Source organism: Trachurus trachurus (assembly GCF_905171665.1).
Source record: "Trachurus trachurus genome assembly, chromosome: 3".
Lineage (NCBI taxonomy): Eukaryota > Metazoa > Chordata > Actinopteri > Carangiformes > Carangidae > Trachurus > Trachurus trachurus.
In genome coordinates this window covers 31,081,994-31,206,930 of record NC_139893.1, presented here as the reverse complement: position 1 = coordinate 31,206,930, position 124,937 = coordinate 31,081,994, and the positions used below count along the sequence as shown (strand labels likewise).

Below are 124,937 nucleotides of genomic sequence, written 5' to 3'. Positions count from 1 at the left end.
GGTTTCAAGTCCAGCATCTGAAAAGACTCCCACTACCAACTCTCCTTGAAACCTCTCAAATCAGATTGCGCAGAATCTGAAGGTCGGCAGTGTTTTCTTTGGTCGTGTTCATTCGTGACAACATAAACACTGCACTCTTGCTCCCCGCTCTGTTTTCTTTTTTCCCCACGACGTGAAAGAAGATGAGTGGAAAAAGCTAAATGTTCTGTCGTTTTATTGTTGATCTTCGATTAATCATGAGAGGCCAAGTGCAAGAACCGTGTCCAGCCTTGTTTATGCAGAGCTCAGCTTGGACCCTTGCAAATACACACACACACACACATGCACGCACACACACACACACACACACACACACACACACACACACACACACAGTGGCACATGCAAACACACACTTGTGCAGCAGGAGCAGCAGCAGCACTGAAAAGATCACTGGTTTCCTCCTGTTATGCAAATGCATCAAAACGCTTGAGTGAGAATTATATATGAATCCAATGAGGCTTTTTCTCTCTTTTAGAAATGCTTAGCCACAAGTACTGAGAGCCCTCAATGGCAAGCGTCCGCTTCACTCCCTGGCCATGCGTATTATTCAGCTTGACGAGACGCAAACTGACATAAGCACCCGGGCTCACTTTCACCCACTGGCAATCCGATTATATGGCCAACACGGCATCAATGCTGCAGGGCCAACAGGCAGTGAAGTCCGTCAAGCATCCCCTCCTCCACCCAAGCCCCTTCTTTCCCCATTCATACCTTCTTCTGCTTCTTCTTCTTCTTCAACTGCCCCGCACAGCCACCCCTCCCACACACACTGACACACACACACACTTCTCCAAAGCTCCAGTCCCAGTAAACAACAAAACTCCAGTCCAGAGTCCACAAATAACAAGTTACAGTCCAAGCAAAACTTCATAAAAAAATCTTGTAAAAATAATGAAGTAAAACTTTTATTGCTTGTATCGAGGGACTTGTCTTTCACTCTGCATGACTAAAACAAGAAGCATTTGCTCATTTCATAATCATCCCTGGTGCATGTAACTGCGGGGGAAAAAAAATTGAAAACAAGCATTTTATTACATTTTTTTTGTCCATCTCAAGCTTGTCACTGCCAGCTGTGCTGCTCTGTAGAGCACAAAGACGGCATTATACAGCTGCATGTGGTGGCCCTCTGAACTCTGTCTAGAGCCTGTTCATTCCATAATAATCAGATATTAGCAGCTATATCTATATCAAACAAGTGGTGCAGGTCGGGCCTGACCAGGAGAGTCACCTCCAACGTCACAATGGGGCTCCTAAGCTAAACTGGTGTTGACAACCACACAGCCTGGCCTTCTTTTCCGTGCTGCGCGCTGACGCTTGGGTCCTCAGACGGGGCACCCGCTGGAGCAGTGGCTGTTTACATGACGCTACCCGATAAGACTGCCAGGTGCTCGGGGGGGGTTTGGAGTGGAGGCTCCCCTCGCAAATCGCCCCGCATCCGTGAAACTAATGTAGAGATGAGATTAAACTTGCAGAGAGATACATTTGCAATTGATTAACGCTGAGCCACTGTGACAAATTGTATATACTTTTGAGGGAGTGTGTGCAAGTCTTTGTGTGTGTGCGCGCGTGCATGTGTGAGTGTGTGTATATTAATGCCAGATTATTGTTAAAACAAGAGAGGTTGGTTAAACAGCTACTACTTACACATGACACCTGATTCTGTGCATTTGTGGGCAGCAGATGCTTTTATAAAAAAAAAAAAAAAAGTAAATAGTAAAAAAAAAAAGTAAAATATTTAAATTTGAATGGATTCTAATAATTTCAGATGGAGTGTAATGAGCCAGTGGAGGATGTTCCACCTGCCTGCCTGTCCCTTCTAAAACAAGGATTTAGAGGACTACTGTGCTTCCTCTGCACCCCTCTGTTTTGTCTGGTATTAATGAGCAATTAACTTTGCATACAAGGTCACGGACAATGGTATTGGTTGTCAGATTATGCTAATGCTCTTGGCTGTGGCTGCACTGAAAGAGGACAGGGAATCCCTGTGAATAGAGAGGGTTGTGGCCTTTCTCCAAGATGAGAAAATGATATGCAAACTGTACCAACATGCGCTTTAAGCGGATTAGGACACCACTCGACATCCATACTGACAACTGCTAATAAATGAGCAGCAGAAAGGAGAGAGGCAAGTGTCCCGGTCCCAGACAGAATAGTCCCGGCTCTGAAACTTTCTGCAGTTGAAAGTGCAACTTGTGTGTATCAGTTTTTTTTTGGTCTGTTAAATGAAAATGTAAAACCTGAAATGCCTGATCTTAATGATGCGATTTGATGAGTGAATGTGGGGGGTGAAGATGAGATCAAAAATGATGACAAAGGCCCAACTGAAAGAATTCAGTGTGGGGTGAGGCAGATGAAAAAAGAGCCTGGGGTGAAACTAAGAAGTTGAACTCCCATGACCAAGTGAGAGGGAACAGGTGCAGCCAGAGTTCATATAGAGCGCTTTGTGCGCTGATATGGCTCCAGTCCATTTGGGGAAGAGGGAGGGGCCCATGTTTAATACAAAGTTAATATCGATTTAATGCTTGTCACTGCTCTTCTGAATCTTGTGGCATTGCTAATTCGCTCAGTGTTGAGCAGGGCTTTTACGCCGCCTGTGCCAGATGCTGCAGGGACCTTCAGAGCCGCCGGTGAGCTGAGGTGAAGCCGCGGCCAAAACACCCCAAGTGGGAGCCGCCGCCGAGGTGAAGCACGGTCACAAACTGAATCGGCTGAAATAGATGTTTGGTTAACTTCACATGGCAGGAGCGAGGATTCACTGCAGCTTCATCCCAAACCTGCACAAACGGTCACAGTTAGAGGCGCCAGGGGCTCAAGACGGAGGCAGAAAGTAAAAACAATGCCACAGTGGAAGATATGTCATCACATACAGTTGAGTTTCTGGTCAGTATTAGACATTAGCTGCAGGATTAAGTATTAAAAGTAAAACTCTGCATTGTGGGAGTTTATTTTCTGCATTAATATCCAAACAATATTTTAATAAGTGGTTGAGGTGGAACTAATTTGTGTGGTAGTGTTCAGAAAGCTGAATTTACAATGTAATTTCAAATAATGAAAAATATAATATCCTTAAAGTGTAAGTATCTCTTTCCACAATTGTTAGTTTAGACAGAAAAATCCCACAATATGCAGGATTATGTTAATGTCAGTCAAATTCATCTTGATGAACTTTTTCCCATAATAACATTATGTATTTAAAAAAGTGAATTTGTATATGATTTAATGGCAGTAAATGAATAACATGTAACACCCACACACTGGCTCCAGTGTTCTTGGTATAAGTGTATGTGTAAAACGTGTGGCCCTCGTTTGCCATGTGCTGACAGAAAGTGGCTAAATGGTCAGGATGGATGTGTTCACAGAAATAAAGGCTCTCATTTGCCAAAAAAAAAAAAAAAAAAAAAACCCTGATGGAGTTGGATGCGGGCTTGAAAGGCTGCGGGGCTGAGATGGATGGACTGGTGACCGCTGTCATATACGAGGCTGCAACCAGTCAGCACAATCTGTTCATCCTGAGTTAAGTGAAAAGATGGGGAGTTCCCTTTCCTCGGTGCGTCCACGTCACCGATAAATAATGAGGGAATAATAAACAGTTAACCACCTGTCGGACCCGCGGCACAATGGGCCAGCCCATAGAGAGCCCCTCATGCATGGGTAACATATTTACTCAGCCCCTTTCACTTAACGAAGCAGAAAGAGACTCAAGACAATAGTTAAGTTCATCTATTTAGTAAACTGGCATGGGCCTGTCGGAAAGAGCCCGACAATTCTTTAATATTTCTATCATAATTTCCCTGTAATAGCCACAGTACATCAGACATATGGAGGCGCATCAATTAGTCTAGGAATATTTTTAGTGATCTAGTGATTTATACATAATCCTATTGCCTGCAGGGATATTATAAGGGCAAGTGATAAACATCAGTAGGTAATCCCTATGGGAGAATGAACCTACTAGGATATTATGAATATTATAGGCAACCTATATTGAATATTATTATTATTATTATTATTATTATTATGACAAATATAGCTATAAATGACTATGTCATTTGTAATAAACATATGTATATCGGAGCTGGTGATAGAGAGGCTGCGAAAGGCTCCTATAAATGATCCATATAATGCCATGTAAATTTTAACTTGAGATGTTGAATCCCTGCAGGATAATCACGCTACAGCGATGGGACCTCGGTGGGCTCGAACAGGGGGAAGGGGGGTGGGGGGGCTGCTGGTTGGTAATATTTCAGAGATGTGCTTTTAATGGCTTTAATTCAGCCGCAGCCAGCTGTTTTTACTCGGCCTGGTAAAGGAGCGGGGACGTGGCAAGCTTGCAAAGCTCGTAGAAATTAGTCTCGGTCAGCCAGAGCAGCCTATGCTTCCTGCTAACCATCTGCTTACCGCTCACAAAAGGGGGATTTCGGGGAGCCAAGTAAAGGAATATGGGCTCATAAAAAAGCATTGAAGGTCTCGTTACTTATTGGAGGTGTAGCTGTGGTGGCGCAGCGCTGTGTTAACGCCTGTTTGTGCGTCCTGCGCTCATAAAAGCAGACGCACCTCTGATAAGCCCCGACTCTCTCCAAAGGATCATTTCACGGAGGCGTTCCCTTTTAATTATCGGATTGTGGCCAGTTTATTTTAGATTGATGTTAAACTACTTATCATCATTTGAGCTGATGCCAAATGATCCACACTGAGCTGCGTCAGTCAGACTCGTGTGTCTTTAAATTAAGTCAAACTTTGTTTACTCACACTTTTAATTAACAGCGACTCTCTTTGTGTTACCAAGCAAATTATTTAAAGTGGGCTAATCATAGTCATAATTCATTTTATTTGGTTCTTAATTTTACAAAAAAAATTATGAACAAAATAATTATGAGCAGACTATATTTTCCACAGGGATATTTAGTTTTTCCTCAAGTGAATAAAAATGAGATAAAGGATGGTGTGTTGCTTTTAGGCCACAGATATAAAGCTACAGGCCTCTAATAATAAAAGTCATGAGTGGAAAATAAATCCGTATCTCTAACCTTATCCGTAGATAAATACAAATTCAGATTGATAAAATAAAATTTGTTTATATCAAAAAAGTTTTTTTTTTTTCGTTTCTTAAATTATTTTTAAACTAAATAAAACCCATTTATTGTTACTTGGGTTTCAAACTGGTAACAATTAGGCGTTTTTTTTTTCTTCCCCTCTTTGGCTCTTCGACGCATTTTCGCCTGATTACTCTGCTTTAACTGGTTTTCAGGGCAAAGCTGACAGAACACGACTATAAGGCTCCAAGTCGCTTTAATAAGAGTTTTATATGGGGTCTCAGTGTCCGCTCATATGAATGCGTTTTAAATCAAATCACAGATGCACTTTTATTCAGCCGGTTAAAATAGCAGAACAAAACCGTCTTTAGAAATAAAGCTTTTTTATTCCACTGGGCTTTTTTTTAAAGCCATGAGAGGGAAGGAGAGAAAGGCCGAGGGGCGCCTCCTCCGCAGCTGAGGGTGACAGTTAGTTCATGGTTAACAGGATCATGAGCGCACGGCGCAGGCCGCACACTTCTCCTGTGCGCTCTGTGCCGCGGCTCTGCGCACTGAATGAAGCCTGTGCAGAAAGAGTGATATTTAACACATCTGTTAAAGCGTTTTGATAGCAGAAATCCGTTTAAGACATTATTCCATGACGAGGGCCAGATTGAGTGTTGAGAATCCTATGAAACCCTAAAACTGATTTACATTTGAGATGCTGCGCATGGCATCTGCGGCCAACACACAGTGTGGATTTAACAATAAACACAACCTGCTCACTTGTTCTCTTAATAGTATTATAGAGTTTAAAGTCTAGTTTTTATCTACCTGTGATTCTGTTTATTTTTCAGCTCCAAAAATGGAATAAAAGAATAATTTAGCATTTTTAAGGAGTATATTTTATCTCCTGCATAACAGAAGGACTTGGTGAAAGGAGAAGAATAAAGTATCTTTCTTTAAGTGCTCATTAAAAGTCCCCAATAATGAATGAATCTGCAAAGATTGCTCTTTAATTAGGCCGCTTGCCTCTGCCAAACAAAACAAATTGAAAGGAAAGTGGTCAACATGCAAAATTGATGACTGAGCCTCTTTTGTGGTCGCTACATTGTGTGTTGCTTGCTTATGAAGTCTAATGCAATCATAAATTGCGTCCTCTGGCCAATCAGCGGGCCGGGGGATAGAGCATGAAAGCGACCCATGTGGAGAACTTTGTTGAGCCCCATTGTGGGGCTGTCAGCCCTGAGAGGAGGGCCGGGGGGGTCGGCCGCTATAAAACTGCTCTCCCCAGAGTGAGGAGAGCAGAGGAGTTAGCAGCCATTCACACGACTGATTCTCTCCCAGCTGACACGAGGAGTACTTCACATTTCACGCACTCTTTTTAACCCGGGACCATGATGATCCCAAGCGTCCTCGCGCCTCCCGCCCTCTACCCGGGGCTGTACCGCCCCGCCGCGGCGCTGCCGCTCCACCAGACGCTGCCGTCCGGCTTCCCGACCCACTCCAGCTTTCTAGTGGAGGACCTGCTGCGGATAAGTCGCCCCGCCGCCTTCTTTAACCGGACTGTCCCATCAGCGAGCGGCTCCCTGCCCACCACCACCTTGTCCTTCAGCTGCGCGCCCGCGGAGCGCGCGTTTACCACCACCGCGGTGACGCGCGAGTCGTGCTCGCCGAAAACGTCGCTGCCGAGCAGCAAGGACCCGACTTTTCTCAAGTTTGGAGTGAGCGCCATCCTCGCACCTTCACCAAAGACCGGTGAGTTGACAGACGGTGCCTGCACCTGCACCTGCGGTCACGTGACCCCCTCAGACTGGTTGTGGTTATGTGTGTGTGTGGATGATTTAACACGTGTGATGTTTCCTCCACAGCGTCCTCCCCGCCCACAGTCCAAAGCCTGCACAAGACCTTCCCCTTCCCCTGCTTCGACGGAACCTTTCACCCCATATTCAGGACGCCCTATCTACCAGGTAGGCGCCGCTTTCACTCACTCTGCCTCCACTCATTCATGGACTCTGTCCAGCCTTTAGAATCCAGTCTGAACGAGCTGCATTTAGATGTAAAACACTTTGAACCGCTGTCATATTTTACCCGGGAGAGCGTCAGGAAAGGGACAAACAGCCAGAAAGAAGAAATCACTGTCTTATTAATGGGAGCGCTGGCTCTGGCCCCTGGCCGGACCCACCCACCCACCCCCTAATTAACCAATTATCCCAAATCGTCACGCTCTAAATTTGAGGCGGGGTGGCGAGTTATAGTCCCCCCCTGCTTCCCATTGGGGGGCGTTGTGGCATTTTCCCGGCCCACGTTTTCCCACAGCGCCCGGGGGGCCACCGGGCCGCTGTGGCGGGCAACAAAGCCTTCAGCACCGTGACCAATTTGGTCAGCTCCCACCGGGCGAACCACCCACACACCCTGGAGAGTGACTTTTACCAGGCGGGCCAAAGGCGTGAACCAGTCATGCACTAATTTCCCTATTAGGCGCTATTGAGAGTTTTCAATATTCTCACAAGACCACATAGAGCGTCCTTGTTCCTGATTCTGCGGCGGCCACAGGGCAGCTCCGTGTCCGGGGACAGTCCGGCCAGCAGAGCGCGCACAGGACGCTGGGATCTCCTCTTAAGTAAAGTGAATATGTGAAACTACAAGCAGAGCGTCCCAGCTGTGGAAAAACTCTTCTTCCTGCAGGCTGCACGGCCCATAGGATAGGTTACCACTGACCTCCAGTCCTCTCTCTCTCTGTGCCCTAAACGTTCCTCTATTCTCCAGCCGGGCCAATCAACTGAGTTGAGATAAAGAATAATCTCTTAGAAAAGTCTATAAAGTCGCTAGTCCCTGCTTTCATTCAGACAAATCATAATGGAGATGGAGCCTTTTCATGGGCTCAGCTGAATGCCTCAACAAAACAACTCCAGCGCCCTGAATAGCTTTTCGTGTTCATTTAATGAAAATGATTTGAGGGCATGAAGAAAAAAAAAAAAAAAACCCTGCGCCTTCCCCTCCACTCTCCACTCCCCCCTCCCGCCATCAGTATTCTGGTATGCAGTTGTGTTTAGTTTGAAAGTGTAAATCTCCTTTTGTTGCGATAATATATGGCCTTCGCCGCCTGTCCAGAGTCTTTTCTGCGTTAGTTCATTACTACACAATTACCGTTCACGGTTTATTAACTCCTCTATCCGCCCTCACAGGGTTCCTTAAAGGATATGCTACCTCTTTACCATACCAATGCGGTTGGGGACCGGCCAATGTGCTAATTAGTCACCTCGTGCCATTTCACTCAAAACAGAGACGTATTGCACAGTTCCAAGGGGGGAAACCTTCCAATAATAAGCGCTTTAAAAGTTTGGCCTGACAGAGGAATCATTATAGTCATATAGCTCCTCTCTGATGTCACAGGGGATCATAAAGCAGAGAGATTATTTCCCATGATGCAGCTGCTCCCTCTCTTGCTGCCAGGATAAACTCTCCAAGTGTGCACTTATTGTTTCTCTCCGAGTGAACGACTCTAACAGGTCCCTGCTTCTCCTCTGTGTTTGTCTTGCAGCATCTTCTTCCGTCGTTCCCATCCCCGGGACTTTCTCTTGGCCCCTGGCCGCCAGAGGGAAACCGCGGAGGGGTATGCTGAGGAGGGCGGTGTTCTCCGACGTGCAGCGCAAAGCCCTGGAGAAAATGTTCCAGAAACAAAAGTACATCAGCAAACCCGACCGGAAGAAGCTGGCCTCCAAACTAGGACTTAAAGACTCACAGGTAAATAAACAAAACCAAACAAAAACGCTCACGTTGTGTCCGTGCGTAATTTTACGCACGTAGACGCCGTTACGCATCTCCACTGCTGCACCTGACGCAGATCCCCGCTCACTCCCCGTCTCCTCTGTGTCCGCAGGTGAAAATCTGGTTCCAGAACCGGCGGATGAAGTGGAGGAACTCCAAGGAGCGAGAGCTGCTGTCGTCCGGCGGCTGCCGCGAGCAGACGCTGCCCACCAAAGCCAACCCGCACCCGGACCTCAGCGACGTGGGCAAGAAGTCCTCAGCCGAGGAGGAAGAGGAGGAGGAGGAAGTGTTCCGGCGGGAAAGAATGAGATCGGGCTCCAGCATCTCCTCTCCTTCTCTCTCCAGCAAGCACTCAGACTTCTCAGAGTCAGACGAAGAAGAAATAACAGTATCTTAATTTATTATTATTATTATAAAAAAAAAAGAAGCCAATATATAGATATAACCCGTGTTCTGTTTTTCTATGAGACTGTGACCACATTTGTAAGAAACAAACCCCATAAATGTTAACAAAAACAACAACTAAGTTCCACTCCAGTGTGTTGCTTCATCAGGATCTGCTTCTGAGATACAATTTGCTGTTTTGCACAGCTTTGTTCAATTGTACAGTATTTTGTACAATTTTGTATGGAAATTTTATGCCAAGAATATTGAGTTACTTTTGCCTCGACCTTGAATAGAGTTGTTTATTGAAAAATGTAGCTATTCCGTTAATAATTTATATGAATCTGTTTAATAAGTATGTTGTAATATGCGCTGTATATATGTTTATTTCACATTTTTTTGTATAAACACCAAATAAAATTGTAAACAATTCCAATGGATGTGTGCGTTTGTTTGTGTGGAACAAAAAAAAAAGGACCAATTTCACCAAATTAAATCATAAATAATCATTAATTTTATTGAATCACAATAACTTAAGACTAGTACAGTGATATCAGATTTAATTCTCGAGCCCTGGACAGACCAGTGATGACAAACAGCATCAATCTGCTCTGATGTAAAGAGACTGTACACAAAATACTCCTTTTTCAAGTACTGTAATAAATCAGCTAGAAAAGAGTCCTTAAAATGCTGCAGAATAACCAACTATTTACACAGTTATGTTACATGTAAAAAAAAATGTACATAGCAAAGAAGGCTAAACATTCATTGAGTTTGTGAGTAATAAACACACAGACTGGTCAAATGCTTTCAACGACACCCACACCTCTGACAGCAGAGCAGGCTTTTCACAAGACTAACACAGTCTGCCTCTTTGTGCTCACTGTAGCAGGAGAGCCTCCATCAAGTACACAGACATACATATGGACAAAGAAAAAAAAAAGTTTGCCACAAAGTCTTCACAAATCTGGTTCCATGCTTTAGGTCTCGGCAGTGCTGAAATCTGCTCGGGGTGGAGGGCAGGGGGGGCACAAACCGACGTCAAGCTTTTGGCTTCCACTGGGAGATCAGAATGAATGTTGCATAGCATCGGTGACAAAAACACTGAAAGTGATGGACGCAGGCGCTGAACGACACCACCCCAGTTTTTTTTATAAAACGTCTGCCTGCCCTTCCCAGAAGGCAGGCTGGGAGGTTGCAAAGAAAAAAAAAGTACAATAACTTTATTATCTTTTTTTTTACGCCATAGAAATGGTGTTAAAACTTTTACATAATCATTCAACCACAAGTACCTTTATACCTTAAAACCTCCGATTAATTATATCTATAAACAAAGCAGCATATACACTAGTTTTTACTTAATTAGTTCAACATGTTTCTTATGACAGTTTCAATCATCACAAATCACATAATCAGAACAGACAACGAGCGTGGCGAAAGCATAGTTGAAGGATGGGGATGAGGTATAAAATCAACGCATCTTCTTAAACTTCCTTCACCCGATCAACCTGCAAACGCTCCTGATTTCAAGCACTGAAACACGTCTTATATGTTTTTCTCTCCTGCTAGTGGTCCAGATATTTACACCAGTGTCTCAGCACTGGGTTCATACATGCATACAACTTTAATTCAAAACAAAAACAAAACAAAAAACAAACCCAAAGTACTGCTTCTCATTCACGTCTCTTCAATCCAACGGCATTGGTGTTTGATATGATGCGAGGTCAACCACCTGCTCCAGAGAGGGCTCAAAGGGGGAGAGTTGACTCGGAGCCCTGTTAAGTTTACAGCCATTTAGACAAATAAAAGAATCATTTAATGCACGTAAGTCTGTTCCAAAAAGAGTAAGGCATTGTTTGTTAATATTCAGTCCAGCACCAAAAAGAGAGTTGTGCTACAACAGCCTGCTTGGGCCAATGTGCATGGAGATCTTTAAGGGTTATGAGGGTTAAAGCAACAACTTTAAAATGGTTGATATTATTGTACAGATATGACGGATAAAATTTAAAAAAAGGACAGTAATTCAAAACACAAAAAGTGATAAATCGAGCCGTGGTGAATGTTAACTTCCTACTCAGCACCATTTCCTTCTGGAAATCTTTATTTGCAGTGAGAACTAGGTCTTTAGAAAGATTTTACTTACAAACAGCTACAGATGTTTTACTGGATAAAATCAGCTTTTTAAACTCAGCGGGTCTGCCGTCTGAGAAAACATGCACACTATTTTATTCTGCTCCATGTCAAAGGAACTATTTCTCTGGTGGAACAATGGCTCGTCGGCCACGAGGCGGGTTGTCGCCGGCATGTCAACTCTGCATGGTGAGAATTGTCTGGGTGACCTTGTCTTATTTGTCTCTGTCCCATGAAGATGTTTTCCACAGAGTTTGACATTGTACTGGTGAAGAGTGTTTGTCACCATGTTTATATCATGGATTTCATATTAACACACCAGTTCAAGACGTGTATCCGGTTGGAACTGTTTACTTTCAATTATTTTTAATTTTAATTTTTAAAGTTTTTTTAAAGTTTTTTTTTAATGAATGACCTCAGAGGAGTTTTGTGAAGTGAGTGGACACTTAACATTCACTTTGGCTCAGTTTCTCCTCCAGCAATCACACAAACAACTTCAGCTGCAAAGGAGGAGAAGCAGAAAGTGACTGGCTCTTCATCCATCCATCCCATCAGGCAGCAGCCTCTTGTTGTGCTCTCAGCAGCTTGTAGCTCAGGCTCCGTAACGCTCCAGAGACCAGGGCCTGTGCTGCCATCTGCAGGCCACACACGTGCACTGCAGCTGGGGCAGGACTTGAGCGTCTCAGCCCGAGGAGCTGGAGCTGATGCTGCGGCTCGGCTCAGTGAAGGATGGATGACTCCTGGCTGGTGTTCACATATGCTGATGGCTGGATGACGATGGTCATGACGATGCCTCACTAACAGTGACAGGCTGTGTGCTTTTATTATTTCTGTCTGAAGTAAATGTCAGGCTCCTGACAGGAGCCCCGGGCCACAGCGGTGAAAAAAAAAAAAAAGGAAAAGAAAAAAAAAAGACTAAAGACAAAATGAAAACAGCACAGTGCAGTAGAAACTTTTGTTGCCCGTCTTCTGAAATGCAATCTTAATCTTAATCTTTTTTTAAATATTTGGGTTACCTGCACCCAAATTAAGGTGGCTGGATTTTGTGGCATGAAGTTGCGCTCTCGGCGAGAGGTCCTCAGGGGGGTGAGAGCATTTGTTATAAAAAGTTTCTCCTGAAAACTGATCCCAGTGCTGCGTTTTGACGACATCACAGGGTCGACTCCAGCGACGAGTCCAGGATGTCGTCCTGGTGGCTGTTGCTGTTGGAGTCGCTGTCGTAGCTCTGCGGGCTGGAAGACGTCGCCGCCTCCTTCAGACGCATCAGCATGTTCATCTGTTGGCAGAAAGAGAGTCGGTCTGATGGAGCTCCACAACCCAGAGGTGGGAGAAACCTCTGTGCTAAATTTTGGATTATTTCATTTCTATTCTCTCAATCTTCCACTAAAATTCTGAACTGCTTCCCTCAACTCAAGTTCCATTCATTTGCTAAGATGAGGAGTAGGTAACCCTTTTAAGGGGAACTATACAAGTCTGGTTGCTTTTCTGCTGTTCTTCTAACCCTCTTCCTGGCCATGTGCATTTGTTTACAACGAAGCCAGCGAAAAACCAATACATGTAGCGGTGGATAACGTTATATAACATATACGATGGTACGACGTGTATACCTTTGTAATCCTAACTTTCATAAACAAAGGATTGCGGGTTACGGAGCACGTTTGTGTCGCGGTGCTCAAAGACAAGAGCTGGGACACCGGGACGGCGGTCAAGTACTACACTGATGTTGCAAGGTTGGTTTTCAGCCATGAGACGCCAGGTGGAAGGCAGAGAGCCTCCATTCTCACTGGTAACAAGTCACAAGTCATGTAGTTAACTATCACAATTACTCCGGAGCTTTTTAATTAAGTAGCCAAGAAATAACAATTTATTGCGTAGTAATTTCAAGAAATAGCCTAGAAATAACAGTCAATGTAAGTAGTAGTAATGTCATGTTTTTCATTAAGGCAAAAGATTACACATACTTTGAAAAGGCCAACGCAATCAATCATTATTTATTGGCTATATTTCTCGACATTACTATGAACTTGACCATTATTCCTAGGCTATTTCTAGACATTATGGCGCAATTACTTGTTATTTCTTGGCTATTTCCTGACATTATCACATAATTACCAGCCTGTAAAAGGGTTCCTGAGGACTGTTTCCACTGAAATTAACTGCTCAGTAAGAGATGTTCTTCATGTGTTCCTTTGCTCACCAGTGGGTCTGCGTCGCTGTCGCTCTGTGGTGGCTCTTTCCTGACTCCTTCTCTTGGGGCGGAGTAGCCATCGAACCCTACATCCTCAGGTCGGAGCTGCAGCAGCGGGGGCCAATCAGATGGAGTGGGTGTGGCTGACCACGGGTAGGTGTCGGTCACCCAGGCGGCCGGGTCCTCCCACCCAGCCCTGCGGCCGTACAACTGCAGAGACGCAGGAAAACATTTTCATTTCAGAGTGACCACAGTGTGGTTTCTCCTCTAAACTACTGAGGCAGATTCCTTCTCTGAACTCACTTTTCACAATCCACTCACAGGTTGCACTGATTAGCAGCTGCCTGATTAAATCTGATGCTAATTAATTGAATCAATTTAACTTTGATGAACATAATTCTATCCTGCAAGAGGGCAAATCTGAACAAGTCTGTCGTTCTCAATCACTGCACATCACTTCAGGATGGCAAATCAAGTTAAAAAAAAAAAAAAATCAGTGTCGTTAAATACCTGCAGCCCCTCCCGTACGGCCTCCAGCATGTAGGGGATGATGGAGTAGTTCCAGAGGTCAGTGAACCAAACCCTGGACCCCTCCACGTCCATGGGACATGACAGGAAGAGACGAGGTCCTGCACACACAGCACACAGCACAGATGTTAAGACACCAGCCGTAACCTGGACTGACTGTTACTGACCGATTGTGCGACGCCCTCTTACCGATGGTGACGTCGGAGGAGCTGTGCGTCTCCAGGAAACGGTTGAGGTGGTGCCAAACCCGTGGGATCCAGTCGATGATCTTCACCAGCTCCATGTTGCGCGTCCGGCTGCCGATCTCCGTCTCGATCAGCTTCCTCCTCAGGAAGCGACCGAGGAAGCCTTTCACCGGCTCCATGTGGTTGGCACACAGCACCCACCTGGTTGAAGAACACACAGGTATGTTGAATATACATACAATGTGGTAAACAGGCAGATATCGTAGAAATCTTTTAACATCTAGCCGCGAATAGTGGGGGGAGGAGATCAGCAGCAGGTTACCTGAAGTTGTGGTGAAGCTGCAGGTTGGGAGCAGATGATGTGGCTTGGCTCATGGTGCCGATAATGTAGGGGCTGCAAGGAGAGAAAAACACGTTTAGGTTAAGTTCGTCCAAACATTAACTTTCATCATGATTGTGTCGGACAAATGTGTGTGTGAACTGACCAGTGCTGGTAGTTGCAGTTAAAGAGGCCGTTGAAGATCTCTCCCAGGGAGCTGACGTGGTGCAAGTTGTCCAGAATGACCACCAGAGGGCTCTCCACACCCGGCACGCCGCTGCACTGCTCGGCCAAACCCGAAAGGTACTGACGCAACTCCTGCAGAGAAAGAGAGCATTTGAACTTTGTGTAACCTTCAGCAGTTTGTTGTTATCTTCTTGGAGCAGCAGAGTCGACAGGTTTATAGACAGAAGGTCGAAGCTGAGCTCTTTGTCCTCATGTGCACAATTATTCATGTGGTGCTTTATTTTTCCAAAACCCTCCAAAGGCCAATTGTGCTGCTATAAAAAGAATCACGCATCTAAATTTTACAGCTTTGTAATTTAACACTGACACTGAGTGAGTTTGCAGGTTTTTGATCAGGAGTGTTTTATCTTTTGTTTACAGTTGTCATTCAATGTTCGAAAATGTAGTTAAATTTAGTTCAGTTTGATGTCTCAATACTGGAGAACAGAAACCAACGTCTGTGAGGTTGACACATTCAGACATGATCTGTAAAACACACAGAAGCTGCCAGTGTGTTTGCTTTTAACATTTACGTCTTTGTGTGAAAACACAATAGCGGATTTGTGTGTGTGTTTACCTTGCTGGACTTGTGGTCCACGTTAAAGGTGACCACGGCGTGCGGGGTCAGAGGTCGGCCCTCCAGCAGCAGCAGGTGTCGAGACAGCTGATTGGCCAGGTGGGTCTTCCCCGTGCCGCTGGGGCCCGACAGGATGACTCGTCTGTGCTCCTTCAGCAGGGACACGTAGCGCTGCAGCATCGGCTTTGGGATCAGAGTGTCGAACACCAGAGAGTCCACGTTCTCACTGCTCACACCTGGACACACACACAGCAGGGTATTAATATCAGAGAGGAAAGCGGGGCTGTAGAGGATGGAGCGGATGAGTTTCTGGGAATATCTACTGCTTTTATTCACCTGCACTGTGAAATTAGACTTTGTTTTATCCCTCTATCTATCAACACAGTAAGATGTAAGATGATAGGCAGCAGCATAGCCTCTGTACCTTTGAGCTGGATGCTGATGGTGTTGCTGTCTCCCACCAGGTAGCCACAGGGCAGCAGCTCAGGTGTCTGGGCGGCCTTGAGGATGCTGTGCCGGTGGATGTCTCCGATGTTGTATCCCTCCACACTGTCTGAGCTGAGGCCCAGCTGGCTCACAGGGTCCACGTGGGTAATGTACTCCTGTCAGACACAAGGTTTCTACATTTAGCAGCTTTTAAAAGGCTTCAAAGTTTGTGTTTGTGAATTAGATTTATGAGTTAATACCAGCACTCATGCTGTTTTGTCATCATAGAAAAACCTGAGCTGTGGCTGAGCTCAACATTGACAAGATGCTTAATACTTTGAGATGTTTTCTGACATTGTGTCTGTATCTGACTCTGTTCATCACTTTTACCTTGAAAAGGCGTCGGACTACTCCGTCCAGAACGTCCCACTTGGTTTTACCACTGACGCCGATGCAACCAATGAGAAAGTGGCGAGGCCGGCCCTCCTGTGATGGAACAATATGAGTGGTTTTAGAGACCTAGAAGCAGACAGGCAACAACTGTAACCAAAAGGCAATAGTTTCATTGTTTTCTAGTCTCACCTCTCCCCACTTGCTGTCTTCGTCCAGGCTGACGATGATCTTGACGTGTCTCCCCTCCTTCCTCATCCCTCCCTCTCCACCGGTGTCATCCAGCAGCATGTCTGACAGGAGGGAAGAGTGAGTCAGACAAGGGTTCGGCATTTCAAATCAAAACTTACCATCAATGTGGTTATTAGTTAAAGGGATAGTTCAACATTTTGGCAAATTCTCCTCTTGCCATAATCCCTATAGTCATAGTTCATTACCTTTAATTATCGGTGCATGTTGTTTTGAGACGCAAGCTGCTCAGTGAACACAATGGAGGTGAATGGTACGGGTCCCCTGTCCCTCAAAACTCCTCAAATACACAATCCAACAACTCCAAAATGCTCTTATGGACAAGTGCTGCACATTCACCACGCTATGAAATAATAAAGTAACATTACGAGACGGAGTTGTTTTCGAGGCAAATGCGTAGCTGGAACTACGTTCCAGACACGGCTGCTGGGCCGAGCGATTTCAAAAGCGCAAGAAGTTCAGAGTATTTGCTTCATGTGTCGTAATGTTACATAATTACACATGATTATTTCAAAGTGTGGCGAATGTGCAGGTCACAACTTGTCCACCAGAGCGTTTTGGAGTTGTTGGATTGTGTATTTGATGAATTTGATGAGGGACAGGGTACCATTCACCTCCATAGTGTTCGCTGAGCAGCTCGCAACTCTGACCCGCTGATCTCAAAACACATGCACCGATATTTACAGGTAATGAACATACTCCTATGAGTATAGGGATTATGGCAATAGGGAAATTTGCCAAAATGTTGAACTACTATGAAATATTTGAGTTAATTACCCAGGCTGGTGGATTCACTGGTGGTGAGGTTGAGGCTCTGCTGGGACAGTCCAGGTCCTGGAGCCTGGCTGTTTGTGTGTGGGGGGGGGGAAGAGGAGATGGAGGCCTGGGAGCCCGTTCTGCTGCCCTGAGTCTCCAACTTCAGACGGTCATTCTCCGACTTCAGTTTCTCAATCTCCACCTACAGACACACACCGAAAGGAAAATTTAGGAAAACATTATCGTATGTGTCTGTACTATCCGTCAAAGTGTCATCACAGTCAGCCCAGAGCTGGAGCAAGTCAAGGAGAGTTTCTGTCTGTGTGTGCAGACCTGCATGCGGTTCATGGCCTCCCTCAGCTGGTCCAGCTGATGGGCGGAGCTGAGAGCCTCCAGGCGGATATCTGTCAGCTTCATCTCCTTCTCCCTGAGCTCACTCCGCAGCTGCATCACCGTCTCCGCCTCGCTGTCCAAACACTCCGACAGTCTGCACACATACAAGCAGGACGCCAGGATTTAGCAACGTGAAAGTTTGTTGAATGATTTCAAGTGGAGATAAACATTTTATTTGGATATGTTTGTGTAAGATGAACTCTGATGATGACGACGTGTACGTACAGCGTGTTGGAGTGTGTGTTCCTGAGCATGTGGCTGGCGGCTGAGGTGCCGTTGTGGGGCAGTTTGGGGGAAGAAGGCAGCGACGAGTCCGTCATCTCCTCGATGTCGGAGTGAGAAGAGGCGGACTTGGGAGATTTCTTCTTGCTGAACGCCTGCTTGAAGGAGCTTCGCAGCTGCAGGTAGACAAACACAGAGACAGAAACAGAGAGGTGAGGAGGCGAGCAACACGCTCCCAAATACACAAGGCTGAGAGGGAGAGGAGGAGTGTGCCGGGAGGGGAAGTGGAGGAAAACAGCTGTGAAAAAGTGCAAGTGAGTCAGAGGGAGAGAGGGAGATATGGGTCAGCTGTCTTATGACCTGAGCTGCAGCTCTAAACACAAACACTTCACATTACACACACAGACAGACAACCTCTGTGTGTGTGTGTGGAGTGATATGTTCTTTCTCCAAAGAATTGGATTAGAATGACTGATCACTTGTTGATAAATCAAAGGAAAACTTTGCAGGTGTTGATCACTTTTATAGCCAGTATTGAATTTTATGAACTTCCATAGAGAGATTATGATGTAATTAGAAAACATAATTTGCAAAGTTTGAAAGTTTTCTGAATTTGTTCTCTAATTTTGGATGAACTCTTTAAATACCATCCTTATTTGAGATTATGTTTAAGGCAGAAGTCCTCTGTATAACATTTTGTGTGATTTGTGTCTTTGGTAGGGAGGGACTTTCAGCAATTGTCACAAAATATCTCATATAATGTGAATTGTGTTTGTCTGGTTCAACAAAAACACACAACGAGAGTATTTTTCATGTGGATTCCTCCTTTCAGAGCTGACTCGAGTGTCATAAGAGCAGATTTCAGAGGGGAGCAGTGTTGAAGAGGGGAGGAGAGGCACTACAGTGGCAGTAGAGAGGGAGAGGAGGAAGAGGACAGAGGTTAGTAACCTAGAAAAGGTGCAGGGGTTAAAGGCAGCTTTGGTTCTTTTATTTCTCGCAGCATACCCGTTCTTACCTCATAGACCTGCCACATGAAGCGAAGCAGAGGAAGACACAGAGACAAAACAGCACATGTTCATATGGGTTTGGGTGTGTTAATGCATTATGGAGGGACAGAGATTAAACTCCGGGCCCCTACGAGACTGGAGCTGATTTCATTAGACTTCCAGGCAGCTGCTGACTAATTCTACATCACAGCCAGCATGACACGGAAGCTCTTTCATGATCCATTATATAGTCTCTCCACACAGCCCCTATACACTCCATATCACACACTGAGTGAGTGGCACCTGCATGGTGGAGCCCTCTGTGGGGTCTCGTCTGCACAAAGACTGACAGCCGGAGGCGCAGCCACGCACACACACACGCACACACACACACACACACACACACACACACGGAGGAAGCCCATTTATTATCACTGTGACCTAAAGCAGGAAACTCTTTAACAGCTACCAGACAGCACCGCACTGCACTTCCTACAAATCCAACAACATCAGGATCAGATAGGAAAACCACAGGAGGCTAACACGTCAGTCTACAGCACAGGGAGGAAGAAACAAAACAAAACTGCGTACGTCATCGTCTCTGACTTGCCCTCCTCCGCTGCACAGAAAAGTCTTTCAACAAAAAAAAGGAAAAGTTGTTGAATGAAAGTATGTGAGATGTTTTGTTGTATGATCACAAGTGAAACGCAATGAATGAGCTGACAGTTGGACTACACAGTACACACTATCCAGTGAGCACTGAGCTGGTTATTTGCAGGTAAAGAGACGACTATTACAGGAAAAGCAAACACGTTTCTCTTTTTTTTCTTTTTTTGACCTGCAATTCACCAAATCAGTCACGACTTCATACTGAACAGGAAGAGACTATGGAAATCCAATATGTATTCACCTTTTCTCCAGTGAATGGTGCCTGAGGGGGCAGAAACCCAAACATGTCACACCAGCGCACACATGCAAATACAAAAAGAGACAAAGACTAACACAACAAACCAACAGGCGTGCTTGTTGTAACTTATCACAATCTCAAAATCAAGTCCGTCACAGTTCCTCATTTTTAATTCTCTTTCATCTTACCCAGTTCTTCTTGTTCTTCTTCTTGTTCTTGGCGTCAGTGTCCAGATTGGAGCCCACACTTGAATGGCTGGTTGCGCTGGCGACGCTGCTGACGCTGTCGGAGGAGTGCTGCCTCCTGATGCGCAGATCCGGCTGCTGCTGCTGCTGCTGCTGCTGTTGCTGGTGTGGGCTGCCATTACTGCCGGCTGAGGAGAGACAGGCACATGTTTGTCTATGTATCAGGCTGGAATACAGTCCGTCCTTTTAGAGGTTTATAGAGGTTTTCCTTTGACTACAGATTCTGCAGTGCAAATTCTGTAATTACCTACAGAAGTGCAGATAATCCCACAAGAGTTAGAAAACTTTCTTTCCATTTGAGAAAATTAAATCCTTGTTGCATCAATTACTCTTTTTTATCAATCAAACATTTGGCTCTAAATGTTGGCCTTAAAATTCAAATGACAAAAATTCTAATATCCTTTTCCGTGTGTAGTTTTGGCCATGTCTGGTCTGTACCTGTCCTGTCTCCTTTGGGTACGAGTTCAGGTGTATTGATGACTCCGTTGATGGCGGCCTGAGCCACGGCGTTCTGCTTCTTCAGCAGCTCGATGGTCTTCCTCAGCTCATTCAGCTCAGAGTCCTGCATGGAGAAAACGACCAGAGGATCAGATCGGCTGCAGGGAGTGTGAATGTGCATTTTGATTGATGTGTTGGGGGAGGGGGAGGGGGAGGGGAGGGCTGCTCTCACCTTCTGCTCTGCTGTCAGAGTGAGACTCTTCAGTCTGATGGTCATGTTGCCCAGACTCTGTTCAAACGCTGCCACCAGGTGAGCCTGCAGGAGAAACAGACAGGTTGTGGATGTATAATGTGGTCGATGCATAAAAATGCTTAAAGTGTCTCCTTTAAATTTTGTCTTTCACCAAGACAAAACCCTCATTCCAACTCATAGTCTGACAGTAAAACAGTTTCCTCATGAACCTCTTCCACACTGACAGCAACTGATCCTGAATCTCTGAAGCTACCAGAGCTTACTGGATCGCTAATGACCACATGAATGTGGACTGAACTTGTTGAAGAGCGTGAGGAGTGAAGACGTCTTCACTGGGCTGTAATAACTTCGCCTTGAGCTGAGAACATGAGACAGTCGAGTGCATCTGACTGGACGTGAAGAGAAAGAAAACTTGCCTCAAGCTTGGCACAGAAACCCCAACATGATGTCAGTGGAAGGATCTTCATACCAAAATGAAAACATAACCAAACCCCAATAATCGTAGAGTAGAAATAATAATAACATCCTGTGATAAATGATCACACCCCTGTGTGATCGGTCACAAACTGAAGCCAAGCTCTTACATCATCTTCACCAAAAACAGTCAGATCCTTGAGCAGTCCTGAGGGCGACATGAAGTCATCACCATCTTCTGACCACAGGCTGAGGCTGATTTTCATGTCCTAGCTTGATTTGATGGATTTCTGGCTGAGCTTGTGTAAGATAAAACTGACTCGGTCACAAAGAGATACCAACACGAGGCGTCAGACGAGGTTTGGGAGCAAGTGCTGCTGATTTTGCAGGTTTAAACAAACCAGTTCATCTAGCGAGCATGGTGATCCATCACTGTGCTGTATTGGCCTTTGTGCCGCAGATAGAAATGATGTGCTGACTGATGTGGGATTCAAGTCTTAGATTCTCGGCCTCGGGGGCCTTCGAGGTGTGTTGAGATAATTTATCAACTGTCTGCGGCGAGTAATCAAATATTTGAACATAAAACCCACCACCCACCCCCAGCTACCAATCCCCACTCTTCTGTATCTGTGTTTGTCTTTCAACGTTGGCACCGCTCCCTCCTTGTGCCCGGGCGTCATTAGCTGTAAATCTTGAGTCCACATCTGGGACAGTCCCTCAGCCGTGTGCAGAGACTTGAGTCCCTGCTGTAATCTAACACCTCTGTCTTCGCTCCATATCTCTAATCCATAGCCGAACCGCCGGCGTGCTCTGACTCAGACAGCAGATTACGAGCGAAGCGTGGTGAGACTTGTGCAATACAGAAGCCGGGGTTAGCAGAAAGGATCGTGTCTGGAGACGCTCAGAGAGATTTTCTGATGCTTCTGCCAGATGTAAAATTACACCTTCGTCTGAATAAAGTGCTCTGCTCAGTATCCGATGAACATTTGGAAAATGTTCAGGAGGTTGTGATTGCTAAATTTTCTCTTGAGTGGAGATCAGGTTGATCACAGAGTTCCCCTAGAAATTTTAAATAGTTGGTATACTCAATTAGTTTCAAACTGCAGATCAAACTGGGGATTTCTGTATCTTTCAGTTCCTCCCTTTACAGAGCCAGAAAAAAACATAATCAAAAACAGATTGGGATTTGCTCCTGAGACACTATATCTAACTGATAAAATGTCATTTAAAATCAGATTCATATATTGTTTAATTGTGCAATAATTCATCATAGATGTGATGACAAAACAAAACAATATACATGTCCAAAGAAGTGTGTGTGTGTTTGTTTGTCTGAGTGCTTGCTCTTACGTTGGCGCTCAGCTGTGTCGTCAGGGCGGAAACCTTTTCCTGGGAGGCATCCAGCTCCCGGCGCAGCTTGCGGATCTGGAGACGTAAAAGAAAGCACCACATCAAAAAGCGCAGAGATAAAAGCATACAGTATGTACTGGCTCCATAAAGGCGTTCAATAGCTAACACACACACACACACATATGCACGCACAAATGCTGCAGCGACAAACGAGGGAGGCTCCCAGATCTGAGCTGCGATATGTTCAGATTAAGAGATGAACGGATGCAGCGGATGCATAAAAGACGACATTCAGGTGAACACAGGTGTTGGGAGAGGAACAAGAGCCTGTTACAGGGTCACTCACAATACAGTTACACGTGTAACTGGATACAACTGTGAAAACAACTCCGTGTTCCAACACGTCCGGCCACTGCACACAGAAAATTAAAGAGGGCAGAAGTGCTGTGGGCGGGTTGACACTTACCTCCGACTGAGACTTCTCCTCGTTCTGTAAAAACAAACATCAGAAGAAGAGAAAATCATTACAGGACAAACTGACTGAATCCTGACATGCTTCAATAAAAAAAACAAGAGCAGTTCAAGCTGCAGGGGTGTGTGTCAGTCTGCACATGTACCGACTTTTTTGATTTATTAGCTGAGCTTCATAAACTGTGCAGGAGATTGTCTGGTGTAATGTGTCTGGAAAGCAGAGATGTCCTCCTGAAGGCATTTCACTGAGACATCCGAGTGTGTGTGTGTGTGAGTCCCATTGTGTTTCACGGACGCCACAGAGGACAATAGTAAGAAAAGACATACAGAGAGCACGCTAAACAAATGCTCGCACGAACGAACCCAATGCAACGCACCCTCCTCCTCCCCCCTCCCCCTGCCGCTGATCACCAAAACAGTGAAACACGCAACACCCACATTTACATGTGAGCAGGCTGCAACGGTTTCTCTGAACAAATCAGCTGATGGTGATCATTTGAAGCATTTTAACGTGCAGTATTTATTATTTGGTGTCAAAAAATGCAGCAAAACAACAAACTATCAATTCACTGAAGCCATAATGTTTGTTTTTTTATAGAGATATTTTGAATTTCATGTTCAGAATTGACATTATGAAAGATATTTTTGCACATCTGGCTCATTTATTGCACAACTGTTGATTACTAAGTCTTAAAATAATTTAAAAGGACTGGCAGTTGTTTTCAAAACGTTTTTCTTTCATTCATTTTTAGGACATTTTTAATCCTTTCTTAAACGTTAAGGTTTGTTTTGAGGCCTGAATGCAGCAATTGTGTGATAGTTAATGATTTTTCATGTGGCTCCACCCACAAACCACTTGTCATAATCATAAACAGGCTTCAACAGCATAATGTGTCTGTGTATGTATAACAGTGTGAAGACACATGTGTGTTCTGTGGCGAGAGTGGATGGATCACAAAGTGTCATTTATCCGCACATCTGTCTCCACACCCAAACAGAGCTGTCAGTCTTGCGCACACACACATGACCAGCTGATCCTAGACACACAAACACGGCAGCCCGTCCGTCTTGGAGACACAGACAAAACACAGAGATCTCACACTGATGCAAAATCCCAGAGCAGCTTCACAAACAGAGACCGAGCCAGGAGCTACGGACATCATCATACTGTAGCAGCAAAGGGGGGTTTTTGGTGGAAAGACCGAGCGGTGAGGAAAATGAACAGAAGGAAAAGTAAACGCAAACTTGGCTGCGGCAGAGATGGATTTCATTGTGTTGATGTGGAATTTCAAAACATTAGATTAGTTTTACAGATAGAAGCCTCTGAGACTCCAGCTTCAGCCTGACAAGCCACAGCCATAGAGCCATACATACAGTCATCTGCTAATGTATGCTCTGTGTAATTATACCTTTGACTTGCAGCTGTAATTAAGTCCCAGCAGGGCACAGAAAAACAAACAGAATGAAGCACTCCTGCCCCCTCACAGCCCTCCACTCCCCCCCTGTCCCTACCGTTTGCTGCCAGGATGTGACGGTGCCCGTCAGGGATAAAGTCGCCATCATTTTTCCTCCACTCTCTGATTTCAAACCTCTGACTCTCTGACTCAAAGGACCAGCCAGAGCCGAGCGGGGGATACAGTGTCTGAGAGTTGAACTGCTACACCTGCACAGGTGAGTAAACCAGCCCACAGAGGGAGGAGGGGCTATGCTGTGTGACTGCCCACAGTGTGTGTGTGTGTGTGTGTGTGCGCGGGAGCTGTGTCTGCGTGTCTGCAGACAGGCGTTTCTCTCAACAGTCAGACAAGTCTGGATGGACTAGACAGTAAATGTGTGAAGGCACATTTGCCAACTTCAAATCCTCAATATAATAATTGATAATCCGACAGGCAGAAGGAGAAACTGGCTGCTCTGTTCTGGACCTGAGAAAACTCACTGGTAAAACTTTCTAAAATGGCACGTGTTTGTTCAGACGCCCCAAAAAGTTCAGACTGTTTACAACACATATTTTGTCTAGAATAATTACACAGAGCTGCGTTTACTTTATAATTGTGTGACATTAATGATAATGGTGTTTAATGTTCTACTTTTAAGTTGAGCCAACTTATATTCCCGCTTTTTAGGCTGAACAAATGTTCATATTTTAAGTTACTAATAATTAACAAAATTGTTATTTGACTTAAACATTTTCATAATTGTTTTCAGTCGCTTTTAACTTTATTAGACAGTTTACATTTGGCCTAGGGCATCTCCGTGCCCTAATCACCGTGACACCAGAAAGTTTTTTTGTTATTCAATAAATTTGGTAATTAAAAGGTTGTGACCCTAATGTGTCATAAAGGGTATATAATATTTACCAGTGCTCCCTAGTGGAGAAACTATGTAATGTTCCTAAATATTACGGTTAATATGCATTGAAAATTATATTACGTCATGTATTTGTCCCTAAGTAAGTGTTAGTTTGACCAACTCACCGTGGAGTAGATGGAGGAGGTGCTGGAGACCAGAGACAGGGATGATCCATGGACTGAGGAGACAGAAGTAAAAGTGTGGATTAGAAAGTACATCTGTAAACACAACAGTACTATAATTACCAGCAGACCCCCCACAGAAGCCACCCACCCTGCTTCACCCCACAACTGTTCCTCCCAGCGCTCCCACCTGCCCCACGTCCCGCGGCTTTGCAGTCATAAAAAGACTTTAAAAAACTACGCTCTGCAGTTGCTGTTGCGCTGTGGTGCAACTAATGACAGCCTGAGCAATTCTGTGCTAATGACTCAGCCGCTAATCATACATCAGAGGCCAAGACACAACGCCGGCACTGTTTCCCGCCTGGGAGCAGATCAGAGAGGGAGATCAGGAGCGTGAAGTCATCGGCTGCACCGAGAGGTCGGGGCTGATCTCAGCAGATTGGTTTAGTTACCTCACGGGGAGCAGACGAGACTTTAATGAGGACTCGCTCTTTTATTCTAATTTGGTTGAGACAGGAACGTGCAGATGGAACCACATGAAAGGCAGAATTTGCGTCTCCCACTGTCGACTCATTGTCATTGTTTCAAGACCTGACTGGACCAGAGCTGCAGGCTGCGAGTGATTCCCCAGCACAAAGTAAAGATAAAGCAGGAGGTCTCTTTCTGTTTATTCTCATGCTTGATTAATGCTTGGGAGTTGTGCAAGAGTATAAACCTCCCCCCACAGTGACTTCAACTGTGCTGTGTGGGAACAGAAAGTAAGAACAAATGCAAACACTGTTAATCTCCTTAAAGATTATGTTCATCTACCTCTCAGTTTGAGTCGTAGATTATAAATTGTGTCTCTCAGCAAATGTGGTTTTCTCAGACATGAGAGGTAAGTGGGAGGGTTTGTGGCCAAGAGTATGAGGTGACAGTGTGTAGTGGTGTTGCTCTCCATCAGGACAAAGTGTTGGGTGGATGATGTGACTTTTGTCCTGTCAATCTAACAACGGTCGGGTAACTCTATCCTTAAGGAACACACACATGTTCACACAAATGGCATGTACACACACACAGATGCAGGCACAGAGAGAGGGAGAGAAAGTTATGTTGGAAGTTTCTTGTATGTCATCACCTCTCTCTCTCACGCCTCTCACTGTGATCCCTGTAATTATCTCCTCAACTGAAAGGGAAGACTGACTTGTGAGGCTGGGAAACGCGGCGACACGGATACGACCGGGCCCAGTGGGGGAGGGGCGCAATAATAATAACTCTGAGTTTGTGTTACTGTGCGTTTTGGCGTGTGGTGCGTGTACATCTGTATAAACGCTTTAAAATATCAAGGTTGAACCGGCATTTCCTTGAGCCAAATGCCCTTAGACAAACACCTGTTATTAAAATTAAAGTCTCTGGTGATTTGAGGGTGTGCTCTGAGCTCAGGTGTGAATGCACCCAAGACACATTGACGACACTTTGAAGGTGAACATTTGAGGCTGGCCTGGGTCATATATTGATGTCTTCTTCCAGGTTCAACATTTATAGTTTTTCCTGAACACAGATTTGGCTAAATTAAATTGTTTATACTAACGAACTATTGATAGCTGTTTCCTATTTAATCAACTTTAACAGACATGATTAGACAATTATGCTGCTCAGTGGCCATCATCATCATCATCATCATCTTCTGTCTTGGCTGGAAAACTGTTATGGAAACCATCAAACATTTTCCAGAATATCAAACTTTGATAATAAATAAATACATTTAATGTAATATTTTATTGGTTGTGCCGTTATTTAGTATTTGTGCATTTGCTTGTTCTTACAGTAGCCTATGAACTGCCCCGTCTTGTAGCAGTGATTTAAAAGGACTTTCCTATATGCTACATATGTTGACTCTTTATTCTGAAAAGGCAACATGAATCAGAATCTGGTTAAGAGAAGAAAAAAAAACCCACTGAGCTCTCAAACAGGTGTCTGAATTTCCCAGGTTTCCTAAAGAACACGCACACAGCTGATTCCCCTAAGGGGAGCCAGTTTCAGTGTCACTGGGTTTGATCTCCAAGTCTTTGTCCGTCTCTTATGTTGCATCTGTTCAACTCTGCAGGACAAAAACTACCTTCACATTTGTGATTTCCATCTGTGACGCTTCAGTTATTCATCAACTGTCAGGAAAAGTGACGTTATTTGCAAACATGTGTTGTGGCTGCATTATGAAGTGGTTGAATGTTTATACTGTGCTTCACTGAAATGCAAGTTCACTGCCAAAATCCCAGAGCTTTTTAAAGCTGGATTTTTCCATCAAGAGAACGTAGCACAACACGTTCCTCTCCCTCTCCCGGTCTAAATCAAAGCTCTGTGTTTCTATGGCTCTGAGGATTGAGCAGACTCCAATGGAGAGAGCTCTTCTGAGCAGGGAGTCTGCCTGCCGGTGGGAAAACCACTGCTGGGTACTTTTCCCAATAAACAAGCTTATGAAAAAAACAAAGCCACACTAAAGCTGATTATGGATTTCTAAGGGGATAGAGAGCTTTTCTTGGAGGAGCGGCTGTAATCCCTGTTAATGTTCTCTAAACAAATGGAATAATAACTCTTTTGGCACGGGGATGTGGAATAAGGAAGGGAAGGCTTCTGCGTTCTGGAGAGACGGGGCCACGCAGGTCTCGGAAAAGGATTACACCTGATTACATATTTCACAGAAGGTCTAAAGAAAACATGGCTGAGACTCACACCAGGCTCATCATCCATCTGCCTTTTGTCTCCTCTTACCTTCCTCGAAGCCGTCCCTGAAGGAGCCTGAGCGACTCATGGTGCGAGTCTTCTCGTCGAGAGACATGCAGGAGTTTCTCAGTCGATTGTCGCCGCAGGGGTCATAGGAGCCGTCCTGATTGGTCAGGCTGTTGTTGCGCAGGGCAGCGAGGTTGATCTGAGCTCCTGAGGTCGGGCTGGATGCTGTTGATGTGAAATGGGAAATGATTGATTAACTACAAGCAAGGACCACTTTCATCAGTGTCTAGTATTTTATTAATAGTTCAGTCTATAAATATTGAAGATGACATCTTCAATTTGCTTGTTCTGTGCAAAAAAGAGTCCAAAAGTCAAAGATATACATTTTACAACCATATACAGCTCAGAAAAGCAGCAAGCCTTCACATTTGAGAAGCTGGAACTAAAGAATGTTTGGAATTCTTCCTGGATAAATAACTGACATTTGTTTTGTTTCTCTTAAAGGGATAGTTCAGAATTTTGTGAGCTGCTCACAGCTACGCTACGGAGGCTAATGGGATTTCTTGGTTTCCCTCATCAAACTCATCAAATACACAATCCGACAACTCCAAAACGCTCTGGTGGACAAGTTGTGACCTGCACATTCACCACACTATGAGATAATAACAGAACTTTACGATAAAAATGATAAAGGTAACAAACCCGCTCCTAAGACTATAAGGATTATGGCAATAGGCCAATTTGCCAAAATGTTGAACTGTCCCTTTGAAATGACCCAGTATTTTTTATGCTCTTGATGGTTTAACTGTTTGAAATGCATTGATTTGACTGATTTCATATTTCTGCTGTTGCAAAGCACTTTGTAACTTACTTTTGCAATTGCAGATACTGTTTCCATAAACCTGAGTTTGCCTAAGGCCACAAAGAAATACTAAATCATGGGTATATAAATGTGTAGTGCTGTGTTTTGGTCGTGTGTGGGGCGTACCGAGCTGGCCGAAGTTGAAGCGAGTGCCGGAGGGGGAGGTGAGGCTGGAGCCGGGGGAGAATGGGGAGTTACTGGCTGACTCCTGCAACCCGCTGGTGGAGTGGGAGCGCAGCCAATCGCGGCTCTCCTCATGGCCTCTCAGCTGTGGAGATGGGCCATACCTACAAGAAGTAAAAGAGGAGGTTAGAGTGGAGGTGAGGACATAAAGAGAACAGTTCTTCATTTTAAAAGGACAAGTTGATCTGGATTCTGATTTTTCAGACATTTTATAATCAAAGAGGAGGATTTTTTCTCTACTGCAGCCAGATTACTAGCTGGGATCTAAACATTGGATGAATCAGATGCTGAAACAAGAAATCACAACAGCGTGAACACAGATTGATTCTCAGCTGTGAGCAACACAAACTGGGGGGAAAAGCAGAACAGAAGCCAAAGAAAATCTGACCCCAGGCATCGAGCCCGCTACAGCGTAACACAGTGACAGCTCTGTACAACGACAAGGTGACATGCCTCTTCACAGAAGCACAAAACAACAACACAAGTGCCAAACAAAAACATCATAAAGCATTTTTTTAAGCGTGAGCACAACAAGCTTCGAAGAAGTGAATGTAGACGCAGAAAAAAAAGGGAAACTAAAAGTCAGACGACAATTTGGTGAACCAGTGTGCAAAAGTTCAACATGTCCAGCAGGAAGTGAATAAGTACCTGAGTCCCTTCTTAGGCAGAGTGTTTCTACCACAGTGTGGCCCGCTGTGGGAGAGAAACACTTCAGAGGAGCAAAGAAAAGGAAGCAAGGAGGCAAAGAAACCACTCAAAGGCTAACTAATACTAATTATGTTTTTTTTTATAGACAAACTTATTCACTGCAATAAATCTCTATCTTGCATTTTTATTTATTTATATTTCATTCAGTTCTAAAACTTAAAACAACATTTTCTTAGAATAAATAAGGCAACTGTAGTGAAATAAAGAAACAGACATTTGATCACTGATAATAGAAAATGCCTAAAACATTTGTCTAATCAAACTGACTCATTATTTTAATTTCCAGTGCTAAAAATAGGACTTTTACAGCTAAGAAATAGCAAAACATTTCCGTAAGATGGAGATTTTTGCAGCACATTCTCCACAATAAACATCCTAAGCTCTAAATCTGCACATGCAGTATAAACTCTACCACAAGGTGGCAGTGTGTCACAGTCAAAACAGACTAGAGTGAACCTCTAAACAAAGGCACTGGAGCTGCGGGCATCCACACAGACACGGCCTCTCGTTCGCACTCTGTCATTCACACAGGAGCGAGAGGTCCTAAAAATAACCACTAACTACCACACAGAGCAAAAACACGTACGCACACACAACAAAAAAAAAGACACAAAGTACAGCAACAAGCCGACACACAGAGCTACCCTCTGTGGTCCTCTGTGATTGCTTTGTGTGTGGCAGCAGGTGGTGGTTTAGTAGGAACCTCCACAGCTGTTTCACCAGGGAGCCTAACACTGCACACAGGTGCATTTACCTGTCCTGTTTCCGAGGTAGCGTGTTTCGGCTGAATATAGGGCTAGCGGAGGGGGAGGAGAGGGGACTGATGGACGACAGGAAGGAAAACAAACACAGACACAGAGAGAGAAGGTTTTAGAGAATAAAGTGGAAGAAGAAATCCTTCAGAGCTGCGAGATTCTTCACCAATGCTGTTAATAAGAAAACTCCGCGGAGGAGGAGGGTGATGTCATGGCCCTCAAAGCTTCGACTCCAGATGCTATTAAGTTTCCTCCGAGACATTCCTGTCACATTACACAGTCAACCTGTCAGGATGGAATCTGCGACAATGACCACAATTACTGTATAACAGACCGAGGACGCCGAGGGGATTTGGTTTCCGCGCTGGAGCGCAGACGGAACGGCAAACAAGAGGCGACACCTCGCCGTGACGAATGCTTTGAGCATCACCTCGGTTCTGGATCCGTTAAAAGGAATTAACGTCAGAACTGGGCAGGATTTCAACACAGTCAGAGAGAGAAGCGTTTAGATGCTTTACCTGAGTGGCAAAAAACATTCAAAATCTTACTAAATAAAAAATACAGATGTTTTAGCAGTGAAATGCACTTCAAAAACATCTGTTAATTACTTCAGGCAACTTTTGGAAAGTCAGAAGTCCTTAACAGACTCTGTGAAAAGGACATGGAAAGATAACTGTATAACCGACTAAAGAAGGAAAGCTGACATTGGAAAACAAATGACACTTCAAAAAAAAAATAAACTCAACACCTCTGTGTGTCCTCACCTCTCAGACATGCCGGTCTTGACGCTGCCGGCGCGGCCCAGTGCAGACAGAGTGTCCTCCTTGTGGGTGCCGTGGCCGGCACTGCCCAGGCTCATGTCAATAGACTCGCTGCTGGTGTGCATGCTGCTGACGGAGGGGTAGCCCATGCTGCCCGCCCCGCCGTGCCCGCCCAGCGTGCTCTCCCTGCTCTGAGCAGAGGAGCTGCTGAAGGTGGTGCCCCACGTCAGGCTGTTGGAGGGCCCAGTGGAGGAGTAGACCGAGCCGGGGCTGGAGGCCTGTGGACCGGAGAGGGTGTTCAGAACAATTAGTTACTTCATCACTGAATCAAAGGCCATTTCTAAAAAGTGAAAATGTCAATTTTCCTCTCACTAGAATACAGTGGTTCCCAACCTTTTTTGGCTCGTGACCATTTTGATGTCACAAATTTCTGGCGGCCGTCATTAAAGATGCTCAATTTATATTCGAGAAAGTGAAAGTATAGAATACAGTTGTTTAAGATTGTGTGTGGTGTTTTTAATCATAATTATAAAAAGAATAATAATTAGTTAAAAAAATATTTATATCAGTATTTTTTTTTTAATCAATTACTAGACATTACAGGCGACCCCATTTGAATTCCAGGTGACTCCACATGGGGTCCCGACCCCAAGGTTGAAAAACACTGCTATAATAACTCTGTAATTTCATAAAACTGTAATTCTTACTTCATGCTGCCACAAGCGCTTTGCACCTTATTGACTACAAACAAGCAAACCAGCACTTTATCTAAGCACATTTCTACTTTGCACTTTACATCAGGAGCAGCCCCTTGGATTGTCATTTGGTGTTTTATGTCCTTACAATGTTATATATAGTATAATTCTACAAACAAACCAGCACTATATAAGTACATCAACATCGCACTTTACATCAGAAGTAGCCTGTTGGAATGTCTATCTATGTTCTATGCATTGTTTATGTTGTATCGATGTTATATATTACTATTTTTATTGTATTGGGGTCTGGGAGGTGTGAATTTGTGTTCTATGTACAGTAATAGACTACAGATATAAATTAGCTCTCTGCTAAATCTGACACATCTTTACATTCTTTTCTTTAATGTCTGTGTACACTGTCCATAAACTTAATAAAATAAAAAAGGTTTTGGACTGTTGGACCATGGGCTGTGTGGTATTTTTCACTATTTTCTGACTTTCCGCCAATCACGATCAATGAAAAATACATTGATAGATTTATCATTGATGTCACAGTCATCGGCTGATTAATTACCCTTGAGTTTGATGGTCCGATTGCTTTGAAACAAGTGACTATTCACACTGTTTGTAAAGAACACTGCCCGCTGTGTCACTTTATGATTCATAACACGTCTGAAAAAGCTTCATGAATCATGTGAGAACATGATGGAGGGTTCAAGACGGAGCACGCTCGCGTCTTAATGCCCTGCGTCGGCATGTAGCCTACAGTTTGTCAAAGAGGAGTCTACACTGTCCGTCTTGTGCTTCTGGGGAAGTTTGTTGCATTAGTCAGGTGAGAAGAAAATGATCCTTGTGTCATCACTCTGCAAACACCTCCCCACATCCAACACAAACACTTGCTTAATTGTCTCTAAGCTCTCGGGCACACAATCATTTTAAATCTTAAAACCAAACTTAACCGGCTGGTTTGACGCTCGACCGCAAACCATTCAGCTGACGCGAAGACAGTAGCTCTAAGGATTAAAAGTGGTGAGTCAGTTCTGTGGAGGACGCGTACTGTGACATGAGGTGACATGAAATGAAAAGTAATCAGCATGCTGATAAATATCTGCACCAGATTTCATCACAATTCATTGGATGTCTCTCGACTCTGAACCGCAAATACCAACCCCACTGCTGAATGAAATAACCAGTCAGCAGGTTTTTCTTCCGCTGGGCACCATAAAAATATCTACAGAAAAAGGTTCATTGCAATCCTTCCAATAGCTGTTGAGATATTTCAGTCTGGATTAAAGTGGTGGACTGAGTGACAGACCGACACTGTCATAACACGGTTAAAAAGAACTTGCATACAAGTCCAAAATAAACAAAAAAAAACAAAACGCTTTCTCTCTTTTCATGCTAAGTAGTGTGTGGTGGGCAGTTAGAGAATGTGTGCAGCGTGACAAATGAATAAGCGGCGGCTCCTGGGTCACAGATCTAAAAATAAACCAGACTACTTTAGCTTTAGTTTAAACCACATGTTTTTATCTTACAGTTTGCAGAGAAGGATAACACATTAATACTCTCCCAGGATCATTTCTCTTCCTCTTCCCATTAACACACCGATAACCCTCACCTGCTCGCTGCCCAGCGTCCCCATCCCCGTTCCCAGTGCTCTGCCTCCATACAGCGGGCTGCTGGTCTCGCTGTCTACTCCTCCCAGCCCCGCATCGGGGGACTCCAGCACCGTGGCCACGTGGTTCATGGTGGCGTGGGGGTTGGAGATAACGGTGGAGTTCTTCATGTTTTCAGCCGTGGTGACCGGTTTACTGGGCTTCCCACCAAACAACCTGAGGAAAAATCAGAGTGTTGAAAGAGTAAATGAGAGGCCAAGTGGGGGGCAGCACAAATTTAAACATTTACAACAAATTATAACATTTCTGACATTGTGACACATCACATAATCCATTCATGAAGGGAAGTATAAACAAAGAAGAAGAGGTGGATTATCTGTGAAAGCTATTTGGACCTCTAAAAGAACACTCCGTCTTTTAAATGTAATAAAAGACTGTCAACATAAATTTCTTTGTGAACCCATGTTTCCTTGTGAGTGAGTGGAAAAAATGAATCTGATGTTAGGATAAGAAACGTTAGAGGGGGAGGGGGGGGGTCATTGAAATCATTAGCTCCGGGGAGTTAGAATATTAGCAGTAAATTTAACAACACATTTCATGTAAATATTCATGACTGTTCTGGATCAAAGCGCTGAGCAGAGTGTGTTTGCCACTGGTGTTTTTCTGTACTCTGCATGGAGCAAGAAAGAGAGCAGCGGGCCTGCAGCAGTCACTGAAGGTAGAGTCAGTGTGCTCACATCTGACTCAAGGCCAGCCCCACACACACACACACACACACACACACACACACACACACACACACACACACACACACACACACACACACACACACACACACACACACACACACACACACACACACACACACAAAGAACTCCCCCTTGGTTCTCTGCTAATCCAGAGTTAGAGTTAAATGGCAGGCTGTGATGACTGCAGCCGTGGTGGGCGATAATGGCAGCACACAGCCTCTTTGAAGAGTTATCACTCCCTCACATTAATGAGGGCAGAGCGCTGAGGTAAGAGTCAGCTCCCATTACCCTGCTCCACCCCACCCCCTCCCCCCCCTGCACCACCACCACCACCAAGGCTGAGGCTTGGCAGCTGATCAGCCCAGCTCAAGGCCTGCATTCACCATGGCCTGATTTAACCTCACTAAGTGTGTGTGTGTGCGCAACAAGTCCACACGTGTGATCCTTACTCACCATTTCTTATCATTTACTGTGACCACGTGATTACTGTCTTTTATAATGGTCTGCTGTATGTGTGTCTGTGCTTTATGTGGGTAAAATCAAGCCCATACAAGAAAAGAGCCACTCAGCATGGCTCATCTGGTAGTCGTCACTATGTCTACAGGATTACTGACATTATAAATGGTGTTCTGTAAGTGTGTGTGTGTGTGTGTGAGTGTGTGTGTGTGTGTGTGCGCTCACCTGCGTAGTGTAGGTGAAGAAACCTGCTGTCTTCCTGTCAGAGGAACAGTCGCTGCTCCTCCGCCCTGCATTGAGACTCCGCTCCTCAGGTTGTCAATTTCAGAGACCCCCTTCTCCCGATCCGTCTGATTGGCCAGCAGGCCTCCTACGCCGTTGCCCTTGGCGATGCTGATGGAGTTTTTACCATGGGAGGTGACCGAGAGCACGGCGGCCTCGATGCTGCTGGTGGACGAGCGGTTCCCGTTGCGTGCGGCGGCTCCTGAGCGACTCGGTCTGGGCAGGCTGCGGTACTGCAGAGTGGAGCGGGCGCTCATGGGGAGGAAGCCGTCGTCGTGGTGACCCAGAGCCGACCCTCCGTCCTGTCCTCCGGCCTTGAGACCTCCAGCCAGTGAGCGCGCGCCAGATTTGGGCATCTTCCCCAGAGTGGCTGAACCGCTGGTGATGGTGGCACCGCTGGCCGTGACCATGGTTACCATCCCATGGCCCTGCTTCTTGAAGCCGAAGGTGCTGGTTGGGGTGCGCGAGGTGAGCGAGTGCGTCCCGGAGTGGGGGTCTGAGACGGTGTGCGTGAGGGCGTTTGTTGTAGGCGTGCGGCCGCTGGAGATCGAATGTTTCTTGGCCTCGTCACCGCTGCTGCGCCCCGCATCTGAGGGCGAACGGTGAAGGCCATTAGAACGAGGAGAGACGCGGCCTTTCTCTGACACCTTGACATCATCTGTCTTTCCTGCAGGTCACACAGAAGGAGACATCAGCAGGGTGGCTGGGTAATTTCATAAGGGAAATAAGCCCAGTAGAAATTATTTTATATTTATACTGTAATGTAGTTTAAAGCATTTTGTGTGAGTTCAAATATTAAAGTCCCCCTGAGGAGGGACTTTAAAATTTGTAAAAATGCTCTGCTATGACTATTTTTTGATTAAAATTGTCTTCCCACAAAATAGTTGCTCAAAAAACTCTCAAAGAGGCTAAAGACATGTCTACTTTTTCTCTCTCATTGGAAAATCCAGGTTCTATGAATATTCATGAGTATGTAAATGCATCAGGGCTTGCGTCCGCCCACCGCCACCGGGTTGCGGTGCGCATCAGCGGAGGCAGGGGAGACGGGAGGGCGATATCAAAACATGAAGCTCGCACTGAGATTTTAACCGGGTCTCCCGTATTTAAAGCAGCAGTAACGCCTCTCGGCCACGTTAACCAATGATACTGTTGTTGAACATCGAGCTGTATAAGTAGATGCAAGATAAGTAGAGATAAGTGTCACCATCACAGCGAACAACAAATGAGATGCACAAAAATTCAACGGGATTGGTTGCTAGGGATTCTGACGTATTAAACCTGACTGGGTGCTGAAAAACTGAATCCAACTTTTTCAGTCTCTGGCTTCGAAAACTGAATTTTAAAATCTAAAATGCTCAGTTATGGCGTGCATTGCGACTTCGCTGCTGAAATGTCTTGTAGCAGAACCCAAACACTACATTGACATGCTAATAATTTCAAAACATACATTTTTGGTTCAGGGGGTCTATAAGTATGGAGACAAAGGGTGAAAACATTAGCCAGTTGTCCTTTACCTGAACTGTGGGTCTTGAGGCCGATGGAGCCCGTGGAGCCCGTGCTACTGGTGCTTTTAGTTCGGGGGGACGTCACCCCAACCTGAGTGCTCATGCCTCTCCTCCAAGAGCCTGTGTGCGACACAGAGGGGGTCTTTCTCCCTGAGCCGCCCTTGTCGGACTCATCAGAGATGTCGGAGGGGTTCCGGCGGCTCCACTTGGAGCCTGTCTCCATCCTGACCCCGCTGTCTGACCCGCCGTCTGGCCTCTTCACCTCGTCTCCTGACCAGGCCTGGTGCAACGCTGTGGAGGCCGAGTGCTTCTCTGCATCCGTCACAGGCTGGGAACACACACACACACACAGAGACACACACATACAGATTTATTACTGCTGAAGAAAGCGTCTTTTATGAGACACTGCCAAGTGGTTCCAAGTAGCACTCCAGTTTACGACCGCAGCCATCCTGCTGGGTAATCCTACCAGCATCCTCACCGCCGTCACCTGGGCAGTTTGTCAGGAGGCCGTTTGACCACATTAGAAGGAGCTACACTGGTTGTGACGTCGCAGTTAGTGACTGCACCACGATGCCTGAGCAAAAACAACTTCTCCTAGTGCAACGTGACAAGATTCTCATATTTTTAAAGAAAAAATAAGAAAGACACTTTCAAGATCCCAGTCTTTTAGGCATTTGAGTAATAAACATCATAATGAAGGAGATATTTCCTCTTCAAAGTTATGCTAGGTGTTTTTATACACTGATAATTGCAAGTCCTCTCTAAGCAACAGGAATAACATTAAAGCATTTCTGTTGTGTGTTTACAACATACCTGATGCTGTTCCTGGATATTTAGTGACTTGGCCATGGCCTACATCAATATTTTTCTTTTCATCCTTCAAACAAGTTTATACTGGCAAAGTGAAGAAACAGCGGTGGTGTCTGCAGCTGAGTGTTATAAATGTGTTTGAAGGAAATGTATCCTACTGCTTCACTTAGAACTTCATTGAACTTTTTGTGAAGGTTTTGCTGTTTTAAACAAAAGTGTAACATGACTAGTCCCCCCCCACACAGCCTTTAGTTACCGGTAACTATCACAGTAAACTACAGCTGTTTAGGGGATGACGACTGCTTTCGGGTTTTGCAGTCTTCCAGGCAACGCTACAAAAATGCAGCACGGTCCAGCCAGTGTGTGTTATTACCACAGGAGAGATGAGGCAGAGTTTATTAAGCTTCGCCGTGTCAGAGCTGCCGTACTGAGAGAAAGGCTCCTTTGTACTCTCCTTTGTTTTTTCTCCAGCACCTTGACCTCTGCAGCTGTAATCGACACACATCACATGATGACTGACTCCACATCAGCCACAATGCAGTGTGTGCGTGCACACGTGTTGAACTCCAGTGAGTCAGCTGACAATATTATCGTCTCACCGATCACCTTACTGAACCGTAGAGGCTCTTAATCAGTGTTTAGTGATTTGAGGCCTGAGTCAACATCAGCTTTAGCTCTGTGAGTCTCACATTCTTTGCTGAATGCACAGGAATGCAGGCGCAGACTGGATTTAAGAAAATGAAGCAAAGGAGAAATGACCATGTAGATGCATGAAAGAGGAGTTTGCAATTTTCTGCTTATAATTTATAATTAACTCACCCTGTAAACTGTTTTATGTCAGTTTACCTTTTTTTCTGTTGACTTATTATCACGAGGTAGTGTTTGGCTCTGTTATTGTTTGTGCACCTGCCATTGTCTAACCAAAACAGTATGGGTGGGAGGGTGGGGTGAGGACTCTGTTGGCCGTCGGAACAGTCGGAGACAAGGGATAACTGTGAAAACAACACGGTAAAAAAAAAAAAGGAAAAAAAAGAGCGGCGACGTTGGCGGAGGCAAAGAGGGAGATAGCAAACCAATATGGCGGCTCACCGAGCTTTCTCACAGATTCAGTCCAACTACCGGTACTTGGAGAACTCGGAGCGGGTTGTAGACCGATTCAACTGAGCCCTTTTCTATTGAGAGTGAGGAGTTGTCGTCACAGCTCAGAGCCCCGCCCCCCTTCTCCGCCATGATGGAAGGATTCCGGTGGCAAAAGCCATACTAGTCTATGGGCAAAACAAAATCGTCTACTCCGTAATTTACTGTTTTACAATGCCTGGAAATCACTGCTGTGTTAAAAACTGCTCCAGTGATTTACTTTCTCCTTATTCTTTCTTGTAATTTGTTGATCTGTTGGCGCAAAAAAGAGCTAGAATTTAGTCCGTCTCTGTGCTGTTCTGATGACGTTGCCCCTGGCAACCGATAGCGTCTCCTTCCATCATGGCCGACCGGCTGACTAAAAAGCTCAAACCCCGCCCAGATTAGACCAAATCGGCACGTGACTCCTCACTCTCAATACAAACACGAGGTAAAGCGTTGTAGTTGTATCTGATACTTAGCAAATAGTTTATAAACCGCATTTGACAGTAGCCAGGCTGAATGCGGTAGCAGCCATGTGAAACGCTGCCGGGTTCCGCGGTCGCGTAGTCTCCGGGGAAACCATTACGTAAGCACGCAAATCACTCCCCGTGTTTCGTTCTTGTCAGCGTCAACGCGAAAAACACCTGTAAAGCGTCACTGACCTGGGTGGGTGTCTTCATTACCAGCAGGTGTGCCCTTAGATTCTGCATTTGAACGCTACTTCTGACTTTGCTGTTACTCGTTCATGGTATTTTGGGCAACTAACTATGGAGTAGAGTAGAGAGAGACAGTCTACGGCGTCTTCTGCACACACGGCACGGGCTCGTAGCCTACGCGTAGTCGTGTTGCCTACAGTAGAGCTTTATGTTGCCTTCACATTTAACTCAAGATCAGCTTTTTAAAATCAGACGCTGAGGACATGTTTGTCGCGAGGCGATTGACAACAAAAAATATGTTTTTTTGTGCTTTTCACATTTTAATTTGATGTTCAAGAACATGGGCAGCCAGGGAGATGTTTGACAAACACTGACTGCAGCCTAGTTAATCATTTAGTCAACTGTCAGAAAAATTATATTCAAAAAGTTGCAGATAAGCAAATGAATTTTCAATGTGCTCGAAGGCATGCCACCTACAGTCTATGCATGCCGCAGGTATAAAAGAAACCATGTTCGAGTGAACTTTTTTTTTTATTACTACACTTGTGGTTGTTCTTGAAGGCATATTAAATTGACAGATTGTGTATTGCAGTGCAGATCATTGTTTGCAAACAAAGAGAGACTTAAACCCCTGGCACAAGAGGCATTTCATCAAATCTGAATGCACAAGCAAATTCAATAGATCCAAATCCCTTTCAATCTTTGACTTAATCTATTAAGACTTAACCTCCTAACCACTGGTATTAAAAGAACTAAAACTCCAGCAGCCTTACCTGTGTGTTGAGGCCCTTGCGCTGCGCCGCAGGCGTGTTGGCGTAGGAAGAGATGGAGGAGCTGGTGTTGATGTCATCTGTGTCGATGTTGTCACTGATGCCGCTGCTCACAGAGCTACTGTCATCCCAGCTGAACACATACAGACACAACAGAGGACAGAGAGAGGCTAGGGTTAGTACTCTGAACAATAAATCTGCTCCTTGGCACAATGGGAAGATGTTTAATTCCTCATTATAGAGACACTACAGACACTACATTCACTCAGCAGTGAGGGATGATGCCTCTCATGTCATGAAAACCCAACACTTCTCTGCATCAGTCAGCTCAAGTCAGATTGTCAGTTTTGTAAAAATTAAGCATAAAACTTTCCCTCTTTCAGATTTGCTGGAGTTGTGATCGTGGATGTGTCTACACGTAAAACATCCTGTAAAAGCAAGTATGAAGTCATGTGTCTGATAAATGTACGCCTTTGTATGAAGAGAAAAATAATCCTATTAATTACAGAATTAATGCAAATGCAAATAATCAAACAAACATGGATCCGGCGTCTGGGCGGCTGCCTGGAGATTCTCTTCCTCTATTCTCCGTCTGAACTGACTTCACACACACACAGGCTGAATGGGGTTGTCTATCACGTGAACAAAGGCTCGACAGAGGGGTGACATCATGGTGTGTTTGTGTGTCTGTGAGTTGTTCAAACAGATCCATCTGAACACAGCAAACACGCTGGGAGTTAATGCAGGATATTTGTAAATATGTGTGTGTGTGTGTGTGTGTGTGTGTGTGTGTGTGTGTGCTTGTGTGTGTCCGCTGGGAGTCTGTGGGGGACAGGAAGCCCAGCCAGTTGGCAAACATCACTCTGAAAGGGCCAGAGGGAGGCTGATGGTGATGGCCAGTGCAGGGTTGGCTGCACCAGAGGATATACACACAATCACACACACAAACACACACTGACACAGAGTTAGTGTTGTCAAACTATCTGTGATTTTAGTGTCACCAGAGGACCATTCACTAAAGACTATAACATAACAACCTGTCACATGTCTTGTTTATGTTGACAATGACATGTACAGACAATAACAACCAAGGTTCCAGTTTTTAAAGATTATTTTCATTACTGGTAAAGCTGTTGATTATTTTCTTTACCAATAAATCAACCAACTGTTCAGTTGATCAAATGGCCTTCACATGTTCTCAAAGCCCCAAACCTGACGTCACCAGCAGCCCAGAACAAAAAGAAAATCAGTCACACAAACAGAGGGAAGCAACAAATCCTCATGCTTCAGGCTGTTTGCCTATTATGTTCATTTTTAACTAATGAGCCAATTATCAACTTATCAGATCATCGACATAATTTGACACTGATACCAAACAAGACTTGTTCCAATATCTTACATCAGTTTGAGCACTATTTATACCAAATCTGTTTTTTTTTTACTTAAAATAAACCGAAAAACCTAGAAACATCAGATTAAATATTGTGGTAACACGAGCAGCCAAGAGGGACTTTGCCAAAAATAAAATACTGTTTAGAATGAGGGAAGTCTAAAGCATCTGACCAAGAGTTCAGCTATCATCACACACATGATTTAGTTTATGATGCAGAAACTTTCTCTCAGCACTGACGCTCCAGTCCCAGCGCTACATATCAGATCCCATTCATCATTCATCTGTCAGCTTAGATTTTCAGACAGAAAAAGCAAGTCAACGCAGCCTGAGAGTTTCCCACCAGCACTTGAACACAACATCATAATTATGGCTTTAAAAAAAAAAAACTAAACAAAAACAAAGAACGTTCAAATGGCTGAAATCCCAGATTCAGATTACCACAGAAATCTAATCAGCCGGTGCTCGGCCGAAACAAGAGCCAAGCGCACATTTTGCCGAGCAACCTGACAAACAGAGACTGAGGGGAACCGCATCTTCGTCTGCATTCGACCAGCGGACTGAATCAAACAGCAGCCCGGCGGCGCGCGCACACACACACACAAGCTCCAGAGTTGAAAGCATCCGTGCAGCAGACGAGTGGAGAGGTGCTGAGAGATTTAGAGTGACCACAGCCGTCTCAACTCGTCCACACACACACACACACCCACAGGGGAAAGTCCCACACACACACACACACAAATACATCCACATGCACACACAGAAGGAAAATAAAGATATTGTGGACAGCCGAGGAGAAACAGACATACACAAAGATCACAAAGCTTCCTGAACACAAACTAAACCAAAGTCATTGAAGTCATTACTTGAAAGACAAAAAGTCTCCTGAAGACACACACACACACACACACACACACACACACACACACACACACGCATCTACCTGGTCAGGGTGCCTGGGTTGCCGTGGGAACCAGAGCGTTGCGGGAAAATGCTAAGCTGGACAGAGAGCTTCATGACTCCATGCCGCTGAGAGTTCACACAGACAAATATCTCTCCCGCTCTGTCTCTGTCTACCTCTCTCTCTCTCTGAGCCTTCTCAGTGTCTCTCGCCCCCCTCTCTCTATCTCTCTCTCTCTCTCTCTCTTTCTGGCACTCTTCCTAGATTGAGCTCTTTTGTCACTGGTTGCACTGATGCTTCATCCCCCGGGCACTGTTGGGCTCTCTCTGGACTAACAGACACAGAGACCGAGGTGGGGGGGGGAGAGAGGAGAGAGAGGAGGGAAGGACCTGCCCTGCTGCTGGTAACATGAGCCTCCCCCGGGACTGTTAACCACTTCACTGCTGCTGCTGCTGCTGCTGCTGCACCACTAATAGAGCACACTGAAACACACACAAACACACCCCGAGCCCTAAATAAGCCACTTCAGCCTGAGAAGAATCAAACGGCAACACAAGTCAAAGCCACATGATCATAGACAAACTCTGTGAAAACTCAAGGACAATCCCTCATCCCACTGTTGCTTTATACTGTGTGTTCCCCCGGCTATGGTTTTGTGTGTGTCTTGGTTGTGCACAAGACTACAATTTCCCAGACAGATCCACCCTGACTAGCTGACAAGCCAGTGCTAATTAGAGATCAGGCCAAGCAGCGTGGCCCTGCCCACAGCCTCCCGCTGGCACAGCCAACCCGCCAGTTAACAACACCGGGCCCCTTTACGGCCAATCACAGGAGACGGGAGACATCAACCGCGCGCTGCCCCCACGAGGAAGCGGTGCCAAGCGCTGTCCGACGAAGCCGGCATCTAATAGATCATCATCATGCAGAGGAAAAGAGGTGAAGTGCTTCCTCTTTAAAGGGTCCGTCCATTACGGCTAACGTTATTTATTTGGGACTTTGAGACTACTACCTTGGGTGAACTGAGCCTTTAAATCAACAGGGTGTGCAATTAAAACTGTGTGAGGTAGGTTTCCATCCACTCTCCCTTGAAGGAGGAAGAGTGACCCACATCAAGACATGCCAGAGAGAAACCTCTCTTCTAGCCAGGTCGCCTTATAGAGCTTTTTTCTGCATCTCCCAGAGAGGTCAGAGGTCAGAGGCCAAACCTCCAAACTTTCCTTAAAGAGAAGAGCAGAGTGGGGGAGGCCGCAGGGACCGACACAAAAAAGCTGCCTCGCGGGTCAGCCAATAGGAGTGACTGGTGGTGTCCTGAGAAAGAGGCCGTGGTTATGTTTGTTTAACTTCTCTTGTGTGTGCCCTCGGGGACTGTGGTTGGTTGGTCTCTTGGTCGGCCCTGCAGTACAGTAACCCCCCCCTAACCCCACCCCTCCTCTCCTCCTACTCCTCCTGAAAAACCCCGTCCGACTCTGGCACATGCTCACAGGCTCTGTGCCGCAGAAATATACACACAGACATGCGGCCATAACAGAGCCGTGAAGCAGAAGTAAGGGGATTTCCTGTGTTTGAGGGGCCACGACTGGTCCTCATACTGAGTCTGGATCATATAACCCCAAATGTCTGTCTCTGTCCACACAGACAGACAGAGAGGCAGACAGACGGACAGACAGACAGGGGGAGGAAGGAGGGAGTACATTGACTTACAGCCCTCTGGGCTGGGGGGTGGGGGGGGCTGGGGGTGCACAGTTGTGACACCACGGAAAAGTTGGTAGGTGAGGTCTACAGACACAACATCAGAACAGAGGAGCCACTGTTGTGACTCATCGTATCAGCTCCATCACAGACCGCACTCCTATCAGGAAAAACACTTTGCATAGAGGCACAACATGAAAACAAGCTTTTCTCCTGAAGTGGGCCAACACAACATGACTGTTTACCTTTTTTCTTTTTTTTACTGAAGTCATAGCATGATGATTAGAAGATGATATCGTTTTTTTGATACAATATCTGATCAATACATCCAGACACAAATATGACTGTGTTCTCTGCAAACCTCTAAAATTGAAATAAACCAGGAACCATCTGATCAAAATATGTAAACAAGACTATTATTATTATTATTTCACAGAACTGTGTGTCCTGAATAAATGGTGCAAACTGCATAAAATGTTTTGATTAATTCATACTGTGACACTGACTTCAACTGTTCAGCTGTTTGTCGCTGTAAAATATCTGTGCTTATCTTGAAATCATTGTTTTTCTCATCACTGTACATTACTGTTTCTACTATTTAACGCCTGGTTATCACTTAAACAATCCAACCGTTCTATATAATCATGCAAACAACAGACACAGAGAGACATGCTGTTTAGTGGGAGACCAGATGAAACAGATGAAAAATGCAAATGAGGCTGCAGACAGTGGAAATGTAAAACAAAACAGAAAAGACGACTGCAGGTGTTTCTCCAGGTTCCAGTTCTACCAGTTTTACAATTTCAAAGGAAACACGTTACAGTTTCTCACATCAGCACCTGAACCGCTGCTGCTCTTTGTCTCCAGGTTCATAAAATATGTTATTTCAGTGTTTGAAGGTTTATTAACAGACGTAGGCTCTTGGCTGGTTAGATCTGAAGTATGACATCACCACCTGCACTCAAATGATTACATGTCTAGTTTGTTTTTTATACTTTTCTGTTTATTTTCCACCCACAGAGAAACAGAAAAGAAGCAGTGTTATTGTTTGAAAAGTAAAAGCTGTTTTTTCTCTCTCTCTCTCTCTCTCTCTCTCTTTTGTTTTGAACATTTTCAGGACTAAAAGTGAGACAGCGTGAGCGAGGGAGGCAGTGAAGGGGCCGTCGGGACAGGACCCGGCACATTCCGGGCCGGAGCCCAGGAGCCGTGTGGTACGAAAATGACACAGCTGTCCCTGCAGTGACGAGAAATGACAGGACTGAACTGGACAACACACTCAGGAATGTCTCTCTCTCTCTCTTTCTCTCTTTCTCTCTCTCTCTCTCTCTCATGCCTGGTCCCATTGTCTCCTGTCTTGGGAAAACATTTGCTATCTGCACTCTGAGAATCTATCAAAGCATTTAGATCCCTCTGGCTGCCTCTCTTTCACACACACAAATCCTTTGACTCGTCTTTCTCTCTATCTCTTTCTGTGTTTGATGTATAAACGCACACTCCCTTAGACTCGACCGACTGATCCGGATCTGTGGAAAAAAAAAAAACACACCAAAGTGTGTCAACATGTGACACGCATGACTAAGCACAGGCACACATCTCCTCCGCCGCGCCGCATCCTCCGCTGCAGCAAAGAGCCATGTTTATAAAAATGCTGCAGGAATTCCTCACGTGTGTGTGTCGCCACACTGCGTAAACACACGCCGCACACAAACCGACCTATTGTCGCCTCGCCGCTAGAATGAAGCAAATGCGGCCACTGCCTCTATACCTTCCTTCCACCTGTGGTCCAGAGAAACCGCTCTGCTTTTGTCGGGCGCTGCCACAACTGCGCCCAGGATCTGTCCTTTCTCATGCTCATCTGGTTTGAAGTGTCTCCAGATGACACACGATGAGCCACTTTAAGGAAAGTTTCCTCTGTAAACGTGCAGCCACATTTTTCTCCCCACCATGCTCTCAGTTCTTTTCTCCATCTGAGCTTAATTTGTTGTGTCACAGTGCAGAAATGTGCATTAAATACAAGTTTACGATTGCTGATTTAAAAGAAACAGTATTCTAAAATGTGGAAAACTATCCAATAATATAAAAACTCCATAATTATTCAAGGATGGAAACGATATAGATCAATAAGAAAACAGTTATTAAGCTCATAATGACTTTATAATATCAACCTCACATTGACCCCATAACTTCAACTCCAAACACAGCTCAAACCCACAGAGCTTCAATAAAAACCCATGTGGAGACACAAACTTTTATCAAATATTAAAATATGTCAGACTGAATTTGGGGGAAAATGTTAAAAAAGCTGAGTCAGATTTTTAAACATTTCATTCAGTCTCAGCTATGATGAAAAGCTGGAATTAGCAGATAAAAAATAGTTTTATGATCCTTTTAAAGCGTTTGGAATACGAGGATTTTTCCAACCTTAAAGCGACTGAAGGTGAAATAAAATAGGAAAGCTGTGAATTGAAGGGTTAAAATGTGAAATTAAACAGTAGTTTTCACATCTGACCCATTCAATTTGAGGCTATTGGGACAAAACCTTTTGACAGTATATTGTTTAGTAGCCTGTTTCAGTTCCATGACAGGAAAGGTCTGGCATGCAGACTTCTGTCCCGGAGCTGTTCCTGCAGCTCACTTGGATACTCAATATCATCCAGTTACTTAAACCTGCACGAACCTGCTGACTCTCCAACTTCACACCTGCACCAAACCTCATGGAAAATGTCAGTCAGGGGAGGTATAAAGGATTAAAACTTACCCTGTGCTGAGCGCTCCACAAACCACGAATTAAAAGTCCAACATGCTCTGCTCCTTGCTCTGCTCTCTCCACTGTTTAACTCCTTTTCAGATTACACACTGGACCAGAGACAGTGGACCGAGCCTCTGACCTCCTGTGTTTCCCTTCAAAAAGCTGCTGGCTCTCTGGACAGTTCAGCTTGGCTGAGGCTCATGTACTTTGCAATCAAGACGTCCTTTCCCCTCCAAAGCTTTTTTCCCTCTCTGTGGGTAAGCAGCACTACATCTCTGCTTTCAAATGAGGAGTAAAACAAAGAAACTAGGCAAAAACACACAAACACACACAAACGGCCTGTAACAAAAACTATGGATCACAAAGAACGGAGAGAAAAGCAGTGGATCTTAGAGCTGCAACATTTGGTATAAAAAAGAGAGTGTGTGGGAGAAAACCCCTTTTTTTACCTGAGTGCAAGGCAAGCCCCACCCTCAGCAGTGTGTGTGTGTGTGTCTGACTGTGTATGTGTGTCTGACTGTGTGTGTTTCCTAGGGCGAGGCAGGTGTGCTTGTTAAAAGCCCAAAGGGGGGGAAGTGGTCTGCTGATACAGTATCTATGGCAACCAAAACATCATTCCTCTTAGGACTCAGTCTGTTTCTCTCCCCTCATAACGAACCTCCTATTAATTTCTCCCAGTCGACTCTCTCTACTTTCCCTCTTCATGTAAATCAGGACCTTCAGCTTTAATTAACACCACCTCCTCCTCCCTCTACGTGTATTAAAAAAAAATCCCCATCTTCCTCCGGTTACTAAAGTCCAAATCTGTGGCTTTGTTGAAAACAGATTTGCCTCTGCCTCCATGATCCTGTTCAACACCTGCTCCTCAATGTAATTAATAATAACAAAAAAAATAAAAAATAAAAATAATAATAACAAAAATTATTATTACTATCACGGTATTTTCATCTGCTCTCTTTCTATCAATATCAACCAGTTGAAGTACATGGGTACTCCAAGTTTTTTCCTCACCGCTGTCATCAAATGCTGCTCTAAGTGGGTCTCAGTAAATGATGTGTTATAAATAAGCTCTACACCTCTACCTCTATTTGAAAAGTGCCTCAATTATAGGATTATGAATAAAGGTTTGGGTATAATTTCTTTCAAGAATGAGTCACTGCAAAAGCCATCTAACTGTCAGTTAGATAGCTTGGTAGTGCAGCTGGTTACTGGATCATAAGGTTGTGCAATTTATTCAAATGTGATATTTGTATGCAAACTGTTTCTCCTTTGTGGAGCAGTTCATACTCTAACAGAGAAAGGCACAGAGAACTGATACGGCATGTTCAAATAACTCTCTATTTTGGACTCTGTTGGTTTTATTCAAGTGTCAAAGGGCACCAAAGTCAAACTATTTGTGGAGCACTTCTGCTTCCAATGATAAATGCACTGATTCCAGTAAAATAAATTGATTTTGCATGATACTGAGATCTTCCTGTAAGTAAAACGTTTAACTAGAATAAAATGTAGGTTTGTATTGGAAACAGATTAAAGTGTACTCATTTCATATTTTCTTTTCCAAGACTAAAATGAGTAAGATGTTGGGTTTGTGCAGCGTAGGTGGAGGAGCATTCAGCAGCAGCAGCAGCTGGAGCATGTGGGTGTGTGGGAGCGTCATTAGCTCGAGGAACATATTTGGCCTCACTGCTTACATGGAGTAGCCACAGATTGTGGGTCAGACTGCTCCAGCGTGCCCCAGGAAGGCCTCGCCAGCATGGCTTCATTACAAACACACACACACACACACACACACACTCACTCAGACTGCATGGACAGCTTGAACATGGCTTGGAGGCATTTATAGTATTTAGTATTCCAGGGAAGTCAAAGGCTGTGAGAGTCTGGCTTTCTGTGGAAAAGTACTTGTCTGACTAGTATGTGTGTTGAGTGTGCGTAGTAGATAAAGCAAGGATAAAGCAGACAATGGAGTATCACAAGTCGGATGTTTAGCACATCTTTATCTCGATGAGAGTATGAGGTTAATGAATAGGTTTATTTTGATAAAAACAAAATCTCAAAGTGCTGTGTATCTGCTGTATCCTAGATGTCATTGTTCTTTTAGCTTTAATCAGATACTCCACATTTTCAGCTCACAGTCATTTTAGCTTTGCCAATTAAGAAGTTACGTTTTTTACTTTTGTCCCACTTTTGCTCATCCAATACAAAGAGTTTTTTTTTTCCAGCATGTGAGAAGCTCTCAGTTGAACGGTGCTGAGTTATCATGACCTGGAAGCCAAGTTCTACATCATGATTTCATCTCTGGAAACTCACTATCAAGCAAAGTGAGTTTACGTCTAAACAAGAAGATTCAATTTCCTCATTAAAAAGGGGGTGAATCTGAGCTTTCAGGTCATGTCGTTTACAATGACTTCACTGTTTCATTGTTGGAATTAATTGGGAGGAGGAAAAAAAATCATGTAAACCGCAGCGACAGCTACAGATGGTTTAGGTGTGTTCATCATTTTCCCCTGGTGCCACTGATCCTGGTGGTAACCCAAAACTAACCGGGCCTGCACCCTTCTTCTGCCATCATTAACCAAACACTCCTGGTATTCCAGAGTGGAGCCGAGGCCCCACAGAAACACACACACACACACACACACACACACACACACACACACACACACACTCACAGAGAAGAAGAAGTCGTGAAACAGCAGCTGTGATCGGCACTGACAGTTTGATGTTGTCTCCAAGTAGGACAGGACCAACCAGGGAGAGCATGAGTGTGTCCAGGGGAGACGTTGGAGGGTTAAAGTGCAGATGAAGCATGTGCTCCCCCCTGTTCCTGTGATTATCATACAAATAAGAGTCCTGGTTGTACAGGGAGCAGGACTGCTGGCTCATGAAACGACAGGAGCAGAGGGAGGGGGGGAAACCGATCCAGTGATTATTATTACAGCAAGAGCCTGGGGGCAAACCACAACATTCACTCTGCTGCACCGGGGGGGGGGGGGGGGGGGGAGCAGGTGGAGGTGGGGTTACAGAGGACAGACGGAGAGAGACAGACAGGTAAGAGGGGGAGACAGGTGGAGCGCCAGGTGTTGTTGTTGGTAGCTGAGGAGAGGAGGGAGAACCTCTCTCTCCTCCTCCCTGAGGCCATCGGGGAACCTGCTCAAGTCCAGACAGATGAGATAACACACACACACACACACACACACACACACACACACACACACACACACACACACACACACACACACACACACACACACACACACACACACACACACACACACACACACACACACACACACACACACAGAGCTCAGGGTGTGTGTATTAATTACAGTGAGTGTGTGAGTGGTACAGTATAACATGATCTTAACATCTTCAGTTTTGTTGCAGGTGGGATTAAAAGCCTCCTGAGAAGAGACAATGCTTAAAGGGATAGTTCAACATTTTGGAAAATTGGCCCATTGCCATAATCACTATAGTTTTAGGAGTAGGTTTGTTACCTTGTCGGTGCAAGCTATTTTTAGAACGGCGGAGCAGAGCCGCGAGCTGCTCAGAGCTACGCTACAGAGGCTAATGGGATTTCTTGGTTTCCCTTATCAAAGTCCAAAATGCTCTTGTGGACAAGTTGTGACCTGCACATTCACCACGCTATGAGATAATAACAGAACGTTACGAGGCTGAGTTGTTTTCAAGGCAAATGCAGAGACTGCTTACCGAAAAACTGCCCTCGACAGGAACGAGCATCAGCGGTTTTGCATGAATTTACCTTGAAAACAACTCCATCTCATAACTTCCCGTTATTATCTCATAGCGTGGTGAATGTGCAGGTCACAACTTGTCCACCAGAGCGTTTTGGAGTTGTTGAATTGTGTATTTGATGATTTTGATGAGGGAAACCAAGAAATCCCATGAACCTCCGTAGCGTAGTTCTGAGCAGCTCGCGGCTCTGATCCACTGTTCTAAAAATAGCTTGCATCGACAATTGAAGGTAACGAACCTACTGCTATTACTATACGGATTATGGCAATGGGCCAATTTGCTAAAATGTTGAACCATCCCTTTAACACACACGCACATAGGCCACACACACACACATACACACACACACGCCTAAAGTACCTTAGACAATGAATCATGAACATGCATTGTACTCTAAGTTAAAATGGGGGCAGTCAAAATAATCTTTACCATAATAATGTAAACATTTAATCAAAAAGGGCTTTCACTTTGAAGTACCTTCAAAGTGAAATCACACCTGACACTGTCCACTGCCTGCATGAGACTGGGGAGTGTTTCAGTGTGTGACCCGCTGTGCTGCCGTATATTAGCGTCCACTCTGATAGAAAACAGCTCTGTGTTATAAATCTTAGGGGGTTGTGGACGGCTGGTTTGAGTTTATCAGATGCCAACGGGCTGAACAATGGTTCATAATAAGAGGGAAGTTATCGCAGTAGAATTACTCAGTCCACACCGCAGAGTAACCTGTCAGGAATGCGAGCTTCAATGTATTTGATTGGCCAACGCAGCGCAATGCCAGATGATGTCACGTAACGTTCCGTTGTGGTAAAAGCAGCTGAGCTGACCCAGGTTCACTTGATGTTTCACTGCCGGAGCATCGCTGAAATGAATTTATATGCAATGCTGCTGTGGGCCAGCCAGCACACACACACACACACACACACACACACTTATAGGAGGCTCAGCAGCACAAAGACCAGAGGAGGCACGGCAGCTTTATTTGCTCTCTGCCTTTAAAACACAACACAGCTCAAAGTAGTTTACAAAAGGCAGTAAATCTACAAAATAAAAGATAATGAGATGAGACAATAAGAAGTGTCAGGATGAACGACTGCACCTGCTGATGAGAGGTGTTCCTGTCACTGGAACATGTTGTTTGTTGTGCGAGAAGCAGTAGAGCAGTTAAATAGGTTATCACGATTCTCTGTTGACTGTAAGTCGCCTAAAGGTTTATGACCTCTCTGTGTTTCTCTAATGGCTCCTGTCTGGTTGCGGGTTGGAGTGACTGGCCTTAAGGGATTATCATTAACATGCTATCGTTATCTTTCTATCTTTTTAAATTTAGTTTTATGTCATTTCTCTCTTATTCTTTTCTCTTGTAGATCAATCAGTATTTATGGAAAGCTCTCTATATTAAATGTTGCTTTTTATTTCCTTTAAACTGTGTGTACTTGCAGCTCAGGAACACTTAGTGTGGTGTCTGGAGCTTCGTCAGGTGCCTCGTGTTGATCTAAACCCTCTCACATCCAGCTGCTTACCGTCTGACCCTTTAATAAAGATGCGGACTGGCCTTCACCTGACGTGACATTAAGTCTTGTTATTTATAGCGCTGATCTCTTGGAGTTGTAGTAAGTCTTTTCACTTACACGCACAAAACAAAATGAAGACTGTCTCTTTTCTGCACTGAATTCTCTTGCATTTGCTATTTTTTCCTCCATAATACACATTAAGTTTGTCTGCGTGCAAACACCAGCAAGACAAATGCCGCTGAAGGAGATAGATCATTGAGAGAAATGTCCAAAACTCCAGCCCGCCACCTCATTATACTGATTTATACACTTTTTTCATGTGAGAGCATCAGTCATCAGAATCGTGTGGTGCTCTGCTCCGCTCGTCTTTGTGTGAAATTATATCTTCCAACGCCCGAGCACGAAGGGGAGGGGCTGGGGTCCCTCTCACACTCAGCTACAGTGGTTTCACACCACAAAGACCTTTTTCTTTGTCTGTGTTAACAAAGAGAATTCAAATCACAAGACGGACCATTATAGATAGCTTCCTCTTTCTCCTGCTGCAGAGATAAATGACAGGGATAAGCGTGCTCACACACGCACACACACACACACACACACACACACACACACACACACACACACACACACACACACACACACACACACACACACACACACACACACACACACACACACACACACACACACACACACACACACACACACACACACACACACACAGTTTCTACTCTCTATTGTCTCTGTCTCTTTACTCAGCCTTGCAGGTCCTGTTGTCCCATGACTCAGAGTGACCCTCTTTTGCTCCATTGCTCTGCTTTACATACATTTGACAGTTCGCAAAACTAGTTGTTTGCATTTCCAACAGTCAAACTCTATCTCAGTTCATGAGGTGATGTGAGGTGATGTGATGTGATGTGATGTGGAATAATACTCTGAGCCATCTGACATTGCAGTTTTTTCTGGCCACATCTTTCACACTCCTCATTAGTCCGGGGTCGGTCTGACTAAAAGGTTTTCCTAAAGCTCCCGACTGTGAACGTCGGCCTTTTGAAGCTCCTGACCTCTTCATCCACAGGTCGTGAGGTTTTCGCCCCAATGCCACAGTGACACCCAACACCTCACCCCTCCCCCACTTCCTCACCGGCTGCATCTTGAACCAGAGAACATAAAAAAAAAAAAAAGCATTTAAACTCCAGCAGGTTTATAGATGACTAACACACCCAGAGAGCAAACAAGATGCAGGACACACCTCTGACAGCAGCAAGCAAAGCAACAACATGTTGGAGAGACACATACAGGGAGAGCGGCTCACCCTCCTCCACCTGCACCAATGGCAACATTAACCCCCCCGCCCCCTCTCATGTATTAAATTAGCCCCATCTTTTACAACAGATAGCCAGTCCCCCTCCAGCTCCTCCAGTTTGGGTTTATTATGCTAATGCAGGTATCAGCCTCTTCCCTGCTCTCCTAATTAATCCCAAACTAAAAGCAGTAAGCACATTTATCAGACATTCCTTCAGGGTGGGAGGTGCAGTTGGCGGGTAGGTGGGTGGGTGGGGGGGGGCACCTCATCCCCTCTTCATTTCAAGACTCTCCTTGCCTTTCTCTCTAATCTCATGAAAGCCATAATGAAGCTGTCTGAAGATCATGAAAGTAGAAATGAGAAGTTCATAGAGAAGCTTTACCTGCCGAGCAGTTGGTCAATTAAACCTCACAGAAACATGAAAGCACAAAATCAAACGAATAGAAATAAATAAAAAAGGAGAAATCCCCCCCAAACTCGTATCATTTAATTTCCTTCTGGTTTCTTACTTGCTGCAGTCTCTAATCAAAACAAGGTAGAGAGGGGGGAAAGATGGGAGGAGAGGGGGACTCCGGGGGGGGAGAGATGAAAGGTGAGGAGGAGGACAGTTTGTGTTTAGCCCCATCTGAGGGCCAGGAGGAGTTTATTGTGAAGGACTAAATGTGTGTGTGCAGGGTAAATGCCAGCAAGGGGGCAAAGGTCAAAAGTCTGGAAGACAGGAAATTAGCCACACCTGAGGGTTTAGAGGAGAAAAGCTGCTTGAAGCACTTGAAACTACTACAGCACGTCTGTCTGTGTTAACACCTCCCTTCCAGAATCAAAGCTTCTCTTTGAATTTTCATTCTCTAAAACACAACGAAAATTTTCTTTTACATTTTTACCCAGTCTATCTTCCTTTCATTTATTCTTGTAGCCACCTCCAGCCATTCTGCACTCCATCTTAATATCATGCTTGTCCCCCACCCCCCCCCCCCTACTCTGTCTCTCTTTATGCACCCCCCATCCTTTTATTTTGTAACTCTGCCTTCATCCATTTCCGTCTGTCACTTAGCCAGGAACTAAATCCCTCTCCATCTCTGTGACAGGACAAAGACGGCAGCATCTCCAATCGAATCGCTCATGCCGATGCTGCGGAAAGTCCCACAGACACGGAGACGCTCAGCCAGTCTTCTCGCTTTTCTACATGTTGTGGCCTATACGTACATCACCAACCCAAACACTGGGGATCTGTTTGCACATCAGCAGTGTGGTGCAGGTCACAGAGCTCTTTGCTGCTGTAACATACAGTATCATCTATAGTATTCTTATTATGCGTTCCAAGCAATGACATTTTTAACACTTTCAATGGCATCTTAAAAAGAGCAGATTTAACCAATGCTCTCTTCACTGGCTGCTCCTGAGCCTTTTGAGCATCTGATATTTTGACAGGACAGTGTAGAGCAGTGATTCCCAAACTTTTTTGGCTCGTGACCCCATCATAAATATCTGGCGACCCCCCGTCAATCAAGACGCGCCAGCTCAGATATTTTTATGCTGCATTTTATTTGAACTCGATTTATATTCTAGAAAGTGAAAGTATAGAATACAGTTGTTTAAGATTGTGTGTGTTGTTTTTAATAATAATTTAAATAGAATAATAATTAGTTAAAAACATATTTTCATCAGTAATTTTTTTTGATCAATTACTAGAAATTTCAGGCAACCACAATTGCAAATTCACATTTGCTGCAGCTTTCTAGGTTCCTGATCACGCACAGATTATGTGAACCATTTGTCTTCTGTATCACAAAAGAATATGGTGTGTGTGTGCGCGTGGATGAGTTTAGTTTCAGCTGGAAAATAAATAAATAAGAAGAGGGTAGAAGTTTCTTGAAGACCTACCTGTCAGCATCTCCCTGTCCCGACGACGTGTTTCGATGGAGAGTCTCTCGGACGGCGCTCATGCTGTCGGGCAGGCGGTTCAGGCGCCGCGTGTACAGACCCAAACCTCCGTCGGTCATATAGCTGCAAAACACAACAAAGTACATTACACACAGGCACCGTAAAGCACGTCTTAGACGCACAATTAGAGGGCTGAGAGGGGATGATTTGAAGCTGTGCAGTACCACACTTTGTTTTAAAGACTTTGGCCGGAGTTGAGTCGACACACTCGGTTCCTCTTCTCAGAGCTGCTGTTGTTGTATATAGAGCAGGAGAAGCCCACATCCAACCGGTTTTCCGGCCGAGGCGAAGCTCTCATCAATCAGTCCCTAAACGGTTGGCAGAAAGCTCCCACACAAACACTGAAGACAGCAAAGTGTCTGACCGAAGACACATTTCTCTCATGTGGCCAGCAGTAAACAGCAGTGGTCTTTAAGAGGAGCGGCTCAGTTAGACAGGGGATGAATCTGTTCTTTTATTCCTACAGGAAGCACGTCACCATTCATCAACCAACACCGAGTCCATCATCCACTCCAGCCTGGGATATTATGATGAACTGAGTAAATGAACATGAAGAGAGGCTAAAAATATACAGTATATATGCAAGTGCGGGATAAGTAGGTCGTTCACTTCATTTCATAATGGAAAGTTTCATTTGAAGGGACTTGATGTATTGGTTGGTAGAGTCAGAGGCCGACCGTTAGCAGCAGCCACAGTCCGAGGCTGAGGCCGAGGCCCTCAACACTCAACACAAACATTCCCATTCAAACTGGAACAACACTAACTAATTCTCCAAATATTTACCCGTGGAGGAGACTCCTATAATGGAGCTAAATATTGGCTCGTATGGGCCAGGTGTAATTCAATGAAATGTTTGCTGATTTAAAGCCGAGGCTGGGTGAATGCTCTCTGTGTGGGACTGTGATGATTCTGTTTGTGCAGTTAAGTGAGTAGAAAAATAAACCCAGCGAGGGTCTGACCACTAAAACACTCTCTGTGTTATCTCTGTGTGGATCTCAGTAAGAGAGAATCCAGCACATACACACATACACAAACACACATTTATACCTACATGTATATACAGTATACACACAGTACAGTGTTTCCTATAGACAGAGCCCCTTTGTGTAGCCTGCAGTCAAACAGAATCAACATCTGAGCTGTGACACAGCAGCAAGAAGGCGCTCAGCAGAGTGAACTGTGCAGATGCTGAACAAACTGCAGCCTTTGTAACATTTACAGCTGCATCCATGATTGTGAATTCATTATTAAGTTGCGCTGACTGTTTTTTTCTTCACTTTGGGGCCACAAAACAAAGTGAAAACACATATGACTTAAATATAACGACACCAGAGCAGCATTAGCATTAATCTGGAGCCGTCTGATGAATTTCAGTCCAGTTTTCTCACGCTCTTTGAGCTCTGGATTTGTCGCCATCAGCTTTGCTTTTAGCTATGAGATGTTAGATTTCTGAGAGTGCAGGTTGTAAAACTTCAACAATGAGCCAAAGCTCTGTAGAGATGTAACAATGGGTGATAACTCCTTGTGATACCACCAAACAAAGAAAGCAGCACATCCTCATATCTGACAACCTGAAGCCTGCAATCATTTGGAACTTTTACTTGATTCATTATCATGCACGCACAATTACTGCCTTTGGGGACTGATTTGTTGAGCCTAGAAGCACAAGAGCACAACTGTTTCAGCAGCAAACCTGAAAGTAGCAGATGTTGCACTTTCTCATCAGAACATGAATGAGTGGCCACTCTCTCCCAGGTCATCTGGGAGCACTCTGCTAATCATTTCCAACGGCCACAAACTACAGAGGGAGATTCAGCATTTTTGTTTTCGCTAAAGAGCCTGGAACAAACTTCCAGATGAGAGAGGAGCTGCCTGATTTTTGACAGATAAAAACAATTATATTTGCAGCTGCCTTTTTACCAAGTATTCATCAGTAATTACAGAAAATGCTTTCTGGCATTTTAATTTGTGTTTGTAAAGTCTCGTGCTTTCAGAGGTAAGAGGGGAAGTATAAATAAACCGTCCTCATTCTGCAGAGTTACAATTAGAAAATCCTGACGTCCGCCAAGGATGGATGTTTTTGGATCCTTTCTTTTTTTTTTTCCGGAATCACAGAATCAAGCAGATAAATCATCGTCATTCAGGGATATGAGACTTGCTGTGTAGCAGATTTCACAATAACAAGCGAGACAACAGACAATGAAGACAGCGGATGTTCAGACAGAGGGTCTGCTCCGAGGGGGGTTAGCTTGTCCTTTATAGAAAGCATCCATCATCCCAAAACAAAGTCACCTTGAAGATCGCCGGACAGTCTCACACACACACACATACACACACATTCACCTATATATATTACTCGTTCACACTAATGAGTAACTGCACCTCCCACTCCCACTGCCTGTTAACCTGTAACCTTCTGCAGCAGGAGAAACGTGTCCAAACAAGACATTTTATGAGCTGAAACTGAACAGCTTTCCACAGCCGTGCACTTAACACAGGCAAAAGTTCTCAGGTGAATAAAGCTGCAGGGATATTTGACTTGCAAACAATGTGTCTGCACTGTGGAGGAAATTCACAAAAAAAAGCCTGGAGAAAACAAACAATCAGCCTTCGGGGCTTCTGATTTCTATCCATGGGTTTAAAAAACTCTGACCTACCTTTCTGCCTCAAACATGGTATCACAGTTAGTCCGAAGCAAAACAAATAAACAGGTCCGGCTGAGGGTTGATCCCTGTCGATAAAAATCTCCAAAGCAGAGGTTTCCGTTTTTCTTTTTGTTTGTTTTTTTTTCTCCCCCAACTGTCTGGCTACTGTCTGTTATCACGTCTGAACCTGTGAGCGATAGCTGCTGAACAATATTACCAGGTGAGAGCGTGTTTCACCATGGTGATATCAGCCAGTGCGCACTATCAGTGAACTCTCCGTGTACAGATTATGCGCCCATGTGTAGCCTGAATACGTGTGAGTGTGTGAGTGTGAGTGTGAGTGTGAGTGTGAGTGTGAGTATGCGTGGCTCTGTGTTGGTATGCAGCCGCTCTCCTCAGCCCCACATGCTCTTCCCTCCAGGTTGGAGGTTGGGTCTAGTCTGCCAAAGGTAGAGGTGGAGGAGGGATGGGAGGGAGGAAGGAAGGGAGGGAGGGAGGGAAGGAAAGGAAAGGGAAGGGAAGGGAAGTGAAGGGAGAGGCAGAGGGGGTAGATTGGGCAGCATACCCCCAAGCCAAGATGGTGGGGAGGGTGGGGGGGTGGGAGGTTCCTGGTCTCCATGGGATAGGGAAGCAGAGGAGGGGGTTGGAGCCTGGAGAAGATACTAAACGTGGTGTCATCAGTCATATTGTCTATTGTTGGGTTCACGGAGTAAATTACCACTCAATTATCTCTCAGTTGCTTTTTTAAATGAATTACTCTATAAAATGTTGGTATCTTCAAGTTGGTCATTTTGTCGGATCACAAATAAATCAATTCAAATCAAATCAAAAATAAAACAATATAATGTAATGTAATATAATATAATTATAATAAATTATAATGGACCTACAGAAAACACAAAAAATCTGTAAAGCCGCACATTTAAGAAGCTAAATCAGTGAATGTGACAGTTATTTTTTTCTTAATGAATGACAAGTAATCAGTCAGTTTTCAACCTTCTTTCAATTAACTTTCTTTAAATCGACGTCTTGATCTAAGAGGGTGGCTGCTTTAGTTTCACATGCTGAGAGATTTCAGTACTAAAGTGAATTAAATTTAACTTGTGATGCTCATAGTCACAAAACGTATTCTTAAAACTCTCAGTATTTATTGAGGAGGGTCTGCTGAGCTTTAAAATGCAGGTTCACTACACCTCAATTGCAGTGGGCTGGAAGCCAATATCTGAAAACTGTGGGAAACCACAACCTAAATTATCTGCATGTACGGATCCACCTTCTATAATATGAACAATTTTGTGTTGTAATCCAAATGTCAGCTCCTCCTCTTTAGGTAAATATCCCACCTCAGTGTGGAAGAACCAGTTGGTGAGTGGATGCTGACGGCCTGTGACAGAGCAAACTGCTCAACGGCCTGAGGATGCAGAGGAGGAGGAGGAGGAGGGGGCTCATCCGTCCGTGTCAGTTTTAAATGGTTAACCCACAGGGCAACTCCACCCACCATACACCCACCCACATGCTTTTACCCTCACACACATTTCCTCACATGAACACAAACACGCTTCGTACCTATTGCACTCCCCACCATCACACAGAGCCTAATCGAGTCAATCCGCTCCCATTTGAATAAAAAAAAAAGCTCATTTTTGCCAGACATCCATCACCTAGTCTCTTGGGCTCATGTAGCTGAAAGCATCAAGTATACACACACACACACACACACACACACACACACACACCAAGCATGTCCTGTACACACACACACAAAACATGTTGCAACACTAATAACAATGCAGTTTCCATCCAGGGCTCCATTTCCACCATTTAAATCCAGCTCAAAATACACTCTATGTCATAAAATCTGCTGAATCTGAACATATGTCAATCAATTAAGTCATTTATCAAGCAAAAATGCAAAAACATTTCTAGGTTCCAGCTTCTTCAGTATGAGAATTTGCTTTTTATACGTTTGAATTTTGAATTTTGAAAACTGATTGACCGTGTCAGTTTATCTTAAATTTCAGTCGGTCATCCAACACATTTCTCTGTGGGAATTTTCTCTCTAAATGTTTTGTGTGTTTCTGCTCCTGCCTCTGACCCAGCCTGGTTATCAAGTTTTCAGAGCAAGCAAACGCCTCTGCTCACCTGTTCACGTCACTCACCTGTCCAGGTGTGGCTGTGGCTCGGCCTTTGTCTGTTCAGACACACCAAAGTACTTCAAGAACCCTTATAGCTTCCTTGAATTGTATATGGCCGCCTCCAGGCTGCTGAATAAGTGCTTTTACACCGGGGGTCAGAGGAAGTAATTCCCACTCCAGAGAGAGAGGGGTGTGTGTGTGTGTGTGTGTGTGTGTGTGTGTATGAACCTGCATTTTTTTAAAAACCCTAAAATCTCTTATTTGATCTGAATTGAAACTGATCATTGAAGCAGCTCTGTAACCAGGTCCTGGTCTCTGTCTCTGGGTTCTCGATGCCATCTGAGGGCGAGTTGGCGCCGTTCACAGCTTCATCTGATAATAACGATGACAGCCCAAGTTTAAATTGCACAGTGTGACAGCCAAGGTATGCAGGGGGCCTGTTACAACATGGACACTGGCTTTGAGAGAGCAAATAAACAGGTTATCACCATATCAGTGTCTCTGCAGCTGCAGACTGGGAGATGGGATACCTGTGGGATCTGAGCTGCACTGAATAAATGTTGCTCCTGCTACCGAGGCTAAACTGTGGTATACGGTCTGAACTTGGAGCACAGGACCATGAGCAAAGTAACTCTACTGCCCCCTTGTGGCAGACTGAATTCACACAGTGCTAATCCACTAACTGAAGAACTCCAATTATAAACATAACACCTTGCAGAATAAATAAATTATATGGAAAAAAAAAATCAATTCAATTCATTTTTTGTTGTACCTCTTCTCTCATTGTTTTTAGTTGGATTTATATAGGCTGCTATATCATGTGTTTTTTTTCTCTTAAGCACTTCCTTCTTTCTGTCCTGCTTTTGTCTGACCAAGAAATGTTTGCAGAAGAATGATTTGCATTTATAATCATAGTCATAGAAAAAAGTACGATGAAGATAATGTATTCTGTGGGTAACCGGGGCGGGACTAGATAAGCTTTTGCTTCTCCCGCTTTCCCTTTCGGCCATGTTATTGTATTATTTGAACTAAGATGATGTGTGATGATGATGATCTAACTGACATGCCCGAAATAAACAAATAAATAAATATAATCTAAAAATGTTTATGATTGATAAATCTATTCTAATCGAATCTAGTCACAGTTTTTTTTCTGAATTAATTGTCTTTAAAATTAGAAATCTGAAAAGTTCTTAGAGACTGGTGTGATGTCTGTAAACGTTGTTTTATAAGCACCCTTAAAACAGAACAATTGTAAATCTCTGTTAAACACTGAAGAAGCTGGAATCAGCTCATAAAAAGTTTGAGCTTCAGTAAATTCAAAACCTGAAACTGAAAAATGTCCATCGTCCACTTACCCGCTGGTGACATCATCAGTGCGTGATGCGTTCTTGCTCAGCACGTCTCCGTCGCTCATGTATCCGGTGACCTCCATGGCGATGCCGTCCAGGTCGATGTCTTCCCCGCTTCTTCTGTCCTCGAGGTCCACGCTGCAGATGGCTCCTCCCCTTCCAGCCAGCTGCCGCCGCAGGTGGCCGGGGTACAGGTAGCGCCCTCCCTGGCCGCCGGCCGCCCGGCCGCCGTAGCCGTTCCCCATAGAGGGGGCATCGCCCGCCTGCAGACGAGGGCTGGACTGGCCCAGTCGCCAAGACGACAGGGAGGGACGGGTAGACGTGAGGCTGAGGATGCTTCGACCCCCGCCGCTGTTATTGGTAGCACCACCACCGCTGCTGCCGCCACCGCCGCCGCCACTGCTGATGTCTGTTGTGACGCTGCCATCGAAGGTGGTTTCCAAGGTGCTGAGAAGGTGGAGGAGGGACATTAAAGGAACAGTCTGTGATTCACATCTGAACAGGAGGGACCCATTACCTAAATCAAAACACTACATAAAAATATACATTTGCAATCTGCAGAGAGAATAAACCGAGCCAACGGGGAGGCACCTGAGGAACTTCAATAAATCCCTTCATGACTTGGTATTAAATCTCAGCCTGTAGTTTCATAGTTACAAAGAGCTATCGATTGTTAACTGCCACAATAAAGAGTAAAGTACAGTGGAAACTATATAATCTCCAGTTAGACCCTCAACTGAATCTAGACGGCTGGGTCAGTGGCGAGACACAAGGCCGGAGCAGAGGTCAGGATTCTGTAGGGTGAGGGGGGGGGGGGGGGGGGGGGGGGGGGGTGTTTAGAGCTTAAACATGAATCAAAGACGACATGAAAGACACGCCCGGCGATCAAAGTAAAAAGTCCCTCTAAAGGAGGCTGAGACGGCAACAAGAAGAAAGACAGAGGTAATACCTGTAACCCTTAGACAGACACAGTCTGCTGACCATGAGGCACTTCAGTCACTGACTCAAATCCCCACCGGTTAGCCTGACTTAGCCTGTTTACCGCTCAGCCGTAGCAGCCATTGTAAGGCGCTTCACTTTGATGATCCCCAAACAGTAGAGTTTTGTTTTCCGCTGGAATTCATTATGTACACGACGTCTGTGTAAGCAGTTGCTCTAGAAAGTCACTTTTAGAAGTATTTTGTTTGACCCATAGTTCTCCATTCACCGCTTCTCAAAAGTTACCACAGTTACCTGGGAGTAACACGGCTTTGTTTGGTTATTTCTTCAATAATAAGATTTTTTTATTTTTTATTTCTATTTTCTAAAGTAGCTGATAAAGAAACAGAAGTAATTCTTCAACAGGTTGGTTAGGTTACCTGTGTGTGACCTGAGTTCCTCGCAGGCTGGACATGGTCTCCTCCAGGTTTTGCCGCAGGTCTGCTATGTTTTTGACAGTTCGTAACCTCCTGGTCTCTGGGTCTTCACCTGAGTGAGACGACAAAAAAAAACAAAAAAAAAACATCTCAAATTTACCAGAGGGATGAGGAGCAGGTTATGTATCTATGATCAATGAGGCGATCACCCACCTGATAGGTCCTCGATGGACGGCTGGCTGGTCTTGGTGAAGGAACCGTCAGTGTTTGCTGGTCCCTCGCCGTCTGTTTGGGATCTGGGGGAAACCAATTGTGCGAGGGATCAAAGTGGTGAAATCATCGATTCTGAATTATGGTGCATTTAGCGGGAACCTAATATTCAGCAAATTGTCACGAAAGAGGGATAAAAAATGATTAAGAATTAAATCTGCTGTGCTTCAAGTCTTGTGACCAGGATCCAAAGTGAGCACCTGCTAATCCCCAAATGCCTCTAAAGTTTATCTTTGAAGCATAAAAATCAATACAGCGCAGCCGCTGCGCCGGCCGGTGGCTTTCTGAGACGATGACGTTTGAAAGCCGTGGTTATACACAGCCTTTGGTCTTTGCCTGATCTCAGACTTTGTCCTTATTGACTACTGTACACACTCTGTGAGGGTGAGCCAGTCAAATCCACACACTGCCCCACATGAATGACTGCACTTAAACTTCTGCTGAACTGGTTTTTACTTATTTGTTTACTTTTTTTTTGGCTTGAATTCATTTTTTCCAGTAGCTTTTTTTTATTATGTAGTTGATTCAATGGGAGAAAAAACACTGATTGCATATTTCTATTGTCTTTTATTTATGACCAAACTCCAAATGTTCTTACTGACAGCTGGTGTTTGAAAGGTAATGGTATTTGACAGGTATACAGCGGAGGAGGAAGCTCCTGAGCACTGAGGATGGGGGTGTTTTGTGGAGGTGGCATGGTTAGCCACATGTCAGAGTGTGTAGAGAGGGGTGGGGGGCAGCGGCAGTGCAGGAAGTGTCAGAGGCCGAATGAGTAGTGGTTAGAGAAAGGCCTCATTGAGAGGCAGAGGGAGCTCCTTTCCTTATCACACTGGGACCAGGACAGAGGTCAGAGGCAGGCGGCATCCACACATATTTGCCCAGATACTGTGCACACTCACAATACACACAAACACAAACACACTCACACAAACAAACACAGATGTGACATTCTTGGCTAACAGTTCACAGATGGGTTATTTCCAGATGCTGTCAGGAAGAACGTGTGAAGACTTAAAACAGTTCTCATAAACTCTGACTTGTACATTCAGTGCAAACAATACCAGTGTTATCATTTTTATCATAATAATTAAAAAGATGAAGAGCAGCTTCCTTAAATCCATGTTAACAAGTATAAGACAGACCAAATTAGGTCCTGTGAACATTTGTCAGCTTTTAATAGCAGTCACTGAAGAACCCATGCTGGGAAATGAGCTGTATAATGAGGATGTGCAACATGTAGTGATTTACTGACTTTGTTTCATCTCTTTTTTATGAATCTCTCTTGCTGTTTTGTGAAAGCCCAGCTTGAAGATGTTGAAATTACAGCACTTGAAAGCAGTGTATTGGATGCTATAATGCAGTACTTTCTGAGGACACATACAGGAGCAACACCTCCTATGGAGATCCTTTAGATAGGGGACCATCACATGAACATCTGTGCAGTATCTTCCTGTACTACATTTTATTTAATCTTTTACTATCGGCTCTACATCCTAATCTTCTCAGTTCCTGGAGATGAAGTGTTTTCATATGTTTTTTTAGTTTTTGACAATTAATTATCGGGGCTTTACGATGGAGTATTAGGGCCTCATTGACAAATAAAAAAGATCACAAACTTTGAGAATAAAGTCGTACATTTACAACTTTATTCTCATAAATTTACGACTTTATTCTCGTAATGTTATGACTTTATTCTCGTAGGAAATGTACGACTTTATTCTCGTAAATTTACGACTTTATTCTCATAATGTTATGACTTTTTTCTCATTCTCGAAGTCTGTGTTTTTTTGTTTTTTTTTCTCAATGTAGCCCTAATACTCCGTCGTAGGCCTTACTGTCATTATGTGAAATATGATATGTCAGGCCGGCCCATGGGTGTGTGATCTCACCTGTACATGAAAGGTGCGACGGTGGCCATGTTGGGATGGCTATGGTGCTGTTGGGTCTGAGGTAGCTGCACGCTGACCGTGTTGCTGGCTGTGCTCTGTGTTGTGCCTCCTCCGGCCACAGGGGCGGCGCTGCTCTTCCCCTCTGTGGAGGCCAGGCTGGAGGTAGAGCTGGAGTGTCTGCTGTCCCTGTCTCTGTCCAGGGGCCCGCGGTGCATGGAGAGACCTCCTCCTAACCGCATGCTCCGAGGCCTCTCCCCCGCCTCCTTCACTGAGGAGGCCTTCCCCCCGACTCCCGGGGCTTTGCCTCCTGGCTTTGGTATTCCGCTGTGTGCAGGGGTGGAACTCTCTTTTTTTGCCACTTTACCCCCTTTGGGAATGAAGCTGGCTATTTTAGAGGTCCTTTTGTTTGAGCTGTCTGTGTCTACAGCAACAGGTGATACTTCCTCCTTAGGCTCCTCCCCCCTGAGCTCTGTCCTGTCGGGCACCGAGCCACGTTTCCCCACTTCCTTTCCTTTCTCCTTCTCCTTCTCCTTCTTGCTCTCCTTGTCCTTGTCCTTGTCCTTCTCGGGGCCTTTGACCGAGCCCTTCTTGGCAGTCAAAGCTCTGCTGAAAGTGCGCTGGGCGATGCCCCTCAGGGCGATTTTGGGGCTGCTGGCAGTGGTGGAGACGGTGGTAGCTGCGGGGGGTGCTGCTGCTCCAGAGGCCGTACCATTGCTGGTCCCGTTCATTCCTGGGCGGACGTTACCATCGTCTTCCTCCGGGAAGTCGGTGTTGGAGCCGGTCTCAGCTTTCTCCACCTGCCTGGTCGGGGCTGCGTTGTCGTTCTGGGCTCCTACCCCATTGGAGGAGGAGGAGGAGGACGAGGAGGTGGATGATTTGGAGCCTCCTTTGCTGTTGAAGAGCTTGAGCTTCTCCAGCATCGATTTCTGAGCGACGGCCTTCGAAGGAGCTTCAGTCGCCGGAGCGGCTTTCGAGGAGGAGGCGTCTTTCTCCTGCTTGGCCGACTGCATGGCGGACGAGGCGGCGCTGGCGGAGGAGGGAGAAGGAGAAGGAGAGGAGGCGTGCTTGGAGCTCATGGACTTGCTCCTCCAGGGCTTGCCGTTGCCGTTGGGCTGGGGGATGGCCGTGGAAGAGGAGGGCGGAGGCGACGATGAAGAAGAAGATGAGGGAGGACTCAGGGCGGAGGTAGCGGCGGGGATGCTGGTGGAGGAGCTGACGGTCACCGCAGATGACGGAGCATGCTCAGTCATCACCGAAGGCTGTGAGGTCGTGCCCTCTGAGGAATCTGCAACAGAATACAACACATTTTATGAGACTGAGATATGAAGGTGCAGATGAGGAGGAAAAGTCAAGCAGAGTGGAGGAGGATCTAGAGAGGGAGAAGAGAAACCAGATGCTGAGGGTGAGTCTTCTTTGACCCCACACAAAGTCGCCTTATAAGGGCCGGGAGGTGGCCTGTGTTGTTGATACAGCCAAACGTGCCATTACTTTGCTTCGGGCTAGTCACCAGAACTGTTAAAAACCCCTTAGCACTAACAATGAGAGGAGCCCTTCACAAGCTGTTTATAAAAACAATGAGGAGCAGGCTCAAGTGCTTTAAAGTCTTGCCAAGCAGGCCAAGTCAAGAGGCACTGCTGCTGCATTTATAAAGCTTGGACTTATATGGACCGATTTTGATCAGCATCCTTCTGCTTCACAAGAGAAACACTGTCTGGTCACATCTGGTTACAAACGCTCAGACACTCATAAATCCAATTCATTAACAGCTTTAAAATACAGTTTGAACAAAACTGCAGCAGCAGCTCAGCAAACAGACTTACCAAGGACTGAATGAGCAAGGGAAGAGATGAAGTTCCTGGAGTAAGTCACTATGAAACCTAGAGTGTCCTGAGGGGCTGCTGAGGTTGTCAGTGTGTGTGCAGAGTGCAGCCACCAGCAGCACAGAGCTCAGACCAGCTACATTTGAATATTCAAACTGCAACGGCCAGTGAGAGAGAGAGAGAGGGAGAGAGAGAGGGGCCATGCAGGGAGCACTGGGTGGAATGAATCATAACAGTTCCGTTGCAACCTACCCACCAACACACACACACACACACACACACACACACACACACACACACACACACACACACACACACACACACACGTGCAAACACACGCACACACACTGTGTCTTACAGACCTGTATTCATTCTAAGTCAATAAATCAATGCTGCTGCTGTGTTCTGCCCTCTCATACAACTGAAGTCACCTCAGACTGATCTGAACTCATTTGTGTTACGCGTTGATTCCTTGAAGTCGAGTTTTCTCAAGACAAGACAAACTTATTTTCCTTCGGCTGTTTACAGTTACAAGTCTAGGACATGATGCAGTTTGTTTTTTTGAGACTTTTACCTGATGAGTGACTACATGCTTGACCAGATCTACTCTATGAGAACCCTTGAGCCCAGGGGCCCCTGAGCAGAAAGGGCTCCTCTGTGAAAGTCAAATGTTTCATACAGGGTTACATCCTCTGCATGAACATCCAAGCCACACCAGATATTAGGCCACACCAAAGGCCTTTATACACGGTTGCCCATGAAGTTGGAATAATTTTGTTTTCAGACACATTCCTCCTTTTATTGCTATATTATAAAGGTTTAATTTTCACAGTGATATGTTTGGAAGAGATTGACCAATGAAGTTTTTCAGAAGATATACACTTCATCTATCAAGCATAAATCACATTGTCACAATCATTTCATGAGAATCAGAGATCATGTATTCCAAGTTTCTGGGCAACCGTGTGTGTATGTATATATATATACAGTATATATATATATATATAAAACAGAAATAACAGATTATTTAAAAAAAAAACTACTACTACTAATAAAAATCAACAAGGTTCTTAGAAACGGAGGAGGTGTCAGTGTCTAATAATTAAAAATGAATTCTCTCACAACATTTTATTCTTTTTTTTTTTCCAAAGAAAAGAATATTTTGATCCTCAACTACATATCAAACTAACAGAAGATGGTTCCTGAGTCATTCTGCCCAATCATATACGTCAAACAGAGCTTTAATTCACAGCGGCTACATTCAATCCATATTTATTTGTCATTCATATGGTCTAATTAAGTCCGCGTTTACATGGAATATTAAACACTCAGCCCGCCTGTTTACCCCCTTTCTCATCTGGCTCTCCACTTTATTTCATTTTTTATGGCAGCTTTCATGCTCTAATTGGAAATAGGCACCCGCTCGCTGCCTCTCATTTCTCTCCCTGTTTAGCATTTAGTGAGAGCAGCCTGAAACAATGCAGCCATTAGGAAGTGATTAGGGCCCAATTAGCCGTGCTAGCAGTTAGCAATCAGAAAAGTGGGTCAGGTTGCTAATAGCCGGCTTCCTATTGGAGGCGGCTGAATGAGAGGGGGACCTGCTGTGATTATGGAGCAGGCAGAGAGAATGAGGGGGACTGGGCCTGCAGGTTTTGGGTATGAGTGAAGCTTTGATGTGGGCCAGCAGGATGGATGCTCTGTGCTGCCCGTGAATGGGGGCAGCTTGGATTTTGGGTCAGAAAGGAACAGAAGAGGTAAGAGAGGACATGGAGAGGCCCTGGACACCGGGACAGCCGGCCGTTGTCATCATGACTGGACCCAGTGACCGGGACTGACACGCTCCAGTTAGGTTGCCCAGGGTGAGGGGAAAGTGGTCAATATTCAACACGTCGGGTCAGAAGTGACACTAGAGCGACGGACTTGGACACTGTTGCATCAACAACTCGACTCAGCAAAATCTCACAACTCACCACTTTGAAATACAAACCAGCCACAAAAAAAAGAAATTTAATCTGTGTCACTCTGCTGCTGCTTTCTTTTTATGTATTTTATTTAACCTTTATTTAACCAGACGGAATCAATTAAGAACAAGTTCTTATTTACAATGATGGCCTGACAAGAGGCATAAGCTTCTTGAGGGAAAGGGGCAAGATTGAAGATTGAAGCGTTCATTTGTACATTTAATAAAGTGACCACAAGGTGGAGTAAAGATTTCACATTGCTGCATCAGACTCAGCAGTGCGGGAGAGAAATCTCCACTTGTGAAAGGAGAAAAAAAACATTTTCACACCACACAACAACAGCATCAGGTGGACAAACTACTCCTTAGGAATATTGTGATCATGAATAAACACATAAGATGAATTCATCGTTGCCTGGCTGCCGCTGCACTCACAGAAACTTTTTACAAGCACAACTCGTGGAATCCCCTCTCCTTCAAAAATAAACAAATAATTGTCTGAACATGCCCTGAGACCGGGTCGCTGACCTAATGACCCTGTTCGGCCTTGGGCCAGGTCCTGGAATTAAACAGCTCATTGCCCCTCGCTCACTGCACCGGTCCAGCTTGAGAAAACATGCTGAAAGAATTTTCGTATTTACAGCTAAATTGCTTAATTACCGCAGTCATTACAGATTAAAATAAAGAGCAGTAGAGGATAAACCCCACAGGGAACAGACTCACAGACCACCCTTCTACTTCATGTCTGCCATAAAAACCTGTCTCGGGGGTCTTGTCCAGCTGCCTGCTCCTCTCAGAGCGGTCCTGATAACATCAAGGCCTTTTAGGAAATCAGCCTGAGTGGACTCAAAGCTCCGGTCACGGATTGTCACACTCATGTGCACTGTGTGTGTGTGTGTTTTTTTGTGTGTTAATGCCTGTCTACAACTGAAGAAAAAGCATGTCATTTCACACTTTTCTCTGTGTGTGTCTTCACGTCGGTGGGTGCATGTCAAATTTAAGAGAAAGGAGGATGTTTGTTCTCCTCTGCGACTTCAAACGCTGAACTCTCTACGTATTTGCTGGGTCTGCAGACCTGGTTGAGCCCATTTGCACACACACACACACACACACACAGAAAAAAAACAAGCAGTAAATGCATTAGAGGTAGCGTCGGCTGACTCTGTTTAGACATCACAAGCCATCTAACCCCTCTCATGGCTGCACCGGTCACAAGACATTGAACTAAACCTTCTCAGTCAGTCGGCCACTAAATTGCTGACCTGAAAACGGCCTCACGTACAGTACAAGTCACTCACATGTAGCACGCATGACTACAATGTTATCCACAGTGTATTCATATCTGCTGCAGTGGGAACACCTCTCCCCTGATGAGATTTATTTCATTTACAGATAATTGAATCTGTTAAATCTGCACCAATTATGCCAGACTGGCACAACAACGTTTGCGGCTGCGGGGTCTTTGCTTACTCATCATGTTGTGATTTCAGCAGCCTGCTCTCTCTCTCTCTCTCTCTCTCTCTCTCTCTCTCTCTCTCTCTCTCTCTCTCTGTCTCTCTCTCGCTCCCTCCTCAGTCATTGTGCACCTAAAAGTGAGAGGGACAGCCGGCTTTTGTGTGGAGACTGAAACTTTTTAAAGTTTCTCCACATGAATACACTCAAACAGTGACGCTACAGCTCATCAGAAGGCTATTCATTCAGCAAGGGCACTGGCATAGAAACACACACACACACACACACATATACACACACATATACACACACAGAGTAGCAGGGTAACAGAGTTGCATGTGCACCAATACACAACCACAGGTTCCCCCCTGCTCTCGCTGTCCCTCTGCTCTGTGTCACTCGGTGGACACCCAGACGCTGTCACCTTATGTTAACACAGAGCTGAGGAGAAGATTCAGGTCTTCTTGTTTCCTCACTGTACGGTCCGTGCAGCAACGTGATTCCATTCTGGTGTCACAGCACATTGACACACAGCAGATCTGGCCTCACAAAAGAAAAGTGCAGGTGTCTCTGGAACCATCTCAACCTGCAGCAGCACCGTGTCACAACAAGTGGTTGGATAAAATAGGATAAATAGGTCCTAATGGTGGTTTTGTGGTTGCAACAAAAGGAAAGTCTAATTCAGTGCAAACATGATGGTTAAATTGTTATCTCTACAATCCAACTGCTTTTAAAATGCAAATTGTTCAAAAGAATTAAGTAAACTTTAGTGCAACTTAACAGAAGAAAAGTCTTCCTATAGGATCATGAGTGCATTCCCTTCAGCAGCTCAAAAACTGTAAAACTGTCTAAATCGGCTGCCACATTTTCATTTATCAAACGCATATAGCTCAAGGTACTCATTTGAAAACTATGACTGTTACGATATGCTATATCCAGGTGATCTACGAGTGCACGGTGACAAACCTCACAGATGCTGCAGACGTCCAGGAGGAACAGACAGAGAGAGAAGGAGAGGAGAGGAGGAGATGGACAGGAGAGGAGAGGAGAGGAGGGAAGAGTCCAAAACCATGGCCAGTCGTCCAAAGAGTGCAGGAGGTGGAGGAGGAGGAGTGTAGTGCAGTGCAGACAGGGGGGGGAGGAGGGGCTTGGCTATATGTCAACAACAGGGCAAGATATACTGTAGAGGGGGGGGTCGACCAGTGATTCTCACCCTCCCTGCTGTCAGTCATATGGCCTGCTGCTCCCAAACACACAAACATACAAACACCTAACAAGCTGAGACACCAAATTAACTTTGACGATGTTTTAAAGGGTCACCTGCTTAAACTAAAAACACCCTGTAATCAACTAAACTATAGCCATTAATGCCACTGCTACAGTTACCACCACTGTTAGGCTACCACTGCATCACAGGAGTAGTTCAACTTCTGGAGAAACATGCTTATTCAGCGATAAACGCGTGAGACACTATGGCATGAATGTAAAATAAATATAAAACTGTTAGTCATGAACCAGGAAGTCACCGGCCACCCACAAAACCACAACATGTTTTTTTTTTTTTTTTTTTCCATGAATCAAACAAACAAGACATTACTTATTAATGAGGCGCTGGTAAGCAAATTTTGTCACCCTCAGCTTTTTCCCCTTGTTTCCTGTTTTTATGCTGAGCTAAGCCAACAGGTGGCTAATGCTAGCTTCATAGAGAAAGCTTAACATAGAGAAAGCAAATAAAGGTATTTTCCATACTGAATTTTTTTACACTTAAGTTAACACTTCTTTTATTACAACCACTACCACCTTCTTAACTAATAGTAATACTGAGGACGTGTTTCATCAACACTATGGAAATTCAAGGGCATTTCCTTCCATCATGTTTGTCTATATTTCTGTCACACGTACGTTCATGAACGCACATATCCACAAATATATGACCATCCACTTCAAACTCTGCCGGCTTAAATGGAGCTGTACATCAGAGTAAAAGCCCCACAGTGAGATGTTACCGTGTGGCTCCCAGTTAATTTGTCACTATTTAAACACAACTCTCTCTCTCTCTCTCTCTCTCTCTATGTATATGTCACTCGTTGGTCCCGTCTCTCTCTCTCTGGGCGGTCAGATTCTGTGTCTAAAGCTGGGTAATGAGTTTAGACTGTGAACACTAACACAGTCTATATAAAGCCTTGGCTCACTGAGTAGCGACAGAGGCTATTTCAACACTGGTTTAACTAAATATACTGCCAAACACAGTCAGTGTGTATTCTGCAGAGCGGTAACACCGAGTAGAATGAATTAAACTGGGTCAGGCCAGTTTGGAATAAACGTGTGAACGTAGAGCTCTGACTCCAAGCCAAACATTTGACGGCAAACAGGTCTATTGTCAAACAGAGAGTGAAAGTAAACTATATTTAAATGATATATTTTCGATAAAGTTACTGCAGGCGTCTGTTTCCACAACTCATTTCCCACACACACACACACACACACACTGTTAGCTGGCAGTTACAGAACTGCATGGATGTAGATGGGAATGAACAGAGCAGCTGTGGTGGACAATACATACTATTTTCTTGGTTAAAAGTCAAAGGTGGAAGTCAATATGTCGAAAATAAAAACCTGTGCAGACTAGAAATCATTCAGTGACTCCCAAGGAGGATTCTGGGAAGAGACAGCCACTGATAAAGATTCAAACTGTGTTGCACGCCCCGAGCGATCTCTCCACCTCTGCTCAGTGCTCCATTACAGCGGCGGACTGAAGGTCACCATCACATCGTGCTGTGTCGATGTGCACGTCCAGAGGAAGAACTTCATCTAACAACTTGTTTGTAAAGGAAAGGTTAAAACTCTCTCCTGCTGCAGTGAAAAACAGCATAAAGTCTTAATAAATGCACTGAGCCGACTCGACCCTGGTAAACATTAAAAAGAAGCCAATGAGCACTCATTTACTGAAAGCATCTTGACTTTATCCTCATGTATCCTTCATTATTCAGCACAGCGGTGCGTGCTGAGGGCTATGCAGTATTTTCTGGCACGACTTTTAACACTTTCTCTCGGTCTCAAAGCAACAGAGCTAACTTTCATTTTTAAGTATGATAACACAAAAGCCCCGAAAGACTCATAATTCACCTCAAATGATCCTTGACGCAGCAACACAAACTTTTAAGAGTCTATTTTGCAACTTCACTCACTACAGCAGCTACTATTATAAGATCTTAAGGATATCTCAGTGTTTTCATCTTATGACGGTTGTATTAATAACCGTCCCAGGCTAAATTTAAGTGTGTGTGTCTGTGGTTGTGTAAAAAAGGCCTACCTTTGTTCAGATGTGAATTGGCTTTGGTCTTGTCACTGAAGCCCTGGCTGCGTCTGTTCCCAGCAGCACTGACCGAGCCCCTTGGAGGGATGTCACCGCCGGCAGTGGACACCCTCGCTGTGGGGCCGGGAAGTCTGATGGAGAGAGAAAGAGAGAGAGAAAGGAAGACAGACAGACAGAAAGAAAGAAAGAAAGAAAGAAAGAAAGAGAGAGAGAGAGGGGGCGTAAACAGGCCAAAACATTTAGTTTGCTTATTAGTCAGTGGAGGTGATGAGATTAGGGGAGGACATCTGTGCTATAAAGCATTTATCTGACATGGAAACACAACAGGTTGATTTTCTGCTCGGCAAAAACACGTCACACAATTAGTCCACACAGCTTCTAAAACCAAACAGGATCAAACAGGAGGGGGTTAAGGTAGGTTAAGGTTAGGTGGGACTGTGAGCACAGGGGCCATGCAGGCAGGTACTGTACAACAGACACTGTAGTTACAAAATATGTGGCACTAAGAGACTCAAAGGATATCATTTCACACTGCTTTTCTGTTATTTGTCAGAGCACTGTGCCACCACGTTAGGAAGAGTGCTCCATAGATAAAGTTGCTAATATAATCTGGTTAAAGGGAATAAGCAGCCAAACCAAAAACACTGACAGGCATAATAATCTCACACAGGAATCATTCTGTCTTCGTTTTCCATGTTGTGAAGCCTGAGGAAACTGATGCAGCTCAACATCCATGCTGCTGCTGCTGAATTCATAACATTTGTGATTTTTGAGCTACCGTATTGATTTCCAATAGAGACAAACTCTCTTCTTGCCCTCTGGTTGGGCAACAAGGCCGGGTTGACTGGGGCAACGGATGACTGCACTAACCACACGGCCACAGCTGTCGACTATTTTAGACCTTTTTGGTAACAGTGACTTCTCCATAGACAAATATTTACATCTGGTTCATTGTCAGGCTGTGGCTCAGATGGGAAGCCACTCGCTGTTTAATAAACGCACACTCAGCTATAGTTTGCCCCAGTTCTGCCTTTCCAATATACACCTGCAGTAAACCCTAATGGAGACAGATGAGCTCACAGCAGCAGCATGTGCACGTGCGTGGAGGCCTGGACCATCTGACGGGGATCCAGGTCTCATGAGGGCTGTGTTGAGCTCAGCAGCCTCAGATTACACATCCTGCTCCTTTATTTCTCCACATGGATTAGACAGGAGGATACAGCGGCTTGGTGAAATTTATGACACCTTTATTCCGTGTTGTAAATTGATCTTTGGTGAGGTCTGCGAGCCGGGCTGTAATCTAACCAGGCGGTGGCACAGAGGCTGCTAATGAAATGCTAATTCATCCAGTGGCGACATCATCATCGTCCTGGGACTGTGAGGCGGATGCTGATAAGAAGATTACAGCAGCTCTCTCTTTCAGCTCTCGTATACATTATACAAACGCTCATTTCCTCCCTGCCATTCACTTTGACTGACCGTTACTTATCTTGGCCACTGCAAGGTAATAGGTTTTACTATATTATTTAGCCAAGAGTAGCCTAAGCTAATTTGACTTTCAATCATGGCAGGAGCAGTCAGTCTATTGAAACAAATGCTTAGTTTGACAGTTTGATGAATTTCAACATAGTGTGTCATACACAGCCAATTAAAATATTGCCTTGAATAAATAAGTGATTAAGTTCTATTACTGTACTCAGGCTTATTCATCCTTGATGAAATTAAGGCAAAATCAGCTGCTCACTCTTACTTGACAATAAAAAAAGGAAATTACCCTATAAACTGTGACAAATTCATATATTTAAAACAAATTATTTGATTTATTTGTTGAAAAAAAAAGAGAAAATTGCGATATTTCTCGTCTCACCTTAACTCCACATGAAGCAGCTTTTCATTGAAAATCGTTTCCGCATAACATCAAATTCAATGTCACATGCTGGACATTTAAAAAAAACAGCTCAATCTGATGGAGCATATGCATTATTTGAAGGAAAAATGCCATTAAAGGAGAACAGAAGAGAAAAAGTCTGCAGTAGTTTAAGTGGAGGGCACCAGGTGACCCCCCCACAACCCCCACAGCTCTTCCTTTTTTCCCCCTTTGTTGTTACAGATGCTGGCCAGAGGGTGGGGCCATTGCATTGCTCTGTAGAGCAGCCGGTGTGGGGGCAGGTGCAATGCAAACAGAATCTGGGATGGGCAGCATGCAAAAAAAACCACATCGTAAAAATCCAATTTCAAGGTGCATCATCACAGAGTGTAACACTGCATGCTAAAGAAGAGGCAAACGCAAACAGATTTGAAGGCCAAATGCAGACTGGAGCTAAATTTCAGTGGCACATTGTCATATTGTAGATACACATTCCAGCCACAGAATCCTCCTGTGTTAATTATTGATGCCACATTATATGGTGGGGGGTGTGTGTGCTTGTCAAGCAAACACACACAAACACACACACACGCACACACAAGAACACACACTTACTTAAGGGTTATCTAAAGGTCTTTCACAGCCCATTTAGCAGGCTTGCCAAATGAGGCGCGCTGCCAGACAGACAGGGCCGTCCGAAAATGGAGCCTAGAGCTTTAGTCCCTATCTGCTCAACACTACCACTCATGCATATTAGATAGTGCTTGTAGTAGAGATTGCCCTTAATCACAGACAAAGAAACAACATGAGACTCATTACAGTACAAAAGAAATGTTATCCTTGATTAGGGGCAATTTCTACCCTCCTATTTCCTGGAATGGGACGGGACAGGAGGTGGAGGTGGAGGTGGAGGAGAGAGAGGGAGGAGCAAGAAAAACAGAAATGCAGAAGACGCTGACCTAGAGGTCTTTTTCTGACCAAGGGAAAACTTGAGTAGTTTACTCTGAGACCCATCCCTAGAGGAGAAGAAAAGAAAAGAGGGATATGGAAGAGGACAGAGACGGAGAGATCAGGTTTACAGTTATAAATGACAGGAAGTGTGAACAGGAAGATAGAGATGACAAAATGATGGATTAGAGCAGCAGAAACGGCAAGAGAGCGAAGAATGCGGAGACAGACTCCTGTTCACCCAGTTTCAAGGTTATACTGTACACTCCTGGGTGTTTCTACTTCACAGGGTTTTTTTCATAAGCGAGCCTGCGAGCCTCACCTGGACTGCATCTCGGCCTGTGCTGCTTTCTGGGCTGTGAGGGCAGGAGTCCCATGCGGAGAGTGGCCGAGCTGGGCTGGGGCGCTGCTCTGCTGGCTGAGGGGGGGGTGGGCGCTCTGGGACTGGGCGGTGGGGTGGAGAGAGGGCTGGGAGTTCTGCCGCTGGGCCTGCTGCTGCTGCTGTTTGTAGCGGGACAAGCTGAAGAAGAGGCCGAGGATGGCTTTCAGATTACCATTGCGGATCTCTGCGGGTCGGGGAGAAAGAAAAGACGAATGATGGGATGAGAGATGTTGCTAAATAACAACATGCTGTGCTGAAAAGCTAAAGCTAAAGATGCTACTTTTTTACTGGCTGTCACCTCCCTTTTTGTATATAATATTGTTGTGACAGTACAGTGACTCATCCTTTTATTGGCTTCACCCACATGCTGTTGCATATTCTCAGTTTAATTACATACTTACACTATTTTTACACCAACTGCTCCTTACTTTTCAAAGGAACACACAGGCAATAACCTGACTCAACCAGTTCTTTCATCTGGCATTGATGCAGTTAAGCGAACAGTGAGGAGCTGTAGTACCTATTTAATTTCAGCCTGAAAACAAACTTTCACAAACTCAATCCAATTTACTGTTGTTAGTTCTCCAATTTATCTAAATTACATGTTCCTGGACCGCAAGATGAAAGTCACAAGAACATACTGGAGTAGAGTGACCCTGTGTCTTTGTTGCAATCAAGGGATATCGCTACTCACTGACCCACTGCTCTGTCCAATGACAACACTATCAGTATTAGTACAGTTACTATTTTTGTTCCTTGGTTTCCTATGTGAGGAATAAACACCATTTTTCACTGTTAGTTTTAAGGTACATTAGTTTTACCAGTGATATTATCAGTCTCTAGCAACCCTGTGTTTTTATGTACTGTCTATTATTAATCTAGTGTGCCTTTATGAGAGGGTCTGCCAAAATAAACACATCTCTGACAAAGTGCCACTCTTTTTATAAGCATAAAGCACCTTGGTTGAGTATGTAGCCTGGCCTGGCCCAGCCTGGCCTGGGTTTTTGTCCACCACCCATTCTCCAGTGAAAGCAAAAGTGCAGGAGTCCAGAGCTTACCTTCTGCAGACAGACCCTGGATGTTGACTCCTTTGGCTGCCAGGAAACTGAGGCAGGCATCAATGTTCTCAATCTGGACGGAGAGACACAGACACAGCTGTAAGACACTACATCCTGCACATTTCCATTCAGATTTGCATATTTGTATAATGCGAGGAAGCGTGTTGGTCTGTCTTTTGCACGCTTCTCCTGAGAGCATAATGTCAAAACTGAAAGTGAACGTCTACAGATTTCTCCAGGAAGAAAAGTTGGCAGCACAACATGTACTATTTATTAGAAACTTCAGAAAAGATGTGCTGGACATCAAAACTGAAATGTGAGAAAATACAGATCATATACCCTTCAATATTCATTGACTGAATAATGTTGGAACAGTGAACAACAGGCTGCTAACCAAACCTGGATGTTTACAGGATTTACTTTGGCAGCAAATACTTACATGTTTTATGCCAGTAAGCACACATTTGAAATCTAAGAAAGCTACATGTAGCATCAGTATGCTGATGCTAAGGCCTCACAACCTGCATCTGGATGCACCTCTGCATCAAAATGCACATAACAGAAAGACAATCCCATGATTGGCTGATGGTAGCAAGCAGTGTTTCAATCTTGTTTGCATTAAGACTTTATACAAGGATGTTGTGCAAAATTTCATGTGACCCAGATGTAAGACCACACAAATGCATGGAAAGCATCAGAATGTCTGTGGCAGATGTGTTTGATTGGCTGCATCAATAACAAAGGCTATGAGATCAAAATGGTGCAGGATCAAAATGATAACATCATTCATTCGAATGTCGTTCTGTGAAATGACTTTAATCTAAATCTGTAGTTTAGTATTTGAGGCATCAAGCTGTGAGACAAACATACCAGAGTTGGAAAATAGTGGGAAAGCTTTAAAGTGACTGGCTGATTGACCTGTGATGTGCAAAAAAAGCTCTGAAAGTAACTATTGACCACATGGTGACTTAGTCAAAACAGGATTCAAAACCAAGCAGACATGTGCCCGCGGAGCTACAGGGAAGCTAACCATCTATCCCGACTAGGTTGCTATGACAGCAGCCTTGGCAACCTGAGCAGACTGCTGAGCTGTCACCGGACTGCGAGAGGATTTGATAGGCAGACGGGCTTTGTTCAGGGCCCACGTGAGCCCATTATGCAGCGGGGCCTGCTGGCTGGCTCACGTAATCACAAAGTAAACCACATAAAACAAGTCATCGCTGCAGATGAATGATTGTCCGATCAAAGTTTACCAACTGTTGTTTCCAATGAGCAAACACAGCAGGTACAACACAAAGGATATCAATGTGGCATGGCCGTTTTGTCTCTCATGTTACATACAGTGGTGGCTATACAGTGATACTGTAAGCAGGGTAATTAACTAAAGGCTCAACTGTGAAATGGGCATTAAAACAGCATTGTACAGTATGCACAAAGGTTAAAGAGGTGATAAATCTTCTTTAGCATGACATTTATTACAAGCCAGAGTGGATTTACAACACATTGAGGCTGGTGTGCAACAATACTCTCACACCATTTGAAACCTATAACAGGTTAAACGGAATCTCACAGGAGAGGGAGTAAAGATATAGAGCAGTGATACTCCAGTTGCGTGTGGTTTGTAAACTAAAATACATATGAACTGTGTCCTTTGTAAACCAGGCCGGGTGCGGGCTGCAACCGGGAGGGTCCCGCTCTCGTAAGATTAATGACATGATTACACTTAATATGCAGTGACTAAATATAGCCTGACCTACAGCTCCCTCTGTGCTGCTCCTGTTGGGAAGTATCCGGCTGTGAGGTGAGAAGCTGAAGTAGCAGCTCATTTACATCTGCCTCTGTTCAACTCTGCCAACGTCTCCTGTCTGCACTCACTGTACAGTAGGTGATTCTGGGAGTGTGTGACTGAATCCATTCATCTAAACAAAGCCATTTCAATGTATTACACCCACTGCTGTATTGCTATTACCTACTTCTCCTGTAATATATTATCATATGTACAGTATTATATATATTATTTATTACTACAACATTGCATGGTACTATTGGTGACATCCTCCACCATGATTCAAACCTGTTAAACAAAACCAAACCTATTATTATTTTCAAACAACTACTATTACTTGCACTCACTACTATATTATCATTGATTCCATCCCCTCACAACGACCATTTGTTACATCCAAAATAAATGTATAACTTAGTTAGTTTATTGTCAAATCCACCACCCCAGTACTATCAATTACTATTAATTACTTCTACTATTAATAGTCAAGCACTGCAAAATGAATAGTCAGAGCCTTAATAACAATATTAATGACATTCACACAACTATAAGCAACTAACCACCACTTGCTACATTACCACCAGCTCACCAAATAATATCTATTACCAGATTTAATGACGCCTCGATTATTGCTAATACATTAACTATTAGAGCTGAGTCCATCTGCAACCAAACTATTAGTAACTGCAGTATATTGATATAATAATCACTTTGTTACTACTTGCTACACCTGCATCTGGATTACAAGACTTCCATCATGATCATATTATTGTTATTCATGAAATCACTAATGAATCAACCCCCAGATTAAACTGCATGTCTATCTGAGTGTGGGAAGCAGCCACAGGACACAAAGTCACAGATTGAGTCGAAACAGCAGTGCTAACCCCGTTGTCACGTCCGTGACCCCGTGACCCCAGAAACAGCTGTTAGAGGGGCTGACACATGCTGCCCTCCTCCGAGGTGATACGGCAGAAAACATGGGAACAGGAGGAATGCAGAGTGTGGTCCTCTCCGGATACCAACAGAGCATTAAAAATAAACTCTGTCTCTAATACCCCGGGCCTAAACTATAACTTCATCTGGGTGACTGAACCCCCCCCCCACCACCACCACCACCCACCCCACCCCCCAACCACTGCCCCAAATTCCCTGGTAGAGTTGTTGCTTAAATAGCAGCAGCCTGCAGAAAATATGCTTCATTAAGATACCCCATCACAAATGCCAGGCCCGTCCTGCTGAGATGCACCCGGGCCCCTCCTCTCAGGAAGTATAAATACTGAAACCTCTCGCTATTTAAAACCTGTGGAGACCAGAGCTCAGAAAAGCCAGAGTACTGTAACACTATTCTGTCACAATCTACCATCAGCTCCAGAGCCCGAGACCTCTCTCTGTTCGAAATAGAAAGATCAATAAACGCCCTCCAAGTTTAACTTGTGCTCAGAGCAACGTTTTATCTCCGGTCTGAAGACACTGGACACAGGACTCATCTGTGTGTGATTCCATTAGTTAGGTTCGGTGGATTGAAGATTATAATTTAGGTTTTTTGGGAGGGCAGCTTTGTGGCTTCAGAGTTTAAGATGCTGTTCAAGTAATCACAGCTTCCCTGGTTCAAGACTGCCCAGGGATCTGTTACTGTACAACTCCTCTCTCCTCCTAGTTAAAGGTTTACTGAGACGTCTTTCACTTGACGTCATATTGTTCATCACATGTTTGTATAGTTATCAGCATGAATGATAAAACTTCTATAACCGAACAAGAACAGGAAATTATAAACACAATATGTGTCTGTTTAAGTTTAGCTTTTTCGGCTAACTATGTGATCCATTAATCTACTGTTATCCACTGACAGAGTGAGCAAATCAACAGATAGAAAGTACAATATCTTTAAACAATCTCGGAGAGAAATCCACACATTAAACAAATCACCTGTAGCTCTGGGTGACACGCGCCGCTGCACACTATTGGAACTACACCTGGAATCTGTATGGACGTCACGCTCCTACCTGGCTGGACGTATGATCTGTTGCTGCAGTGTGACTGCCCTGCCTGGCTTCACACCTCCATCCACGCCACCGTCACCTCCTGCTCTGCTCCGGCTCCCGGCAGCAGCATGGGGCCAGCCAGCCACACAGCCCTCTGAACAAACACTACCTCCCATCACAGGGATACTATTGTTGTGTGTGTGTGTGTGTGTGTGTGTGTGTGTGTGTGAGAGGCAGAGAGAGAGAGAGAGAGAGAGCTACAGCAGAGAGAGAGAGGGAGGGAGCGTGACCACGAGTGTTGTGTGTCTGAAGCAGGATATGACAGATTGAGGCTTTTGAAGACTGATACTGAGGCTGATATTTTTAAACCAAAGTTGCTGACAGACAATCTTAAAGAACCATTTTCCATATTTAACTGTTTTCACGTCAAAACACTAAAAGTAACACAGGATCTGCTCACAATCTTATTCTGAAAAAGCCTCCGAAACAGCATCATGAACAGAGTCTAAACTTACTGTATGGGGACTGTTGTTGCTGTAGGTCTGTGAAACACACTGGGACGAGTCTGTGATAATGAGCTATAAAAATAACCATGACTTATGTAAGACGTTAAGTATTGAGCAGTTTTTTTACCACCCCACCACAGCTATTCAATACTTGTGATCTAAGACTCAAATCTGCCCTATAAATGATAATTCTGGTTTATTACAGCTTGATACTTATTTTTGTACTTGCCTACAGTAATAGTTGTAAATCTCAGAAACAGGGTGACACAGCATCACCAAGTCGGATGGGATGTTACACAAAGTTAATTAAGGATGATCTTTTTGTATAATTTCACAATTTCTCTTTGTTTTCACTTTGTTGCACGTGGAGGATTAGGTGAAATCTGTCAGCTCATCTGTTCAGTGGTGTCGACGTGCCCCTAGATCTCAGCTTCTCATTGGGTGAGATTAATTCTATCATTACTAATAGAAATGATAGGCATATCTACTAAAACATAAGCCCCATTGTCAGGTTCCATGTTGATGTCCATGTGTATTGTGATTATAGATCAGGTCTAGGTTCTAATCTATATAAATAATGCTTAAGTATTAAAGCCTCAGTCCTCAGAGAAATAGACACAGTCAGTATTCAAAGACAGAGTCTGAAAACAAGCTGTCAGGAATTCTGCCACTTTGTGATGTCACAACAAAGCAGTCACACTTTCAGGATTTGGTTTCTCTGGTTGTTTTTCCTGGAATCTACTCTATTTGCATTGGATCACTCAGAAAACAGTCAACCACTCAGAAGAGGGGCTCAGATCCTCCACCATACCAAACCATTGTTACTAGAGCTTCAAATAGAGGACAAAAACTAGGATGCTTAATACCACAGATATATCTTCTCATGGATCAACACTTCAGATAAAAGCAGAAGAGGAAAACATGCATCTTTAAAAGATCTTTTAATGAAAAACCAATATGTCTGACCTGAAGTGTTGTCATACAGTCTGCCTGTAGTGTAACAACATCAGCTTCTCTGCCAAAATCTCCATCATTTCACTGTCTGAGTGTTTAAGTGTTGAGGAATCCGGTCACGTAACACTGCTGTGACACAACGTGATGTGTATCTGTATCTGTATCTGTAGATGTGTCTGTGTGACTGTGATTACATCTGTCAGAGCCTGCCCACACACACTTTCAGTCTCACAGGAGGCTTCACAGATTACAGCAAAAAGCTCACCTGCACAACTCTGCCATTCACTCCAGTAATTCTCACTTCCCTGTAAATGTAGGCACAGGTTTTGACGCCTCAGTGAAGTGCTGCTTTTCGCTGCTTATTGACAAAGAGGATGCAGCAGCAGCAGCAGCAGCAGCAGCAGCATCTATGACAGACGCACAACGATCCACAATCACACACGTCCGCTCCAGTAAGCGTCGTCTGTCTTATTTATTTTGCAAAAGCATATTTACCAAATCAGTGCCGTGCATCTTTATTCATGTTCATGTAATCATGTTACACTCACAGTGTGCACGCTCTCTATTAATTTGTCGTCTCTAAAATGTTTTATTGTGGTGTCTTGATAAGATTTACTAATCTTATTAATTCTTGATTGTCCTATTTTTTCACATGAACTGCTCTCACAAACAAAAACAAAACTCTCCTCTGGCTACATGAACATTTCCCCGCTGACCTGTGTAATAATAATAATAATAATACATTTTATTTGGAGGCGCCTTTCAGGTCACCCAAGGTCACCTTACAAAAAAGGAGGATAAAAGATCATAGTATCAAACAGAATGTACAGAATGATTGAAGGCAAAGCTGTTTTAATTTGAGGTTTGGATGAAAAACAACCTTTGAGCTGTCTTTGCTGGTACAGAAGAGTTTTGCAAAATCATTTTTTATTTTCCTTTAAGAAAGGCTGTTTTTTTTCCCCCAAGGTTGAGGTTTCTTGTGTAATTTACAAACTGTTCTGTCACATCTCCTATGAATGCACTAACTGTTGTTGCAACAGATGACTACCTCATGTAACAAATGAGCACAGTTTGTCAGTGTGTATATGCATGGGTGGACAAAATAACATGAACACTTTGCTGAGCATCGTGTGATCACCTCCGTCACAGATCGTCATATGCTCCACAGCGACAGCTCAAGTAACCAGGGCGATGTACGTATATATATCGTACTGCATTGTCCTGCCAAGTGTTTCTATTATTTTGTCCACCCCTGCAGGTTCTATGTCTTTGTCGCCCATGGTTCAGACAGACAAACTACCTTCACGATCAATAAAAGCATGCACGCTCTGAAATCATATTTAAGGGGGTTGGTATATTTGGTTGCTTAGAAACAGTAACTGTGATTGCTCAGTTGCCTTCAGTCCGTCATGTGATCACCTGAGTTCTGACCAGCTGACGCACGCAGTGGGAATTTCTCTCTCTCTCTCTCTCTGACACACACACTCACACATACACACACAAAGCACCTCTCCCTTTGATCAAACATTAACCAGCCTGTTGAATCATTAATAAAAAGTGGATTTGGGACATGTGCCTGCAAAAAGTTCCCCCCATCCACAAAAATACTAAACTTTATCTGTGTCAGAGCTGCAGCCATCGCCCCACCAGTCTGAATCTGTCTGCACTGACAGACGGATTGGTCTCTAACACCGGAGAGACCCATGGGACTGTGAGCACTCGGGTTAAGAAGTGGGTGTGTTCTGATCAATTTAGAAAAATTTGCAACGCGACACCTTAAGGTGATAAATATAAGGGCTATTGTCAGGCAAGTGAGCTGTATCTCCATTTAACGTTCAGCTGGGGCCCTTGAGCTTTTCTGTTTTGTGTCAGCTCCATAAAACACCTGTTCATGCTGGTTTCTACCTGTGTGGCTGTCTGTCACTCTGACTCACTCAAAGTGACATGGAGAGGTGACAGTATTCCCCCTCAGAGCCGAGGTAGAAACAGTTTAACAACTACACACACAGACTCTTTCACTTTCTATTTCTGTACAGCACTGCATATATATATATATATATACATATACTGTCTGTGTCATGGGTTATAATTACATTTTAACAGATAATAAATATACACAGGGCCGTTAGATAACATAAGGAAAAGAGACATATGTCAGGGCAAGATAATCTAATTAGTCAGTTCATTCATATTGCATTAAACACATTTATTTTCTCATCTGTACCATTTGGATCTGACCATCTGTTTTATTTGCCAATGTTCTGAATTACCTTTCTCTTCAGCCCTATACTGGAGCTGAAATTGATTTAATTTGTAGTGATTATATCAACTTCTCTTTGAACAGGGCAGAGTACGATGACTCAGATTCCTCAGAGTCTTTGTTTGATGAACAATGAAATAATCACTTAAAGTGACTTCAACAACATCTGAGGTAAAACACAGATGAGGATGATATGATTTTGTGTTAGGCCTGGTTTCATTTTTCCAGCCCTGGGGAAGTTCAATTTCCTATTCATTTCTGCTGCTATAGCATGCAAAGCTTGGACGAGACACCCCTATAGCATGTTTGTTTGTGTGTCTCTGTGTGTGCGTGGCATCCCGTGTGTGGTTTTAGCAGCTCAGTGTCAAATCAACACTCTCGCTCTGGGCTGAACCCACGCAGACAGACACAACCACACACACACACACAGACAGACACAAACACAACACTGGGTGGCAAAGGAATGACCCGATGATGGGGGTCCGTTTAACGAGGCTGTGACAGTTGTAAAAACAGCCAGTCAGTTTGGCCGGGATAGCCTGCATGCTAATCACTTAGCATGAATGTGAGGTGAGAGCGCTCCAGTTTATTCCAGCGATGGAGCTTATTTCCATGTTTATTCGTTTAGAGACCGGGGTTAAGTTAAGTGGCGGTAATTGGCAGCAGCTTTGAAAGCTTTGTGGGATTGAAAGCAATGAAATCAAGTGCGGCAGAAGTGGGCTCTCGTGCTCCTTCATTCCAGCTGCCGACTCCACACACTCAGGAGTTGTGTGTGTTTGTTTTGACAGTACTACAAAAAACACAAAGCAGACATTTGCATAATGGTTGAGGTTGCACCTGCCCTTACCACTGCTTCACTGCATCAGATTTTTTGCTTTAAAGATGACAATCTCACTGAGATTATACACAGCCATCCAAAAATAATCACAAACACACACGTCTGAGTTTATTCAGACAAAATAAAAGCAGATTTTGAAAGCTATACGCCAACAAATCCAACTCTTACTAACTGAATGGACACTAAATACTATCTCTGAATGCTGACAATCACAGTATATTTGAAAACGCTCGATTTGTCTCAAACATATCCAGCAATCTTCTTGTCTAACAAAAAAAAAAAATGTGTGTTTGCAGATGACAGAGGGGCTGGATGTGAGAGAGGGGACACAGGATGCTGATAACAGAGAGAGACGCCCAAACCACTGAGACCAAAGAGCACAAAACGCTCAATTAGGCTACTGGTGACTGGGAGGGCGTGAATAGAGCTAATGGAAAAGGACTAGTAATTGGTAGATGAGTGGGACAGGAAGTATGGAGGGAGGTGAGCCATACTCATGTTTGTATATGAATGAATGAATGAATGAATGAATGAATGAATTTTTTTTTTTCGTGTCATGCCACCACTGTGGCCCATCCCATATGAGATTACAAGACACACAAAAAAGACTAGACAGTCCTTCCTGTTGGTGTTATCTGCCACTCAGGTGTGACATAAATAAACAATTTAAGATAACTTTCAGTATTCAACTGTATATCGATCTTCGTCTCATCACCCAAGCCTTTTCAAGAAATAAAGAAAATGCAGATATATTCAACTGAAAAAGATGTTTTAGCTTCTCAGCATCGTCTAACCACACAAATTCGTTATTTGGATCTACCGTACTAAACAATTTTTGTCTTATAGAGTCATAGAAAGGACAGTAGAACACAAAATGAATTTCATTCTCCACCTCTTGGATGTCACATAAATTACAAATTCTATCGTCTTCTGCTGTGCCAACATATCTGCCTGTCTCGATATGAAGACCAAGAATATCAGCTCTCAATTGAGCACACAGGGCTCTTTTCTTTTTAGACAAATAATACAAAACATAGTATTCTGGGCCAAATAAGTAAGGGTAAGGGTAAGTACGCAGTTTTGGTTTACCCCAAACATATAAAGTATATTTACTGAATTTGTTTAAGTGGTAAAACAGAAAGACAATCCACAGAAAATCAACATTCTGCAGAAGAGATGCAGGTCCATGTGTATGTTTGCAGTGAAGAAGGAGGAGGGTGTGCAGGGATCAGCTGTGCCACCACCACCTCCTCCTCAGTTGTTAGCTCTGGGTGTGTATGTCTCTCTCTCTCTCCCTCTCCCTCTCTCTGGTGCTTTGAAAGGCTTCAGCAGTCTTGCAGATCGCCAAAAATAGCCCCCTCAGCTGGCACACTGGCCCAATTTATGACCCCTGCACATTCAGCGGAGGGCAGCCCTGCCCCGGGACTGTCGGCTCCTTTTTCCCACAACACTGTGACAACACTGAAATCCCACCACCAGCGTTTTTTGGAAGGAAAATCCCACTTACATACCTGCTAAATGTCACTGCAAGACAATAACCCGTCATAACCGGCTATACTCTTTGTCACTGCTGCTCTCACTCCGGGAGACGAGAGGAATGCCGTCTGCGCTGCAAGTGTAATAAGATGAGGCAAAGCTGGCCCCAAAAACCCAAAGCCTGCGACGCTTTCAACTGAGCGCCAACTGCCTGAAGTCTGAGCCAGAGGTTTTCACAAACAGCAGCCTGCGCCGCAAGACCACAAGAGTAAAAATAAATGGACTAAACCATCCCCATCTACAACTGTTCACCAGTGACTTTTGTGCCACAGCTCCAGGGGGGAGGGCCCCACGAGGCGGCGGGACGGGACATCGGGGAGTGTGTTACTTCACACAGAGGTAAATTTCACGACGTTCTGCCAAAACAAACCTAGAAGGTCACTTACCATCTGAGAACGACTCTTGGGACAGCCATTGATATCATCAATCTTCTCATTGGCTGAGGAGAGACACAAAGAGGAGGCAGAGACAGAGAGGTAAAAGAGGAGAGAGTGAAAACTCTTGTCAGTTGTGTTTGGTTAATGTAATCCTCTCTTTTATTTCCACTGGAGATCCCGATGTGTGTGTGTGCCCCAGACAGTTTCTGGCTGAGTGAGGAGAGCAGAGGTGTTCATACTGGTGACTCTGACCCCCCCTCTCCTCTCCCCTCCCTCGTCTGTCCACCCACTGAGACATGAAACACTATCTGGTCACAGCAAATGGGGACGGGGCCACTGAGGGCCCGACCGGGATGGGAGTGTTGTACTGCATCTTTTCAGAGGGGGCGTGGGCATGTGTGTGTGTGTGGCGTCAAGGATTCCTCCCGTTCATTAGAGGCCCAGCCCATGGCAGCTGAGACACTGCCGTCAGCTCACAGCTGACAACTGTGCCAAAAGCTCGGCCAGTGGGGCCCACGGTGCAGCTCCACCTCAGGACCACGTATCTCAAATGCTCCTCCTACTACTGTACCTCCTGGTAAACAAACTTTCTGGATTGTGACCTCTCCAAACAAAGTTAACGTGTGCATATTTAAGGTAGTTTAAAGGGATAGTTCAACATTTTGGCAAATTGGCCCATTGCCATAATCCCTATAGTCATAGCAGTAGATTCGTTACCTTTATTTGTCAGTGCAAGCTATTTTTAGAATGGCGGAGCAGAGCGGCAAGCTGCTCAGAGCTACGCCACGGAGGCTAATGGGATTTCTTGGTTTCCCTCATCAAACTCATCAAATACACAATCCAACAACTCCAAAACAGTCTCGTGGACAAGTTGCGACCTGCACATTCACCACGCTGTGAGATAATAATGGAACATTATAAGACAGAGTTGTTTTCGAGGCAAAAGCAGAGACTGCTTGCCGAAAAACTGCCCCTGCTGAAATGCACATCAGCGGTATTGGTCACCCTTGAAAATGAGATCTCGATCTCAACGGGTCTTTTTACCTGGTTAAATAAAGGCTAAATAAATAAATAAAAATTGCATGAATTTGCCTCTAAAAAGAACTCTGTCTCTTAACCTTCTGTTATTATCTCAGCGTGGTGAATGTGCAGGTCACAACTTGTCCAGGAGAGTGTTTTGGAGTTGTTGGATTGTGTATTTGATGAGTTTGATGAGGGAAACCAAGAAATCCCATTCGTCTCCGTAGCATAGCTCTGAGCAGCTTGCGGCTCTGTGGAAAATAGTGGAAAAGTGGAAAATAAGTTGCAAAAAATCATTAGTGAAAACCTCCCAGCACACCCCCTACATGATGTTAAAGCGGGTGTATCTCCTGGCGCACGTTGCCTGTTTAAGGTAACAAACCTACTGCTAGGGATTATGGTAATGGGCCAGTTTGCCAAGATGTTGAACTCTTTAACCAAAAATTGAATTTATTTTCCTTCACTTAATTTTAAGTTGTTAGTTGTTGTTAAATTTAGTTTCAAAAGGTAAATTAAACTGAAGAACATCCCTGCCTGTTATCTTTTCTATAGAATATTTGGGTAACACTTTATTTTAAGGGGTCCTTGTTCCTGTGTATCTACCTAATTAATTACAGTGTAATTACCTATGTAACCGTATGTAATAACATGTAGTTACATTGTAAATACATAGTGTATTTTCGTGTACTTACAGGTCCTTGTTACACTTGTAATAAGAAATGCCAAAGTGGCCTCTCTCTTTGCACAAGCATTTCTTATTACAAGTGTAACAAGGACCTGTAAGTACACAAAAATACACTATGTATTTACAATGTAAGTACATGTTATTACATACGGTTACATAGGTAATTACACTGTAATTAATTAGGTAGATACACAGGAACAAGGACCCCTTAAAATAAAGTGTTACCGAATATTTGTTTGTTAAGCCAAATGTGGAAGGGAGATGTCAGTTGCTTGGCAACAACAAAACATTTAATAAACTGGAATTAACTTGTAATGAGGTGTAGTGGTGACTAGGTGAAGATGCGTTCCATTTTTTTCTGCACAACACATTCCATCTGTTTACCAGGACCTCAGTGAAATAATGAAGTGCAGAGAAGATTTAATGAAAGTTTTAATGATCCCTGGGAAACTTTACCTATCATCATCATCATCATGACTGAATATATCTGCATAAACATGGCAAGTAGCATTTCATACATTTAGAAATAGACTCGGCAAATGTGTTGACACAATAAAATGATGGCTGATTTGTGTGCTTCCTGAAAAAATGCACCGTGTGGTTATGACACCCATAAAGGACAGCTACTCTGTAATTTTGAGATACAAATTTAAACCAAAAAAAACTGAATGTTGTCAAAATAAAAAGGACAATAACCAAACCAGAAGCCTTGCTGACTCAAAGCTGGATTTGAGTAAACAACTAATCGTCTGGGTTGATGATGACCTGGATCTGGAAGTTTCCCTCCTCCAACACCCTGACCCTCAGTGTGTAACCGGGCAGACAAACAGGTGCCATAACCGATCGGGCCTTTGTCCCAGTGTGGCTGTTCTGACACCAGTCGGCTGCTCCTGTGTCACCGGAGAATGTGTGGTGTGAGGTTTCCCCAGCGGGCAAGAGGCCTCAGGCATCAGGCAGAGCAGAACAGGTGAACAGACGGTTCTGGTTTGTGTAGTTTTAATGTGAGGGCAGTGGTCAGCTGTCAGAGTGTGTATACTCCATGAGGACAGGATGGAGGATGATGCTATGGTACTTTTCAACCACTGGGACATTTTCAGTCACACAGGCACTTTCTTCAAGACATAAACTTTCTTTTTTTTTCAAGAAACTCAGGAATCTTTTCTGTTTCATCTGTATCACGTATCTGTGCAGGGTCGCAGAGGACTGGAGCCAATCAAGGGCAGCATACTGTACACCTGGACAGGTGACATATTAAAGGGATAGTTCAACGTTTTGGCAAATTGGTCCATTGCCATAATCCCTATAGTTTTAGGAGTAGGTTGGTTACCTTTAATTGTCGATGCAAGCTGTTTTTAGAATGGAGTGAATGGAGGGAGTTTGATGAGGGAAACCAAGAAATCCCATGAGCCTCTGTAGCGTAGCTCTGAGCAGCTCACGGCTCTGCTCCGCCATTCTAAAAATAGCTTGCAGCGACAATTAAAGGTAACAAACCTACTGCTATGACTATAGGGATTATGGCAATGTGACAATTTGCCAAAATGTTGAACTAACTCCACACAGACAGGCCCCAGGCATAGGAATCAAACTGAGAACCTTGTTGCTGTCAAGCAACATTGCCAGCAGATCATTGCTACCTTGAGGACAGGTGGATATTTATATTTTCTACTTTCCTGTCCACATCTTAACATTTTCTTCTCAGGATAGTTTCACGAATCACAGCACTTTACAAAACTCAGCACTTTGTCTTTTAGTTGCTGAGTTTAGTTCCTGGGCCACTGCACTAACCTCAGTAACTTTACAGTCCTTTTCCAGCTGTGCGGGACGGAATAGCCAGGAAAACCCAAACAGCCACCATCATCTGGAGCCAGTAGCCACTCAAGCGTGTGATGTTAATACATGTCAGTGCATTACATTTTTATGAAATGCCCTATGATGCCTGATCTAACTGAAGAAATGCATCACATGTAACAGCTGCAGTATGAGAACAGTGAGACTCTTCATAGCGGAGGTGGGATGATCTGGGTCAGAAACACGGAGGAAGAGGCTGAGAGCGCTGAGTCACCGGTCAGCTGGTGTCGTCTCGCTTCCGCCTCGGGGCCGTCAGCGCAAGAAATGACAGACTACAGAGGGGCCAGACGAAATGACAAGACTGATGATGATGATGATGATACACACCAGGGTGAGGGTCAAAGACAGAGAGAGACGGCCCACTTTCACAGCCTGCATTATACGGTAGAAAACCTCCAGAGCCCCACTGTCATGTGGTTATGCTATACAAGTGAATGTATTTTAAATAGAGAGAGTGTTATACACTTTGACTAAGAGATTAGTCAAGAAAAAGGCCCTTTTGTCTCCTATATTTCTCACACTGTTACATAATATGTTCTATTTCTAATCAGTCTACACTTTGTTGGTCTGTCCATGACCGTATTTCAGTGTGAATCCCCAAAGGGAAGGGGAACTAAAGATTTCTAAATCAGATCCCTCTGTTTTTTTTTGTTTTTTTTGGGCTTTATTTCTAAGAAGAAAACATTTTTTTGGAGCAAACAAGCATCTTACTTCTCTCAAGTTCACTTATAACCCTGAGGACCAACCTGGAGAAGGTAAACTCTATCAGATATCCAAGGAAGAAATATCACTCTCCTTGTGCATCACTAAATAAGCTCTTTGTAAAATTCATACTTAACATGACGTTACATCAGATAATAGAGACAGAGAACAGGGCAGTTCATTCAACTTTATGCTGCAAAATGAACAGATTTATATCTAATGATTAGGACCCTGTTTGTGAAAGAAACAGCAACTACTTGTTTGGTAAAGGTCAGACAGACCTTTAAACATAACTGGTGACTTTTTTTTCTCAGCAGCCACATGATCCCAACTAGTTTCTTTTTGCAGATTTTGTCAGAGTCAAACGTGTGCCTTCCTTACCTACGACCTGGATGATCTCAGCCAGCAGCACTCCGTCTGTGACGTCTGTTTGCAGGTCCTTGATCAGACGCTTGTGTCCTGACTTGGCAAGGTAGTGGTTGGCCCAGTCCGTGTAGATCTGCAGGCAGACACAAACACACACCGCAGCGTTCAGTGACGAGCCAAGTGAAAATAAAAATCCAATCCAAAATAGAGGCAGCCCCGTCGGGTCGTCCACGTGTTTCAAACTCCATAAACACTTGAAAACTACAAAAGGTATAAATGGTTGAAGCAAATTTACGACTAATAAAATAACAACATGGTTGAATGGGAGCAGAGTAGCCCTCTTTCTTTTGTTGGGGCTCCGATCTGGCATATATCCGCGTGGTATTCAAATTGGGGCCATTGTGTTCAGCCGGGGCATTCATCTCACAGCGCACGGCGGCTGTTTTCAATGGGCCATGCTGACATCACTCTCTGGGGACAGAAAAGACCCTTCACTGCCTGGGGGGAGGAGAGGAGAGCAGGGGCAGAGCAAGCATCTGAATAATCTGAATAGCTTCCTTCATAATTAGTTGCCAAACTCTCTCTTTTACTCTCTCACTCTCTCATCAAGAGAAGTGAGTTTCCATTTCTGAAGAGTTTTTTTTTTTTTTAAAGAGGGCATTCAAAGGTTGAAGAGAAGTTTCACACAACTTTTATTCCTAATAAAAGAGGAATGAGTTATTTTTAAGAAACAGACACCTCATGGATGGGTCTTGATTTGCAGCTTTGTTGAGCCTGTGTTTAAACTGCAGAAACTCTGTTTGACAAGTGCGACTTCAGAACAGCTTCGCCCCCCGCAGGGATGCAAAACATGCACGACAGCTTGGCTAAATAAAGACACCTCTCCCTCTGTGTCTCACTCCCGTTTTCACACAGACCTCAGAATCTGTTACTGTATGGCGGTGTGGTGAAAAGATGACACAGGAGATGCAATCAGCGAGTCTAAGTAACCGGGTTACTGTCAGTGTTCAGCTGCAAGCTGATTTCCTCAGTGTCATGAAACAAGAACAAGAGATACAACTTGGGTGATAATAAGGTAAAGGATGAGATTTCATGTTTTCTGATGCAACTCTTTTTGTATTTCTCTCTCAGCTTCTCAGAGACAATTTGAACAACTAAACAAATGAAACTTTTATTCATCACACTCACATCTGTCTGGAAATTACCTAAAGATCAGTATAAATATCACATCATTCACATTATATATTTGAATGGAGGAATATAAAAGATGCAGCAGACGCCAGCGCTTGGGATAATTTGAACAAGGATCCGGGCAAGTTGCATCGGATTGAAAACGCATTACATTTTCTCTTTTTCTGTCTCAATGTGCATTAATTTCATCAGAATTGATCCATGCACAGTTATTGAGTTCTGTACCTTGAGTCAAAATAGCCATAAGTGATCTATTCAATTGCTTATGATGAAGAGGCAAATAAAACTATTAGGGCCTAACAAATCAATTCCCCCCAAAACCCTGTTCTTTTTTTTTAATTCTCATATGTCTTAAAATTAGTAATTTCTGTTGCATCTATTGTGCTATGGGAGGAAATTAAATGCAGATATTGTCTATTCTGAATGTTAATGTTGGAATATGCTGTAGTGTGATGAGACAATCATGTCATTTGAAAAGACATAACCATGCAAAATAGGAGGACAATCTCTTAACTGGCCAGTTAAACACTGACTACTACACTTCAGGTCAATGTTTTGTTGGATTTCTGGCCTAACCTGATTTCTCCCAGTAACCCGGCTTTCTCGTGTGCATGTAAACTTTCTCATAGCCAAGTGGAAGCTAGAGCATTAGCCTTTCTCTCATTACTGTGAAATTCAAGTGCATGTATTAGTGCCGAATGAGCGCGCTGCGTTGTTAAGGTCGAGCCTCAGCTCAAAACTTGACACACAACATAGGCTGAGGTGTGTGTGTGTGTGTGTGTGTGTGTGTGTGTGTGTGTGTGTGTGTGTGTGTGTGTGTGTGTGTGTGTGTGTGTGTGTGTGTGTGTGTGACACAGTTGTGAGCCTCGTTTCTTTGTGTTTGCACTGTCAACAGACCTTGAGCTTTGCTGCCACGGTACTCATCGGGTGAATCACTGTTCTCGTGATGGCTTACAACAGGTGTGAGCACTTCAAAGGCACGCATGCACATGCACGTACGTATAAACATCTTCACACACAAGCTCAAATGCAAAAAGGTTTATGAGCGTACGCGACCACACATTAAAACACAAAGACCCTTGGAGCAAACGTTTAAATCACACCGGCTGTGTATTCAAACACAAACACACAGTTATAAAATGAGTCTTGAGTGACACACGGAGCTAGAATAAGCCTCCCAGCATCAGGATTAGGTTCTGAGCTTTCAATTCACACTCTCAGCTGCTCATGGAGAACAGGAAGTGCAGTGTTCAGGAGCTTTTGTGTGTGTGTAGGCTTTCTTTGAAGTAGTTTCGGGCAGGTAAATTGAGGGGTTGGAGTGTAATTAAAAACGAGGTGAAATGGGTAGCTGTCAGTCACAGAGCTGGAAACCACAGGGGGGTCAAAAAGCTTGAAGGAACACTGGAGGGAGTGGGCAGGTTGAGAGAGAAAAGACATGGGGGAGTGGGCAAGTCACAGCAGGTCACTGTTTAAATCCTGAAAATGTAACTTTTCAAAACAAACTTTGTGTCTCTGATCTTTTCTTCTCAGACAAAGCACCAGGCTCAGATATTAAATATGATACGTTGAAACATTTGACCTTCCTTTCATACTGCTCAAAGAGTGATAGAAAAGTAGTTCTCATTGAGACATGACCATCACTAATGTAGTACTGATTAAAACTTAAATTTACCATAATACATCATCATTTAAGAGTTGATTAGGGTTGAATTACTGCACATCTCTGAAATGGAGGGGGGTCCAAGTGAAAATAGAACTAGTAAGGTAGAAGCACCTCAATCTTTTCTGTATTCAGTATTTGATGCTGTCTGAGTTACGGAGCATCCTCGTACGCACTCTGCAGTGTCCTGATCAAGCACAAGAGCATTTTCAGGAAATTATTATTTTCCCAAGGATGCAACAAAAGGAAGTGATTCCTGCCAACGGCCATTAAACTTTACAACTCGTCCCTCAGAGTGTCCAGCAGCACTCAGCACCAACAGACTGGTTCAGCTGGTCTTATCTCACCCCAGTCAGCAGACATGATCTCATGAGTGAAAGTGCAATTTGAAACATGAATTTTGACCTCATATGCCTCCACATTTGTTTATTGTTTATTTACAATATACAAGGACACGCTTTGTATTCATCTTTAGTTTTATCTTTATAACCTATTTCATATTTTCTATTCTTTGCTGAAGGAGCAACTGGAACTCAACCTAATTTCTCCCCGGGGATCAATAAAGTCCTCTGATAATGACTGAGTAATGTAATGTTTGCACAATCCATTTTCACACCAGTCTCACTTGTGGTTTGTAAATGTAAAACAGATGTGAAACATTTGTGTCTCTAAACAGTCTACACTCACACAAAGCAAATATGATGTTGCTGTTATTGCAGATTTGGAGACTTTTCAAGACAGATTCTCTGTAAAACTAACACTTGATGTGTATCCTGAAAGCTTTTGCTTCCACCAAAAAACTCTTACCTAACAACCTATTTTGGTTTGTTTTAGGTCATTGTTTTTTCCCCATCTCACTCAGTGAGCCCATTTCCAGCAGCAGCAGACAGCTGTTTCTAGCAAACAAGCTCTGTACTGTTTCCTGTACGCATGGATGCCCAACACCATGGTGACCAATGTTGTCAACTAGCTGGTGGAGGAAGTCAAACATCCAGCATCTAAAGAATATGGAGTTGGTGGAGACCAAAACAGAGATAAAGGAAGTAGATAATGGATTTCTATTGATCAGTTGTAGTGAAACGTAATGTGAAATGTGTCTGTTGATAAACACGTTACAATCTTTTAAGGCTTAATGTGTCTGCTGCCTCCTAGTGGCCAATAACATGTTATTAGTCTAACTAGTACTCCAGTTTAAAGTGAGGAGAAAACAAATCCTCTAATCTTATTCCATATTTCTTATTAGTTCAATATAGTTTCAATATTGTACAATGTCTGATGGATTTCAAGGGTGCCAATCAAGTGGCGGCAAGATGTCTAATGCGGATGCAATATAAAGGAATTAATTAGTTGCAACCCCAATGAAAAATAACTTGGACAAAGATCCATCCCACCTCAAAGCAAACATGCAAGCAACAAGAGTCAGATACAAAGGCCATGTTAATAATTGAAAAAAAAAATCATTGAGAATGCATTAATGTGAATCATGTGTGTTTAACCACAGATTTATTGGAGGTTCTGTGATCTGAATATTGCTTGAAGGGCTGAAGGAAAAATGAAGGACAAGTGGGGGTGATGAGAAGCAGGCATCTGATCCCAGAGACGTTTTAATAAGCTGTATGGTTACTGTTTATCTATCTATCTATCTATCTATCTATCTATCTATCTATCTATCTATCTATCTATCTATCTATCTATCTATCTATCTATCTATCTATCTATCTATCTATCTATCTATCTATCTATCTATCTATCTATCTATCTATCTATCTATCTATCTATCTATCCATCCATCCATCCATCCATCCATCCATCCATCCATCCATCCATCCATCCATCCATCCATCCATCCATCCATCCATCCATCCATCCATCCATCCATCCATCCATCCATCCATCTATCTATCTATCTATCTATCTATCTATCTATCTATCTATCTATCTATCTATCTATCTATCTATCTATCTATCTATCTATCCATCTATCCATCTATCCATCTATCCATCTATCCATCCATCCATCCATCCATCCATCCATGGTTTGGATCTAATGGGTCTAATGGATCTAATGGATAGGAAGACGCCATGCAGGCTGAGTGGTCACCATTGTTACTTCACAAGCTTGCACCAAATGTGGTAATGAATGATTGGTTTGATTGTAGTTCTTCATTTACATTTTCTGTGATCAGATATTTCCTGATCAAAACCAGGAATTATTGATAGTTAATCTTGCATTTCTGCTTGTATTACAGTGCAATAGCATCAAGCCCTGTTGTGCTGCCTTGGGCCTTGGCAACTCATTGCAATATTTCTTTCCACTACCCACTTCATTCGCATCCATATGTCAACACAGTGAGAGTCGGGGATCCACCAACACTGTGACTGTGTGACTGTGATGCACGTATGTGTATGTGATATTTCAAGAGGGAAAATCCCTCCGTTCCCACAAACTGGGACCCCTCTCCTGATGGGATTAAGGGTCTTTTTTAGGAGCAGCAAATTGGTGGTGGAGTCAGGGACATTCCTGTCACCACAGAGAGCAACATGACACCGACTCATTCACGCTGTCAGGGACATGTGGAAAATGTCATGTGTGACCTGTCCAGTCTTTAGACTTCCTGCTTTGTTTGGGAATTTGTCACCTTCAGGAATAAAGTCTGGCTCCAGGTCGCATCCTCTTTGGCTTTAACACCGACCATTGACACTGAGTGCACTCAGAAAGTGTGTGGGCTGGTTAGTATAGTCCTTTCATTTATTGAATGAGATTTGTATGTTTTATTTTTATTCTTCACTTCGAGAGGGCTGAAACATTTGGCAAACATTTCACAGAGGCTAATGAGGATCGAAATAAATAGAGAACGGTCGGTCCGCACAGCGCCCACTCCCTCTAATACTGTACACACAGATAAGCCTGTGCAAATTAGGAAAACACGAGATCGTGTAAACAACTGACCACACTCCATCACGTCACAAAGACACGCTGCATGAAAACAAACTTCAGTCCAATTTCTGCCTCCAAAAATGACAAAGGAGTCCTTCAAAGCTTGTGACAAACAGTGATGAGTCACTCCTTCACATTCAGACAGCTGTGTCTTTTTTCCCTCTTAACATGAACCACACACACACACACACACACATATCTACTCCACATCCAGGATCCCCACTGCCTCTGCTTGCTGAGTCACCAGGCTGGTGTGTGTGTGATGCCTACAGAAGGGCATGACGCACACAGGCCATCCCCGCAGCGCCGGGTCAGGCTGGGCGGGGAGATGCCGAGGGCAGCCAGGGCATCACACTGAGACGCTGAGAGAGTGCCCTTGAGTTGAAGGGGACTTTCTGAGGAGGGGAGGAGTGAAAAGTGCAGTTCTCTGCTTTTGGCTGCAGCTGCAGATGAACAGGCACAGGGTTTTGCCAGCGTCACGACATCTCATGACGAGGCTGATTATAGTGTAGGAGGAGCGCAGCAGATGTGCTTTTGTACTTTGTGTGTGTTTAGGTGTCTGTCAAACTGTCAGTCATCTGAAGGAACCACTTCCGATTTTTACAGACTTTGCTCTCTCATCTCGCACTAAACGCACTGACTTGTTAAGTGATAACCTGCTCACTGAGCAAACACTGCTGTGGAGTGAAGCTTTTTAAAAGTTAGTTTTTACAGTAGATTAACATGAGTGGATATTTATATTATATTATTATTTATATTTATAATCTGCCTGGTAAAATAAAGGTAGAATAAATAAAAAATAAAATGCTTTACTTTCCTTCATGACCCCTGCATTCTGACAGTGCAGGACTTTGACATTTTAAAAGACTCTACAGGACATTTTAATACAGATGTTTAAAATGCCACCAGTCCTCCAAACTAAACAACCATGATGGTCTTTTTTTTTTTCAACCCTCTGATATGACCCATTGAAGTGTCTCCCGAAATAGTGCATCCACTGAACTTCAGTCGTCATGGTTACCATAATACACACACGACTGAGGAACTATTTGCTTCAGATCACAGCTTTACAACAGGATCATTCTTCTGCCTGTTTCAGACTGACGACGTAGATGACGCACATTCATCCTATAGAACTGCTGCATTGCTGTTGAGGACCATTTAAGTCCTTAATTGAAGCTGAAGCATGAAAACCACAAAGCATTAGCAAAAAAGTTTTACATTTTCACAGCATCAGTAACACGCAACACCTCAGCTCTGTCCATCGGAGCGCATGCAGTTCTCACATACGTTGACGACATGGTGCTTTCCAAAAAACAATTATGTTGATAACTTAAGGACTATTAGCCTTATTACTTCCAGGGTTCAGTGAGCGACCTGAAACGCGCTGCACTTAACACACCATTATGAACTAATCTACTGACATGAACAAGAACTATAAACAGAACACAGCAGGACCAAAGCTGCTATAAAGTGCTATCTCTCACGAGAAGCTTTCAGAGGGAGCCAGGACTTAAACAGCTCTCGTTATAATTCAGGTACTGGCACTGAGCTGGGTTTGCTGAGTCCACAGAAGACATGCTCCGATAACAGAGCTTTCTTCTACCTTTTCAAAGGAGATCTACCTTTTGAACGTTAAGCGCAGAGCCGGCTAAGATGAAGGCTTCTTGTTTAGGACATCCAGGGGTTTATGAGGTAAAGCCAAATCCCAACAGTAAGATCTCATTCATTTGTTGAGCCCACTGTGGCTGTTACCTGCTTTCTGACAGGAAGGGGAGAGGGAGGGGGGGGCTTCTAAAATAATTCCTGGCTCCTCCTGGAGATTCGACTCTGCCCCAGACATTTCTATTTCAGGCTGACCTTTCCTCTTTAGTCTGTTTCTCTCATAACGACCAAGTCTCCCTGGTTGATCTCTGCGGTCGATACAAACACTGTGGATGGTCTGTCCACTTCAAAGCTGCCGTCAGGTTTCAAAATGAACAAATTACTGCAAAGTAAAAAAAAAAAAAAAAAATCCCTCTCAGTTCATCAGCAGGTTGGGTTAGTCCCTCTCTGGTTTCTTACCACTTTGTAGTTTTTGCAGGAGAAGCGGCTGTAGCTCCTGGCCGGCACCCTGAGCCCACCGTGCACTGCCATGTGTGCCATATTGACCGTCACCTCGATAATCCACTAACTGGATGATGCAAATAAGAGCTGGGAGTCCATAAACATCCAGAAATCCAAAAGACAAGCGCGCTCCGTTATGACGGAGGAGAGGAGGGGATGTCTGATGAGGCTCCTGTCCCGCTCACATCTCTGTCCCAGCTCTGTGTGTCCCAACAGGACATGATTTACTCCTCTTCATACGTGCTCCTCTTTCACCTCTTCCCTTCACTCTGCTTCATGGTGAAGCCTCAGACATTCTGACACTGTTTTAACCCCTCACTCCCCCTTTCTCTTTTTTTTTTCTCTCTCTCACTCCCTCTCTCTCTTTCTGGGTGTCACTCACCCTGAGTCAGACGACCTGACTCAGTTTTTTCTTCTGCTACTGGTAGAAAGACAGATCGGCAACAACATCTTTGAAGCTGATAACTATGGTGGCCCAGAGAGCTCAATACACTGGAAGTTACAAAAACACATGTAAATGTGCTACAAATTCAGAAAATAACAACACATGCAGCAAAGGAACAGCACAAAGTGTTTCTGGGGATTCAAAAAAAAGATGGACCCTGAGGTGTTTTTGTTAAATCCTTCTTAACTTTAGGCATTGTGAAGATGGTCAGTCTTCATGAGTTTGTTTGGTTTATTATAACAGCAGTATCGCAATTCAGATATTATTGGAGATCCATCGCCTTTTTGTGTCCCCAGAAACACTTGTTGTGTTGTGAGTTTTTGCAGTGCATGTTTTGCCCAACTGATTAAACATGTAGGCTACTGTTTCTGATTTTAACTGAAATAATTGTTCCAGTCTGACTATACAATAAACCTTTGACAGTAAACTTCCAACCTAACTGCGTCTTGTGCTACACTGGCTCCTCGTTACACGTTGTGGTCGTCTAGGCAACAGGAGAGAAAGCACAATTTGAAAAAGTTTTCCAGTACTCACGGTGGCCTAAAGCTCACATCCGCCAGTTTCCAAGACATATGGAGTAAATATAATGGATGTTACTATCAGACAGAGCGGTTTAGTGTCTTCCTCCCGCACACACACCTGGTGCTGTATGTTACTGCAGGCGCCCACACACACACACACACAGACACAGACACACACAGGAGGTCTCTGATCTCCCTTGCGGGCTTGAATCGAGCCATCCTCAACATGTCATCAGGTGATTTCACCTTGGACATACTGTAACTTCACACCTCCACCAGAACAAAGCCCGCACTTCAGACTCAGCAGACCTCAGAGCAGCTTCGCCGACCAAAAAATAACATTGGTTTGGTGGCATTTTGCCCAGAGACTGACACAATTTGTACCGTGGTACCAGAAAGGATGAGAGAGCAGAACCGCTGAAAACCACACATGCAACACTAATAAGCAGTGGTGGTGCAAAATAATAATTTGTCAAGGGCAGAGGAGAAAATAAAAAGGGAGGCAATTAGAGGAGGAATGGATTATTTAAATTAAGTGAGATGTATTAGGGCTCAGATAAATCCTGTTCAAATAATGGCTTTAAAAAAAGGGGGTAACGGCTATTGTTGACAAGGCTTCAGATGGTGGGAAATTGTCACCATGTCCAATATAGATACCATATAACTAACTTAGTTTTTTTAAGCATACATTGCATGGATTAATGTTTATTCTATGTAACATGCTGTTTTATTTGCTTTTATTTAGAATTGTTATCAATTATTATCAAATATTATCAACTATCTGGCGAAGAGACTGCCAATGAAAACCAGCCCTCAGCTAATTCAGGCACATTTACTTTCTGTTCAGAAATGTTGACCAATGTGCACTGTCGCTTTTTAAAAATAAAGAATTTGAATTTGAAAAAAAGGTTTCTATTTGGCCTTCATGATATGCAAAAATATCATATTGTAATTGTTTTGTCAGATGCTATTTAAAGCACAATTCCTTCACTCATAAATCCTCCATTTATTCCACCATCGTCAAAGTTTTTCACTGCAGTGGTTGTAGTTTCTGGTGGTGAAGGCTGACGTTTCAGGAGCAATAGGATCACATATTCCTATCGGTGACTGATCACGCCGCCTGGCCATGAGGAGTCACATCACTAAGGACTCTGCAGCTACGCCACGCTGCTGCAGGCTGAGGGTGACATGTGGCACCACACCCCCTCTGACCCAGTCTGGGCCGGCTAGCAGATGGCTGGTGGGAGAATGATAGATGAACTGATGGATCCACTCGCACAATGTACTCCAACAGAAGGATGCAGGGAGGGGACACAGTGATACATAGGTGTGTGTATGTGTGTGTGTGTGTGTTATTTTTCTCCATCATCTTAGGTGTTAACACGTAGACTGAACCAAGAAACTAGCTGTGAGTGCAGGAACCTACCTGTCAGCTCAAATAAGTCAACAATGGGTGAAGAGAAGCATCGTCTGCACAGCTCTCAGTGAACACTAGCAGACACAGACAGATGGCTTCTGGGAAATCAGTGTCCCTGGTCGGTATGATACGACAACAGAGGAGTCTGCTCGGCCAGCTGCTGTGCTGCTGTGCTGCTTTATGCAGGACACAATGGATCCAGCCCTGTGATATTTTCAGTGCTTGACCACAACCTGGACCGAAACAACCTGGAGGCTCAGTCGACTGAAATGCGTGACTGTTGTCCTGCTGATTCCTGCTGAATCTCTCCATCTATGTAGCTGCATGAGATAAAGACATGGAATACTTGAACATCCATAAATGCAAAGTTCACACGTTTATCTCCCCTTCGTTACTCTTCCATAAGATTATTTCTTTATTTTTTTAAAGGTACATTGTGTAGGAATTACTCCCATAGCGTTGCGGTTGTAGATTGCAAGCAACTCAATCGTATTTTTCATGCTGCATTCACGTGAAATCGGGCAGACAGCAGATGGACGACAGCCGCTGCACGTAACGGCATAAACAAGCCTCCGTCAGCACGAGGCAAAACAATACACGTGACAATATGTTGTCATGGCGATGTCGTATTGTTTACCTGACCCACGTTTTACCGGCTTTCTCTCGACTTCTGTGACTAAAATGACATCTGGTTTGTTACCGACGGACGTCTGCCCGACTGCACGTGAATGCAGCATCAGTGTAACGCTCCATTCCTCCTCACTGCGTTACCGCGGTGACTTTTCACAGACGCCACCTCGACCTGAGCCGACAGCTCCGGTGTCTCCGGTGAGTTTCTATGGTTTCCTACCGTCACGCTGCCACTGAACGTAAAAACATGGCGACACCACATGGCAGCCAGCACCGAGCTTACCGAGCTCTCTCCTCACCACGACTGCTGCAGCTGGAGCTGCTTCTCCTCCTCGTCTGCCTCCAGCAGGATGCAACATGGATGGTTTTTGGTGTGTGAGGCCCCCTGGCAGCTACCCCCCCCCCCCCCCTCCTCTGCTCTCAGTTGTACATACACCAGCCTCTCAAGTGGCTTTCGCCCGCAGAAAGCTGAAACAGGCCAGCTCCAAATGAGCCCTCGTGTCTCTGCTTGCTCTCCGTTTGGCACATGAAAGACGTGTGGCTTTGTGAGGCATAGAGGCCATACCGGGCACATGGCAGACAAAATGACTTGGCCAGACCTCTGCACTTTAATGTATGGGAAATAGAGACATTCATCAGGAAGCCAAGAGGCCGAGTGCACATGCCATACATCAACCTACTTGACCCTCTTAACTGCAAAACATTCACTCCCAGTACAGGTAGAGCACAGTGCACCAATTTTTCATGAACACCTGACAAAGTCCAAATATTCAGAGGTTAATCCAGAAAATAAGAAACTTTGGATCATGAATACTAGACTTTTAAATCCCCTTAAATTGGTTTTGGCTGCTGCACACTTGAAATGGCACAGCAGTATCTGCCACGCAACATCTGATCAGGACAAATCCTGATGCACATGACGGCACATCAGCACTGCCAGTGTTTATTAAAGAGGTCTTATAGCTTGTTAGCAGAACTGTGTGAGTGAACAAGCCATATGCAAAGACAGAGGAGATTTCCCTCAGGCAGCTGGTCTTCAAACATCAGCAGCTCCTCACTCTCTGTACCATGGACACATTTGCACCCCATAACATAATCTCAAGATTCAGCAGGTTTCACCTCATCGTGCGGCATCTTATCTATTTCCGAGCTACGTTGTAATTGCTGTTTGACTGGGCTATTACACACCCACAGATGACTTTTACAACCCTTTAAAGAAAATGCACCTCTTCAATTGCTGTAAATTGCTCTCTCTGCAGGGGAGAGGCTGCTGCCTCGGAATTAATTGCACCTCCTGAATTTTGCTGCAACATCTAGTGTGAATTTGGCAAGAGACTCGTTCTACATGTCGGTTCTCTTCTTGGTCAATGATTTGATAGTGGTTAACTTATATGTATCTGTGACATCTAGGGTTTGATTCATGATCAAAAACTATACTTCTTAAAGTGAGGAAAAATTTAATCTCATATCATATTTCTAATTAGTTCAATACAGCTTCAGCAATGTTTGATGGATTTCAAGGGTGCCAATCAAGTGGCGGCAAGATGTCTGATGTGGATGCAAAATAAAGGAATTAATTAGTTGCAACCCCAACTACAATCTAATACACTGAACTGGTTTTCAAAACTCTGGGCACCCAGCTCGCATGTAAAGCGTAGACTATGTTGTAATGATGACTAATGCCTTAATAAAGTGGCCTGGGGTTTGAGTCTGGCCCGGGCTCTTTCCTTCTCCGATGACTTCCCTGTCAATCTCTACTGTTGCTATGGAAACCTAAACAGAAGTGGAAAAAGTCAAACCAAAACACAGCGCTATCACATATGTCATCGAAAGAATAACTGAAAAACAAAAAGCGGTTGCCCACAAAGACGCAGTGAGTACCACTGTGCACCACACCAGCCTCAACTAAAAACAATTACGGCTCCGTTCGTTCTTGTCTCTGCTCTGCGTAAGCTGCCGAGTCTCTGCACAGGATTAAACACATAAATCATGCATTCTGATTTATGCCGTACAGGTCAGATGTTGACATCAGGACCATGACGATCAAATAATCAATAGAGCTGTATTAGAACAGAGAGGGGTCGTGGGCATCGACTTACACTTCATAATAAAAGAGGAGGGTCATTTTAATTTCTGGAAGTGTGTGCACACAATATGTTCAAGTGTGCATGCCTGTAATCCCTTTGTCATTCTCTCACACAAACACACACAAACACACACTGCGATGACCCTGTGGCCCGCCGGCCTCCTGTCAGTCACGCTGCGTTGAGGTTAGCGGTGTGTAATTAAACTAGCATCCTTATCAGCTCATCTCTAGACTGGTAATAACCTCCTCTGCTTCCATCTCCCCTTCCTCTGTGGGCTCACAGCAGATCCAGATAAGAGCCACAGCTGAGAGAAAGAGAGAGACACACAAAAGGACAGGCAGAAAGAGAGAGAGAGAGAGAGAGAGAGAGAGAGAGAGAGAGAAAGAAAGAAAGAGAGAGTGCCCCGTCCACCTGTGTTATGTGTAAACTCAACAGGGTGCTCATTATACAAAATTGACTTTTATTAAATCGACTGCTTCCTTCTTTTATCATACACATCAGCTATTACAAAGATCTTTTTTTCTCATTTGTTTGCACCACATGGCCTCGCTTGCACCTGACCGCCACTGTTTTTTATCACAGCGCGCCAGATCCTGTTGAATATTTACCATCTCTGCAGCATTGTACTTACGGCACATCACACTACACAGTGGGCAACAAAGCTGAACCACAGACTCTCCCTTTCTTACAAATGCTTGAAAGGAAAACACACACACAAACACGCGCAGATACACACACACACACACACACACTCATGGATGCACTGCAAAAGTCTGGTTCAAGTCCTCGCTAAGCCTATTTTAACTTTCCATGCAGACATCAAAGTAAAACTAGTATCAGGTGAGGGGAAAACCGGGATGCATGCCTTCAGCACTTTCCTCTGATATTAAAACTAACCGCCACTAATCCATTGGATGCCTGCAATCCAACACCACGGTTACTGTAAGGCTTTGGGCTGATGAGACAAGCATTTTCACTGATACATAAACACACAATAGAGAGAAGAATCTGAGTGAGGCATGTCTTGAAGCTGCAGCGTCATCAAAGACAGGCAGGATAAAGATGTGACTGTGTTGCTATAGAAAAAAAACTGTCAAGATGTGATTTTATGTTATATATGCATGGAAAAGAAAAGGAACAGAAATCCTGTCAGATTTAACTGCCCCATAGTGTTTGACCTCTGATGACCTGGAAGTGTCCAGCCTACCAGTTTCATGGTGAAATTGTTCTGCTCCCAGCGGCACAGCATCAAACTCATGTTGCTTCTTGCAGCTTCCTTTCTCAGTGACACCTGCCTCGCACTGAGGAGGACTGCTGGTTGTCCAGCCAGGCCCAAATATGAGCCATCAGAACCAGGTCCAGGTCAAAGTGGACCCAACAGAGAGAGCTGCAACAACAAAAAAAACTAAAAAGAGAAAAAAAAACAATAGTAGGCAGCTGCAGCCCTGAGAAAAAGGTCCTGAATGAGAGCACCATGTAGATCCAGAGGAAATAGTAGAGCTGCTGCTTGCTTGAGCCCCAGCAGGTCTCTGTTTGCCTGAGGAGAGGGGGTGGGGGGTGGGAGGTGGGGGGAGTCCGGAGCCTCCAGCTTCTCTCCACCCACTCTGGGACACGGAGGAGGGAAAAATAAACGCAAGAAGACGAAAGGGTAAAGGAGCTCAGTGGCCTCTGCTGCCGCTCTGAGAGGCAGCCAAACCAAACGCACCGAGGGGAGCAGGAGGAGGAGATCCCCCCCACTTCCCCTCCTCCCTTGCCCACGGCAACACATTATGCCATTGCTCTTCAATGGACCGCCGGTCATATGGGGAGGAGGAAGAAAGAGAAAAGGACAGACCTCTTAACCTGCTAACCACCCCTCCCCCGACAGTTAAACAAAAAAAAAGTGAGGAAGAATGACAAAAAAGGGGGATGATCAGTGCAGCCTTGATAACAGCAGAGGGACCAAATAACAGGAACCTCAGAGCTCAGAGGCCAAACCACTCAGAACTCAACGCTAACCGTCTCCTTTCTATTTATTATTTCTTTAACCAACTCCTCTGCTGTCTGTTAAAAAAAGCGAAGTTTTATTTTCCCCGACCAGAGATTGACAGTCTGGTCTCTGATCAGCCGTCACCCACATCACATCGCAGCAGCTGCATGTGTGTATTTATGTGCATGTGTACAGTGGGTTCATAACCTAAGCATTTATGCATGTGTGTGTGAGTGGTGTGTGTGTCTCTGTGTGTGTAAGGGAGTCCACTGCACAGGATGCCCTCTGTTTGAACGCGTTCCAACCCCCTGTGCACACACACCCCACCACCGACCACAAATTACAAGCCGAATTTGAATTTTGGGAAAGGCCCAAGATTTACAGAAAGTTCCCACAGTAGGGGGGGTGCCTGATCACTTCCAGCAGGCCGAACAAAAATACTTTAAGCTTCATGAAACAACAATAATACTGAAGACATGTAGAGAGTATAAAGTAATGAACTGTGAGAAATAATTGCCTGTTCTGCCTCTCCGCTGCCAAATACTGAAACGCAACAGAGATGTGTCTTATAACTGGTTCATGGCAGCTTTCGTTCTGACTGTCTGGAGGGAAATTATGCATTTTATGTTTTCAGTTTGTGTAAAACAGGAATAACTGACGTGCAGCTCAAACGCAATGCTAACTGCAAGTCAAAGAGTTCAGACTTTTCTCAATGAGAGTGCAATACAGCAGAGGGGAGGCAGAACAAAAGTCAATGCAGCGACTATCACTATCAAATATACAATAACTGAGTGACAGTGGCTCTACGATCCTTTAGCTGTACTTTTGCTAGCATGTTCACAAAGATAATGGCTACAATCTCTGTTTAGCATGTTCTCATGCCAATGTTTGCTAATCAGCAGTGGAGAGGGAATGCCATTTGTTTTGCAGCTATCAAAAGAATCAATCACAAACCGCCATCAAATCACAACTGTGACCTGACGAACATCCATCTGATAAGTTGTCAGGACATTTCACTCCACCACAGACACCATGGTGCTGGTGTAACAGAGTTTGAATCATGTTGATTCACGTATCATGGATGCCCACTGGTTGGCATGGCTCTTCTTGGCACATAAATATGGGCTGTGACGTCCACACAGCATATTGTATTGTTAGCGATATTAGCTCAAAAATGCTAAGCTAACTGTTACTAATTTCCTCTGCCAAGCTGTGCTGAGCGAGCGCTGTGCTTGAGAGCTGCAACTGACCAGTGGGTTTCCTTGTTGTTACACAGGAAATAAAAGTACGATCCAAAAGCTGAGAGTGTCGACCATCATTATACAACATTATATGCACAACACAACGCAGCGGATGGTTACACTGCGCTGCTGGATTTCTGCACCAAACTTTGAGCCTCTCCACTTAAAGAGATGTTCAGATCTTTCACTGAATTAGTGAAAACTCACTGCTAGTGATGCTACATGAAAAGTGTCAAGTCAAGTGGTCACTAATGTTTCCCACAGTGCATCATCTGGGAACCATGAATCATAACAGTTGTTGAAGAATCATACTGTAGTTAGTATGACTAATTAGAGCGACAGCACTCCTGCAGCTTCAAGCTCTGCATCCACGAGCAAAAACCACAGATGGAAACGAAATAATTGTGCATCTCTCTGGTTACTTTCCATTTTAAAACCACTACTGCACGCACACTACTTCCGTTACACTGTATGTCATCAATGTCCACCACAATAAGAGACACATCTGCTCGGCCGACCACACCACTGAAACATCAGTAGCCTCCTCTGTTGCTCCTAACCAGCATTGATTTAATGACACTGTGGCTCCACAAGAAGAGAATATGTCAGCATTTAGTGCCTGTGTTTAACAATTTTAGTACAGGCCTTCAACAAGCTCATTAAGTGCAGCTGCAGTGAATGGGCTGAGTGTGCTTCCTTTCACAGCCCTTGATAAACCTCAGTGTGTCAGGGACAATAGGGGGATAGCCCCACAATGCAGGGGTCTTTGTTTTGGGGGACCCCCCAACTCCGTGCTCTTGAGGCTGGGGAGGAAGATCTGGGTGATGGTGGGTGGGGGAGGATGGGATGCCCCTCTACTGCCTGGCTGTTCCATTCTGGGTGAAGGTGAGTGGGGGGTTGAGGGACATAGTATGGACTCAAGAGACGCACACAATAAGACAGTGGGTAATGGAAATGGGAAACTGACTCTTTTTATTGACTTTTCTCTTTTATATGGCACACTTGCCTTCACATAAAATGATATGAAACAACATTAGTGTCAGAAGTTGGCATGTATATTCTAATTTATTCTGACTCAGTTCGTGAAAAAAGTGTAATTATTTGCATTAAAGTTTATTAAAGTGATCTGAAAAAGTCGGTGCTACAGAGTGTAACAATGTTAAAGCTGTTTTACATCACTACTGGTCTGCGTTAAAATGTCTAACCAAGTGACAGGAGTGTAATGTAATTTTTTTTTTGTGAAGTGAGAATTTCGACAGCGTCATCTGGACACAACCTTCAGTAGTACATGTGCTGTATTTGGTGGCTCACTGCACCATACAGATGAGATGTAATACTGGTGAAGTAATTAAAAGCCATAAAAAGATTTCAGCTAATTTATTATTAATAATTCTAATCAGCCACTGAAGCTGGGGCTGAACTTTTGATGAGGGTTGCACAGTTTTTGATGAGTTCCTCAAAGAAAGTCACTCAGTGACATTAAACAGAAGAACCAGAACTAGACTGAATCTCCGGGTCCCTGTATGATTGAGATCTTAAACTCCTTTAAAAAAATAACTTAAAAGAAGAAAAATATCTGTTGATTTGCAATCACACTCCATTTCATTCTACAGCATTCACTGTGTATGTTGTTGATTTGCAATGAATATTTTAAATAATTTCACTCTGCATGTATGAAAATGAGACATGTGTTCTTTGTTGCTCCACATAATGAAGCTCAGTTTGTCCTGCAAAGAGCATAGACAATGTCATTAAAGTCATCAAGCACTGTGTGATAAAAACTGATCAGAACACTCTAAATGTGAGGATGCCATCTGGGCCTGAGTAACTTACCACAGCCACCAGCTGAGACCACCGCACTAATGAAACTAGTGTACATCTAAGCACAAGGCAGCGAGCCCGCCCTCAGTCTGGACCGTGTTGTTGTTATCTTCAGACACAGTTAACATGGAACGTGTCAGTGCTGCAGGTTTTAAATCAACAAGTTTTTTGTAAGACCAGTGTCTGTATCTGTTTTTTATTTAAGTTTCTCCATTGTGTTAAATGTTGTGTTGTAAAATGTAATTTTTCTAAAACTAAAACACATTTATTCGTCATGTAGCAAATATGACTTTTTTTTTTTTTTTAATTAATGAGGTTTATTTCTGTGTTTTATGTGTATGTGATGTGGGAGAGACTTGGTGTGTTTACAATCACTGAGAAGCTTTTTGAATGGCAGACTTACAGACCCATCTTGGGATTCAGCCCTTTATCAAGGAAGCTTAGAGACGTCCTGTGTCAACTGAGCGAGCGCAGACATGCAGAACAACAAAAACACACAAGCACATAGACACGTATACATACACACACACACACTCACACATGTACACATTCACAGAGCTTCTATCCAGGTTGAAATCAGAGGAATAAAGCAGCTTGGGAAACTCCCTGAAGCTGTTGAATGGGGAGATGTGGAAACACACTCACACAGACGGCACTGACAGAAAGCCAAGCAATATTTCATGACTGTTTCTGCCTGTTTACACTCAACCATCACATCAAACATCAAACTCAGAGCACAGCTGAGAATCAACCAGACCTCTGCAGCTGGATGCACAGTTTGAACCATTAAATACATGGTATCATACTATTTTATTATAAGGGAATCTGCTTTGCACCTGTGATAAAAGCCCTGTGTTGTGGCTTTGACATGGGTAACACGCTGGTTTAACCATTCAGTGACCTGCTCTAGCTGCCTATTGGCTTCAACATTTTCTTACCCAACAGAGGAAACACACATCCAGATATTCAAGTTTTGTTTTTGTTTTTTACCTGCAAATATTTTTTTTCTTTTGAACATCGATTCAACAAGATGTTGCAAACCTTTTCCTTTGGGATTCTTTCTACATATCAACATGATTGCATCACATTATTTCTGCAGGTTTGTCAGCGATCATGATACTGATATCAGACTTTTGCTTTGTGAATATAAAGGGATGTGCTTGACTAGGTTGTGTTACTCACAATGGGACTGATTGGCTTTGAGGATCCAAAGCTAGTCAAGAAAACACTCTTCATACCATTATACCAACAGCAGACTGGACTGTTGACACAAGGCAGGTCAGGTCTTGACGCCAAACCCTGAACTGACCATAAGCCCATCACATTTGGGTTCTTTTCTGAGTGGAACATGGTGTATTCTTCAGCTGCTGTGATCTGAGTAACCATAGCCTTTCTGTCAGATCCAGGTTAGGTATATTGCTACTGTATAGGTTATTGTATTTACATTACCCAAAGGTAGATTTAGTATGCAGTTGAATGTAAAAATGTAGAAAAATGTTCAAGGCATCCACACGGTCTCAGACAACACACCATACAGGTATATGCTAGTAACCAAAACTGTTAACTAAGAAATAAATACAGTACCACGGAAAACCTCTTGACTAACCAAACCTCAAATTAAAACACACTAAGCCCATCTGTTTTCCCCTGACCTCTCATCAACAAGGTGTTGAGCTGCTGGGTGTTGGTTCAGGCTCCACTACACTGTAAAAACTCCAGAGACTGTTCAATCTAAAAATCCCAGGAGATCAGAAATACTCAAACCAGCCCCTCCAGCACCAACAAAGTCACTGAGATCATGTTTTCTTCAAATGAACTGAAGCTCCTGACTTGCATCTGCACAGTTTATGCATGCTTAGAACAGCAGGTGTACAGGTGTTCCTAACTTGTGAGTTTATTGTCCAGTGAATTGTAATTTTACACTGTAAGCTACGGTGTGTGTCAGCCCCCTGCACTAATCTACTGTTCCAGATCAGACTTTCCAATTCTGATTCGCTCCGTTTTGTTTTTCAAACGGTCAAACGGTCGACCAACGGACGTCATCCGCTCCCTGCTGGCTCCACAGAGGTCATGAAGTTATCCAACCTGCCTCGGGGCCTTAGGTGACCCCAGGCACGGGCCTCTAGGGAGGGTGACTTCAGCCTCGGTGACCTCTACCTCCTGGCCTCTCCTCCGTTTTTTCCACACTGCCTCCTGTTTCCAGACAGCGATGGAGCTGATTGTGTTAGCCTAACCGCCTCTGCACCAACCGAATCCCCAGGGGGCGCCGCTCACAAAGGGCCGTTTGTCCGCACCGACGGGCTGCCTGTGACAACTTGCGCGTGGAAAGTAGAGAAGGAGAGACACGGGAGGGGAGGAGGGCACCTTGACGGGGGCAGATCAATTGAAGGATGTTGACTCAGGACAGGCAGATGCCCGGGCCTTAATTAATATGGTTATGTCCTCAGCCATGACCTCACACAGGAAGGCGACGGGACAACTGCACAGGAAGTGGAATCTGATCGAGACGCATTAGGCACTGATGAGGTCATTACAGATGGAGCCAACTGCTATATGATCATACACATCCTTAAAAGACGGTGTTAGTGTTAAACCTACATTTAGCTAATTTGAAAAGATGACAGCTTAACAGAGATAGGGTCATATAGGTTCAAGAAAACAGCTCCAAAAAAACGGTTTTGTGGCTTTCTTGGTTGTTATTTTATGAAAAACACAACTACATCTTAACAGGTTTTTGAAGTTATGAATGTATAAATAGATTCATCAGTTCATCACTGAACATTCAATTGGACTCTTCTCTGACTTCCACAGAAAAAAGTTTATTCAGAAAAATGAATTAAAACCAGGAAAGATTTAGCTAAAGCAATTAGATCACACTATTGTTCATACAGATACGGTATCGTGAAATTAAGAGCCAAATTAAATCCATGAATACAGGTTCAGAATCAAAGAATAAAGGACTTTTTCTGATGTATGGAGGAGAACCTATACTCCACCTCCTCAATAAAAGCCACAGACTTCAGACTTGCTGCTATCTGTCCATCTGACAGCCGTGTGTGAAGCCTCGGCTTGTATCGCAGCCGTCGGCCTCTTCCAGCTCAGCCTGATGAATCTGCGGCCATCAGACGACCATCCCTGTGTTCTCTGAGAGAGGTGTGTTGTCCCTCTTATCAACAGCAACATGGGCTTCCTCCTGCCTGACGCTGATAGAAGCACACGCGGCCTCTGTTGCTTGGAAATCTCTTATCTCCAAAGTGTCAGCTTTGAGCGAAAAACAGCCTGAGCGAGATTTCAGTTGAACAAAAACTGACTTTTTGACAATTTTCTGACGGCTTTCCGATGTGGATAGGGGCTCTCACATGACACCGGCAATAAATACAACCACAGACTGATAAAAGAGCATAAATTGAATCCATGAAGATCACTCACGGGCCTAACAAGATGTGATCTTTAATCCCGCGCTCTTTGTCTGAACTCTTGCAGTCTGTTAAAACCTCGCTTCTTCCATTCAACAATGAGCTCTCCAACAATGAACCACCAAAACACCCATTAAATCTGGCTTTAACTTGCAGCACCTCCTGAGGAGACATATGTCTATGTGTGGTCCTTTATCATGGTAATTTTTAAAAAAGCAGCAATATAGTCACCCAGACCCCCCACCCAATCTGTCCTGCTCTGGGCGGGCAGGAGGGCATTAGCAATCCAATGCAAGCGCGACGGTGCTGCGCCTTTCACTCTCACCTGCTGAGCTGCATCTTCACGAGACGCAGGCTCAATGTAGAAGCCATAAAAAAGGCATTATTGTCTCTCACAGGATGTTGGGGGAGGAGGAGGTGGAGGGGGGAGGAGCATCAGAGGAATTCTTCCTTCCAAAGGTCAAGTGAGAAGTGTTTAAAAGGTTGATGCTGATATTTGCCTTGAGATGCTGATATTCAACATTTTCTCACAATTAGTATAACTCTACCCATATCATGCTGAAAACTATAGATTTAGTGTCTCTGGATACACATGCTGGGTGAACCAAGGGTTATTGTATACAGGAAATTGTTCAGTTATTTGTCAGAAAAGGTCAAGTGGTACCTGTTAAATGTTCCCAAGATAGAAGATGGGATCTTTAAATTGATCAATTTATTCATAGAAAACAGAGAAAATCTTCACAGGAGAGAATTTGGAACCAAGGATTTATTGTTTATCAAGAATGTCCTCCACTCATCTTTGACTAATCGACTGCTCATTTCAGAAAATGAGACATAACAAAGAATTCTTGTGCAGTTAAAAATTGCTCATATATCCAATGCTAATAGGGGGAGACATAGACATTAAAGTAACTAACCAGGCTACAATATAAGTCACACGTAATTGTCCTGTCTGGTTTTTCACCAAACTTCTGTACCAGTCTGAGTCTGTTCTCCAGCCTCCTTCACCCTTGATCAGTAGTTTGCCGTTAAGGGTCATTTAATTATCTCAGAATCCATAATAATTAAATGAGTTCACACATATCACAGAGAAGTTCTCACTCAGACCAATTTTCAAAATGAAATTGCCCCCAATTTAAATAATTCAAAACAAGGAAATCATAATCTCGGGCAATTACACATCTTCCAGAACGATAAAGTTGAATTAATGGAGCTGAACATCAGCGATGCATTGATCACACAGTGGTAATTTAACAGTGATGATTAAATATCCAGACTAAGCTTCTCTATCCTCAGACGAGAGGGGGAGGGGTCTGTCTAAATTGTGAATTCTGGTTTATTTACCACAGGATCATCTTGGTAAATATTATCCGAGATGGCTGATGACCCTCTTCACTGGTGCCATCATGGTTTTATGTGATTGGGTTTTTAGCTCTGCAGGCCAGGATGAGTTTTGGTAATGAGTCTAATAAAGCCAATCTTTACACAGAGCCTGACTTAAGCCTTTATCTGTAGAGATACTTATTAAGATAGGAGCTCCTTATCACACCGGCACACGGACAAAATCTCTCTCTGTAGCTGTGCGCTCGTGTGTGAGTGAGCATGCGACTCTGTGTGTGTGTTGTGTGCATGTGTGTGTTTGTTCTACATGACTTATAGAGGTCTATGCACACTCCACAAAGCATCACTATTTATTTTTCAGGGTCCCCTGCTGTGAATGTGGGTTTCAGAGACTCTTGGTTTAAAACTATTCTCTTTCAAAGCTGCAGCTAAGAAAATAATGAGCTGGCAAACAATGAACGCTGAAATTACGAAGAGGTAGAGAGAGAGAGAGAGAGAGAGAGAGAAAGAACTAAAGGACGAGAGGAGAGAGAGAAAACAGTCAGAGAACAAGAGTGAGTAGGTGGTCGGGGATTAAACTACGCAATAAAGGTGAATGCAGAAGCAAAGACTGTGGCCTTGAATGACTTACACACACACACACACACACACACATGTTTGCCAATGCACCCACACACTCCTTTCTCTCCTGTTTGTGAATGGATCAGATGTAGGGCAGAAAGCCGCCACTAGAGGGCAGCAGAGCATACCCGCAAGGCTTCACTCGCTATAGCAGGGGGGTCAAACTCATTTTAGTTCAGGGGCTACAAACAGCAGAATTTGATCTCAAATGGGCCGGACCAGTAAAATAATAGCATGATAACCTATAAATAAAAAGAACATTTAATTTTTCCCTTTGTTTAAGTACATTATAACGATATTTCTACAGTTAATGAACTATCCTTTTACAAAACATGTTATGAACAACCTGACATGTATTGATAAAAAAATTTTCACACTTGGCAAATTCATCCTGAGGGCCGGATTGGACCCTCTACCTGGGCCAGTTTTGGCCCACGGACCGCATGTTTGACACCACTGCGCTATAGTGAGAGGCTGAAGGTCGGAACGGCTTGTCATTTCATATGGTGAAACACTCGAAAAAAGAAGGTGGTCTTCCACAGCTCACAAATATCATTCACACATTTCCAGACTGTCACTTTCACATCAGAATCTGGAGATTGTGCCAGACAAAACACACAAAAACACACACACACAAACACGCACACGCGGTACTGTCCTCTTCCCTGTCTGTAAACACAGCTTGGCTGTTTCCCTCTGCCTCCTGCTGCTCTCGTCGTTGCGTTACGGATTAACTCTTTGTTACAGGTGTTCACAACATGTTTGTGTGTTCAGTGCCAACTGGGCCAACCAACTGTGAGGTTACACTCTGCCATGACTCCTCTAATCCCTCAGATAACTAGTAACATGTGCCAGACACATTTTGTGTTCAGGTGTTTTGGTTTTCCCATTTGTCCTCAAATGTGTCTTCTTTTATGTTATATGGTGTGGTCTCCTACAGACAACCTGCCATGGCTTATATATACTGTATACTGAGCATTTTATGGCCATTTCCTTATTCCTCTTCATTAGGTGTTAAAAAAATAGTTCATCCTGATTAATTAGAGGCAGTGATGGAAATAGCGAGAGTAAGAGGGTAAGTTCAACTATAGAGAAATGACTCAATTCTCAACCCACTCCCACAGTATGACTGTGCTGGACTCTGGTCTATTTGCTGCTACCGTGGGAGCAGAAATCAGCGTCTCCACCTCTCCTGTGGTAGATTTTCTCTCTGAATGATCAATGAACGTCAGCTCCTAAAATAAGCCCTCCCACCCTGAAATCCTGACGCTTCACTGACATGATTGGTTTTGATTATTATTGAGTATAAGAAAGAGTCACTTGAGTTGTCCGCCCTCTTGAAGAAACCACCAACAAAAGAAACACAAAGCATCCTCCACATCTCCAGAGAGACCCTCCACTCATCTCGCTCTGCCCTCGGAGCTGATTGGGTTCACGCCGACTACCAATGGCGTCTGTGCACGAAATCCACCGAGGGTTGGGAACTGCACTGACTCGAGGATCCTGTCGAGTGTGCCCCAGCACTGCTGCCTCTCGGCCTTTTCTCCAGTTCTGTGGGTCCCTGGGGTGCAGCCCAGCAGACACAGCACAGAAATGAGGACGATAAAACTGAGCCATGAAACAACTAACACTCCTGCCCTGGATTTAGGACATAAGTAACCCCCCGACTGCAAGATAATCAGTCAGCTTTTGTGCAATAGCAAGAGAAACCGACAAGCCTGTTATTGAAGTCCAGGAAACTATTCATTTTATCATTGATATTTTTGATTATAAGATCTTATTGTGTTCTTTCTTTTTCCATCTGTCATCTCTCCTGTGAGGGACATGTCATTACAGCTTTTAGACGGTATTATGATATGTAAGTAAGTATTGAGGTTTTGGCATTATTATCTATAGTTTAGAATAGATGAAACTGATGATCGACTCTACTGTTTGAGCATCTGTGAGCACTGAAGCGTATGAGCACAGATGCCTGAAGTAGAAATCATATTTACAGTGTAGTCTGTCACTTTGTGGTTTTTTGTTTTTGTGCCAAATTATTTTTTCCTTTTTATCCACCAGAAAAACAAATCTGCCATTGTCAGGCATCCCTGAATTTCTTTTGACAATAATTCAAGACTAAATCTGCTACTCAAAAAAAAAAGAAATTAAAAATGCACATAAAGTTGATCTATTTATCTGCGTCACATCAACAGTAAAAACAGCAGCTGTATAATTAGCCCCCATTCACAAAACACTCAACATCTATCCACACACAGAGGCAGAATTGATGAACTTTCAGTACATGGCTGTAAAAAATTCCCATCACTGCTGCTGGTCAGGGAGGTCAGAGGTTAGCTCAGCGGAGGATGAAGACGGCTGCTTCATCAGCACCGCGGGGATAGAGAGTGGGAGAGAAAGGGGGACAGCGGAGAGGAGATGGAGAGAGAGAAAGAGCGAAAGTCACAGAAAGTAGGTCAGTGAGAAAACGTGATTAGCCACTAAACAAACGACACCAGCAGCGGACTCGTGCCGTGTCCGACGCCTCTGGCCTCCCGTATCTTTTCCCTCACGCGATCAACCATCACGCCGGATTCAGATTCGTCTCCTTGGACGCCTCAATGGCTCTGAGTCACGCTTACTGTAAAAGACAGATTGCCAAGCATGCACTTGCTGGCTCGCTAATACACACAAACACACACACAGACACACACACACACACACACACACACCTCCTTCCCCTCACTGCCTTACATGGCGTTAGAAGGAGCCCTGTTGCCGTTGCAGACCGTTTGTGTGGGGTTGCTAAGCGCAGCCAATATTTCACAAACACAGCAAAACAGCCACCCTGACATCCTGCTACGCTGCCATCCTGGACAGCAGAGGCACAGGCTGCTCTGCCTCCTTCCAGGAACTCACTCTATTTGGCTTCGTGTTTCCGTTACACTGAGCCGAGCCAGGGAAAAGTGTGGTGGTTCTGATATTCTGTGTCTTGATTTACTAACACGAATCATCGTTCAATGAGCCGGCCGCATGGCAGAGGCAGCTGAAGGCGACCAGTTACTCGTCATGCCAAGATTTAAATGTCTGTGTTTTTACGCCAAACATGTAGAATTGTTTTTTTTCCCTTCTTGATCCCATCCTCAGTCAGACAGGGTAAGTCCTGCAAACAGCATGATGGGACAAAAACTAAAACTGTGACTTGTGGTAGCTATTTTTAGGGTTTTATATCAGGAAACACAAACTACAAATGTGTAACATTAGGGATGCACGATAACTCTTTTTTCCCCCCCACCGATAACTTCCTCCTTTCTCATAACCGTTGCCAATACCAGTACCATTTTTAAAATCATTTACACACCTCAGGTTAAGAAAAGCTATGAGTACAGATTCATTTAACATTATAGCTTTGCCTCTGACTTAACACAATAATATAACCGATATCTACTGTAATCACAACTAAAACAAGAACAGTTATGACTCAAAAATGAACATTTATCATCGTTTCAAATCAACTAAGGGGGCGAACGCTCTGAAAATGAGCAAAATCAAAGCAATGTTAACTATAATCAGCTCTAATCGGCAAAAAATGTCATTATCAGATGTATTTTGGCCAATAATTATTGGCCGATATCGGCTGATTATCTATTATCTGTACCGATAGTTATTGTGCATACATACGTAATACGAAAAATTATTGTTATTCATGTTAACAAAAGTCAAAAGCCATGTACAGAGACACCTGTCAGGTTCTCTACAGGCCACACAGAGACAAGCGATGTGGAGCTTTGCAGCTCTAACTGAACTTGACAGATGATCACTGGTACCTAGATTCATGATGAAGTGACAGCACTAACATCGCTCACAGCTCTGATCTAACTCTAAGACAGACAACAATTAGAGTGGATTTCCGTCAGTAGAACAGAAGAGCAGTATACCTGGGTATTCTCTCCGACCTCTGACTCTGAGGCGTTACTCCGCGGGGGTCCTGAGCCCACCTGCTGGCTCAGTGAAGGGATGTTGCTTTTGACAGGCGCTGAAGGCAGAGCCAGAGCCGACGGCCTGCTGGGGGTCTGGGGGATGGGCAGGGCGCTGTGCACCGGTTTGGGTTTGGGGAGTCCTGACTTCATCTTTGAGGCCACGAGGATGGCTGGCATCTTCTCCCTAGCTGACCGATGACTGCACGCTCTCCTCCCCCTTCACACCGAGGTGGAAATCCTGCTACCGGTCAGCAAGACTCCTCTTTAACTCTCATATGATGCAGGAGCTTTTTTTCAGAGTGTCACCAGATTGAAGAATCACACATGCAGTCTGCACCTGACCTGTGGGGGTCCTGGCGCTGGGTCTCAGCAGGAGGGCGAGCTGAGCCGAGATCCCCGACATGCAGGAGAGGGGAGGGGGGTTGAAATCCACTGATCCCACCTGTTTCCTGCGATCAAGAAGCTTCAGCTCTTGATTTCGCGCAGAAAACACCAGAGCCTCCTCAGAGTGCTCTGTTAAAAAATGTGTCCAGATGGAAAAGAAGAAAATCCACTCTGCAAAGTCCAGGAAAGACAATCAGAAATCCCACTTCACACTCAGAGGAATCCCCCAGTTGCCTGGTGGCAGAGCGAAGTGTTCCCCTCAACGCATCTCCAGCACTGAGTGTCAGCAATTGGCCGAGGGATCCTATAGAGAAGCGGAGCAATTTGACTCCCACGGTGCCCTGTTAATTACACCATTGCTTCAGGATGATCGGAGGAAAAGGCTGAGGCTCCACCGAGGAGAGGAGAGGAGAGAGAGGGAAGCAGAGAGCGAGAGATGGAGAGAAAAAAAAGGAAAAGGCAGCAGCGACACAGCGACCGCTCGCCTCAGCGACTGCTCAGCCTGTGACTGTGCAGCCAGAAAACACGCTGCACTCTGCTGCCGCTCTGCCTCTCCCTCTGTGGTAAGTCGTGGTTAGCAGCAGGTGTGGCTTAGATCAGGACTGACATATGTGGAGAAAGGCTCAACACATCAACTCAGTATGCTCCTCCAGCCTGCCTCTCTGTCTCTCTCTGTGTCAAAAAAAAAACATATCTAAGGAAGCAACTAAATCTCACACAGTTGCCAGTTCTGTGGAATAGTCTCACTTGCTGGTAAAATACCCTGCACACTGTTTGTTAAGCATTATCAAATACTTAACTCGTCATTTACAAAGCATTATTCCTACATTGATACTAATGAGTGTGTAATCTATGAACACAGTAATAAATGTTTAACACCTGATGACAGCTCCAATATAAGTGGCTTGAAAATGGTATAAACCAAGTATGAAAACACTTATCATAATAAATAAATGCATTAAAGATGATCTTTTTAATGCAGTGTTAGACATTTATAACTGTGTTCATAATATTACACAATAGTGTCAGTGGGAATAATGCTTTGTAAATGATGAAAAGGGTATTTAATAATGTTTAACTAATGATTAATGGTGTGTGGTTTGTTATCATATAAAGTTACTGAAGCGCTAATAATACATGAACCTGTTCTGGTCTCAACGACCTCACAGAGCATCTCTGCCACATCGTCTCTGGAGAGGGGGATCAAACCAACGATCAAATCTCTAACCTGGTTAGTTGACGACCTGCTGTACCCCCAGAGCCAAAATCTGAGTCACATTAAACAATGTTGTTTCAATAGAAATTAACATATTGTAGGAAATCACTGTGACAAGAAACAGATGTGCTAATACATGTAACGACTTGACCAGTAACTATACAATAAATCATGAAACTAAGTAACAACATGAGCATTTGAACCAAGATTCATGTTCCCCAGAGGATGAAGCCAACTGACTCTGGTTCATTGATCCACTGAAATATTAAACAGAGGTATATACAGTAAATACATTTATGCTGACATTCATGGTCCTCAATAATCCCCTGACCATCCCTCTAGCTCCACTGCTTAAGAATTGCAGTGAAATTTGGTAACTTTCTTGTTCTCCTCGAATCTCTGTGGTGATGCCTTGATTTTTCATCAAAGGACACCATCAGATCAAACTGCACTTCGTCCAAGTATCCAGCCTCACAGAGTCACTAACACCGCTTTTTCTTTACTTTGACAGCTGAAAAATATACATCGGATTTCAACATATGATGGACGGATGAAAGTATGACGATAGAAGTGTTACTCAAAAGATGACAACCAGGTTTTCTGAAGTCTTTTCCCCAGAATGGTGGTATATGTTATGAGAGCTACAATGAGAGATGCAGTGTGAGGTCACAATCAAATCTAATAATACCAAAATGAGACTGATGCGTTTTCCATCCTAACCTTTCAGCACATGTCAGCAATCAAAGTTAACACAGCAATAAAAGCATGTTTTATATTTACCAACCAAATGATTGACGAATGTTTTATTCTCCATTTAAATAACCAGACCAAACCGGTACATCATTCTTCAAGTGCTGCTGCTCCAGTGTCAGGGAGTTCACCATAACAGGTACTGACTCTGAAAATGTTGTATTAATAGTCTTCTCTACTCTCTCCGTCCTCAGACTTATGAAGCGTCCCCTTTTTAAATATGAGGCTGGCCAATTAGTGGACTAGTGTTGGATCAGCCCGACTCCCAGCAGGCTTAGTGAAGGCTGCCAAGGCGTTGACTCAAATTATGCCGCAGAACCGAAGGAAAAAAAAGAAGAAGAAGAGAGAGAACAGGGGAGAGCATGATTTGCATTTTTTTCCCTCTTCTCCTCCATCCCATGGTAATCTGAGAATTCACATTCAGATTTGCATTTAGATCAAGATTTGTAAACAGTTAACTCTCCAAACCAAGACAGATGTTAAGAATTTAGAAACAGTTGCACTATGGCTTCGTCTGCAGTTTAATAAAACACTTAGTTTGAGCAGGTGAGAGCCAGAAAACCTGGAAGACACCAGGTTCAGGTTTCAGGATAGCTATTATATAAGACAAATGTAAGATGTATACTGTAGATGAAGGAGGTGTTTCTAGTTTTTTTTTTTTTTTTTTTTTAAAGACTTTAAATGATTCATTGATTATAATATAAGAGTTACTGTCAGATATACTGTATGTAAATCACGGTGTCAGTCCCATGGTGGCAGTACAATCACCAGAGTAGGACACGTAGGAGGACACGTTGTTGAGGGACCATGAATGTTTGTGCCAAAACATAGAGGACATAGTCTGATACTGTAGTATTTAAGGCTTTTTGCTGGATGAGTGAAATCTAAAGCTGCTGGTGGCATTATAAAGTCAGAGAATCCTCAAGTTCTGAGGATGTAACCTCATAACTGTCTGAGTAAAGTTTTGGGAGGATAAGAGAGAGAAGATCACGCATGAAAATGTCAAGATATTATTCTGAAATTGTTGTTGTTGCTGTTGCTGTTGTGGAACAACAGAGAGTGCACATTCAAGTGGCTGCTCACAACAGTCCAAATGAAACACATTAACAGAAATTACAAGCATTAGAGAAATGAGAAACAGTAAGCCAGTAAATAGAGCTCAAGTCATTCCAGTGCAATGTGAAAAGATCATCTCAGTTCATACTGCGGCTAATCACAGGAGATTATAGAGAGTACAGATGGATACGGAGCACGCACACACACACACACACACACACACACACACACACACACACACACACACACACACACACACACACACACACACACACACACACACACACACACACACACACACACACACACACACATACACACACTTTTGACACACAGACTTTTGAAACACACCTCATAAGAGCGATAATTTAATCCAGGAGTGGATGTGTTTAGTATGTTAATCTTAATCCTGTTACATTAATCCCAAATTATGTAAATACTAATATCTGATTATGATTTAGTGTCATTTGGTGTGTGTGTGTGTGTGTGTGTGTGTGAGGGGGAGAGAGAGAGAGAGAGAGCGAGAGAGAGAGAGAGAGAGAGTGTCAAACAGTGTATGTTGTTGAAGATTTGCAGGTCCACTTTTAATATTTCTTGCATGAAAGCTGTGACTGTGTATAAACAGTGATATAACTCAGTGATTTTTTATATAAATGTTATTTATTTATTGTCTTAGTTGGACGGTGACCACACTGAGTCAGTGACTCTCAACTGAAGCAAAGACTTTTTTCTTTTTTTCTAGTTTGTGTATTTTCACTTAATGATAAAGACAAACTGCAGCTGACAGATTTTCCACCTTGTCATAAACTACTGCTCACGTCGTAACTGGTGCGGAGTGAAAAGCCAGGCCGCCTCCCTGACTGAAAACACGCTCATATCCTCCTGACATCAAAACATACCGGGGCTGTTTGACTGAAACGTATAGGAAAATACATAAACTCCACCCCGCTGGCCTCAGATGTCACTCTATGATTTAAAAAATGGAAAAAAAAAGAAAAGAAAAAGGAAAACAAACAGAGCGCAGCATAACAAGGGAAACTTTCATTATTTTCCTACTGTCCTCTGTGATGGTAAACATGTCCCAGACATATCACAGAGCTGCACTTCACAGAGCCGGAAAAAAAGGAAAAAAAAAAACTGTCATTTGTGATTTATGTAGTAACCTTTGAAGATACCTGATGACAGTCCAGTGCAGTCTAATAATAGAGCTGGTTTGGCTGTAAATGGGTGGTATTGACAGTAATAACTAGGACACCCACTGCCTTGCTCCGCTGTATGTTTATACAGTATTTCTTCTTAGAATAATAAACAGTGGTGTGGGGTGGATGGTGGGTGATATCTGACAGGCTGTATCTATAGCTTAGATATTCAGTACTGTGAAACTGTTTTTTTTTTTTTTTTTTACAACTTGGGAGAATCATCGCAGCAGCTTTACCACTTTATCTTCTATCTTGACAGGTTTTTACATTTTGCATGTAACTGATTGGCCAAACTTGAGCCATGATCATGCATTTTTCTCTCTGCCCACCCCTGTGCCAGTGTCCCTGCTGTGTCAACACTGTGGCTGCACTGAAATGAATGAGGCAACAGCTTTTTTTCCCCTTTTCTTCTCGTTTCTTTTGTATTGTTTTGTTTTTTTACCCAGTGC

General features: G+C 44.0%; 2 protein-coding genes across 2 annotated transcripts; one reads left to right on the top strand and one right to left on the bottom strand.

Annotated features, from left to right (window-relative positions):
- Positions 1 to 6,451: 6,451 nt before the first annotated feature.
- Positions 6,452 to 9,222, top strand: dbx1a (developing brain homeobox 1a; the record flags this gene model as incomplete). Its single annotated transcript, XM_083994886.1, has 4 exons — positions 6,452 to 6,812; positions 6,926 to 7,024; positions 8,599 to 8,801; positions 8,938 to 9,222. 4 exons carry the CDS (start codon positions 6,452 to 6,454, stop codon positions 9,220 to 9,222), a joined length of 948 nt encoding a protein of 315 aa, XP_083851012.1.
- A 550-nt stretch (positions 9,223 to 9,772) lies between these two features.
- Positions 9,773 to 100,749, bottom strand: nav2a (neuron navigator 2a). The gene is made up of 39 exons (XM_083997702.1): positions 100,374 to 100,749; positions 92,536 to 92,653; positions 87,909 to 87,961; positions 77,658 to 77,730; positions 76,540 to 76,783; positions 76,229 to 76,285; positions 73,400 to 73,533; positions 64,855 to 66,139; positions 62,909 to 62,991; positions 62,699 to 62,807; positions 61,347 to 61,787; positions 55,149 to 55,271; positions 39,972 to 40,101; positions 36,620 to 36,938; positions 35,049 to 35,772; positions 33,621 to 33,834; positions 31,308 to 31,582; positions 29,729 to 29,773; positions 29,024 to 29,184; positions 28,078 to 28,260; positions 25,333 to 25,385; positions 22,857 to 22,880; positions 22,391 to 22,465; positions 20,606 to 20,689; positions 20,374 to 20,497; positions 19,879 to 20,063; positions 17,801 to 17,973; positions 17,516 to 17,669; positions 17,204 to 17,384; positions 16,370 to 16,470; positions 16,178 to 16,273; positions 15,786 to 15,963; positions 15,362 to 15,597; positions 14,726 to 14,877; positions 14,563 to 14,634; positions 14,245 to 14,441; positions 14,038 to 14,156; positions 13,537 to 13,737; positions 9,773 to 12,615 (listed from the first exon to the last, which is right to left on the bottom strand). The coding sequence occupies exons 1-39, from the start codon at positions 100,452 to 100,454 to the stop codon at positions 12,490 to 12,492; spliced, it is 7,383 nt and encodes a 2,460-aa protein (XP_083853828.1). The 5' UTR covers positions 100,455 to 100,749; the 3' UTR covers positions 9,773 to 12,489.
- Between the last annotated feature and the right edge of the window lie 24,188 nt (positions 100,750 to 124,937).

Coding starts and splice junctions, on each gene's coding strand:
- nav2a (XM_083997702.1), bottom strand. CDS start 100,454: ATGGCACACATGGCAGTGCACGGTGGGCTCAGGGTGCCGGCCAGGAGC. Junction 28,261..29,023: donor CTTCAACTTCGGCCAGCTCG/GTACGCCCCACA, acceptor TCACATCAACAG/CATCCAGCCCGACCTCAGGA. Junction 17,974..19,878: donor AGAAGAACAAGAAGAACTGG/GTAAGATGAAAG, acceptor GTCTACCTGCAG/CTGCGAAGCTCCTTCAAGCA.